This window comes from Pelobates fuscus, chromosome 1 (genome assembly GCF_036172605.1).
Source record: "Pelobates fuscus isolate aPelFus1 chromosome 1, aPelFus1.pri, whole genome shotgun sequence".
NCBI lineage: Eukaryota > Metazoa > Chordata > Amphibia > Anura > Pelobatidae > Pelobates > Pelobates fuscus.
The window spans coordinates 23,099,324-23,238,793 of record NC_086317.1 but is presented as its reverse complement, the minus strand read 5'-3'; the positions used below and the strand labels follow the sequence as shown (position 1 = coordinate 23,238,793).

Here is a 139,470-nt window from a genome sequence, read left to right as displayed (position 1 = left end):
CATACACACACACACAGACACACAGACTGCTGAGTCCATACACACACAGACACACAGACTGCTGAGTTCATACACACACAGACTGCTGAGTCCATACACACCCCCCCACAGACTGCTGAGACCACACACACACCCACAGACTGCTGAGTCCATACACTCACACAGACTGCTGAGTCCATACACACACACACACTGCTGAGTCCATACACACATACACACACACACAGACTGCTGAGTTCATACACACACAGGCCGCTGAATCCATACACACACACCGACTGCTGAGTCCATACACACACAAAGACTGCTGAGTCCATACACACACAGACTGCTGAGTCCACACACACACACACACACACACAGAATGCTGAGTCCACATGCACACACACACACACACACACACACACATACACACACACACACATAGACTGCTGAGTACATACACACACACACACACACAGAGACTGCTGAGTCCATACACACACATACACACACACACACACACACACACACACACAGACTGCTGAGTCTATACACATACACAGACTGCTGAGTCCACACACACAGACTGCTGAGTCCATGCACACACACACAGACACAGAGACTGTTGAGTCCATACACACAGACACACAGACTGCTGAGTCCATACACACACACAGACTGCTGAGTTCATACACACACACACACACACACACACAGACTGCTGAGTCCATTCACACACACCCACAGACTGCTGAGACCATACACACACCCACAGACTGCTGAGTCCATACACTCACACAGACTGCTGAGTCCATACACACATATAGACTGCTGAGTCCATACACACACAGACTGCTGAGCCCATACAAACACACACAGACTGCTGAGTCCATACACACACACACACACACAGACTGCTGAGTCCATGCACACACACACACACACGCAGACTGCTGAGTCCATGCACACACAGACACACAGAGAGACTGCTGAGTCCATACACACACACAGACTGCTGAGTCCATACACACACACACACACACACACACACACACAGACTGCTGAGTCCATATACACAGACACACACAGAGACTGCTGAGTCCATACACACACATAGACACACACACACACACAGGCTGCTGAGGCCATACACACAGACACAGACTGCTGAATCCACACACACACACAGACTGCTGAGTTCATACACACACAGACCGCTGAATCCATACACACACACAGACTGCTGAGTCCATACACACACAGAATGCTGAGTCCACACACACACACACACACAGAATGCTGAGTCCATACACACACACAGAGTGACTGCTGAGTACATATACACACACACGCAGAGAGACACACACAGAGACTGCTGAGTCCATATACAGACACATATACACACACACACACACACAGAGAGACTGCTGAGTCCATGCACACACACACACAGACACAGAGACTGTTGAGTCCATACACACACACAGACACACAGACTGCTGAGTCCATACACACACACAGACTGCTGAGTTCATACACACACACACAGACTGCTGAGTCCATTCACACACACCCACAGACTGCTGAGACCATACACACACACCCACAGACTGCTGAGTCCATACACTCACACAGACTGCTGAGTCCATACACACATATAGACTGCTGAGTCCAAACACACACAGACTGCTGAGTCCATACAAACACACACATACTGCTGAGTCCATACACACACACACACACACACACACAGACTGCTGAGTCCATGCACACACACACACGCAAACTGCTGAGTCCATGCACACACAGACACACAGAGAGACTGCTGAGTCCATACACACACACAGACTGCTGAGTCCATACACACACACACACACACACACACACAGAGACTGCTAAGTCCATACACACAGACACACACACAGAGACTGCTGAGTCCATACACACACATAGACACACACACAGAGACTGCTTAGTCCATACACACACAAAGACACACAGACATAGACTGCTGAGTCCATACACACACACAAGCTTCCTCACTAGCAGAGACACACACACACACACACACCAAGCCTGTCACTGGAGGCTGTTGCTGGGCGGTCAGACAGCCATCTTCTTGCCTTTCCAGCAGCAGCAAGGTCTGCTGCTTAACGGCGGGGGTGGAGCTTTTGTGCGGGATGTGGGGCTTTGTTTGGGGGTGGGATTTGATGGGGCGGGGCTTTGTTTGGGGCGGGGCCTTGCCGGGAAGCCTGTCAGTGCTCCCTCCAGCCACAGACCGCACCCAGCACCGTTCCAGCTCCTCTATCCTGCATTCCCTCCCTCGGGCTGTAACAGACTGTTACAGCCAGAGGGAATAGAATTGAAGCACATAGCCAGCAAGTTTCTGGCATTTGGGGGAGCACAAGATGATGTAGAGGGGGCATATTTCTTAAGTATGCCCCTAGGATTGTGAGATTTATTGTGAAAACCTTTGGTTTGATGACATTCTGCTCTGCATTGATAACAAAGATGTTCTGCTGGATTGCTGGCTGGCTATCTTCTTCCTCTATGTCCTCTTCAGCTCTTGGCGCATCATCTGCCAGAAGCCGTTGCCAGTGCTGTAGTCTTGAGGATGCGCGAGTTAACAACACTGATGTCTATGGAGGATCCCACAGGGCACACAGCATAGGCATGCACATTTCATTAAGGAGTGCACTCTGGAATTTGTTCCCTGTTATTTTCTATTTTACATGAAGTATTTATTAAAAGGCTGTGTGTGTGGGAGGTGACCTTGCGTATTGTAGGTGTTGGGTAGCTGTAAGTGTTGCAGCTACGTGTGAGGGGTGTTGTGGCAGATGTGGATATTTTGACTGTGTGTGATGTATGGTAGGTGTGGGTGATGTGTGTGGCTGTGTGACTAGCTGTGAGAACTATGTTTGTGTAGTTGTGAGTGATCTGTGTTGCAGTGTGTGATGCATGGATAGCTGTGAGTGATATATGTAATAGTGCGTAACATGTGGGTAGCTCTGAGTGATGTGTGTTGCTCTGTGTGGGTAGCGTTGTAAACTACATTGTACAACTACATTATGTTTTTTATGTGTTTGTTTTTTGGGAGTGTATTGCTGCATATACAGAGATTACATGAAGCACTGACCCTTTACTTCTTGAACTGTAACTATATATATGGTATTTTTGGTAAAGGGACACTTTTCCTTTCTAGTGTGTAGCGATTTGATTCATGTTTTTTGTCAGTGTTAATTTATTGGATTTGTCTTGTCTTATTAGTACTTTTTTTTTACATTTGTTAAATACAAACTATATTGAGGTCAATTAAAACTAACTAGGAAGCAATTGCTATGAAAAAAAACTTCCTACCTTAAAGGGAAACTATAGTGCCAGGAAAACAAAGTTTTCTTCTTCTGTCACTTACCTGGGCCGGGTTTGCCTTCACTCCTCCCCCACTGGCAGCAACCGGCAGGGGAGACCTAATGCACATGCGCAGCAATGGCCACACTCGCATTAGGATTTCCCCATAGGAAATCATAATACAATGCTTTCCTATGGGTATTCCGGTGACGCTGGACATTCTCATGCATAGCTCATAGTCACCTAACCGCCCAGAAGTCGCTCTAATGGCTGTCGGTGGACAGTCACTAGAGGAGGAGTTACCCCACAACGCTAATTATTGCAGTTTATATATAAAAAATGCAATCATTAGCTTTGCAGGGTTAAGAGTGCTGGGACACTGCACCCAGACCATTTAAATGAGCTGAACTGGTCTGAGTGCCTATAGTGTCACTTTAAAGGGACATGCATCAATTTGAGGTAACATTTAAACGTATCAAGCCCCACAGATTGCAACGTTGGCACACCAAGCTGACCTACTACTTCCAAAAAATCCTCCAATAATGCTGAATGCTGCTGGAGAAAGTCTTATTCTGCATCTGAGTTCCCCCTCTATAAATGTATGCTACGCTCATACAGTTCGGCTCTTTCCTCTGCATAAGGAAAAGTTTACATTGCCTTCCAGCTTCCAGTTCATAATATAGGTCTGGCAGCTTACTCTATTCCCGCTGGATTTTTCCCATTACTGTATGAAATTTTGGTGCTAAGAAACAGTAGTCATATTACACTTTTACAAAGCACTTTACGATCATTATGGAATGTAGTTTATTTCTCCTAAAGACCGGCACAAAAGCAGATAGATCTGTGTGAACATTTGTAAATTTTAAATCGGATATTAAATCTTTTAAACTATGGTCCCAATTCCTTTGCACATTTATTCTGGATATATTTCTATATCGATCCTTACAGACCATCAGGGTTTCTGTGAAAGCAGCATGTGATTATTTTGTTCTTCCTTTTATTTCTTGGTCTTCCTTGTTTCTGTTGTGGCTCATTGAACCACTATCATGATTTAGAAGTCATTTTCCCAATTACAATGGACATGATGATATCAGCCCCACATGCAGAGTATGGCTGTAGTTTTATTTATCATACTCATACTCACTATTTACCAGCTATTGTACCTCCAGCCTTTTCTCCCCCTCATGGTCATGTCCCCTTAGGTGACATATAACCCTGTGTCATGTTATGATGATTTGCTACACCCGGAACACGCATTTCTTAAAAATGGTGCTGCCGTAAAGACCATAGCACACACATAAAAATACAGTTTAAAGATTTTGCATCGTGGAAACAATTGCTACTTGATAATGTTAGTGACAGTAATTTTAGTGACTAGTGGCTTGTTGGTAATACTAAAAAAACTACAATGGAAGCTAGACCTAAATCGTGTTGTAAGATAGGTAGAGTGGTAATCAATTCCCATCGCTAGCTGGCAGATCAGTCAAAGTGACAGCTGAAACATTGCTAAGAAGGGTGTAGTGTTGAATGTTTTGTATCCAAACTATTTATGGCTATAATTATACATTCTCTGTGTCATCTAGCCTGGGCTTTCCTGAAAAAAAAAAGTAATTCTATCCCACATTTTGGATTTCAGAAACATAACAAACTACATACTTCTAGCTCATTCTACTACACTGGTTGCCCTTGATTTCCATGTCCTTTCGGTTACCCACAAAGATTGTAACATCTGCCTCTGTAGCTTAATGAAGTTGTATCTTAAGACCATATAGAATCATCTGCAACTGGAGAATGTAAGAATATAAACTGTTGTGTGTATATAGGGTGTGTCCAAAATTCAGAGTAGGGTTTGAGGAGTCAATAACTTTTTTTTTTTTTATGAACCAATTTCAATGATATTACATACAATGAATGCTTAACATATGGACATTTGTTTGGCTAGATAAGGAAGATAATGGCATTTAAATTAACTCCATTTGCAGCCTTGCAAAGTCGGCACTAGAAGGTGTATTTGATTGGATGCAATCTGCTCTGATGAATTATCCATGGATTTTCTGTACCCCAGAGACGACATGTTTGCTTATTAATTAGGTCATTTAAATTGTACATTTGTTGCATTAGTTTCCGAATCATAATCACTGAGGATCCACTATTTTTACTCCTTGTTCCTTCGTGAAATTACCAATCTTAAATCTCCCAAGACTCTGTTATAATATGCACATGCACTATAAAAATGTTTAAATAATTACTAGCAAATAAGTAATTTACCTGTTAAATTCTACTACTGTATTTTGGCCCACTTTCTTCAAAAATAAATGAATACACCCAAAGTAAAATTAAAAGTGTTCCATAACCTGTTGTACATACTCTTGATATTTATGAGATTTTTAAGATAGTACAAAAGTAATAGAGGCATATTTGACATAGTAACATAGTAATATGTTGATAAAAGACTTTAAATATCAGCCATAAGCGGTTGTTTCTGCTAACGACCAGTAGATAGTTGTGGCCAAAAACAGTCATTAGTTTTCAACGTCCAGAACCATTTTTGAATGTATACCACTACTAAGTGTTCACCCCTACAGACAATGTCTGCATTTCAGCATTCACCTAATTCATCATTACCCTCTCAGTAAAGTAATATTTCCTGATATTATTTTTAAACCTTTGCCCCTCTAATTTAAGACTATGTCCTCTTGTGGTAGTTTTTCTTCTTTTAAATATAGTCTCCTCCTTTACTGTGTTGATTCCCTTTATGTATTTAAATGTTTCTATCATATCCCCCCCTGTCTCGTCTTTCCTCCAAGCTATACATGTTAGGATCCTTTAATATTTCCTTGTAAGTTTTATCCTGCAATCCATGAACCAGTTTAGTAGCCCTTCTCTGACTTCTCTCTAAAGTATCAATATCCTTCTGGAGATACGGTCTCCAGTACTGTGTACAATACTCCAAGTGAGGTCTCATGAGTGTTCTGTACAATGGCATGAGCACTTCTCTCTTTCTACTGCTAATACCTCTCCCTATACAACCAAGCATTCTGCTAGCATTTCCTGCTGCTCTATTACATTGTCTGCCTACCTTTAAGTCGTCAGAAATAATCTCCCCTAAATTCCTTTCTTCAGATGTTGAGGTTAGGACTCTATTAAATATTCTGTACTCTGTCCAAGTACAGATCCCTGAGGTACCCAACTAGTGACAAGCCCATGCTTTGAATATACTCCATTGACTACAACCCTCTGTTGTCTGTCACTCAGCCACTGCCTTACCCATTCAACAATATTGGAATCCAAACTTAAAGATTGCAGTTTATTGATAAGCCTTCTGTGTGCAACAGTGTCAAAAGCCTTACTGAAATTTAGGTAAGCAATGTCTACTGCACCAACCTGATCTATTATTTTAGTTACCCAATCAAAAAAATCAATAAGATTAGTTTGGCATGATCTCCCTGAAGTAAACCCATGTTGTCTCTGATCTTGAAATCCATGTGTTTTTAGATGTTCAACAATCCTATCCTTTAACATGATTTCCATCACTTTCCCCACTACTGAAGTAAGGCCTACTGGCCTATAGTTGCCCGACTCCTCCCTACTACCTTTCTTGTAAATGGGCACAACATTCGCCAATCTTCTGGCACTACTCCTTCTAACAATGATTGGTTAAATCAGGGTTCGACAAATTTGCTTGGAATCTAGGAGCCAGCTAAAAAAGTTAGGAGCCAGAGAAATCAACGCCAAAAATAAAATTCTTAAAGAGACACTATGATCACCAGAACCACTACAGAAGCACTACATCTTAATGCAGTTGTTCTGAAGTCTATATCCTGTCCCTGAACGCTGTTTAATGTAAAAATTGACTTTTCAGACAAAAGGCAGTGTTTACATTGCTGCCTGGTAACACCTCTAGCTACAGTCATTTAGAAGGCCTCTAGAGGTTCTTCCTGGGCCAATGCTTCACAATGTGTAGCACCTACGTTAATGTTCCCTATAGAGATGCATTGATTCAATGCACTGCTATGAGATTAAACTGGCGCAGTGGCATTTTGTTGTGCATGCGCAATAGTCTTACAATGCTTTCCTATGGGGAAGCATTGGATTGGCTGAGATCGTCAGAGATAATCTCAGCCATGGAGGTGGGGCCTGCCGCAGTGTCATCATCGTGGGGAAATAAAGGTAAGTAAAAACACCTTTCCCATTTAATTGGAGGGAAGACACACTCACAGACATACAGACCAACACACACACACAGACATACAGACCCACACTCATAGACATACAGACCCACACTCACAGACTTAGAGACACACACATACACAGACAGACACACGCACATACAGACCTACAGACACACACAGACATACAGACACACTCACAAGTAATTACTTATTTAAATCCACCCAGCCTCCTTACTTCTGGAGAGCTGGAGTGGATACGTATTCCCTGGAGTCCAGTGGGGCTACTGTCATCTCCCTACTCACCTCCCTCTTGCGCACTGTTTAGTGAGTCGGGGTCCGGATTGACGTCATAACCCGGCTCCCGGCATCACTACAAGCCGCGCGAGGGAGGTGAGTAGGGAGATTACAGCTCCCTCGCCGCAGCATTAAGTAATCTGTACTCTCCATTACCCATCTGCCCCCTCCATCAGCCGTCAGCCTCCCTCAACTCTCCATAGGCTGGCTGCCCCCCTCCCTCAGCAATAAACGAGCCGGCCGCCCCACTGCCTCTGTAGGCAGCCTGCCACCCTCTCACAGCTCTCCATGAGCCGGTCTCCCTCCCTTACTTGTCAATTAGCTGGCCGCCTCCATCAGTCAGCAGCCTGCCTCAGCCCTCTGTGATCCGACTGCCTGCCTCTGCTCTCAGGCAGCCGGTCACCTCGGGGGCTGAACAGGCTCACAAATCCCAGGTGCCAGGACAAATGTCCTGGTCGCCATGGTGACATGATGCCTGGGATTTGTCGAGCCCTGGGTTAAATAAATCTGTTAATGGTTTTGCTAGTACACCACTAAGCTCTTTTAATAACCTTGGGTGTATTCCATCAGGTCCCATTAACTTATTTGTCTTTACTTTTGACAGTTAAAATAGAAACTCTTCTTCTGTAAACTCACATGTAACAAATTACTCATTTGTCCATTTTCCTCAGGCCTCTTTCCTTCATTTTCATCTGTAAATACTGAACAAAAATATTCATTGAGGCAGTCAGCTAGACCTTATTCTCTTCTACATACATTCCTTCTTTTGTTTTTAATCTAACTAATCCTTGCTTTACTTTCCTTTTCTCATTTATGTATCTAAAAAATGTTTTGTCCCCTTTTTTGCTGACTGTGCTATTTTCTCTTCTGTGTGTGATTTGGAAGTTCTTATAACTTGCTTCGCCTCTTTCTGCCTAATCTTATAGATCTGTCTATCTTCCTCACTTTTTTTTTTATATTTACTAAATGCTAACGTTTAGTTTTTTTTACTATTTTGGCCACATCTGCGGAGTACCACAGTGCTTTTTTAAATTTTTTGCTTTTACTGACAAGCCTAATGCAATTTTTTGTTGCCTTCAGTAGTGCAGCTTTTAAATAATCCCATTTCTTTTGGACTCCATTTAAACTGCTCCAGTCTGATAATGACTCCTTTACACATATTCTAATTTTAGAAAAGTCTGTTTTTCTAAAGTCTAAAAATATATTTTTTGTGTGGTGTGACTCAGTCACTGTTCTTATACTAAACCACACTGACTGATGATTACTGGATCCTAAACTTTCACCTACAGTAATATTTGATACCACATCTCCATTTGTTAACACTAACTCAAGTATGGCTTTTTTACGAGTTGGCTCCTCAAAGACTTGTTTTAGAGACAATCCCAGTACGGAGTTTAGAATATGTGTGCTCCTGGCACAGAAGCTATTTTGGTTTTCCAGTTCACATCAGAAAGATTAAAATCACCCATGATAACTTCCCACTTCATTGTCATTTTAGCCATTTCCTCAACTAGTAGATTATCTAACTAGTTGTCCTGGGGGCCTATAAAATCACACCTACACGAGTTACTGAGTAATTACCAAATTCTAACTTAACCCAAACGGACTAGCAGTGCTTCTGGGATTTTGATGGACTTTAGTTTGCCTGAATGATGCTGGATGTCCTCACGCTCTGCATGAGGACATCATGCGTCAGTAACATTCCCATAGGGATTGTCACGGAAGCTCCTGTGCCACAACTTGCTGGAGAGGCATAACAGCTAGCCTCCTGCCCACAGACTATGGGCCTGGTCACAAACATTAAAAGATATATAAATTATATGGGGTGCCCTTGTTTTGCAAATCATGCTTAGGTTTGATTGGAAGATTGTGCATGTCCCATTCTAAATATCATAAAAATTAGGCTTGAGTATTAAACTGTGGATAGGTATTAATGTCTCTTTTGGATATGATATTGGAACACTGTTCATATCAAAGGACTCCTTATCTGGGAGGGAATCAGGACATATGGCAAATGAGAGAGTTAGTTTGTGCTGAAGCCGGACTTGCATGCCACTTATGTGTGACTTCTCACACCATGCAGGGTGGTTTGGGTCCCAGATTCAAAGAGGAATTTGGGTTGTAGGCTCTGACCTCCCATGCATTCAAATTAACCTCTTTTGAAATTGACAATACCACCTCTACCAGGCAGCTAGTTCATATATGCACAAACATAACTTTCATTTTACTGAACTGATCTGAGCGCTTTTTGGATATGTTGTGCACTCAGATCGTGGCTATTCAGGAATATCATTTGTGAGGTTCTGATGCTGTATTCATGTATTTTTGTGATATGTAAAAATTGTATGTAAGTGTTCTCATTTCAGAGATAATTGGATTAGCTTAGTTGGAGCTCAATTATCTCTCAAACACAATGACTTGTGAGAAGGAAGCCCGTTTGATTTTGTATTAGAAACCCCATGATAGGGGCACTGCATAAGAAGCAGAGTATGGCCTAATAAAGTTGAGATTGCTGCTTTTATCCAGTATGACTGGTTGCGTCCATTATATTGGGGGAACTCTACACAAAGGGAATACTTACACTATATTTAGCACATCTGGAATTAGGACTAGTGGATGATTGAAGGAATAACAGCAATAGACACACAAACCCATGACAGGGATTTATTCATGAGCTGATGCTTTCCTTTGGGGAGGGCCTAATGTGCTCAAAGCGCTAACCGCGCATGTGCATTCGGCCCCCCATCGTGTGACGTTTGAAGAGGTGGAGCGCCGAGGGAGATAGTCGCTGGAGTCGGAAAAGTCAATAGGGTTTTTAATCCTTCACATGTCGGGGGGTGCAAAGGAGGGTGAGACAAGAGGGCTCTATAGTGTTTTCTAGTATGTAAATGTTAACTAGTCACTAATGTTAGCAATAGTCGTTTAAGAATTGGTGTTTGTTCGTAAAAACATAACAACCAAGTTCTTTAATGAGAAACAATGTAAAAAGTTTACATCTTATTAAATCATTATATGGATAAATCTAAGATAATTGCCCAAAGCCTACCAATGTAAAGAATTCCAGTATGTATCCATACCGATCATAAACAGGCTCTGTAGTCTTCAGTTCTTGTGGTTGCTTGTGACAGAGGAGCCAGTTAGTGGTAAAGATGTGTATATTAAAGAGCACTGGCATTAGAAGTCTTTTGGTCTTATGGTAGTCGTGCACTATATGTTAACACAGATATTGAATGCACAGTAAAATCAGTAAAAAAAAAAAAAAAAAGTGAAACATGGCACCTTGTTTCTACACTACCCAAAAAATGATTTCATATATATATATATATATATATATATATATATATATATATATATATCACATAGTATTTAAGTTTGATTTTGGAGCGCTCTGATAATCTGAATATTGATACAACTTAGAGTTGGTATGAAAGGTTTATAAAGCTGCTAGCCCACTCAATGTGTTGAACCCCAAACACACAAAACAAAGTCAAAAGAAAATATAAAAAGAATAAATAAATAAAACTAAAAAAAAGTGTGGCGCAGTATAGTGGAATGAACATTCAGGTGATAACACAAAACCAAGTAAAGATAGTAAAAAATTTAAACAAAATCTGTAGTAATACTCAATGGTCAGTAGATGGCACCAGGTCAACACATCTCACAGCACATATAGAAATGGAATGCATACATACACATAATAGTACAGACTGCCTTAGAGAAGTAATGCTTTTAACATCATATGTTGATATACCAAGATTCCCGCAAAATTACCCATATAGCTAGGTTAAGGAAATCAGGTTCAAGCCAAGCTTTGTCAAAGTAACTCAGGTGGTAATGCTGGAAATGCTGGCTCTAGATGGTTAAAGTGTCCGAGATGCAGTGATCCAGTTTCAGTACAGCACGAACGGCATTAGAGTGATTTCCTCTGAAGTCCAGTCACCGCCCCCACGAATGACATCAATGCGTTTATCTGGTCTGCCCGGCTTCCTCAGAACGTGATGCTGTCGCCGCCATCTTCAAGCAAGGTATTTAACCCCTTAAGGACCAAACTTCTGGAATAAAAGGGAATCATGACATGTCACACATGTCATGTGTCCTTAAGGGGTTAAAAGTCTGGAGCAGTGTAATTCTTATTGCTGATAGGTGTAGCAATCAGACCCCATGCGAGCGTAATAAATGTTAAACAGCAATACAGTGTTCATTTAAGAGTTTATACATTATGCACTTATAACGCAGCCAATGGACATTTAAAGAGAACATCGTTATAAATTATGTAAATTAAAAAGAAAAAAATACTTCAGAATCAGTGATCAAATAAAACATATACATCCATAGTAATATTTAATACGTATTATAGGAAAGGAGGGAAAAAAATACACATTACAATACATCTTTAAAATTAGTTAGTTAAAAACTTTTTAATAAATCATAAATTCAAATAAAATGAATAAGTGCATGTTAATAAATTTGATTTGTATTTTCACTGTCACGAATAAGATAAAATAAATTGTCAGGAATAGAGGGAGTTTTGCATTTATAATGACATGCATACATTTTCTCCATAAAGTAATGTTGGAACTTGCAGAAAATAAGATGGAAGGGGCGGACAGGCAGAGCGGACAGATGTTTAAAAATACATAGAAAACCATGGATATAAAATTCAAAAGGAATGGCTCATAGTTTGCTATAAATAATTATAGAAAAATCTTTCTAAAAGTTTTTTTGTAAAAAAAAAAATAATTAGTTGAAAAAAAAAAAGATAAAAAAATGGCAAATTTTAAAATCGTTGTTTAAGCCGTACGGAACCATGGTGTTAAATACATAAATCCACTTCATTTCTGCCTGCCCTATTTTTTGATTAAAACTCGCCTCCCCTCCAATCTCCAATAATTTTTTGAATTCCCATAAAATCCAACTTCGTAGGGTCTGCATCGTGATAGTCTCTAAAGTGCGTAGACACTTTGTGTAGTGCAAACGTCCTTTTAATGTTGTACACATGTTCACAGATTCTCGTGCGTAACATTCTTGTTGTACGGCCTATGTAATTAAGTCCACACGAGCACGTGAGCATGTATACAACATTAAGGCAACTGCAAGTCATACCATCTCTAATATCATATGAGCGGTCATTAGCTTTAAACACTTTTTCTTTCCCCCAGTTTTTGAGCAGGCATTACAATTGCCACATTTAAAAAACCCTTGATATGTATTTTAAAAAAAGTTTTTCTTTAAATTTTCTCCTGGGGCTTCCAAAATAGTATTTAAGGATACTCCTCTATGTACAATCTTTGGTCTTGAAGGTAGAATTTATTTTAGGATAGAATTAGCCAATAGAATGTGCCAATAGTTATTAATGATCCGTCTTACCTTTTGATTTTTTCCTCCAGCGTATTGACATATAAATGTTATTGCACTAATGAAGTCTTTTTCAACTTTTTTTCTGTATTTTAATAATTTTGCTCTATCTTCATCTTGTACGTCTTTTGTAGTAGCATTTAAAATCTCTTCACTATAACCTAGATCTTAAAAGTCTTGAATCAATTTTTGACTTTGTTGGATGAAAATACTCAGTACATTTTCTTTTTTTTTTTTTAAATTCTTTATTTTTGTTGACAGGAAACAATGCGCATACATCGAGAACATCACTTAATGCACATCAATTGACATATACACAGCATACAGGGTACAGTAGTTCGACCTAGGTGTAGTGATTGCCTAAGAATCACCACTACGTCTGTGGCGAAACCGAACTCGCCACGTGTCCTTGGAGGGGGCTGATTGCCCGCCTCTTGCCTTTGGACTATGGACCAGACTTTATGGGAATGTGATACCCCAGATAGCCATACCATGGAGCCTATTCATATAATGAAAGACTATGGGAAAGACTTTAGCTCCATGGCAATTGTACTGTGTGAGTAGGATCTGCGCGCTATTCGGTAGTTTTGTGCGTGCAGATCCCAGCTATCTGGGGATAGGTGAAATGTCTGTGTGTTATGTGTAAATGTGACTTTATGTATTTTAAAGTGTTTTATGTCGTTTTGCAACCATGTGGTTAATGGAGTCTGCCTTTAGTCCTGGGTAATTGGATTACTTCTCCAATTAACTCCAGGGCAGAAGGGAGGAAACCAGGGTGCATTGTGGGGATGTTTTTCTGCCAGCCAGAAAGGAACAAAAGATACTTTTAGTAACTTTTGAACCCCTGGTCGGATTCATGCCATTTTTTAATATGTTGTTCCCCTGAATGGATTGATTGTGGATATGTATTTTTATGTGAATGTGATGTATGGTTTTAAAGTTATGAAAGTTGTGTAAAAGTATATTTTACACTGTATGCATAATGGGATTATGTGTCCCACTAAGGGGAGGGGATGTGTGGGAGGTAACATCTATGTCATTGGTTCTTTTATGCCTCCCCCTGGGTGTGGCCTGTATGTGTGAGTTGGAAATAAAAGCCAGGCTGGATGAGCCAGTCCAGAGTTCCTGTTTTTACCCTCAAAGTGATGTGTCGTCTCATTATTGGGGGGAAGGATTTATTGCATGCTGTTCCAGTTGACTGCTAGGAGTACAAGCCTATTCGTATGGTTCCTATTCAATGGTCTACAGCATTCATATGCTTGGGAGAATTTAAAAGGTTTCTCGGATTCGGTGATTGTGGTGTCTGCCAGAGTGCTTGGAGTCCTCAGGAAGCACTAGGAGCATCCATTAACGGAGGTACCCGGTCGGGGTGCCAGGCGATCCGTTACATTGGTGGCAAGCGGTGGGATGGCGTCCTAGTGCGAGGTAAAGCAGCTCGGAGACACAGTACGTTTGGATTTACAAATTGAGGGTGACGCTAGTGTGCCTACAGCGTCCCTGTCTACACAAAGATTTGGGAAAATGGAGTTCGTAGACCCCTGGGCAACACACACACCTGAGGAAGAGAGTGAATTAGAATGGAGAGATAATGCCCGGAAAGAATTATGGTACGATGCCCTGGAGGAAGCCCAGTATCAACGGCAGCAGCGCCTTCCTGGTGTCGCATACCAGTTGGAGGAACAAATGGCCTGGCGGATGCCACTTCTGGGAGATCAACCTGGAGGGCAGCGGGTAAGACAACTCGAGTACCTCGTGGAAAGGGAACTGAGCCTGGACGCCTCATACCGGGCACTGTGGTGGTGCACTGTCCAGCCAGAGACGTGGAGGGCAGAGGGCATCCAGCCAGAGGGGGAGAACTACACAAGCCCTGGCCTGTTGTGGAAAGCCTTAGTGGAGGATGTCGACTTCGGCAGTCCAGCAGAGTCACGGTACTGGGCTATCTTTCATTACCGAGGTGAGATGATACAGGGCCCGAGATCTATTGGACTGGGAGAAGACCTCCGCCGTTTCGCTGCCATGGAACGAGAGCTGGAGATGGACTATGTAGAACTATTAAATTCCTGCCAGCCGCAGAGCAGGGACGCAGACCGGGAAAACTGGGTGGCAGACCCAGACCTGCTAGCCTACAGCTGGGAAAACGTGGCCGAGGTACCCCCTGCTTCACTACCAGCTGCAGAAGTTGGGGACCTCATAGACTGGTCCTGGAGAGACCCACAGATGGCAGGTGGAGATGGGACCGAGATCTCTCTACCGGCCCTACAGGGATGCTGGGCAGTCGGCCCAGATCCCCAGCGGCAGTGTGCGTTACAGGGAGCTGAAGGTGCCGTTCTTGCTCCCCAGCGGCAGTCTACGGTGCAGGGAGAGGAGCCTGTTATCCCCTCTCCCCAGCGGCTGAAGGTGTGTAAGGGAGAGGAGTTTGTTATTCCCTCTCCCCAGCGGCAGCTTAGCACACCAAGGGGAGACAGTAAGCCCCACACCAGCGCAGATGGGAACGTGGTCTCTGCGCCCAAGTTACAGGGAGCTGAAGGGGCCGTCCTCCCTCCCCAACGGCAGTGTGATTTGTTGGGAATTGGGAGCCCAGTCTCCATTCCCCAGCGGCAGAGTATCCAGCAGGGAATGGAGAGCCCAGCCCCCTTTCCCCCTCAGCAGGACTCTGTGCTGGGAGGAGAGACAGTCGGTCTCCCTCCGCAGAGATGGGAAGTATGTATGGGAGAGGAGATTGTTACCACCTCTCCCCAGCGGCGGATCATTAATGTACAGGGAATAGAGAGCCCAGTCTCCATTCCCCAGCGGCAGAGTGTTCTAATGGGAGAGGAGCTGGTTACCACCTCTCCCCAGCGGCAGCTTAATGTACCAGGTGGAGACTGTAAGCCCCACACCTGTGCAGATGGGACAGTGGTCTCTGCACTTCCAGCACAGGGGGTAGGGATGGTCGGTCCTGCCCCCCCCACAACAGGGCTGTTTAGCCAAAGGGGAGACAGTCTGTCTCCAGCAGCAGAGCTGTGTACCCAGAGGGGAGACGGTCGGTCTCCCCCTCCCACAACCAGGCTCCAATCAGGCTACTTCAGTGGTAGCGCTGGCACCAGGGCAGAGTACCGCTGGTCTCTGCCCACTCAGCAACCCACCAAGGCAGACTACCAGTCCCCCACACAGCCGTGGTGAGGCACCTGGACCTGGACAAAGTTCTCCTCTACCCAGGTGTAGTAACCAGTTATTGTGGGTGGGAGGTACTGCTGTTTGTGCTTCATGGGTGGGTTACTGAACTAACCAGGGCACTGACCGGCAGGAGGTCAGATACCCTGTTAGTCTGGGGGGTAAAGGGGAGAAGTGTGGCGAAACCGAACTCGCCACGTGTCCTTGGAGGGGGCTGATTGCCCGCCTCTTGCCTTTGGACTATGGACCAGACTTTATGGGAATGTGATACCCCAGATAGCCATACCATGGAGCCTATTCATATAATGAAAGACTATGGGAAAGACTTTAGCTCCATGGCAATTGTACTGTGTGAGTAGGATCTGCGCGCTATTCGGTAGTTTTGTGCGTGCAGATCCCAGCTATCTGGGGATAGGTGAAATGTCTGTGTGTTATGTGTAAATGTGACTTTATGTATTTTAAAGTGTTTTATGTCGTTTTGCAACCATGTGGTTAATGGAGTCTGCCTTTAGTCCTGGGTAATTGGATTACTTCTCCAATTAACTCCAGGGCAGAAGGGAGGAAACCAGGGTGCATTGTGGGGATGTTTTTCTGCCAGCCAGAAAGGAACAAAAGATACTTTTAGTAACTTTTGAACCCCTGGTCGGATTCATGCCATTTTTTAATATGTTGTTCCCCTGAATGGATTGATTGTGGATATGTATTTTTATGTGAATGTGATGTATGGTTTTAAAGTTATGAAAGTTGTGTAAAAGTATATTTTACACTGTATGCATAATGGGATTATGTGTCCCACTAAGGGGAGGGGATGTGTGGGAGGTAACATCTATGTCATTGGTTCTTTTATGCCTCCCCCTGGGTGTGGCCTGTATGTGTGAGTTGGAAATAAAAGCCAGGCTGGATGAGCCAGTCCAGAGTTCCTGTTTTTACCCTCAAAGTGATGTGTCGTCTCATTATTGGGGGGAAGGATTTATTGCATGCTGTTCCAGTTGACTGCTAGGAGTACAAGCCTATTCGTATGGTTCCTATTCAATGGTCTACAGCATTCATATGCTTGGGAGAATTTAAAAGGTTTCTCGGATTCGGTGATTGTGGTGTCTGCCAGAGTGCTCGGAGTCCTCAGGAAGCACTAGGAGCATCCATTAACGGAGGTACCCGGTCGGGGTGCCAGGCGATCCGTTACAACGTCCTTTAACAATATTGTATGCCTGTCAATATTCCTCGGTATGTCCAGCTACTGGCTGTCAACTTTAGTTTTAAAGGGTTACAAACGAGAAACTCAAAAAAAGTAGTAACACCTGTAACATTGTCATTGGACAGTGACATGTATGACGCAGGAGTTTACCTGCCTATAGGGGGAGTGCTTCTATTTCGGTAAGGTGGCGTGTATATGCTAACGTGATATGCCTGTAGCCGAATGCTACCGTGAGTTTACCACTCTCCATCTGCCGGAGGGGCCATGGGGTCCCCAGTACATTTTCTTTTTAACCTAATGAATTGACTTTTCGGTACATTATTCAGTCATGGACTGTAGTGGCAACTGTTAGTCTGGATGTAACTATTTACATCTATGGCCTTAAAGAAGGTTCTTGTCTTTACCCGATTTTTATATATATAATCGTAAGATCAAGGAAATTGATCTCCTTGCTGCACATGAAAGTTAGACCGATGCCCCAATTGTTTGAATTAATATATTCATTAAAAAGTTTTAGAAGTTTATCTCCACCTTCATCTATGTAATGTTTGTATAGCACCAAGTTTGCCACCTAGCTACTAGTTTCGCCCATATAGATTGATTCCCAAAGCACCATAAAAAGATTGGCGTAGCTGGGGGCAAACTTGGTGCCCATCACTTTACCACACTTTTGAAGTGTGGAACCAAAAAATAGTTATTTTCCAATATCAGTTGCATGGACTCCAGGACTACATTAATCTGGCTTTGGGCATAAGAGGAATAGCATTCTAAAATATGTCTGACTGCATTTAGTCCTAGATTATGTCTAATACTAGTATATAAGAAGGACACATCTGCGAACACCAAAAGAAAATCCCCCTGCCATTTTAAGCCTTTTAAGGTTTGTAATACACTAGTATTATCTTTTAAGTATAATGGACGGTTTTGAACCAACGGCTGGAGATGTGGTCCACATACTCGGATAATCTACAAGAAATAGAATCAATACCTGAGATAATGAGTCTACCAGGTGGTCAAACTCTTGTGTATTTTAGACAGAAATTAAAGCTTGGTATCCTTTGATGTCATATATTCTTTCTACTTTGTGTTTAGGATACCATCTTGGAAACCCTTAGAAATGACGTTTACAAATTTCTCTTCTCAGGGGAGTAGGGTCAGAGTTTAATTTATTGTGTGTTTCCTGGTATCTGACGAGTCTGTGCCTCTTCCAAGTAGTACTCTCGAGATATGATGACTATGACCCCCCTTATCGGCAGGTTTTATAACTATGCTGGTATCTTTTTGTTCCTTCAGAGCTGCCAATTCTTGTGGAGTGAGATTTAGTTGGTATTTATTAAAATCGGTTTTAATTTATTTATATCCCAATTAACCATTTTCTGAAATGTAATCATTTCTTCCGACATCTGCCACTTGAGAAAGAAAGAAGATTTCTCTCAAATTGGTGTGTGTGACTATATCAATTTGATTATCTTGTGTAAATGATATAGAAGGTGACTCTTCCTCTTTTGAAAGAAACAAATAAAAAATTCACAAACACAACTTACGCAGACATAAATTTCTATTACATTTATTGAGGTCTATAAAAAAAACTGAAATTTATCTAGACCTTTCGACAGGGCAAACTTAAAGCCCTTATTTAATAAACTAATATGATTTTCCTTTAAAATGTTTCCTGACAAGTTAAAAATTCCTATTGGTTTAATCTCTTTGTAGTTCCTAGAACTCCTATGTATTCTCTTACCACCTATCTTTCCTCTCCCTGTTTCATCCTGAATTTTCTGTTTTGAAAAGGAGGAGAATGTTAATGCATTATTTTTCTTCTTTTCTCTAAAAACGGCGAGGAAGGGTTTTTCCTATTCTCAAGGTTAGGGAGTGGTTGAAATCTGTTACTTACTGGGATATTGTTAGATTCTATTTGATTTCTAAAATTAGAATGTGGCAGAAGCAGCCACCCGAAACTCGTATGTTCAATGTTATGTGTCCCTAACTCCATATGTCAATGTATATTGTATATTGTGCCAGCATGTTACGAAAGAACCGAGGTGCACATACCGTTATTGGGTCCGTGGGTGGCCGCCGTTCGCCTAATCTCCACGTGGCGGCGGCCATCTTAACTGCCGAACAGCGGTGTTTGGTCGTCGAGCGTCTGGAACTAAAATCGGACGCTCGACTACCCAGACACCGCTCAGACCTCCAGGATCCCCAAATCGTATGATCCAAACTGCCGAACGGCCCGCCGTTCGGTAGTTTGCATTCCCCAGTTTAGGGGATTCATCCGAACCAAAGATTGGGGTCGGATGGCTGAGCTATTCGGCACTTTCTAGGCAGTGAAGTAGACCGACTACAGGGCCAGAATCTATGGAGCCGTTTTCGGCTACTGTGTCCCTGCAGTCGGTCAAATCTTTAAATACCTGTAACTCCCGAACCCCTGGTCTGATCTGGGTGAAATTTGAATATGTTACTCACCCAGAGCAGACCTACCAGGGGACCCCTCGTGTATCCCCGTACCCCCCGTATTTAGGGGTCATTCAGAAACTGGGGAAAACTCGGTTCCCTCTAATTAATTTACCTGTTAATCTAAGGGGAGGAGAGGGAGGGGAGGTGATTGTGAGGTGATTGGTTGTTTTGAGTTACCTCCCTTGCATGGGAAAAAGCCATAAAAGAAATTGTGTGAATAAAGCTGACAGTTGACCTCCAAGCTATGTGTCGTCTAGTTCTTGGAGGGAAGGGATTGTAACCACGCTACCCGTTTGATACCTGTATTGGATTGCTGTTCCTGTCTACCAGCGGAGCTACTTTGGATCGTACCTCTACTCCGCTACAATTGGTGGCAAGCGACGGGATCGTACTACACAGCAAGAGGCATTCAGCAGGAATTAAAGGACTGAATGGAAACGGATTATACCCTCTTGAAACGGGATACGCTAAAAGAGTTACTGGAAGCGAGAGGGAGGATAGCAAGCAACAAAACAAAGGCTATCCTAATCGCAGAACTCATGGAAGGAGACAGAGTCGCAGCTGCTGCAGCTCCTCCAAGGGAGGGGGAAGAAACTGAGTTTACCAGAGAATATCGGGCCAGGATGGCTCTATTCTCACCAGCCATGGCAGCACAGAAAGCAGACCAGGTGTACAACGATGTACAGGCTCTCTTTATGCAGCGATCAGCGCAGGGAAGCGCAACATCAGCCCCCACCCCGCCAGCGAAAGCTAAAATACCGTACCAGGTATTCAAGGCGTTTAATGATACCGAGGGGGACATTGATGGCTATTTACAGAACTTTGAACTTTTGTGCCAGCTGCATGCCATTAGCACTGAAGAACAAGTACGAGTGCTAGCGGGTAACCTATCCGGCCGCGCAGCAGATGCCTACCGAGCTATGCCGGCGGAGGATATCCGAGACTATCAGAAGGTAAAACAAACCTTGCTCGCACGGTATGCCATTACACCTGAAGCATACCGAACACAGTTCCGGGAATTACCCAAATCAGCAAAAGACTCGCATGCAGAATTTGCACACCGCCTACAACGGGCAGCTGACGGGTGGCTTGAGGCAGCCAAAGCCGTCACGGCCCAAGAGATCAAGCAGTTGATGATGCTGGAACAGTTTTACAACCGTGTGTCTCCAAAGTTACAGATCTGGGTAAGAGACCGTAAACCCCGTACTCTGCATGAGGCCGCTCAACTAGCAGATGAGCATCAGGACTCCCGGCGGGAACAGCAGTTCTCCAGTAGAGTGCAACCTACGCCCGCTGTTCCCCAGCTTACCCCAGCAAATCCACCCCGACCAGGGGGGACCTACCAGAACCAACCCCCCAGGTACAACAACCGGGCGTCTGTCCGGTGCCATGCATGTAACCAGCTGGGTCACATGCAACGAGACTGTCCCCAAAACCGGGCCAGGCCAGCCTGGACCCCTCAACGACCACCAACCAACCCCCGAGCGGCGGTACACTGCTATCAAGGCCGGCCCTGGGCTCAACCTTTCACCTCTACCCAAATAGAAGAACCCTTGGGCACCCTCCATGAGGTAAACCCCGTCCAGGCGGCCTCAGACAACCGCCAGGGCCACCGGCAAGTGGTCCATGTGGAGGGCAAGCGGCTGGAGGGGTTAAGAGATTCTGGGGCCACCATCACTCTGGTACGGAACCATTTAGTGGCCCCGAACCATCTCACTGGAGATTGTATTGCCGTTCGAGTGGCAGGGGGAGCTATCTACAAGGTACCCACTGCTAAACTACATTTGGACTGGGGAGCGGGGGCAGGACAAATTGAAGTGGGGATGATGCAGGATCTACCTGCCGATGTGATTTTGGGGAACGATTTGGGGGAGCTAACTTCCGCTTTTGTTACCCGGCCTCCTCCACAGGAAGCTTACCCGGTCGTCACCCGCCAACAGGCTCGCACCACGGCACCCCACCTGGACTCTGAGGCTCAGGTAAGCACAAACCCCCCTGATCACACTGTATTACCCTGGGCTGCCCCATTAGAATGTGGTAGCGAGGTCGCCCTGGACCCGTCCCTACAAGTTTACAAGGACAGGATAGATAAAGACCAGACTGGCAGAGAGGGGGAGAGATATGCTTGGGATAAGGGGTTATTATACCGGTATGCCGAAAAGGTAGTAGCCGGATCCATTCCTGTACCCATTAAACAGTTAATTGTGCCTCGAAAGTATCGACGAGAGTTAATGCGGATCGCCCACGACATTCCCATGTCCGGACACCTAGGGATCAGCCGAACCAAACATCGGCTATTACAGAACTTCTTCTGGCCCGGGATATCACAGGACATTAAGCAGTACTGTAATACCTGTGATACCTGTCAGAGAGTAGGAAAGCGGGGGGACCGATACAAGGCCAAACTACACACCCTGCCCATTATTGAAGAACCCTTTAGCCGGGTAGCGGTAGACATTATCGGACCACTGAGGCTCAATGATAAAACCATATCCGATGCCTATCCCATGCCCCGGATAGACGAGCTATTAGACAAAATGGCTAGGGGGAAATACTTAACCACCATCGATCTGTGTAAAGGGTATTGGCAAATTCCTCTAGCCGAGGACGCCATCCCCAAGTCGGCCTTCGTCACCCCATTTGGCCTGTACCAATTCCGGGTCATGCCATTTGGGATGAAGAACGCCCCGGCCACCTTCCAGAGGATGGTGGACCGACTATTGGACGGGTTTCAGGAATATGCTTGCGCCTATCTAGACGACATAGCCATCTTTAGTTACTCCTGGACCGATCATCTAGACCATATCGGAGCAGTACTAGACCGCATCCGGGAAGCCGGACTGACCCTCAAGCCCAGTAAATGTCACATAGGGATGGCCGAGGTCCAATACCTCGGACACAGAGTAGGCAGCGGCCACCAAAAACCCGAACCAGCCAAAATAGAGGCCGTAGCTAAATGGCCAACCCCCCGCACTAAAACCCAGGTACTAGCCTTTTTGGGGACGGCAGGATATTACCGAAAGTTTGTACCTAACTACAGCGCCCTAGCCAAGCCCCTTACCGACTTGACCCGCAAGAACCTTCCCAAACTAGTAGTATGGGCCCCAGAGTGTGAGCAGGCCTTCCAACTCCTAAAAAATGCCCTTGTTAATGCCCCTGTGTTGGCTGCTCCCGATCCGACTAAACGCTTTCTCGTCCATACAGACGCCTCCATGTTCGGATTGGGAGCAGTACTGAGCCAGATCGGAGCCGATGGCGGTGAACACCCAGTGGCTTACCTCAGCCGAAAGCTTTTACCCAGAGAAGTAAGCTACGCCGCCATCGAAAAGGAATGCCTTGCCGTGGTGTGGGCCCTCAAGAAATTACAGCCCTATTTGTATGGACAAACATTTTCCCTGCTCACAGATCACAACCCGTTGGTCTGGCTGAACCGGGTGTCAGGAGACAATGCCAGACTGCTGCGCTGGAGCTTGGCGCTTCAGCCCTTTGATTTCAATATCCAATATCGCCCGGGGAAGCTCAATGGAAATGCTGACGGGTTATCCCGGCAAACGGAACTAGACAAGTGATCTGTGGGTACTCCTCCAGACATCCCCAAGCCGATCCGTTGGGATCAGACTGTGTATGCTGGCTTGGTTCTGGGGGAGCATTGTGGCAGAAGCAGCCACCCGAAACTCGTATGTTCAATGTTATGTGTCCCTAACTCCATATGTCAATGTATATTGTATATTGTGCCAGCATGTTACGAAAGAACCGAGGTGCACATACCGTTATTGGGTCCGTGGGTGGCCGCCGTTCGCCTAATCTCCACGTGGCGGCGGCCATCTTAACTGCCGAACAGCGGTGTTTGGTCGTCGAGCGTCTGGAACTAAAATCGGACGCTCGACTACCCAGACACCGCTCAGACCTCCAGGATCCCCAAATCGTATGATCCAAACTGCCGAACGGCCCGCCGTTCGGTAGTTTGCATTCCCCAGTTTAGGGGATTCATCCGAACCAAAGATTGGGGTCGGATGGCTGAGCTATTCGGCACTTTCTAGGCAGTGAAGTAGACCGACTACAGGGCCAGAATCTATGGAGCCGTTTTCGGCTACTGTGTCCCTGCAGTCGGTCAAATCTTTAAATACCTGTAACTCCCGAACCCCTGGTCTGATCTGGGTGAAATTTGAATATGTTACTCACCCAGAGCAGACCTACCAGGGGACCCCTCGTGTATCCCCGTACCCCCCGTATTTAGGGGTCATTCAGAAACTGGGGAAAACTCGGTTCCCTCTAATTAATTTACCTGTTAATCTAAGGGGAGGAGAGGGAGGGGAGGTGATTGTGAGGTGATTGGTTGTTTTGAGTTACCTCCCTTGCATGGGAAAAAGCCATAAAAGAAATTGTGTGAATAAAGCTGACAGTTGACCTCCAAGCTATGTGTCGTCTAGTTCTTGGAGGGAAGGGATTGTAACCACGCTACCCGTTTGATACCTGTATTGGATTGCTGTTCCTGTCTACCAGCGGAGCTACTTTGGATCGTACCTCTACTCCGCTACATAGAATGATGTCCATTTCTCTTTTGGACCCGCCATCTCGGGGAATTGTGTTCGAGATAATTTTTCTTTAAATGGTCTCTCCTATTGTCTGTGAGTTTAGACTGATATTTATCCTGATAGTATTCCTGACAATTAATTTGTTTGAAAACTGAGTCTTTTCTTTGTTTTTTAAACTTAGATGTTTTTCTAACATAAACTGTTTTGGTTATGTAGTCATTAATATCACGTTGGTATTCTTTTGTTTTATGCCAACTACATCATACTCTATTTTTTTCCCAATCTTTCTCCTATTTTATAGGAGTGTTCTATAAATCTCGGTTTTTAATTTTTCACAGTCTTTTTCCAGTGATGGTTATGGTGGCGTATTGCTCATCCATAAATTCCATGTCATCTCTATCAAACGTTGGCAGTTTGTTGTAACGTAAGCCCCTATGAACAATCTTTTCTTTAATATATTTTTCTAAAGTAGCTATTTCCCACTTTATTTTTAGTGCTTTTGTTAGAAAATTCTCAAGTATGTTGCATATCCATTTTATTTGTACCTCTTTATCATTGATAAAAACATTTTCAGATTGAGGAAGTATGTTTTTTTTTGTCAATCTTTCTTTTATTGAGGCAGGAGTTGAATGGGGTACAGAATCGAGAAGAGGGGATGCACAGTTTTTATACAGAGTGGGATCACTTTAACACAGTAGTACATCTCCTTCGAATGGCAGCCTCATTTTATATTTTATATTAAGCAAGCGTTCAAAAAGTTAATAACACGCGTAAATTAGCAGTTATGAAGGTAGTTTGAACTAAACGAATATATTAAACATGCTTTCCAGAGAATTAATAACACATATAATAATATTTGTCGCTAATCTATAGGTTTAAAGTACAAGTCATGAATCAAACTTAGGGAATATGCGACATTAGGCTATTGGCCAAGTAGAGTTTAAATGTTAGGCAGGCTAAACCATTGCCTCTTGGTCACCGAGAGGCGCATAGTATTGATACTAAAACATAAAAAGTACAGTGGAATCGCTAAGGCAAGCTTGTCATGTAGTATACAGCTATCTGGCAGGCAGCAGTCGTATATCAGTTAGGGCATGGTGACTGGCCTGTCAATCTAAGATAAGATCTGTCTAGTAGCATATGCTAGATCATAGTTAATCTATGTATTCAGGCCAGGAAATATGTCTAACGCATGTGTGAGTGCATGTTTGTGGGTGCCATGCGAACTTCGAGTATATAAGGTTATAATATAAAGCAAGATTTGAAATAAAACAACATTCCATATATTAGCTATTCGCTCAGTGTGCTACCAGGCTTGCATGTTTGCAAATTGTCATAGTCATAGGTATATTTACAGTTGAAGTACCTAGCGAGGCTACACATAGATCAATTGAGGGACTGAATTATATTCATTCGGTTACGCTGTTATTCATTTATGTATGACAACTTAGTGTATGGATGAGCTTACTACGTTTGCAGGTACATGCAATAAGCTGTGTGTCTCAAGATTGTAACAAGAAATGAAATGCATATGGCTAGCCTATATTTAAACCTTCACACGTGTTTAGCTGTATCTCACATAGCTGAGTAGTGATGTCAGGCTGAGGCATACTAGGTTATCGTGGAGAGACAAATTAATTACTGAACATATAAAGAGGCAAAACAAAAGTATAAACATATGTAGAATAAGACATTAAACAATATAGTCCATTGCAAAAGGTCAGCTGTCCGAAATATGCTGTGTCGTCAGGTCATGATAGTCCCTCTCAGCCTATTCCTCTTGGTGGCAGTTTGTGTACCTGTTGCAGCCGGGGGCCTCTGTCACTGCAGGGGTATGTAGCAGCCGCCTGCCTGCCCCAGGTCACGGTAGAGGCCTGCATCTTCAATCCACCAGCTTGATATCTCAGCGTGGCCGGGTTTTTCCTTTGTCGGGCGCCGTGCGCCAGTGCTGTGGTGTCGCTGCGTCCAGGGGCCGCCTGTCTTCGGCCTGAGGCCTTGGTGGGTGCTCTTGCCCGGTTGCCATTGATCCCATCAACAGGATCGTGGGCCCAGGGATCTGCCGGAGCCTGTTCTCCCTGGGTGTATGGCAGGCTACGGAGGATTTCCTCCTGTTGAGCTCCCAGCTCAGATGAAGGGTAGGCGGTCACAGCGGCAGCGTCTTCCACGTGGGCGATGCGGCCTGTTGGTGCATTAGAGCCTTGCGCTTGGACTGTTTCCAGGCTGAGGGGTTGCTGGACGGTTCGGGCTGTCTGCTGACGCTTGGTCTCAGGCTGCAATGGTGGTTGTGGCTGTTCTGCACGGGATTCAATCCGGCGCCAGAACGCCGTACAGATTCTGTCGAAGGCTTCATTGAATCGTTTTTCCCATGCTGGAATCTGTGTGTTCTCCTCCTCAGTCGCCATTTTCGGTCGTTGTGGAGAAGTAACCTGGGGGGCTGGTAAGTCCTTTGTGCTTGTTAGTCGCTGGGCCCCCAGGTGGTACCGGGATAACCCCCTCCGGTCCAGGGGGGGGGGGATCGGGTCGGTTCGGTTATGGCACTCCGACAGCGGGTGGCTGAGAGACCGGCCGTGTCTCCCCTCCATGTGGTCCGCCTGTCAGGTAGGCCGTAGTGAGTGTGTCGGTCGCGGTTCGTGGACGGTGCTCCCCTACCGCTCGTGAATGAGCCCCTTTCAGTGTGGGGTTCCGGTTGTAGCTCTTGGGCCTCGGTTTAGCAGTCGTTGAGCTTCTTTTTTGCCGTTTTTGCAGTGGGTATATGAGGAGCTCCCCTCAAACACGTCCGTCGGCCATGTTGGCTAGGCCCCGCCCCACCAGGAAGTATGTTTTTGAACTTATTGTCTATATCCAAACCAAAGGTGGATCTTTTATTAAAAACATAAATTTGGAATTATAGAGCAGCTACCACTAAAAGAGGGCTAGAAACGGTTGCTGATAGTATTTAAGTTAGACCCTCCCTAGACTGATAAGGAAGGGGAGTGTAGCGTTACTTACCTTATCCGGGGGCCGGCCGCGGTCCTCTCTTCAAGCCGCGCGCGGTCCTGCGGCTGCACGAGCCGCGCGCAGCTCATCCGAATCTCCGAGCAGGAAGACGGGCAGTGACCGCGAGATGCGGTCACGTGTCCCGCCTGCAGCTAAGAGCGCGCCGCAAGTCTCAGGCGCGCTCTTAAAGAGACAGTGGGAGCCTAAATTGCAAAAGGGCTCCCATTGGCTCCTGTCATGCCAATCACCCCATACACTTACCTTTTGGGGGTGTGGAAGTGACAGGAGCCAATCACATTAGTTTGAAGGCTATTTATACTTACCCTTTTCCCTTAGTTCCTTCCTATCGTGGTTTCTGCTACAGTTCCCTTTAGTGCTTGTTGTGTTCAGTTGTGTTTCTCCGTATTTGACCTTGGCTTTGTATTCTGACTTCGTTTTCGCTTTATCCTTGTCTGTACTGTTTGCCGGCTTGCTGATTCCTGTGTACCAGAACCCGGCTAGTTCTCGTTTACGCTGTCTCTTTGTGCCCTTGACCTCGGATCGTTCCTGACTCTGTACTTCTCCTATTACGTCGAGTCCGGCCACTCTAAGGTCCGGTAGACGTATCTCTCCTCTGTGCTGTCTTCTGTTTGGCTGGATCCTGCGTGTAGGGGTATATACTCGTTACAGGGAGGGGACATGACTGATGCATAGATAAGAGAATGGGACAACATGGATACAATATGACAATATGGGGACTGGATATATATAGGGGACAGCGGGGTGGGGACTTACCAGTCAGCTTGGAAAAGTGCAGGGATCCTGACTTTTTCTCCAATTCTGCTGGTATTGCTGCATGGCTCACTAAAAAAAGAAAAAGAAAATAAAGAAAACATTTTTTATAATCGTTAGTGATTTCTGGATCTGTGAGTTTGCTGCTGTTCGCTATGGCCGTTTCCAGGGATGACTTGGTGACCTTGTTGCAGGCTTATCTAGCCTCACACGGAGCGGGATCCCTGGACAAAGTGGAGAGAGATCATGGGTGGGGGGGCAGCCCTGGGTCCCAGGGAGGCATCAGTGACCATGGATGGCGGTCGGCGGGCCAGGCGATCCAGGCCGCCAATGCGCTTGTCAGGAGGTCAGCAAAGAAGGAGGACCGAGAAGCAGGGCATCCCTCCGGGCAGCACGGCTGAGGCGGAGGGCTGTGGTCGCAACCGGCAGTCCAGGAGTCCCCCTTCTCTTCCAGCGTGGCTGGAAGTGAAGACAGGACGTAGGGTGCGAACCGAAGCAATGCCGAAAGTGAGGTCAGAAGAAGGGGCCATGACGTACCCGGAAGTGCACACCCGTACTGGAAGTCGCCAGACAACCACCCCGGTGCAGAAGATGGCGGAGGACCGGCATGGAGCACGGGTGCCTCGTCATGGGCGGCAGTCCCAGGATCAGGAAGCTGAAATGCCGGCGGTCAGGAGACAGTGTTGGTTGCGGCACAGCTAGGAGATGAGAGGCTCCAGGTTGAGTTGGAGGACGAATCAGAGGAGGAGAGAACTGGGCTTGAGGAGCCGGAACCAGTGAACCTGCCATGCTTTGGTGAGTTGGCCTGAGCTAGCGCTTGGGGTACTGCTGGGGGGCCCGGGTAGGACAGTGAAGTATTGCCCCTGCTTAGGTTATTGGTAGGTGGTAGTCAGACTAACGGTAGTGGGTCAAGGGTGCTAAGGCAGGCTGCGAATTTACTTTCTCTGGTTCCTGCGGACAAGCAGTCGGTGGACAGACCACGGCGTGGCGAACAGTTAGAAGGTGAGAAAGAGATACAAGGTAGAGGGTTCAGCACTTAGTGGTCAATAGAACACTGAGACTGAATGTAAAAAGGCTGCAACCTAAAATTATGACGTTCCCTCACAAATCGTCAAAAGAAAGTGGATAGATCTAGAGAATAAAAATTATAGGTCGCGCCAAAAAAAAAAAACACTGAAAAGATTTAATAAAACCAAAAATAGATAACAGAGATAAAATAATGGTGATAATAACACATCAATATGCTATAAACTAGTAGAGATACAGTATGTACTTACATATATCAATAAAGATAAGATAGAAATGTGTTATTATCACCATTATTTTATCTCTGTTATCTATTTTTGGTTTTATTATATCTTTTCAGTAATTTTTATGCTCTAGAAGGTGAGAAAGGTAGAGCAATCCCTCAGACTTTCGGTAATTGGTTGCAGGGATTTAACATCTTTACAAGTATCCTGGTGCGTCGTTTCCCAGAGCGGGCCCCCTTATTGTTCGGGTACCTTGACCTGATTTGGAGGGCGTACAAGGTGTATGGCGGACAATGTTGGTTTAAATATGACCAGCAATTCCGCCAAAAGAAGGATGCGTGCCCAGGCATGGATTTTGGGGTGCAGGACCCCATGTCGCCCGTCTCCCTTTCCAGCCGGCATGCCAGCCGGGACGTCGGCGGGACATAGAAAAGGAGTCTGTTGGCTCTTCAATGAGAGCAATTGTAAGTGGTTCAGCTCCTGCAGATTTTAGCACGAGTGTGCCCACTGCAAAGGAGCCCATCCGTCGCTGCTCTGTTTCAGGAAGGGCAGGCCCAATGCCGAAAAGGGCGTTGGTCGGGACGACGTTCCTCGCAGGTAGCATGCCGGTGACCGTGGAAAGGATGCGTCAGTGGCTCGACCGTTACCCTAGGTGGGGCGTCGCTGAGGTATTGTTAGATGAGTTTACGTTGGGTTTTTGGATCCCATTTGTGGAGGTAGAGGAGGGTCAGTTTGCTGCATATCTGCATTCAGTTCGGGGTAGGGAAGAGTTGTTGTGGGAAAAACTGGACGTCGAGGTTCGGCGGGGGGCGGATCGCAGGCCCCTTTGATTCCCCCTTTTCAGAATTTGATGGTGTCCCCCGTGGGTTTGGTTCCCAAAAAGGAACCGGGGGCTTTCAGGTTGATTCAGCATCTGTCATACCCAGCGGGTGGTGCATGTAGGGTGGTGGTGTAGGGTGCGTTACGTGTCATTTGGCTCGGCGTTGAAGCTGGTCTGGCAGACAGGCAGAGGGGCGTTGTTGGCAAAAATCGGATATTGAGTCCGCTTTTCGACTGTTGCCGGTATACCCGGCTTGTGTTCATTTGTTGGAATGTTTTGTTCACTGGTTTTATGACATGTGCATGCAGATGGGCTGTGCCATTTCTTGTTATTATTTTGAACTATTTACTTTTTTTTTATTAAGTAACTAAAATAATAGATCACGGTGGTGCAGTAGATATTGCTTAGCTAGATTTCTGTAAGGCTCTTGACACTGCTCTACATAGAAGGCTCATCAATAAACTGCAATCTTTAAGTTTGGATTCCAATATTTTTGAATGGGTTAGGCAGTGACTAAATGACAGACAACAGGGGGTTGTAGTCAACGGAGTATATTCGAAGCAAGGTCTAGTTACCAGTGGGGTGCCTCAAGAATCTGTACTTGGACCCATTCTCTTTAATATTTTTATTAGTGATATTTGTTCCAGGAGGGATAAGCCAAATGGCAAATGATATGAGAAAAATTTGAAAAATGGTCAGAGTTCTGGCAACTGACATTTAATGTGGATAAGTGCAAGATAATGCACCTTGGTTGTAAAAACCCAAGGGCAGAGTATAGGATATTTGATACCCTACTAACCTCAACATCTGAGGAAAGGGATTTAGTAGTAATTATTGCAGTAGGAAGTAGATGAATTAAAGGTAGGTAGGTAGTTCAGAGAAGGGCTACTAAACTGGTTCATGGATTGCAGGATAAAACTTACCAGGAAAGGTTAAAGGATCTTAACATGTATAGCTTGGAGGAAAGACGAGACGGGGGATATGATAGAAACATTTAAATACATAAAGGGAATCAGCACAGTAAAGGAGGAGACTATATTTAAAAGAAGAAGAACTACTACAACAAGAGGACATAGTCTTAAATTAGAGGGACAAAGGTTTACAAATAATTTCAGGAAGTATTACTTTACTGAGTGGGTAGTGGGTGCATGGAATAGCCTTCCAGATGAAGGGAGTTTAAGCATGCATGGAATAGGCATAAAGCTACCCTAGACTTAAGATAAGGCCAGGGACTAATTAAAAGTATTTTGAATTATTGGGCAGACTAGATGGGCAGAATGGTTCTTATCTGCCATCACAGTCTATGTTTATATGTTTCATTTTTGGAGTGGGTAACGGCGCATGCATCGGGTTTGGGGTCCTTGACTCATTACTTAGACGATTTCCTGTTAGTTGGCCCTGCTGGTTCGCAGGATTGTGTTTCGTTGTTGCAGGCTTTCCGGCGTGTGACGTCCGATTTTGGACCAGTGCGGTGTCTGTCATGTCGTTCTCAGGTATCGAAATTGACTCGGATCAGATGGTTTTTCGTCTCCCGGATTTAAAACCTGGTGGTTTTGTTGCACCTGGTTGATTTGGTCAAATGGTCTAAGAAGGTCCAACTGCGCCAGATGCAGGGGCTGCTGGGTCACCTGGTCTTCGCGTGTCGGTTACTGCCTATGGGAAGAGCGTTTTGTCGCAGGTTGTCTTTGTCGATGGTGGGGTGAGGGAGCCCTATCACTGCATCCGGGTAACGCGGGCAGATGTGCTGGAATGGAGTTCCTGCCTCAGCTGTTACAACGGGCACTCTTGCTGGTTGAGGGAAGCTACCCCCAACTCAGCATTGTATCTCTTCACGGATGCATCTGGGTCCGTCGGCTTTGGGGCGTTATTCCGGGGTCAGTGGTGTGCAGAAACGTGGCCTGCCGAATAGCGGTCCTTGGCGCTTGTACGGAACTTCAAGTTTTTAGAGTTGTTTCCCATGGTGGTCTCCCTGGAACTATGGGGTGAGAACCTCAGAAATCACATGGTGGTCTTTCACACAGACAACATGAGTGTTGTCCATGTGATTACTCGGTCGTTGTCGTCCTCTCCTCCAGTTTGCTGCAACGTCTGGTCCTGCTCAGTTTGTAATTTAATGTGTGGGTTAAGGCTTGTCATGTCCCAGGGGTGGAGAATGTGGTAGCTGATGCTTTGTCTTGGTTGCAGTGGAATCGGTTTCGGGAGGCAGCACCAGAAGCCCAGCTAATCGGTCAGAGTTGCCCAGAGTCCTTATGGATTGTCGATTTAGAGGCCTGATGGGCTTGGTGACGGATTCCTTGGCAGAGTCCTCTTGGATAGCATAACGGACCATGTGGGGACAATGGCTGATGACGGAGGAGGGGAGGCGACTTTTAATAAAAAAATAGGGCAGGCAGAAATGAAGTGGATTCGTGTATTTAACACGATGGTTTCGTACGGCTTAATGGGACACTCCAGTGCCAGGAAAACAAACTGTTTTCCTAGCACTGCAGGTCCCCTCTCCCTCCCACCCCCCATCCCAGGTTGCTGAAGACGTTTAAACCCCTTCAGTGACTTACCGGAGTCCAGTGTCCGCCCACGCTCCTCCCCCGCCATCTGGCGGGGGAGACCGATTGCACATGCGCGGCCGCCGGTGGGTTGAGACCTAATGTGCATGCGCGGCAATGCCGCACACATGCATTAGACCTCCCCATAGGGATTTTAGCAACGCTGGAGGTCCTCACATAGTAGTCCTCACAAGTACCCCCTCCTACCTCCTCCTCCCTCAGTCTTGTTAATAGCAATATCCCTGGGTGGGATCTTTGTGCTGCCATGGCCTATGACCAGGAAAAGAAAATTACGGTAAGTATGAGTATGAGTATGAGTATGAGCCATATCCATGGCAGCACAACAATGGGTAATACCCAAGCTAAAACCAAGGGAGGGAAAAGAAAAAACTCAGACAATAAATCATATAATGCAAGTGTATTAGCACAATCAACCAAAAGTGACAAACCATGAAAGAGGTTTAACTTAATCATTAGATGCAGAAAGAACAGATCTGCCAAAATCATCGGAATGTCCAGCCTTTACGTCTAAACGATAATGTCTGATAAAGTATTAGAAGACGACCAAGTAGCTGCTTTCCAAATCAGTTCTGTAGAAACTTTTGCTGCTGCCGCCCAGGATGAAGACAGAGAACGTGTGGAGTGTGCTTTTAAACTTTCAGGGATCCTTGTCTTAGATGCTTTATAGGCTTGAATAATAGCTGAAACAATCCATCTACTGATGGTGGCTTTAGAGGCTTGAAGGCCTTTCCTGAAGCTGTTCGGAATGACAAAAAGCCTTTTAGAAATACACCATTCCGAAGATCTCTGCACATAGAGCTTGAGGCATCTCACTAAGTCAGTAGCGTTCCAATCAGTGTCCTCTCCGTAGTTTGGTTCTTCTGAACGTAATGTTGGTAGCACTATTTCCTCATTCATATGGAACCCCGAAGTAACCTTAGGACGGAATTCAGGGACTGTTCTCAGAATGACTGTCTTTATGGAAAATAGTAATAGGTTCCTCAAAAGATAGAGCCTGAAGATCTGATACCCTTCTGTCATGGAGTAACACTTCCGGGTTTGGCACTCAGCTGTGAGGAGCCGGACCCCGCTCCCCTCTGACACTGCTCTGACAGTATTTAGGGAGACTGGGCCAGAGGGAGGGTGCTTGGTGATTGATTGTTTGCGCTAACGTGGGAGCTGCCTCCGTGAGCTCCACAGGCTCAGCTACTGGGAACTACTTCCACCAGACTTACCTTTCCACAAAGGAGACAAGCCGTTCCAGCCTTTGAGCAAATGCAAGGATTGCTACATGCCATAAAGGATTGCAGGAGAACGGATACTTTGCTACTTTACAAGTGGACCATATGTCTGGACTATTGGAGGACTACCCATATAAACCTTAAGTATATCTTTCAGCTATTTGTCTACAATATCATTTATTAATGAACTAATGCTTGCTTACTCAAATCTTCATTGCTACAAGTTACTAATCTCATGAAGGACAACTCCCATCATGCTTATTCACTATGAACTGTTTCTTGCTTTGCAATTACATTCAGTGCTTCAAGTTACTAATCTCATGAAGGACAACTCCCATCATGCTTATTCACTATGAACTGTTCTTGCTTTGCAAATATCCTTAGCTACTTGATTATTGTTCCTATTGAAGATTATTCTCATGAACTAATGTTACTTAATGCATCTCTGAAGAAATACTTAATAATGAACTTTGTGTTGTTGATTACTTGCACTTCTTCTTATTGGATTATTGCCTAAATGCAATTCATTTAACTTTAACACTTATTAAAACTTCGGTTGAATCAAGTTACCAGTGATTCTCTCTTTTCTTAAAGCTACAGTATTGATACTTAAGGATTCTCCATTTCTTCACTGTATTGTAATTAGGGAGTTTACAAGCTGCAGTTGAGTTCCAACCCAAATCACCCCTAGTAGCGTAACACCTTCTACCAGAAGCTAAGGCTACTAACAGAACCGTCTTGATGGTGAGAAGATGATAAGAAACAGATTCCAATGGTTCAAACGGATCTGTTTTGAGAGCTTTAAGAACCAGAGGTAAATCCCAAGGAGGAGTAATAGGTTTAATAGGAGGCTTGATTTTTAAGACTGCCGTCATGAATCTTACTATGTCAGCGTCAAAGGCCCATTTGTGATTAGTTAAAGCTGAGAGGGCTTAAATATGGACTTTCAAAGTGTTATAACTCAACCCTTTCACCAAGCCTGATTGTAGAAATTCCAGAATATCTTTGGTTGATGGCTTCTGAATATCCATAGGCCTTGAACTGGACCAAGAAGAAAATACATCCCAGATAGTGATGTACCGAACATGCGCAGTTCGATCCGCCCCCTATTCGTCATCATTGGGCAAACTTTGACCTTGTGCCTGCTCTGTGTCAGTGTGTATCATGGTCTCTGTGGACGGGGAACAGTCTCTATTCTGCTCTGTGTCAGTGTGTATCATGGACTCTGTGGACAGGGAACAGTCCCTATTCTGCTCTGTGTCAGTGTGTATCAGGAGTTTTGAGGACAGGTGTCAATCCATATCTGCCAAGTGACCCTATGTAGGGGTAACAGTCCCTATTCTGCTCTGTGTCAGTGTGTATCATGGTCTCTGTGGACAGGGAACAGTCTCTATTCTGCTCTGTGTCAGTGTGTATCAGGGGTTTTGAGGACAGGTGTCAATCCATATCTGCCAAGTGACCCTATGTAGGGGGGACAGTCCCTATTCTGCTCTGTGTCAGTGTGTATCAGGGGTTTTGAGGACAGGTGTCAATCCATATCTGTCAAGTGACCCTATGTAGGGGTAACAGTCCCTATTCTGCTCTGTGTCAGTGTGTATCAGGGGTTTTGAGGACAGGTGTCAATCCATATCTGCCAAGTGACCCTATGTAGGGGTAACAGTCCCTATTCTGCTCTGTGTCAGTGTGTATCAGGGGTTTTGAGGACAGGTGTCAATCCATATCTGCCAAGTGACCCTATGTAGGGGGAACAGTCCCTATTCTGCTCTGTGTCAGTGTGTATCATGGTCTCTGTGGACGGTGAACAGTCTCTATTCTGCTCTGTGTCAGTGTGTATCATGGTCTCTGTGGACAGGGAACAGTCTCTATTCTGCTCTGTGTCAGTGTGTATCAGGGGTTTTGAGGACAGGTGTCAATCCATATCTGCCAAGTGACCCTATGTAGGGGGAACAGTCCCTATTCTGCTCTGTGTCAGTGTGTATCAGGGGCTTTGAGGACAGGTGTCAATTCATATCTGCCAAGTGACCCTATGTAGGGGGAACAGTCTCTATTCTGCTCTGTGTCAGTGTGTATCAGGGCTGGGCTTTGAGGACAGGTGTCAATGTTAGGTGATTTCTGCCCTTTATGGATTAACCCCTTAAGGAGACATGACATGTGTGACATGTCATAATTCCATTTTATTCCAGAAGTTTGGTCCTTAAGGGGTTAAAAGCAGACTCTGCATCAACTGTGCAATTTTCCATGGGAGTTTTGCCATGGATCCCCCTCTGGCATGCCACAGTCCAGGTGTTAGTCCCCTTGAAACAACTTTTCCATCACTATTGTGGCCAGAAAGAGTCCCTGTTGTTTTTAAAATTCGCCTGCCCATTGAAGTCAATGGCGGTTCGCCGGATCGCGAACATTTGCGGAAGTTCGCGTTCGCGAACCGAAAATTTTGGGTTCGCGACAACACTAATGCCAGACTCTGTAGTAAGTGGATGAAGTAGACTTCTTTCTTGCCTGTAAAAGAGTAGCAATTACTGCTTGTGAGAATCCCTTGTTTCTTAACCCTTCCCTTACAAGTACCAAGCCATCAGATGAAAGGATGCTGGATTTGGATGAAAGATGGGACCCTGTTGCAGTAGGAATGAAACGTCCGGTAGACGCCATGGGCCTTTTTTGCAGAGACTCAATAGGAGAGGAAACCAAGGCCTGCATGGCCAAAAGGGGGCTATCAGAATTAACGATACCTTCTCTTGTCGTAGTCTCCTCAGAAGTGGGAAGATGAGAGGAGTCGGAGGGAATGCATAGGCAAGATTGAATTCCCAATTGCATGATAGTGCATCTCTTCCCATGGCTTGAGGATCTAGAATTTTTGAAAATAAATTCTTTACCTTTCTGCTATTGCTTGTTGCCATCAGATCTACTTGTGGAAGACCCCATTCTTCTGTAATCTGTAGGAATATCTTGTCCGAAAGACTCCATTCTCCTGGGTCTATCTTTACCCTGCTGAGAAAGTCGGCTACCGAATTTTGTATTCCAGGGAGGTGAATGGCTGAGATGCCTTCCAAATTCATTTGTGCCCAGGATATAAGAGGTTTCATTATTTTCATCATCCTGCGACTCCGTGTGCCTCCTTAATGATTTATACCGTGGCATTGTCTGTCCTGATCTTGACCCATTTGTGAAGTAGAAGCTGTTGGAAGTGTTTCAGGGCTTTGAAAACTGCAAGAAGCTCTAGGAGAATCGAAGGAGTAATTGTTGCAAGAAAAGTCAATTTTCGTTAGACATAGTTGTCCTGAAGGTGGGTACCCCAACCCCATTGACTGGCGTCTGTGGGAAAAATGATCCATGGGATGTTTCCTAGAGGAAATCCTTGCAAGAGGAATTTCTTCTGCATCAACCACCTCAAGGATTTCTGAACATGATGAGGAATACTGATTGGTGGAGATAGACTCCCTGTGTTGAATTGGTAAAGAAAATGTCTTTGAAAAGGCCTCATCCTCCATTGTCAGGCATATGGTGGAGGACATGGATCCTAGGAGACTCATAGCTTTTTCTGCCGAGGATACACTGGATGCCAATATGTCTTTGACTTTTCTTTGAATCTTCGTACCCCTTTCTGGAGACAGTTGAACCAAACCTTTTGCAGTGTTGAACAAAGCTCCCAGGTAAATCATGTTCTGAGATGGGATCAGATGGCTCTTGGAGATGTTGACTTTCCGATCTTGGGGAAGAAAAGCTCTTTTCCCTTCAGCGGCTCTTTTTATACATTCGTCAAGATTTTTTCCGAACAGCATCTCTCCATGAAAAGTAAGGGTACAAAGACTAGATTTCGACGATGAATCTGCCAACCAGGATCTCAGCCAAAATGCTCTCCTAGCTGATACAGAAAGGGCCATATTTCTAGCGAGTGCTTTCACCATGTCCACAGAGAACTCTGAGGTAAAGTCAACGGCCAGCTTAACATCATTCAAACTTTCCAGAAGAGAAGATCTGCTTCTACCATTTCTGATATCCTCTTCCAGGTTCTCAATCCAGATTTTTAAAGCCCTAGATACTGATGTGAGGGCTATTGCAGGGTGAAAGACTGTATCTGCTGCTACATATGCTTTTGAAAGGTGTAGATCCATTTTTTTGTCCATTGGGTGCCTGAATGAGCCTGCATTCTCGACAGGTAATGTGGTGTGCTTTGCTAGTCTAACTACTGCAGCATCTACCTTCGGTGCATTATCCCAGTGGCATGAGTCAGATTTTTCAAATGGATAGAGGTGTGAGATTCTGCCTTGTGACGAACATTTCTTATCTGTATTGGACCATTCGTCTTTGATCAATTCTTTAATAGTGTCATGTACAGGAAAGGTTGCTCTTTTTCTCCTTAAATCGGAGAAGTAACGATTGGAAGTTGATGGCTCCTCTTTTGCTGTTTCTTTAAGACTCAATGATTTTCAGACTTTGGATATAAGATGGTCTACTTGAGCTGGTTCCAGGAAATCTGGGGGAGCCTGAGATTCTTCTTCTGAAGAAAATAATTTCTCTTGGTATGACTCCATATCCATGGATTCGTTAGATGAATAATCCTGTGAATAATCCAAAGGGTCACTGAACCTGGGTCTTTTGGTTCTTGTGCCTGCTTCTTTAATACCTCGAGAAACCGCTTGTTTTATAAATTGCATAATATCAGAGGAAGGATTAGATGTTCCGGCTGCTTCCGATAAACATTCTGGACATAAACGTTTGCCTTCCAGCGGTCTTTTATCACAGGCTTTGCACCGATTCTTTATTGGTGATTTTCCTTTGGATGATCTCACCGTTTTCTGTCCCTTAGAACTATCATGACAGGGAAACATATCATATTAGCTCTCTTTTGTTTTATTTTTTAACATATTTGACATAAGTAATTGAAGGGATGACATGGCTTACCTATAACTCTTAGAATGTGACTTATTTTTATATCCAGAGGAGTCTGAATCAGAAGAGATTGTTCCCCTTTTTTCTTTCTCCATATTGTTATTTGGAATAGCTCAGAAAAAGGAATTCATATCAGTATGCAGAAGAAGAAAGTAGAGTAAAAAAAAAATTGATTTGTATATACCTTTAAAGAAGGAAACATACCTTGAGAGTAAAATATTTAAGAAGTGCACAAATTGGAACAAAACCGCTGATCTGGAACGTCCTGGGACCTGAATTGGACAACCGGTAAAGTAGAATTCCATTTTGCCACTTAAATAGGCGTGTGCCGTCATTAGTGACCTCATCGATATTCCCCGCGCATGCTCAGAACGTAACTCAACAATTTGGGTCGTTGCGCATGCGCGAAAAACAGAAACTGGCAAGATGAAACAAATAGGTAAACACTTTAACTCTCGACCTCGCGGGCGCTTGTTTTCGCTATGCTCAGGGCCGGATTAACATAGGGGCTGATGGAGCTGCAGCTCCAGGCCCAGGCCCATGGAATAGGCCCATTTAAGAAAAAAAGTTTTTTACACACTACTCTTAGGTTTGTCACCTGAGTGGTATTTTAAAGCACAGCCGGTATTTGAGGCTGTCTGGCCGTGACGGTTTTGCAGTATATTTTTCTCAGTATAAACAGAGATTACTCTGCAATACCAGCACCGGCCAGTAGGGGGTCACTGTGTATGGAGAGAGGCAGGGATAGGAAGTTACAGCATCTCCCTGCCTCTCTCTACTCACTGATCCGCGGGGGAGCAGCTACACAGCACAGAGTGTCCAGACAGCAGCTCCCAGCCTGCAGAGACAGACTACAGCTCAGGTAAGTGAAGGATGGAGGGAAAGGCAGCAGGGAGACATGGGGACACTGAGACACTAGAGGACACAGACGTAAAGGAGACTGAGACACTTGGGGACACTGGGAAACATGGGGACACTGAGACACCAGGGGACACTGTGAGACAGTCTCCCAGTGTCCCCATGTCTCCAAGTGTCCCCAAATGTCTGTGTCCCCATGTCTCCCAGCCAGTGTCCCTAGTGTCTCAGTGTCCCTATGTCTCCCAGCCAGTGTTCCCAAATGTCTATGTCCACAAGTGCTCCCATGTCTCCCAGTGTCCCCAAGTGTCTGTGTCCCCATGCCTCCCAGCCAGTGTCCCCATGTCTCCCAGTGTCTGTGTTCCCATGTCTCTGTGTCCTTAGTGTCTGTGACCCCATTTCTCCCAGTGTCCCCAAATGCCTCAGTGTCCCCATTTCTCCTAGTGTCACCCAGTGTCCCCATGTCTGTATCCACAAGTGCACCCATTTCTCCCAGTGTCCCCAAGTGTCTCAGTGCCTCCAAGTCTCTGTGTCCTCAAGTCTCTCAGTGTCCCCATGTCTCTGTGTCCCCTAGTATCCTAGTGACACAGAACACACTGAGACATGGGGACACTGGGCGACATGGGGACACTGACACTGTCATACATAGGGACACTGATGCCAGGCTGGCCTTCCAATTCTTTGGACAGACATGCCCCCTTTTTGGGCATGATCGCCCCTTTTGGCAGTTCTGGTCACGTGATTTGCGTCAGTGGCCCACCCTTTTACCCCGCCCATTGACTTTCTGCTTTACTGGACTGTTAGGGGGGATGGATTTACTTGAAAGATGAAAGCATAAATTAGAGAGAGATTAGCATAGAGTCTGTGCTTTCTTATAGCTGCATCCTTTGAGTTTCCCTCCAACACCAACTCCATCAGATACATGACGCTTGAGAGGTATGGCTGTTTTAGTGTCTTTTTGTCGATAAGATTCTGTAATTAGGCGAACAGTAGAAGTAGAACTTGCTGTGTAGATTTTTCACACAGGGCGCCCAAAGGCCTAAGGCCGTCCCTGACTGCAGGGAATAAGATCATTGGCATTTTTTTCTCTTGCTACCCCAAGGGTCCCAGCAAGCAAACCCCCGGTCACTAAGGGGGTAACTTCAGGGGGACACCTTTGCACAGGCCCGGATACTGAAGCTTCCCAAGGAAGAGGGTTGTGTTCCCTTGGGACCCTCAGGTAAGCCAAAAAGAAAAACTGATAATAGTCCTGAAATATACTAATTTGGTCCCATAGGGATAGGACAGGAACAAAAGACTGAGGGAGGAGGAGGTAGGAGGGGGTACTTGTACCTTTAATTTAATTGGTTCCTGTCTAATTAGGGATAGGGGAGGAGCTACCCAGTGTTGTGCTGCCATGGATATGGCCAGGAAAAACGTTTTTAACTAACCTAGTGACTTTTAAAGATGTATTGTAATGTGTATTTTTTCCCTCCTTTCCTATAATACGTATTAAATATTACTATGGATGTATATGCTTTATTTGATCACTGATTCTGAAGTATTTTTTTTTCTTTTTAATTTACATAATTTATAACGATGTTCTCTTTAAATATAAATTGGCTGCGTTATAAGTGTATAATATATACTCTTAAATGAGGACTGTATTGCTGCCTAAGATTTATTACGATCGCATGGAAGTATGCAAATGGGGTCTGATTGCTTCACCTATCAGCAATTAGAATTACACTGCTCCAGACTTTTAAATACCCTGCTTGAAGATGGCGGCGACAGCATCACGTTCTGAGGAAGCCGGGCAGACCGGAGAAACACGTTGACGTCATTTGTGGGGGCGGAGACTGCAGAACCTCTGAGGAAATCACTCTCATGCCGTTCGTGCTGTACTGAAACTGGATCACTGCATCTTGGACACTTTAACCATCTAGAGCCTGCGTCTCCAGCATTACCACCTGAGTTACTTTGACAAAGCTTGGCATTGAGTAACGGTGTATGCCGAGCCTACTCCCCACATTCTCTTGTAAGAGACAGACAGTGTGTTTACCTTTTATCACCACTAAGTTTTTAACTAATACATTTGTTTGCACTTTATTTAAATGCAACTGAGCTTTTTCACTATTTGGCTTGAACCTGATTTCCTTAACCTAACTATTTGGGTAATTTTGTGGGAATCTTGGTATATCAACACAATATGTTAAAAGCATTACTTCTCTAAGGCAGTCTGCACTATTATATGTATATATGCATTTCTTTTCTATATGTGCTGTGAGATGTGTTGACCTGGGGCCATCTACTGACCATTAAGTATTACTACAGCTTTTTTTTTTTTTTACCATCTTTACATGGTTTTGAGTTATCACCTAAACGTTCATTCCACTACACTGCTTCACTCCTTTTTCTATATATCATAATTTAATTGCACGAATGTTACCTTTTTTAGTATAGATGTAGATACTTCCTGATTTGCTGCCAACTGGATTTTCAACTTCGCATACACACAAACCACTAGAGACATTGTCGTTGGGTATAGTCAGCTGATTACTGTTTTCTGAAATATATTGTGAGCCAGATTCTGAGTTACTGTTCCTGAAAAGAAAAAAGAAATGGGGGGGGGGGAGAGGAATCATTCTCAGCTCATTAAAGCCATAAAAATATGTCTAAGTTGAACCATTCACACTTGAACTATCTCTGGAGGGGTGTCCCCAGAACTTGGAGCCAAGTGTGGAACTGCCACCATCACAGCACTGATTTCTTACCAGGTCATCTACCTATTTCTGTCTACACTGAAAGCATATTTTTCTCAAAGTAAGATGTGAAATTTTTTTTTATTTTTTTTCTTATTGCTTTTATGTACTTTCCATATTTACTTCACCTCTTATGTTGGTGATGTCTGAAGCCACTTATGGTTTTTCATCATCTCCATGTACACAAGATCTAGGTACTCTGTATTGAGTAAGTGTTCTGGGTACTAAAGGGACCTTCTGCACTATATGGTTGGCTTTTTTAATATAAATCTAAGCAGAACCTTACCTCATGCCAAGTCGCCCAATGTGCAGCACAAATCGTGTGCAATCCATTAGTAGTTTGAATAGATGTATAGGTTTATATAGGTGAGAATCGTCAATCCCAAATGTCCAACAAATACCTAATGCACTGCGATAAATACAAATCTAATCACAATGTTTCTACCCCTGCATTAAACGCACAGCATATTGGAGAAAATTGGAGGGGCCAGCATTATAATATGTGATTTTCAGAAATTAAATAATGCTGTCTATTTTATTTGTAGTCTTGTCGTTATATGCTTTAATATTGTGTACTTATTAATGCCTTGGGGGTAAATACATTTTTGATTGGATTTTATTCATTGTAGAGTATTCTTCGTGTATTTTTGTACCATTTAAGTCTACACTGTTTACATAAGTATTGTTTTTTTATGTACACATATCACATTTATTACTAGCTACTAGCACACTTTTCAAAATGTGTGCTGTTTTTACTGCAAATATTGCTTTATGTTTGGCAATTCACGCTGAGAGAGAAACGTTAGATGGAGAGCTGCTAATTGGGGAAGAAAAATATCCGTATTTATTGTGTCGGCTTTTTATGTTTATATGTGTTCAACTTATTCTGGTTTAATGATATGTCCCACTCAGCCCTGTGATTATGGCCCCCACACTTCAAAATATCAGTAAAACTGTATATTACGCAACATCATAATTTGAATGACTTAACCCAAAGTTACAAACTAAAAAGAGAGAGTACACTAACCATATAATATCAATGTATGAAAGGGTGTACTCCCAATTTAGAACTCTGAAGTACTGCCAATATAAACACCGCAAAATGATTACGATGCACACCAAGAAATGTATACTAAAATCACAATAGTTTATTATACAAAAAACACCAAAGAAATCATACAAAGCAGTTACAAGGCTTTTACAAATTCACAGCAGCAAATAACACAATCAAAATGCCTACCAGAAAGTAAAACAAATGCAGAATATTCCACCCCAATTTTTTCGGCATAACCAAATGCCTTTTTCAAGGGAGAAATATATACCCTTAGAATGTCCATTTAGCCATCAGTTTAAATTTCAAAACTAGCACAAATGTAAAGTCATAACATGTTTAAGGGGTTAATGTGACAATATACACATATAATACAAAACAGTGAACACAAACTAAATAGAAAATATAAGCAAACATACAAAACAAATTGAACACACTGATTTTACACACATTCTAAAATCAGTCCCCATTAAAAAACAAGCACTTCGAGGGCAACACAAGAAGTGTAAATGTTAAAAAAAGATCAGTCAAAACGCATTGAATTACAATCAAATGATGCACATTGCAAACGTAATATCAAATTTTATGTAAAAATCCAGCATTTATAATTTAATAATAATGCAATATATATAATAGACGCTCCTTCCCGCGTACGTTTGCCACAGACTCCTGGAGAAGTGTGGAAGCTGGCCTCCTGCTAACCAACTATGGTCCAGGTCAGCGACACCGTTTTGGAGTTACCCGGCCCAGCCGCCTTTAGCAGCTTTCCCTGGGTGCCCCTGGTTCGGCACTGTAACGGACCGTTTCAGCATAAAAGGGAATAAACTCCGTTTAGGCGATAATCCCCTTTTTGAGAGACAGGCACAGCTACTGCAGAACACCAAACTCCCGAACTGGATACAAGATAACACTCCGAACTGGAACAGCTGAACAAGAAAAGCATACAATCCGCTTACACTCCTGGCAGTCAGCTTACAATCCAATTCCCCCCAAGAACGAGACGACACTTCATTTTGAGGGTTAAACAGGAACTGAGGACTGGCTCATCCAGCCTGGCTTTTATTTCCAACTCACACATACAGGCCACACCCAAGGGGAGGCATAAAAGAACCAATGACATAGATGTTACCTCCCACACATCCCCTCCCCTTAGTGTGACACATAATCCCATTATGCATACAGTTTAAAATATACTTTTACACAACTTTCCTAACTCTAAAACCATACATCACATTCACATAAAAATACATATCCACAATCAATCCATTCAGGGGAACAACATATTAAAAAATGGCATGGATCAGACCAGGGGTTCAAAAGTTAGTACTGGAGAAGTAATCTAATTATCTCCAGCACAGAGACAGACTCCATTAACCACATGGTTACAGAAAGACATAAAACACTTTAAAATACAGAAAGTTACTTTTTAACCATAACACAGACATTTCACATATCCCCAGATAGCTGGGATCTGAGCGCACAAAACTACCGAATAGCGCGCAGATCCTATTCACACAGTACAATTGCCATGGAGCTAAAGTCTTTCCCATAGTCTTTCATTATATGAATAGGCTCCATGGTATAGCTATCTGGGGTATCACATTCCCATAAAGTCTGGTCCATAGTCCAAAGGCAGCAGGCGGGCAACCAGGCTTCTCCAGTTCACAGTGGCGAAGTTGGTTTCGCCACAGGCACCTTCCCTTCATTCAAATGGAACCGAACGCTAGCTCCCTGGCGGCCGTTCGCATGAACTAAACCAACTCAGCGGTATTTAGTAACGACCGCTATGGAACTAATTTCGTCATGAGGACTTCGTGGATTCCCGGCCCCCTCAGCGGGACTTAGCCGCGAATGTTATTGAACTGTTTTCGGCATGAGGTGACTGTGCAGTTCCAGGACAACTTGGTCCAGGGTTTTGAACCACTTTGACCACGTGTGTGGCTGGTCAGAATTTCCACATGGTGGCATTTCCCCTACATGGATCTGAGTACTATTTGGAGAACTTGGGCGCTCAGATCAGGGCTATTTGGGGATGTACAATATGTCTAGTTATTTTATGTTTTGGGGTACTTTTATGTTTTTATATTTTGTGTTTGCCTCTCTGTTCCTGGGAGATAATTAGCTTACCAGTCTTTAACGCAATTATCTCCCAGGCCCAGAGATTCCTTGTGTTGAATACAATGGAGACCCCTTGCTGTGCAATAAAAGGCTCATTAAAATCAGTTGTACTCCCAGAACTATGTGTCGTCTAGTTACAGGGAGGAGAAAGGGATAATCACTTTTCAGCACCTTGTTCCAGCTCATGGAGAATTCGTTGGGGAAAGTCCTTGTAAGGACTAGAGCTCCCAGGACTCTGTCGTCCAGGAGGACCCCAGTCAAGCCACGGCGACTGGGGCAGAAGCGCTGAAGTTTTCCCTGGTTCAAGATAGGAAGCGGTCCTTGGAGGAGGTACCCAGCTGGGGTACAGGGAGCTCCGCTACAACAATTTAGCACCCTATCTATGTAATTTCAAAATACTAATAAATTGGTCTAATCAGGTAACATTATTGTACCAGACAAAGGCAGAACAAAACAAAGGAATATTGATTATGAACAAACAATAGTCACAGTGCATATAAAATACAGATGACAAACAAATTATTTATAAATAAAGACAACAATGAAAAGGAAAAATTAACAAAAGTCCTTGTTACTCACTTAGATTCTAAAAGTAACATCAGAAATTCCAATGGACCAACACTTGCACGCTGACCTTTTTGGCATTAACAAAATTTAACTTTTGGGGGTGGGTTTTGTTCTCTTTGGCTATGAGCTTTTCATTTTCAACTTCAGGAACATTTAATTGCCCCTTTGCAAGCCCTACTGGCATACTTATATTTGTTATAAAATGCTATTGACACTGCTGATTAAAAATGTTTGAATGCCTTTTTCTTATCTTTTATCATTTGATTGACACTTGTACTAAACCACATTGGTTTTAATTTGTGTATTTTATATATGTTTACCAATTGTATGTATTGAGAAATGTACTTTTGCATAATTCTATCCTCTGTGCTTTTGCCAGTGGATAATTCCTTCCAGTCAATTAAAGATGACCTTGTTGTATTGAAATTGGCCTTTTTAAAATTACGAATATTTGTAATGCCCATATAAATAGTTTTTTTTTGCGCTAATCTCAATTGACACCATATTATGGCCACTAATTCCCACGTTCTTCCTAACTTAAATGTTTGAAAATGTGGTCAACAGTATTAGTTATGACAATATCCAGACAAGCATCTATTCTAGTTAGTGCTTCTACTAATTGAAACACAAAAAAGTGTTGTTTATCAGGTTAAAAAATTGGTTTCACTTAACTGTACTATTAGTACCTCTGGCAGAATCAATGTCTGGATATGTAGAAAAATGACTTCTTGTAATATATATTTGTCTTCTTTCTTCTTTTTATTGTTTTGGTGGTTTGCCGTGATGGTAATAACAATAGATATTATAATTCTTCTGTGTGTCAGTTACAAATATCAGTACGAATCATGTTTTCTGTTTGTTTATTCGGTTTACAATTATTAATATATAATAAAATAACAAAGAATGTTACAGGAGATGGTAAAATCCAGACACCTATATCCAGTGGTGTATCCTGGTTTTGTGCTGCCCTAGGCAGGACAAAACTCAGGCGCCCCCCTCCCGCCCACGCCACCCACACCCAACCCTCCCCCACCCGCGCCACCCCCACCCAACCCTTCCCCCGTCCCGCCTTCTAAATACACACACACACATTCACTGACAAATACGCATACACTAGGTAACAGAAACACACACACACACTAACAGACACACTCACTAACAGACACACACACTCACTAGCAGATACACACACACACTCATACTAACAGACACACACACAGTCTAACAGACACACACACAGTCTAACAGACAAACACACTAACATACACACACACTTACAGACACACACACTAACACACACACACACACACTGACATACACACACACACTAACACACACACACACACTAACAGACACACATATACAGACATACACACACACACTAACAGACACACACACACACACAGACACACTAACAGACATACACACACTAACAGACATACACACACACTGACATACACACACACTGACATACACACACACACAGACCCACACACTAACAGACATACACACACACTAACACACACACACTGACATACACACACACACACTAACAGACACACACACAGACACACTAACAGACATACACACACACTAACACACACACACAAACACACACACACTAACAGACACACACACAGACCCACACACTAACAGACACACACACAGACACACTAACAGACATACACACACACACACTTACAGACATACACACACACTAACAGACATGCACACACTAACAGACACACACTTACAGACATACACACTGACATACAAACACACACACACTGATACACACACAGACCCACACACTAACACACACACACACACACAGACACACTAACAGACATACACACACACACACTTACAGACATACACACACTAACAGACACACACTTACAGACATACACACACACACACTAACAGACACACACACACAGACACACACACACACACTAACAGACATACACAGACATACAAACACACTCAATCACTCACATATTTAATACATTTTTTTTTAAATTTAACCCCCCCAGCCTCCTTACCTTTGGGAATGCTGGGGGGGGAGGGGGTATCTGTCTCCCTGGTGGTCCAGTGGCTGCTGGGCAGTGCGGGTAGGTGGGCGGCCGGCGAGGGAGCACTTCCTCTGAGCGGTCTGCTCAGCTCCCTCGCGTGCCGCAGAGTGATGCTGGGAGGCGGAGCCGGAATATGACGTCATATTCCGGCTCCCAGCCTCACTCTGCGGCGCACGAGGGAGCTGAGCAGACCGCTCAGAGGAAGTGCTCCCTCGCCGCCCGCCCACCTACCCGCACTTCCCAGCAGCCCGCCGGCCGCCCAGCATGCCTTGTTAGCCGCAAGGCTAACAAGGCATTTGCCCTGGGCATTTGGGGGCGGTAGGGAGGAGTGGCAGTGAGGGGTAACAGAGACGCTTTAATAGTTCAAGGGATTAAAAAAAATAAAAATTTTAATTCTTTATTTTTGTTGTGCACAAAATTAACAAACAGCCTTGGTGCACCACAACAGCGACATCAAGGTAAATTGATGTTTAGTTTACAATACAAGTTGTGACATTCGCTACTCAGGCACATTTTTGTTTTTGTAGAAGCAAGGCTTCAACAGTTTAGATTTCTTGTTTAGTTTAAGTAAGTTAGCAAGGTATGCATGTCAAGGATAAATGATCAGAGGAGTGACAAAGAGGGAAAACATGACATGTACAGTCAGTGGTGTATCCTGGTTTTGTGCTGCCCTAGGCAGGACAAAACTCAGGCGCCCCCCTCCCGCCCACGCCACCCACACCCAACCCTCCCCCACCCGCGCCACCCCCACCCAACCCTTCCCCCGTCCCGCCTTCTAAATACACACACACACATTCACTGACAAATACGCATACACTAGGTAACAGAAACACACACTAACAGACACACACAGACACACTAACAGACATACACACACACACACACTTACAGACATACACACACACTAACAGACACACACTTACAGACATACACACACACTAACACACACACTGACATACACACACACACTGACATACACACACACACTAACAGACACACACACAGACTCACACACTAACACACACAGACAGACACACTAACAGACATACACACACACACACTTACAGACATACACACACTAACAGACACACACTTACAGACATACACACACACACACTAACAGACACACACACACACACAGACACACACACACTAACAGACATACACAGACATACAAGTACACTCAATCACTCATATATTTAATACATTTTTTTCTTTTAAATGTAACCCCCCCAGCCTCCTTACCTTTGGGAATGCTGGGGGGGGGGGGGGGATATCTGTCTCCCTGGTGGTCCAGTGGCTGCTGGACAGTGCGGGTAGGTGGGCGGCCGGCGAGGGAGCACTTCCTCTGAGCGGTCTGCTCAGCTCCCTCGCGCGCCGCAGAGTGATGCTGGGAGGCGGAGCCGGAATATGACGTCATATTCCGGCTCCCAGCCTCACTCTGCGGCGCGCGAGGGAGCTGAGCAGACCGCTCAGAGGAAGTGCTCCCTCGCCGCCCGCCCACCTACCCGCACTTCCCAGCAGCCCGCCGGCCGCCCAGCATGCCTTGTTAGCCGCAAGGCTAACAAGGCATTTGCCCTGGGCATTTGGGGGCGGCTTTTTTTGCCGCCCCCTGAAAAATGCCGCCCAAGGCAAATGCCTTGTTTGCCTCGCGGCTATTACGCCCCTGCCTATATCTAACATGAATGTGTGAATAGAATATGCAATACTCTACAGGACAATTCAAATCTGCAATGATTAACACATTTTTCTCCCAATTCCTCGGCAGACACTCACTGCCAAATAATTGATTGACAGGGAGAGCAGAGGAGACTTCTCATAGGAGGTGCCTCTGCTCTCCACCCATGGCAACCACAGCCCATGCATGCAATGCTGGTACTGCTGACTAGGTGGTATAGGAATGGAGTGACCTGATGTCACTCAGTTCAAGCAGGGCAAATCAGTGATCACTGGAGGAGTGCCAGAGGACTGGGGAGGAGCGGGGGTTAGACCTCACTGATGTCATCAAGGCGAGGGAGCGCAGGCCAAGGCAAGTGCCTACAGTTCCCTTTAATGTGGGAGTTGTGAGGCTTGTAACATATTCCTACTAAAAATGGATGTAACCTGCTTCCTCCTATGCATATTTCAACCCATAAGGCTTCCACACCCTCACCTGTATCATCACATACAATTTCTTTAACACTTGGCTTCAAATTAGGTTTAAAATAAAGACTCATTTTCTATCCTTCCTAAATTATGTATATCCATTTCAATTACTAGTCTAATCAAGTGTCCATCCACCAAGTGTCAGTAGTACCAATTCTGTCATACTGGTCCTTAATTACCTGAAGATAGCTCGGTGGGTTAATGCATCATCAGTAGAACCTGTTCGACCATTGGGTTGCAGTTTTAAATCGCGGCAGGTTGATTTAGCCCTTCCGAGGTAGATAAAATGAGTTCCATTAATTTGGGTAATAGTAACAATCCCTGAATGTTGGGCTAAGGTAACACCCCCAGAATGTACTTGAAAACCAAAGTAATCTGAATGTACATTTTCTGATTAACTACTTTGTTATTATTAGCAAGTCCTCATTCAAAGTCACCATTTGCCTCTTGAACTTTATTTAAACTATTTAAAACCTTCTAGTTCTGTCTGCAAATATTATCACTCCTCCTTACCCTCCTTGAATTAGCTTAATTCAATATTATTTTTATATGTTCTGCCACATTTATCCTTCTTTGACCCTCCCCCCACTCATAGTTTAAAGCCTCCTCCAACTTTCTAGCCATCCTCTCCCCAGCATATATAAAATATCAGAAACCTTTGAGATCAGTTTCTTAATATATATATATTTATGCATATATATATATATATCTATCTATATCTAAGGAGGCGGAATTATGCTGCAAAATATTTTTCTTAGAGTGAATTAAATGAAACCAGAACAAAAAATAGTGACCATTAAGAATTTTTTGGCAACAGGAGTATCACTTCCGACAAGTAGGGCCGTCTTTATTATTGATTGGACCCTGGGCAAGCATATGCTTGGGGCCCCTGGACCCTGACTGCATGTATGTGCATGTAGCGATGTATGTACTGTTACCATTGGAAAGCAGGGTTGTGTGTTTGTAAGTAGTGTTGGCTTTTAAAGGCAGGTGTGCTTTTTCGCATAGAGTTGGTGTTTTGTATATCACTTTAGCATTTTAATACAGGGATGTGTTTGTATGTAATGTTTGCATTTACCTGCAGGGGTGTGTTTGGATTTAGTGTTGTCTTTTAAATGCGGATGTACATTTGTGTGTAGTATTCAGTGTTTGAGTGAAGGGTGTGTTTGTATATAATTTTGAGGTTTGAATTTAGGGGTGTGTTTGTATGTGATGTTTCTGTTTGCATGTTGTATTTGATTGCTGGAAAGTGTGCACATGCATACTTAAACAAGTATACATACACATTAACACACATAAGCACAATCTTTGACACACAGATACACACAGATACACATACATAAATACATACAGATACACGTACGTATACATACATACACACTGACACACAAATACAGATACACACAGGTGCACATACGCTGACACACAGGTGCACATACACACACAGACACAGATACACATACACACACTGAAACACAGACACACAAGTACACAGACACACTGTCAAATACACTTAGGTACACATACACACTGACAGACAGGTGCACATATACACTGACAAACAGGTACACATACACAGACAGACAAGTACACAGACACAAGAATACATTCACACTGACACAAATACACATAAAGACTGACACACAGGTACACATATACAGACATAAAGGTACACATAAATACTGATACACACACAGCCTGGTATGCACAACCTGTATGCTCAGACCAAGGTACACACACACACACACATATAGGTATCAAGTTACATATTTTAGCCTGGTGTCCAGGCTGACTGAGGCTATTTGGAGTCTGAGGCAACGGACTTCCTCCGTCCCTCCCCTCCTCCATGTGTGCCTCCTTCTTCTCCTCCTCCTCCGTGTGTGCTTATTCTCTTTCTCCCCACGCAGAGCCCTGTTAGTTGGGAGGAAGTGATCTGACCTCGCTTCCTCCCAGCAGGTTGAAGGGAAACTAAGGAAATGACTTGGGCACAGCCCAGAGTAATATTAAAGGGCCAGTCCCCTGATTACTTCACAACAATATTTTTCAGCATTTTGGCAGCAAGGCCCAGCCCCAGGTACTGCAGCTAACCAGGGAATTTCCAGGAAATGATTATGGTGAGCTAGATTTGCACTGTTTGTACTGTTTTGTAACTGTTTCCTATTTTGCACTGTCTCAGAGAGTTAATCAGTTGAAGCTCTCTAAGACACAGCTGTCCTAATTTCAGTCTCAATGGCTTTGACTTCCAGAATAACAGCAGGTTGATATCAGAATGATTTAAAATCTGAGACTTGAGAACTGTTACAAGGAGTCCAAGAGAGAATGGTTTGAGAGGACCAGTGGTAAGGGTCTGCGCCCATCTAGGTCATGGATATAACAGGCTGCACTATGAATGAAAAATTCATAATCAGGGCCGGCCTTAAGGGTGTGCGAGCTGTGCGGCCACACAGGGCGCCATGGAGCAGGGGGCGCCCTGCGGCCGCACAGCTCACACATGGCCGGGATAAAAAAAAAAAAATAAAAAAAAAAAAATAATTTGTGGCGGGGCTTAGCGTGTGCCGGGGCGGGGCTTACCGTGTGCCGGGGGTGGAGCTAAAATGCCGTCTAACTGCTGCAGGGGAAGCAGGAAGGAGTCCCTGCTTCCCCTAACAACCAGAATCCAGGAGCTGCACTGCCTGTCTGCCTCCACAAGGAACAGAGGTAACTATGTGATTGTCTGCTTGTGTGAGTGTTTGTGTGTCTGTGTGTTTGACTGTCTGCCTGTGTGTCTGTGTGTGTGTGTGTGAATGTCTGTGTGTGTGTGTCTGACTGTCTGCCTGTGTGTGACTGCGCGTGTGACTGTCTGTGTGTCTGACTGTCTGCGTGTGTGTGACTGCGTGTGTGACTGTCTGTGTGTCTGACTGTCTGCGTGTGTGTGACTGTCTGCGTGTGTGTGACTGTCTGCGTGTGTGTGTGTGACTGTCTGCGTGTGTGTGGCTGTCTGTGTGTGACTGCCTGCAGGTGTTTGTGTGTGTGGGGGAAGGGGGAGGGGGGAAGGAGTGGGGCGGGGGAGACGGGAAGGGGGGCGCTGTGAAGATTTCTCGCACAGGGCACCCAAAGGCCTAAGGCCGGCCCTGTTAATAATACATTTCCTATCATAGCTAGCACTACAGAAAGGCATTAAAGTACATTCATAATTATACTATGTCTTTCATTCATCCTCTGTATTAAAATCAGAGGCGTACCTATGGTCTTTAGCACCCTTGGTGAGGAGCTGTATCGGCGCCCCCCGCCAACCCCCAGTCATTAAAAAGTAAACATTTTCATTATTTATTTTTTCTTGTTTAGATCAGTTTCAATCATTTTCTATTGTATGCAATTTCATAGTGAGCATAGTACACAAATGAGATTTTGGCTAAACATGCTGTATCACATTCTGAAGAAATATAAAAACTTGATGGAACTCATTTTACATTTTTAAAGGTGCTGTTCCACATAGCATGACTCCTATATAGGTTCTCCACCCTGTAAAGGGAAACTAAAGAAACATATCTATCATTATATTTTGTTTCCTAATCCTCCATGTTCCATAAAAAAAAAATTATAAAAAGGAATTGAAAGTTCCTGAGGTTTCCTGCAGTCACGCAAAGCCCTTCGCACTATATGAAATCACTACAAGGAGAACTCGTACAAATGAAATGGCAAAGCTCCATATGCAATGCTTTCCCAATAATGCTAATAATAATTTTGTGTTATCAACCTCGTCCTGCGCACCCGGCGGGTGCCGGTCTCACCAATCCCACGGTACGCCCCTGCTTAATATAAACAAAATTGTAGTCCCTCTGAGATGCAACTTTACCACAGACCAACTTAGTTGAGCAAACAATTAGGGGAGAGAGGTAAATATTTGTGATTGTGATCTTATTAACCTTAACTTGCAAGACATAAGAGACACCTGTGAAGGGATGCCCCATCACTGTTCGGCTATTTACATTCACTTTTATTATCCTGTTCCAGTTCGTTCGTCATTTTGTTCGGTTCCTGAACCAAGACCACCCCAGAGACTAATTAGAACTTGGAACGTTGTGTTGTACGAAAACCGCAGATTAATTAAATGCTCCTGGGTGGCCGCCATTTCGTGCCTACGAACAGGGCCGGCCTTAGGGGTGTGCGGTCGCACAGGGCGCCATGGCAACAGGGGCGCCCTGGCAGCCGACACAATTCAATGTCTGCAGCTTTCATGGGCTGGCTGGGGAGATCAGATCTCGCCAGCCAGCCCACAGAATTGAACTAAGCAGTACTTACTGCATGGTAAGCAGGCAGGCAGCAGGGACCCACACTCACTCATTCAATGCTGACCGAGCAGCACTTCCACTCCCTGTACTCAGTGTGACACCTTAGCCCCGCCCCCTCCTCACACAGAACAAGCAGTGTGGGAAGCAGGGAGAAGTCTGCAGTGAAGGCAGGGACAGACAGACAGGCACAGCATGGTAAGACCAAAGGGACAGGAGGTGGAGTAAGATAGAAAAATGGACAAGTGGGGTTAGAAGGATAAACCTTTCTAGGAGTGTGGGAGAGAAAAAAAAGAGGTTTGGTAGAGGGAGAGAGGTGAAGTTTATGGAAGAGGGAGAAGCCTAATATGGGGTAGTTTGTGCAATATTCTTGTATGTGAAGGACTCAAGTCAATGTGTATCAGAGAGTGTGCATACTGTCAGTGAATGTCCAGGTTAATGTAGTGTGTTTTTTTTTTTTTTTTTTTTTTAATGGGCAGATGCTCAATGCACATGTCTGCTTTTACAAAAGAACTACATATTGCAAGTCTAAGGTGTTTTGAACAAGAACCTACAAACTAGCACCAGCACCTACATTGCCCTGCTTTGGGAAGTGTCCCAAAGCAGGGTAAATCAATCTAGATCTGCAGCTATTGCAAACAGATTTCACACATCCACAAAGAAAACATGCACAAATAAATGCATGCACATATTTTCCTTTGGGGGTACATCTACTAAATTGTTAGAAACAATAAACGGCCAGTTCCTTTAATGGGACACTATAGTCAGCAGCACAACTACAGCTTTAATGTAGTTGTTCTGGTGAGTATAATCATTTACTTCAGGCATTTTCATGCAAACACTGCCATTTACATTGCCCCCTAGGGACACCTCCAAGTGGCCACTGGAGGTGCTTCCTAGGGCAGTGCTGCACAGTAGGCAGCACTGCCGTTTAGTGTCTCCATGCTCTGCATGGAGACACTGACATTTTCTAATAGAGATGCATTGAGTCAATGCATCTCTATGAGGAGGTACAGATTGGCCAAAACTGCGTTTGGCCCCACCTCTTTGCCAACTTTAGCCAATCCAGTGCTTTCCCTGGGAAAGTTGCAAATTTGCACTATTCTAAACTTTTTATGACCAGGAAGGGGCGCGAAGATTTTTCGCACAGGGCGCCTAAAGCCCTAAGGCCGGCACTGCCTACGAATAAACGTGGTTGGAACAATGGATGACGGCCCTCTTGTCTCCCGAATGCTGCCTGCGGGACTTGGTCGTCGAGTGCCTGGAACTGTTTTTGGCAAGGCACTCGCACGAACACCTGTCTTTACAGATCCCCTCTACATTCTTCTTCTCAACCACTCAGACGAACGACGTTCGGGAGTTCCAGAATACCGAACAAAGGGAGCATTCTCCACGAACCAGCTTGACTTTATCTTCTGTGGTTTTCGTACAAAACCCCACGAATGGAGACCGGCTCTTGCTAGATTTTTTATGGAACTATTTCTCGGCTTCAACCTCGTGGCAGACCTGTCAACTCTCCCTGTGGTGCTGTTCGCGAACTACCGAACGGATCTGGCTGATTTTTTTTTTTTTTATATATTGTATTGTTTTATATATTGTATATATATTGTTATCCAGGGATGTGACTTTTGTGGGGTTCCCATGTATCCCATGTAGCCATCCCCAAGTCGGTCTTCATCACCCCGTTCGGCCTATACCAGTTTCAGGTTATGTCGTTCGGGATGAAGAACGCCCCAGCCACCTTCCAATGGATGGTGGACCGCCTTCTAGATGGTCTCCAGGACTATGCATGTGCATACCTGGACGACATTGCTATTTATAGCGACACCTGGGAGGCTCACCTAGAACACATAGGGACCGTGCTGGACAGAATTAGGGGAGCCGGCTTAACTTTAAAGCCTGGCAAGTGTCACATTGGTATAGCGGAAGTACGATATCTGGGCCGCCATGTAGGATGTGGTAAGCAAGGGCCGGAGCCTGCCAAGATTGAGGCCGTTGCTAATTGGCCCACTCCCCATACTAAGACGCAAGTCATGGCCTTCTGAGGGACAGCCGGCTACTATAGGCGCTTTGTACCAGACTATAGCGCCATGGCCAAACCCCTGGCTGACTTGACTAAGAAGAAGTTACCCCGACAGGTCCTGTGGTCCCGAGAGTGTGAGGTGGCTTTCCAAGCTCTAAAGCAAGCGCTTGTTAATGCACCTGTTTTAGCTGCGACAGATCCTTACAAACGCTTTATGATCCATGCAGACACTTCCATGTTTGGACTTGGGGCAGTTCTAAGTCAAATCGGAGAAGACAACGGAGAGCACCCAGTGGCCTATTTGAGCCAGAAACTACTACTTCGGGAGTTCAGTTACGCGGCCATTGAGAAAGAGTGCTTGGCCCCAGTATGGGCTCTAAAGAAACTGAGCCCGTATCTGTATGTCCGCGCTTTAACGCTGATCACAGACCACAACCCCCTAGTTTGGTTCAACCGGGTCGCTGGAGATAATGCTCATCTTCTGCGGTGGAGCATTGCCCTACAGCCTTACGACTTCACCATACACACCGACCTGGCAAACAAAACAGGAACGCTGATGGACTTCCTATCAAGACCGATTTGCTACCTTGACTAGTACTGGAGTGCCCGGACAGTCCCTAATGAAACCGAAAAAGGTCCTGTGCCTGCCAGAGCAGGGAGTAAAAGGGGGGGCAGTGTGAAGGGATGCCACAACACTGTTCAGCTATTTACGTTCACTTATTATTCTGTTCCAGTTCATTCGTCATTTTGTTCGGTTCCCGAACTGAGACCACCCCAGAGACTAATTAGAACGTTGTGTATCTTGTACGAAAACCGCAGGTTAATTGAATGCTCCTGGGTGGCCGCCATTTCGTGCCTACGAATACATTTGGTTGGAACAATGGATGGCGGCCATCTTGTCTCCCGAACGCTGCCTGTGGGACTTGGTCGTCGAGTGCCTGGAACTGTTTTCGGCAAGGCACTCACACGAACACCGGTCTTTACGGATCCCCCTCTACGTTCTTCTTCCCAACCACTCTGACGAACGGTGTTCGGGAGTTCCAGAATACCGAACACAGGGAGCATTCTCCACAAACCAGCTTGACTTTATCTTCTGTGGTTTTTCGTACAAAACCGCACGAACGGAGACCGGCTCTTGCTACATTTATCATGGAACTGTTTCTCGGCTTCAACCTCATGGCAGACCGGTCAACTCTCCCTGCAGTTTTTTGGGGGTGATTTGGGGTGTCATTTTTTCTGACCAGAAGATAATTCAGTTTTGTATTTTCTCTGACTCAATTATCTCTTTGGCTCAGAGGAGGAGTTTATGTACTGTATAAATTGAATGCCTGTTTTCCATTAAGCCATGGCTCATGTGTGAGTTATTATGCGACACCAGCGATATTGGAACCTGTGGATTATTGGCGGACTATTATTATGGGAAAAGGGTATGCATGGCGGTGATACCTTAGCAGACCCTCACGACCCTAATCTGGAGAAAGGTCAAGGAAAAAAGGAATTGGGGGCACACCCAGAACATGCATTTCTAAGAAGTGGTGCTGCAGTAAAGATCAAAATCTATAGAAAATACAGTTAAAGGAACAGTGCACACACAAAAACAAAAATACATAGTTACATAGTTACATAGTTAGATAGCTGAAAAGAGACTTGCGTCCAAGTTCAGCCTTCCTCACATTTGTTTTTTGTTGTTGATCCAAAAGAAGGCACCCTCCCCCCCCCCCCCCCCCCCCCCCCCCCAGTTTGAAGCACAATTTTGCAACAAGAAAAAAATCCTTCTTGACCCCAGAATGGCAGTCAGATTTATCCTTGGATCAAGCAGTTATTACCCTACATTGAAAGATTATATCCTTGAATATTCTGTCTTTGCAAGTATGCATCTAGTAGCTGTTTGAACATCTGTATGGACTCTGATAAAACCACTTCTTCAGGCAGAGAATTCCACATCCGGATTGTTCTTACAGTAAAAAAACCTTTCCTTTGCCTTAGACGAAATCTTCTTTCTTCCAGTCTAAACGCATGGCCTTGTGTCCTATGTAAAGTCCGGTTTGTGAATAGATTTCCACACAATGGTTTGTATTGGCCCCGAATATATATACAGTTTTAAATGTTACAAGGCTACCTAAACTCGCCTATCTTAACAAACAAATATGGGGATTTAGTTACACCATAAGACCATATTCCGTTGCTCACCACTACCCCACAGTACCCACAATATCGGCCCTGCTCTGTTAGCCAAGGCAGGAAGAATAGAAACATAGAATGTGACGGCAGATTCGGCCCATCTAGTCTGCCCAGTTTTCTAAATACTTTCATTAGTCCCTGGCCTTATATTATAGTTAGGATAGCCTTATGCCTATCCCACGCATGCTTAAACTCCTTTTACTGTGTTAACCTCTACCACTTCAGCTGGAAGGCTATTCCATGCATCCACTACCCTCTCAGTAAAGTAATACTTCCTGATATTATTTTTAAACCTTTGTCCCTCTAATTTAAGACTATGTCCTCTTGCAATGAGTAGTTACTGCTGCTAAACAATGAAGTCCTATTTTTGTCATTAGTGGACTGGTCTGTCCTGGATTAGTAGGTGGGTAAGTGAGAGGGGGGAGGCTAAAGAAACTTCGCTAGCTGAGTGGTGTGCCCAACAATGCAATCTGATCAAGTTTATAGGTTTATCAATATTTATTACATTCTTCATACTTTTGGTTTGTATATTTGTTCGAAAACTACTACTGCTGTGCTTTATGTTATTGACAAAATCTAGATCAGGTTTGTCCAACCCGCGGCCTATGGGCTGCATGGGGTCCATTTGCCGTCAGGGCTGCGAGGTAGGGAGACAATTACTTACTGCACTCTTTCTGCACAGCTCCTTCATGCACCCTGCAGTGAGTCAGCAGATGGGAAACAATGTCATACCGGCATTGGCATCTCAACTGGGTGCGTGAGGGACCTGTGCAGGACGAGCACAGTGATCCCATCACAGCAGCAATCACTGATCACTCCAGCTCTTCCAGAGCAAGGTAGGGAAGCTGGGTGGATCTCTTAATTCCTAAATGTGTATGTATGGATGTGATTTCTGTGTGTGTATGCCAGTAACTATGTGTGTATGTGATTGTCTGTGATTGCATGTGTGTGGGTCTGTGATTGTGTTTGTGTATGGCTGTGATTACGTGTGTGATTGAGTGTATGTCTGTGTGTTTATTGCTGTGATTGATTGTGTGTGTGTGTGTCTGTAATTGTGTCTGTGTGTTACTGTGTGTACAGGTCTGTGATTGTGTATGTCTGCAATTGTGGGTCTGTGATTGTGTTTGTGTCTGTGCTTATGTGAGATTATGTGTGTATAGGTCTGTGATTATGTGTGTGTGTCTGTATTGGTCTGTGAGTGTATGTGTGCATAGGTCTATAATTATGTGTGTGTATAATGTGATTATGTGTATATCTGTGTTTACGTGTATATGTACATACATGTGTATGTCTTTAGTAAATATCCTTAAATATAGCAATCCTACATAAGAATAACAAATAAGGAAGTATCCACTAAATAAAAGAAATATCAAATCTAAGAAAAGGGCTTTTAAAGTTTTAGTATATATTTGATGTGTGGTCCAAGACAATTCCCCTTCACTCAATGTGGCCCGTGGAAGCGAAAACTTTGGACACCCATGATCTAGATGTACGGTTTTGTTGACGGGGAGAGATTGTTTCTTTTTATTACAACTGATAATATTATCACCTTTAATAAAATTCAATTAAAATGTATCAACATAAATAACCAGTGCATCAACAGCTGAGTGTGTAACAAAGTATGGCTGCTTACCATCTCCAGGTAAATTTGGAAGCCGGAGGATTGGAATCGTACTCACAGGAAAATTGCAACATCTGTTCCTCACTCGGAATTACTCTAATATTTACATTCAAAGGAGCATCTAACACAAAACAAAAAAAGCTTGCTTGTATTACATAAGACTATATTGACTATATTACAATGATTTACTTTGGATCACTCATAATTTGGATCACTCATAACTTTGTCAAAGAAATGCTCTTGCATATAATTTTCCACTTTTAAGAACATGATTAGTATGACATATAAAAAATATATATATATATACACTTAGTATATACCATATCTAAGCAGCACATTATTGTGAAGCCAACCGTACACCCTCCTAAATAGAGACTACAGATAAATTAATAAAAACACTAGAGTGGTCTGGGTAGCAGTCACTCTGACAGTCACTAGAGGCACGTCCCCTGAGACCATCAGACTGATGCAGCATAACATTTTGCTGCCAAGCACACTAGCCTTCCCCTGTGGGAAAACACTGAGATCATCAGTCTTGATAAGCTCATCCTTGGATGAGGGATTGCAGTGTGAAGACAGGGGTTCAAGGGATAAAAAGTAAGGTAAAGTACTTTTACCTTTGGTCAGCAAGGAGAGGAAGCACCTGCTTACCCTCTTTGCTGTCCAAAGGTAAAAAAGTACTTTACCTTACTTTTTCTCCCTTGAACCCCTGTCTTCACACTGCAATCCCAGACTATAGTGTGGGAATCCCAAATGTTTAGTGTTCCTTTACATAAATCTCTGTCTGCAAGGGCTCTATGCATTATCCTCCAGAATTCTTCTGCTAGATCCTTTTCTTCTCCCACAATTCTCAGACAGTCACTAAAAGGAATGCTGAATAGCTACATTGCATCTCTCCCCAAACATCAGGCATGTCTTACAGGATTATTCACTAAAATGAGAATTAAAAGTGAATTTCAAGTTTAAAGCGGCACTGTCACAGTCTGGCGACTTTGCCAAATCCACAAAGATTCTATCTTTATGAAATGCACTTTTTTTCAAGGGGAGGGGAGGTGTGGGGGGTTGACAGTGCTGCTTTAAGGTCAAAATAGAGAACTGGATAAATGATCGAGGTCAGCTATACTCAGTTCAATTACACTATTTATTTAGGGAAACCTATTGAATAAAACATGACAACGTATAGCAATTACAAGTTTAATAAAATGACACCCACCCCAGAGTGTTTTGGCAGCACTAACTCAAAGTGCCAGGCTACAATAATTAAATTAAACTTACAAACAAATTAACGCCACAACCTAAAACACAGACACATTTTAGAATATAACATTTACACAGTATTAACCTCGTCTAAGCTAACTTAGTCTTTTAGTGTCACATACAGTGTTAAAGAGACACTATAGGCACCCAAACCACGTCATCTCATTGAAGTGGTCTGGGTGCACTGTCCCTATCACCTTAGCCCTGTAGATGCAAACATCTACTAGACAGCCACTTCCTGCGGCTTCACGGAGTTCAAGGATGTCCAAAACTCCATAGGAAAGCATATTCATTTAGGGTTAAGTGGGTTTTTGTATCAGGGAAAATGGAACAACGACCAATTGAATGCAATTGCAATTCAGCTGTCTGTGAATAGCAGTTTTGGCTGGAGATTTTGCTGCTTTCAACAGACAATAGAAGTGCAAATTTCACTTGAAATAATTTAATTTGCCTTTTGTGAATAGCCAAATGGCTTAAAACAGACAAATTGTGACAACTGGACAGCATTCATTTGTGGCTCGGTTACCATAGTGAATGAATCCCATAGAATCAACATGTTTTAACTAAGATACTGAATAGATTCCATAAAATAGATGTAAACTATAATGTAATTTCTAGCTCTGCAACTAGAAAGGGAAATGCATGCCATACTCACAATGGATGTTACGTATGTTGAACATTCTCTCCTGCTGCCTTTGGACGTTCTCTTGAGTGATCACACAGGTAACATTGTGACCGTAGAGTTCCAGACTGGGTTGAATTATTAAGTAGCTCACGGTTGTCACAGTCAGATTTTCATGGCGTGTTGTATTTTTGTCCGAGTTATAGGAGAAACCTTCTATGAACCATTTAATATTTGCTGCAGGTTTTGCTGCTATAGCAATACAGTAGCCCATCATCTGAGGAGAATCACCAACCGTTACTGGATTCATGGAAGGTACCACGAGGATTTCTGGATAAACTAAAACAGATAAGAGATTTATTTGCAAGACTGTACTGTAAGTAATAATAAAAATGTTTTGCTTTGTAAGACATACATTTTCTTTTCCTTCCTAGATCGGTGAGAGCCCACAAACATAGAACTGCGTGACCTTTCTCTAAAATTGTCGCTACATCACCATGTTGGAACATCACAGGGGGCAGAGTCTCTGTGGCGGCAAAACCCAGGGATATTTGTGAGATTTAGACCTCAGAAAGTGGGAAGTGGTGGGTTTTAAATGTGAGTGTATATTTATGTAGGAATGAAGGAATTGTAATTTTATAACATATTGATTTATATTTACTTGTATATCACACCAATTGGACCTCATGGATCATAGATGGTATAAGAGCCAGAGAGAGAGAGAGAGAGAGAGAGAGAGAGAGAGAGAGAGAGAGAGAGAGAGAGAGAGAGAGAGAGAACTGCAAAATTACCGTATATACTCGAGTATAAGCCGACCCGAATATAAGCCGAGGCCCCTAATTTTATCCCAAAAAACTGGGAAAACTTATTGACTCGAGTATAAGACTAGGGTGGGAAATGCAGCAGCTACTGGTAAATTTCTAAATAAAATTAGATCCTAAAAAAAATATATTAATTGAATATTTATTTACAGTGTGTGTATAATGAATGCAGTGTGTGCGTATGTGTGTGTGTATGAGTGCAGCGTGTGTGTATGAGTGCAGTGTGTGTATGAGTGCAGTGTGTGTGTGCATGAATGCAGTGTGTGTGTGCATGAATGCAGTGTGTGAATGCAGTGTGTGCAGGGCCGGTGCAAGGATATTTGCCGCCGTAGGCAAAAAAAGTTTTGCCGCCCCCTCCCCCCCCATATGTCCTGACTTCCCCTCCTCCTCCCTCAGTGGTCCTTACCTCCCCACCCCCGTGTTCCTTCACTCCCCCCCCCCCAGTGGTCCTGACTCACCCCTCCCCTAGTGGTCCTTACCCTCCCCTCCCCTAGTGGTCCTTACTTCCCCCTCCCCTCCCATAGTGGTCCTTATCCCACCCCCTCCCTCTCATAGTGGTCCTTATCCCCCTTCTCCCTCCCATAGTGTTCCTTATCCCCCCCCCCATCCCTCCCATAGTGGTCCATATACCCCCCCTCCCTCCCATAGTGGTCCTTATACCCCCCCTCCCTCCCATAGTGGTCCTTATACCCCCCTCCCTCCAATAGTGGTCCTTATCCCCCCTCCCTCCCTCCCATAGTGGTCCTTATCCCCCCCTCCCTCCCATAGTGGTCCTTATACCCCCCTCCCTCCCATAGTGGTCCTTATACCCCCCTCCCTCCCATAGTGGTCCTTATACCCCCCTCCCTCCCATAGTGGTCCTTATACCCCCCCTCCCTCCCATAGTGGTCCTTATCCCCCCCCTCCCTCCCATAGTGGTCCTTATCCCCCCCTCCCTCCCATAGTGGTCCTTATACCCCCCTCCCTCCCATAGCGGTCCTTATACCCCCCTCCCTCCCATAGTGGTCCTTAACCCACCCCCTCCCTCCCATAGTGGTCCTTATACCCCCCCCCCCCTCCCATAGTGGTCCTTATACCCCCCCCCCCTCCCATAGTGGTCCTTATACCCCTTTTTTTTTATTATTAATTTTTTTTTTATTATTTTATTTCTTATTTTTTTTTTTTTTCGTCCCCCCTCCCTGCTTGATATATGGCAGGGAGGGGGGCTCTCCTTCCCTGGTGGTCCAGTGGCAGTTCAGTGGGGGGGAGAGGGGGGCTGGCAGAGCTGTACTTACCTTTCCTGCAGCTCCTGTCAGCTCTCTCCTCCTCTGCGCCGTCCGTTCTGCTCTTCTGTCAGCTCCCAGTGTAAATCTCGCGAGAGCCGCGGCTCTCGCGAGATTTACACTGGGAGCTGACCGAGGTGCTGAACGGACGGCGCAGAGGAGGAGAGAGCTGACAGGAGCTGCAGGAAAGGTAAGTTACAGCTCTGCCAGCCCCCCTCTCCCCCCAGTCTGTATTATGGCAATGCAAATTGCCATAATACAGACTCTGACTCGAGTATAAGCCGAGTTGGGGTTTTTCAGCCCAAAAAATGGGCTGAAAAACTCGGCTTATACTCGAGTATATACGGTAAACGTTTATCTGGTTTTAGTATTTACAATGTTTGAGTTGCATACACATTTTTGTTATATAATCTACTGACAACTTACCTCCCAAATTCCTATTAAAAATATTGTCTTTTTTGTTTATTGTTTTATCTTAGGAATAGTTAAGAAATCAATCTGTGATTGAATAACCCTGATTTCCAATAACAGCATTCCTGCATCTTCTCCCTCCTAGCCTTTCACATTGCTGTTGGATGACTCCTGTTGCAAAAATTAAAGCAGCTCTGCTTTGTTTGACTTGTGTCCATATCTTTCACATTCCAGAGGTTTTCAATGGGGTTAAGGTCTGCAGATTGGGCTGGCCATGACAAGGTCGTAATCTTCATTGTGTGGCAGTGTGGAGATGGACAAAAGTGTGTGTTTGTGTAAGTGTTTGTATAGAAAGCATTTAAGCAGTTAAAGAAGACAGGACAACATTAACAGGAGAACCACCATTCTTACTATGCACAAATAGCCACTAAAAAAGTGCAGATAGATTGAATTGTATGTCAGATGATGTTCTTACCACTCATGTACATGCTTTCTATTGTTAAATAAATATATTATATTTTAAGTCACTGGTGTAAGAGTCGCTGATTGAGTAGAAGAACCTGGAATATTATATTTACATGCCAGGCCCTAACTCCCATGTACATCCCATTCTGGCTATCACTACTGTCACAATTCTACTTCTTTCAAGTTTGAGTTGTAACTGAATTAATCATTATCTGAGTACAAAGTAATATAGCCAGAATAGGATACAACCATTAACCTCCCTCTTACCACTCCTCCATATATTAAAGGTTACTTGAATGGTCGGTACTATAAAGCAGTAACGTAGCAATCATTGACAGATACAAATTCTATAGGCTTTTTTTTTTTTTTTTGCAAATATATAAAAATAAAAAAAAAATCTAAAAACGACCAATTTCTTTGTGAATTCATTTCTGAAAAAGATGCTCCTTAATAAAACTATAATTCCTGCCCTCTTACCTTGAACAGTCAGTTTAATCTCCTTCTCTCTTGTCCCAGTGGGGTGGGTGCTGAAGCTACAGAGGTAGATTCCCTCGTCATTTAATGTCACATTGCGGATGAGAATGTTGCCACTCTGGTCTCCCTCTCCTTGAAATTTCACTCTCTCTTGTGCAAATGGTGTGAGATATACTGGCTCCTCTCCTTTGCTATAAGTCAGGAAGTCCTCGTTGTTGGGAGTCTTTTTCTTCTGCCATGTTAGTTGGGTCACGTGCTCCTTCGTCTCCACTCTGCAGCGCAGTATGACATCAGAGTACAGGACAGCCTGGACATCACCCTCTACATGTACTGAGACTGCAAGAGAATAAAGAAAAAGTTTCCATCAAGTTACAAAAAAAATCATTCATTACCATCATAGCATGGAATGTTGGGGTATCAGTGAACAAGGAGTTAGCCATGTGTGCACCACTAGTATAAGATGGTGGTTCTCAAACCAGTCCTCATGTCCCTCCTATCAGCCCCGGATTTAGGGATTACCCAGTTGTGTCTAAGGTGCTTTTTTTTTTTTTTTTTTTTTTATTTTTTTTTTTTTAAAACACCCAAGACACAACTGGGGAATCCCTAAATTCTGGACTTGGGAGGAGAGGGGTGTGAGGACAGGCGGGGGAACTACTGAGATAAATGACCTTGAGCAGGGGAACTAATCTATGGCCTACTGAGGTCATATACCAGTCCAGCAACCAAGGCAGCCCACCATCACTTAGACCACCACCTATTGCTTCAACTCCATTAAATACAATCGACTTAATAACAAGGTAGCATTCCTATACATTCTGATGTCCTCAGACAAGGCCATAGGTGTCAGCAGAACATGATGAAGTTGGCCCTGTTGGCACCCATTTTCCCACTCCCAAATCTGGAATATCCAGTTGGCCCTGCTGACACCTATTTTCCCACTCCCAAATCTGGTCCTTTCCCTCAGAACTGAGCCTACAAAACAAGCAAAACAAGGTAACGTGTTACTAATGGGTTACTTAGCCATACACTACCACACCTTGAGTCATACTCTCCCATGCATACCGAATTAGCTACACACACAAAACACATATGTTGCTTTCCCTACATGTGGAGCTTATATGACAGATAACTGACAGCAGCATGTGCTGAAATAAGTATGAATAATGGAAATAGAAAAAGGTCAATGCACTCCAAAATACAAAAACGGCAACTTTTATTGAACCCACCGCCACTCACAACGTTTCGACCTGAACGGTCTTTGTCAAGCTGACAAGTCTTGACAAAGACCTTCAGGTCGAAACGTTGTGAGTGGCGGTGGGTTCAATAAAAGTTGCCTTTTTTTTTTTTTGGCCCCCCACGGCAATTAAATTGTTAAAAGTCCTTAAAAACAGGGGGTACGCTGTAGCGGAGAGCTGATTTCCCACAGCTATTCTCCACTTAAGGTCCCAGTGAGGCTCAGGAACAAGTCAATAGTAAATCCACAAGCAGAGTTTCCAGCAGGTAAAAGGTACATCAATATCCCCACAGCAATCCCAATAACTGGACGACACACAGTTTCAGGAGCAGAACTGACAATCTTTTATTCCAGGGTTCCTTATAAAGCATGCTCCCATGCAAGGGAGGGATTCCCATCAATAAGAACAGTAGCCAATACAGTACTTGTCCCCTCCCACACATCTCCTCCCCTCAGAGTGACTCATAATCCCCTTAACTTATACAGTATTTTACCCCAAACATGGATATACCCCTAAACCAACACATAAGCTAAATATTAGGGTACCGCTAGGTAGCCCTGATCTGGGTGACTATCATATCCAAAATTCACCCAGATCGGACCAGTGGTTCGGTAGTTAGGTTGAGGGTGAAGTTTGACCGACCGCACACGAGGTGGTATCCGAAAAGGGTTCCATGTGTTTGGGCCCTGCGGTCGGTCTCCGTTCGGCAGTAAAAACATACAATTATATTCGCCATCCGCATTTCAATTCACCTGGATATTGGTTCCCTCATTCGGTACTTTGTTTCTACCGAATGGGGATTCGTTAGGACTCTCCGTTCGGCAGTTACGGAACTCTGGAGGTCTCAGCGGTGTTCGGTTGTTTTGAGTGTCCGATTTGAGTTTCAGACACTCGACGACCAAACACCGCTGAGATTTTCATGCGTAAGATGGCCGCCGCCACGTGTACGCATACCGAATGGCGGCCACCCAGATGCAATCCTAACGAGCTGGTTAACCTGCGGTTAGAAAGAATGCGAACCTTAATTGCCTACACACTTCTCTCTGGGGTGGTCCCTTAGTTCGGTAGTTTCCACAGGCATATTGTACGGATGGAAACTACCGAATAACATAAGATTAATACATAGAATATAACAAATAGGAAAATTAACACAGGCAGGATATACTGAATACAGTTACATAGGCATTTTACAGGACAGGCTTACTGCATTCCGCTACACTGTTCCCCCTTGCCCACAAGCCGGCATACACAGTCTGATCCTATACGGATCGGCTTGGGGATGACCGGGGTGCTCACGGATCATTTCTCCAGATCAGTTTGTCGTGACAACCCGTCGGCGTTTCCATTTTGCTTACCCGGGCGGTACTGAATGTTAAAGTCAAAAGGCTGCAGCGCCAAACTCCAGCGTAGCAGCCTGGCATTGTCCCCAGCCACCCGGTTCAGCCAGACTAACGGGTTGTGATCCGTGAGCAGGGAAAAAGCCTGTCCATATAAATACGGTTGCAACTTCTTCAAGGCCCACACCACAGCCAGGCATTCCTTCTCGATGGCGGCGTAGCTTGCTTCTCGGGGTAACAGTTTGCGACTGATGTAAGCCACGGGGTGTTCTCCGCCATCGGCCTCGACTTGGCTCAGGACTGCCCCCAATCCAAACATAGAAGCGTCTGGACCTCCGGCAGTGCGTTGTAGTCCTGGGTGCGGGCCTGTTGCCTGGTTACTACTGGGTGTGCTTCCTCAGTAGCTTGGGGCTCAAATGCAGAGGTGAGTTTGCCCAGATCATTCCCCAATACCACCTCAGCAGGTAATTGCGGCATTAATCCCACTTCCACATTCCCAGACCCCGCACCCCAATGCAAGTGTACCCTGGCTGTGTTTAGCCGATACACGGCTCCCCCTGCAACCCTGACAGGGGTTGGTTTTGGCCCTGTCAGAAACCAAGTGACTCTGGACCAAGGTGATGGTGGCTCCCGAGTCTCTGAGCCCCTGCATAGGCTTTCCCTCTAGGTATACGGTTTGCCTATGATGCTGCCGGTTATCCGCTTGTGCCTGTAATGGGTTGGCCTCATGCAACACTTCCCACTGTTCCACAGTTGTGACTGGAACTGCAGAGCCATAGGGAAGTTGTGTCTCGTCCTGGTAGTGGTGCGCTGCCGCTCTTGGTGGTGGTGGTGGGGGCCCTGGTCGGAACCAGGTGGTGCGGTCTCTAGACTGCGGGCAATCTCGCTGAAAGTGTCCCCACCTCTGACACCAGTGACATTGCACAGAAGCAGATGTACGGTATCTCGGCTGTGCTGCTGCCGGTGCCGGTGGAGGGAGTTGTCTCGGTGGGGGCTGAGGGTTAGTGGAGAAAGAGTTTCCTCCCAGTGGTCGCATAGCAGGTTTAGCACTCACTGCCTTGGTTTGTCTGCGGGCATCCATAAAATCATCTGCCTTTTTAGCAGCTTCGGTGAGGGATGTGGGGTTACGATCCCTCACCCATTCCTGCAGTTCTGCGGATAGCCCCTCATAAAACTGTTCCAATAACATCATTTGTAACAAGTCCTCCATGGACCGCACTTGGTTTGACTGTATCCACCCGAGAGCTGCCCTTTGTAGCCGGCAAGCCCACTCGGCGTGCGAGTCCTTTTCTGCCTTTTTCAGTTCCCTGAAGCGCCTCCGGTATGCCTCTAGTGTCATTGCATACCGAGCCAGGATAACCTCTTTTACACGGCTATAGTTTCTGATTTCAATGTCCGGTATAGTACGGTAGGCTTCAGCTGCCCTTCCTGATAGCCGCCCTGCTAATATGGGTACCCAATCTTCCCTTGGTATGTTATGCAGCGTACACAGTCTGTCAAAGTCTTGGAGGAAGGCATCTATATCCTCCTCTGCTTCTACATACATTTTAAACGCTTGATAGGGAATTTTGGGCTTACCCTCTTGTGCCACAGCTCCTGCTGGACTTTTTTCTGGCGTTTGTGGTCTCCCTTTGCGCATCACAAACTCCTGCACCTCTGTCATGGTTTTAGAGATAATCTCTGTTGGTGGGTTTTCTCCATAAAAGGCCAGCCTGAACTGTACTTGTCTTTGGAACTCCTTGTTCTGTTTCATTTCTTTGTTCCGTGGCCAGAACCTCCTCTGCTCGGTATTCTGCCATTACTTCAGCGATGAGTGTTGCCTTTGTTTTGCTGCTGGCTGGAACACCTTTTGCTTCTAGAAGGTCTTTAAATGTGGATCTCTTTAGTGTAGAAAGGTCAATCTCCATTAATCCTTGTTCCTCTGTGAGTCTGGATCCCAGCGCTGCCAACCAATGTAGCGGAGAGCTGATTTCCCACAGCTATTCTCCACTTAAGGTCCCAGTGAGGCTCAGGAACAAGTCAATAGTAAATCCACAAGCAGAGTTTCCAGCAGGTAAAAGGTACATCAATATCCCCACAGCAATCCCAATAACTGGACGACACACAGTTTCAGGAGCAGAACTGACAATCTTTTATTCCAGGGTTCCTTATAAAGCATGCTCCCATGCAAGGGAGGGATTCCCATCAATAAGAACAGTAGCCAATACAGTACTTGTCCCCTCCCACACATCCCCTCCCCTCAGAGTGACTCATAATCCCCTTAACTTATACAGTATTTTACCCCAAACATGGATATACCCCTAAACCAACACATAAGCTAAATATTAGGGTACCGCTAGGTAGCCCTGATCTGGGTGACTATCATATCCAAAATTCACCCAGATCGGACCAGTGGTTCGGTAGTTAGGTGGAGGGTGAAGTTTGACCGACCGCACACGAGGTGGTATCCGAAAAGGGTTCCATGTGTTTGGGCCCTGCGGTCGGTCTCCGTTCGGCAGTAAAAACATACAATTATATTCGCCATCCGCATTTCAATTCACCTGGATATTGGTTCCCTCATTCGGTACTTTGTTTCTACCGAATGGGGATTCGTTAGGACTCTCCGTTCGGCAGTTACGGAGCTCTGGAGGTCTCAGCGGTGTTCGGTTGCTTTGAGTGTCCGATTTGAGTTCCAGACACTCGACGACCAAACACCGCTGAGATTTTCATGCGTAAGATGGCCGCCGCCACGTGTACGCATACCGAATGGCGGCCACCCAGATGCAATCCTAACGAGCTGGTTAACCTGCGGTTAGAAAGAATGCGAACCTTAATTGCCTACACACTTCTCTCTGGGGTGGTCCCTTAGTTCGGTAGTTTCCACAGGCATATTGTACGGATGGAAACTACCGAATAACATAAGATTAATACATAGAATATAACAAATAGGAAAATTAACACAGGCAGGATATACTGAATACAGTTACATAGGCATTTTACAGGACAGGCTTACTGCATTCAGCTACATACGCGATGACGTGAGGACGATGCAGCTTGTAAGCATGGAGTCGGTCCGACCACGCTGAAGATGCTGAGGCTTTTTGTCAAGCTGGCTATGCAGTTAGGCGGTAAATGAGCGGCAAGTTCGGAACGCGGAACGGTAATTTGCAGAACGAGCATTCAGGTGTATTCAGTAGGGGAAACGACTGGTACCTGCTTAAATCCAGGAGCAGAAAAGAGAGGCGCTAGGATGCAAAAGCAGTGAGTACCTGCGATCAGGCTATCTATAAAAACGCTATTTGCTATTTGTGGTAATACCTGTGGCAGTAAACATTTTAATTCAACTGCCCGCAACAAAGAAAATTACTCGGTGAGAAATCAAGCTGCATTACAGAAAGTATTTTGTGATGAAGAGATATTAATATAAATCAGACAAAATAAATAAACCAAAGTGGAAATTCTTTTATTTATTTTTTTATTTTGCTGTAACTCTGATTGTTCAGAGTAAAGCTGAAGATAAGCTTTTTGTAAAATTGTGAATAAAGCAAAATGGCAACCAAAAAAACATTAATGGGAAAAAAAAAGAAAGAAATTAAACCAGCACAGAAAATAGAGAAAAGACTGTCTGGCTTTTTCACTGCTACCCCCTCAAAAGATGTATTGGAAGTATCGACTGAAAGCCTTACTTATCCGGCAAATACTTCTAATATCAATGTAGAACCACCAGCTTCCCAAACACTCGGACAAATAAATGAACACAGCAATACTAATATACAAAACCAGATTAAACAATTCTTGGACACTCAGCTTGATATGCTAAAGCAGGACATGCTCACAAACTTCGGTGAAATTAAATAAGATATAAAGAGAATTGCAGAAGCAGTCCGAGCAATGGAAAATACATTTTTAGCCTATGAAAACCAAATAGTGAGGCTTAAAGAAACAGTGCACTCTTTAACAAATAAGACAAATAGCCTTGAACAAAAAATTTCAGCCCTAGAAGATAGATTGAGGAAACTATATTACAATGGAAAAAATGGAAGACTACCTATGTGGGCTATTTAAAGAGGTACTTCCTGAAATACCGTTAGCAGACCACCAAATTGAAAAATTCCATCGGATCTACAAACCAACCAACATTGGCGCACATCTTCCAAGAGATGTCATAGTAAACTTCCGCTCTCTATATGTTAAATACAAATTATTTAAAGCCAGGCGTACAAATTCCCTGAAACACACCAGCTATAAAGATATAATCTTCCTACAGCACTTCTCTTATTATATGAGAACTTGGAGAAAATCCTTTTCCACACTAACGGACTTTCTAAGGAAAAATAATATCACATTCCAATGGAGTTCTCCGGCGTCTTTAAAATTTATTTGCAAAGAAGAGAGACTCTCCTTTATTGATACAAATGAAGCAAAAAGTTGGCTGGCCCAATGCCAGAGCTGAAGTGTCAGGCCTCAAGCCTCCCGATGTCTAATCATGCTTCCGGGTTTGACGGAGCTTAGCCACACCCCCATTGCCGCGGTCTGCTATTTAATGCGACCGCACCAGCTGATAGACGCTGGATTATTGAAACGCGTACCGCGCCAAACTCACCGGCTCACATACTTCGCTGAGACGACCACTCGCTACTAGACCGGACCGGGGGAATATTCAAGTCCCCAACATCTCTCCTCATCAGAGACAGATACCAGCACTCTCGGCAACCATTCACTGAAGCAACCGCCTCGGAGGAGAGCTGGGGACACAATCCCTCTACTTCTAGAAGTTAAGTAACTTACAGTCTCTGAGTTAAGAGCTAACAATGCTAAAGCTTTATTTCAACTTACTAAAGTCTGCTATCAAGTTCTCCAGCAAGCCTGCTACAGCTTTCCTCAAATCAAGTATTATTCAAGTTCAGCTGTACCTGTCTTGCTACAGATAATCTTATTTCTTCATACTAAAGTCTGCTATCAAGTTCTCCAGCAAGCCTGCTACAGCTTTCCTCAAATCAAGTATTATTCAAGTTCAGCTGTACCTGTCTTGCTACAGATAATCTTATTTCTTCATACTAAAGTCTGCTATCAAGTTCTCCAGCAAGCCTGCTACAGCTTTCCCCAAATCAAGTATTATTCAAGTTCAGCTGTACCTGTCTTGCTACAGATAATCTTATTTCTTCATACTAAAGTCTGCTATCAAGTTCTCCAGCAAGCCTGCTACAGCTTTCGTCAAATCAAGTATTATTCAAGTTCAGCTGTACCTGTCTTGCTACAGATAATCTTAATTCTTCATACTAAAGTCTGCTATCAAGTTCTCCAGCAAGCCTGCTACAGCTTTCCTCAAATCAAGTATTATTCAAGTTCAGCTGTACCTGTCTTGCTACAGATAGTCTTATTTCTTCATACTAAAGTCTGCTATCAAGTTGTCCAGCAAGCCTGCTACAGCATCCCTCAAAACAAGTACTATTTAAGTTTTGCTGCACCATTCTTGCTACTGATAATTCCAATGTATATAATCTCTTATAATTTGAACTGTTAACAAGAATAACGGACTCTAATGAATTCTGAACCTTGTCAATGCTAAATGAAACAAACCATTTATTATTTAAAGAAACAGTAACTGTAATTCTGGAACTGAAGTCTCAGTTCCATCTAAGTGTCTTAATAAAAGATCAAAGTCCTAAGAAATCTGCAGTTGTGTTCCACATCATTTACTGTGAACGTGACAGAATAATCCAGCCTTTGTAATGGAACCAGCAGATTTCGATTCTAAAGTATTGTTGCTGAATCAACGAGTCGATTCACTTAACCAAGGTGTGCAAGACCTGCAGGTTACAAATGAAAGAATTCTCACTTATGTCAGAGACTTACTCTCCTCATACTGTTCTGCACTCAATTAGCAATCCTGCTGTATGTAACCCTGAAAAATTGTATGGTGATCGTTCCAAATATAGGGAGTTTTTTAATTCCTGCAAATTATTGATTGCTTTAAAACCTAGATCTTATCCCACAGAAAGATCTAAGGTTTTTTCAGTTATCTCATTTCTGAGAGGTGAACCTATGTCCTGGGCCCATTCCTTTTTGGACAATGATGACCCCATCTTAGATTCACTGGAGGAATTCTTTAAAGCCATGTCTCTTCTCTATGAAGATCCATACAAACAAAATACTGCTGAATTAACAATAAGAACCTTGATGCAAAAACATAGACCCGTTGAAGATTATATCGCTGAGTTTAAAAGATGGGCTACAGATAATCTTATTTCTTCATACTAAAGTCTGCTATCAAGTTCTCCAGCAAGCCTGCTACAGCTTTCCTCAAATCAAGTACTATTTAAGTTTTGCTGTACCTGTCTTGCTACTGATAATCTTAATTCTTCATACTAAAGTCTGCTATCAAGTTCTCCAGCAAGCCTGCTACAGCTTTCCTCAAATCAAGTATTATTCAAGTTCAGCTGTACCTGTCTTGCTACAGATAATCTTATTTCTTCATACTAAAGTCTGCTATCAAGTTGTCCAGCAAGCCTGCTACAGCATCCCTCAAAACAAGTACTATTTAAGTTTTGCTGCACCATTCTTGCTACTGATAATTCCAATGTATATAATCTCTTATAATTTGAACTGTTAACAAGAATAACGGACTCTAATGAATTCTGAACCTTGTCAATGCTAAATGAAACAAACCGTTTATTATTTAAAGAAACAGTAACTGTAATTCTGGAACTGAAGTCTCAGTTCCATCTAAGTGTCTTAATAAAAGATCAAAGTCCTAAGAAATCTGCAGTTGTGTTCCACATCATTTACTGTGAACGTGACATGAAGAATAGAAGATTGTTAAGCCATAAATCGGTCAAGATAGTGAAACGACCTGATAAAGAACAGTTCATCGAAGTGAGAGTTGTTGAAAACTTGTTTCCCTATTTCCTCTGTGAAACTTGGCAATTCTAAAAAGTAGAAGTAAAGGTCACAAGGGAAGAAAAGAGATATTAATGAGGAACAGGGCCGTCTTTAACGCGGGGCAAACGGGGCAGCTGCCCCGGGCCCAGTTGCTCCTGGGGGGCCCAGAGCAGCTGCCCCGTGGGCCCCGCGAATTTGCGCAGCCCCCCTTGGACCCGGCGGTGCGGCTGCACAGAGCCGCACCGGCCCGCACGCTGAGGAGGCTCCCCGGGTGGCTCATGCACTAAGGGCCACCCGGGGAGCATGTGTGAGCAGGGGCCCGGTCTGGCGCTGTGACGCTTAAACAGCGCGACCAGGCCCCTTCCTGTACCGGCTGGGAGGAAGTGATGTCACTTCCTCCCGACGGAGAGCACAGCCGCGCGGGAGGAGAATGGCAGGGAGGGGAGTTCCAGAGGAGAACTCCTATCTGCCTCAGCCTGCCACTGTACCCCAGGGAAACCACCCTCCAGAAAAAGGTAAGAACCTGGAGGGTGGCTAAATGTATGCTTGTGTGTCAGTATGTATGTATGTGTGTGTATGTCAGTAGGCCTGTGTGTGTCAGTATGTCTGTCTATGTGTATGTCAGTAGACCTGTGTGTGTCAATACTTCTGTCAGTGTATGTGTCTGTGTGTCAGTATATCTGTCAGTGTATGTGTCTGTGTGTGTATGTATGTCTGTGTGTGTGTGTCAATACTTCTGTCAGTGTATGTGTCTGTGTGTCAGTATATCTGTCAGTGTATGTGTCTGTGTGTGTATGTATGTCTGTGTGTGTGTGTGTCAATACTTCTGTCAGTGTATGTGTCTGTGTGTCAGTATATCTGTCAGTGTATGTGTCTGTGTGTGTCAATACATCTGTCAGTGTATGTGTTTGTGTGTGTGTGTCAGTATATCTGTCAGTGTATGTGTCTGTGTGTATGTATGTCTGTGTGTGTCAATACGTCTGTCAGTGTATGTCTGTGTGCCAGTATATCTGTCAGTGTATGTGTCTGTGTGTGTATGTCTGTCTGTGTGTGTGTGTCAATACGTCTGTCAGTGTATGTGTCTGTGTGTCAGTATATCTGTCAGTGTATGTGTCTGTGTGTGTATGTCTGTGTGTGTGTGTCAATACGTCTGTCAGTGTATGTGTCTGTGTGTGTCAGTATATCTGTCAGTGTATGTGTCTGTGTGTGTATGTATGTCTGTGTGTGTGTGTGTCAATACGTCTGTTGGTGTATGTGTCTGTGTGTGTCAGTATATCTGTCAGTGTATGTGCCTGTGTGTATGTATGTATGTCTGTGTGTGTGTCAGTATGTCTGCCAGTATATATTTGTGTGTCAGTGTATGTGTGTGTCAGTATGTATCTTGGAATGTTTTAATGTCTGTCTGTGTGTATGTGCCAGTACGTCTGTCTATGTGTATGTCAGTATGCCTGTGTGTGTGTCAATACGTCTGTCAGTGTATGTGCCTGTGTGTGTCAGTATATCTGTCAGTATGTCTGCCAGTGTATGTGTCTGTCTGTGTGTGTATGTATGTCTGTGTGTGTCAGTATGTCTGCCAGTATATATTTGTGTATCAGTGTGTATCTGTGAATGTTTTAATGTCTGTCTGTGTCTGTATGTGCCAGTACGTCTGTCAGTGTGATTGCGCATTGGGCGTAATTGGGGGGAGGGATAGGAGGGGCAGGGCCCAGGGGGCCCAAGAAAATGCATTGCCCAGGGTCCTAATCATATTATAGACGGCCCTGATGAGGAAGGTAAGCGTGGAATAAATACAAGGCTAAACATATAGCCTCGCACTATTATGGTATTGTAAAGAAATGTATATGATCACTATAGCTAAATATAAGAAATAAAAGAATATGCACATGTATGGCAATTAATAAGAAGCAGTTAAACACTTAAGTACACAAGGAAAATATTTATCACTGTTTATCAAAAGAAAAGTAGTTGTTTTTTGTTGTTGCACATATTAAGCTTTACAGCCTATATAAGACTGTCACACTATAGAGTAATGAGCTATAGACTTTGAGAGTGTTTAAAATTTTAATCTGTAGTAAAACACAAGACTAAATAAATAGCTATACACTAGTATGCCAACTTTGGGGATGATTCACAGTTAAAGGAACACTATAGTCACCTAAATAAAGCAGTTTTAGTGTATAGATCATTCCCCTGCAATTTCACTGCTCAATTCAGTAATTTAGGAGTAAAATCACTTTGCTTCTGTTTATGCAGCCCTAGCCACACCTCCCCTGGCTATGATTGACAGAGCCTGCATGAAAAAAAAAACTGGTTTCACTTTCAAACAGATGTAATTTCCCTTAAATAATTGCATCTCAATCTCTAAATTGAACTTTAATCACATACAGGAGGCTCTTGCATGGTCTAGCAAGCTATTAACATAGCAGGGGATAAGAAAATCTTAATTAAACAGAACTTGCAATAAAGAAAGTCTAAATAGGGCTCTCTTTACAGGAAGTGTTTATGGAAGGCTGTGCAAGTCACATGCAGGGAGGTGTGACTAGGGTTCATAAACAAAGGGATTTAACTCCTAAATGGCAGAGGACTGAGCAGTGAGGCTGCAGGGGCATGTTCTATACACCAAAACTGCTTCATTAAGCTAAAGTTGTTCAGGTGACTATAGTGTCCCTTTTATATAAGAATTTTTCAAGAACGGTATTCACATGCATGGTAATATCAAATACAGAGTAGCCAAGCGGAAAAAAGGGGGCTGGGGAGGGAAAAGAAAGGAAAGGAAAAAAATATATATATATATTTTTTTTTTTATGAGAATGGAGGTTAGTTTTCACTGACAAAAGGAAAGGGAGAGAGTTATTCGAGGAAGAGACAGGGTAGAGGTAAATAAATATAATTATGCTAACCTGGACAGACCTACTTAGTGTCAATAAACAAGACACAGTCCCAGACTGTCTTTGCACTAAAGAGGGATGATATCCTCCTTTGATTTTAGATTTATGGTTTGTTTTTGTGTGTGTGTGTATGTGTATGCAACAATAGAGAGGGACAGAGTACAATATGTAGCCAGGCTGGAAGGGAAGGAGTTTCGGAAAATAAAATGATAAATGATAAAAAAAATGTTTGTAGCGGAAAGCTGGTCTTTCACAGGTTAACTCCACTAAAGATCCCAGTGAGGCTCAGGAACAAGCAATAAAAATACCATAGAGTAATAATCAAAGCAAGCAAGGTAATCCACAAATATCCCAACACAGATCCCAATGACTGGATGACACAGCATCAGGAGCAGAACTGACTTTTAATCCACACAACCTCCTTTTAAAGCATTCTCCCATGCAAGGGAGGGATTCACCATAATTAGACCAGTAGCCAATAATATAACAGTTACCTCCCACACATCTCCTCCCCTCAGTGTGACACATAATCCTTAAGCATACTGTACTTTTCCCTGAATTCTAGATGTACCCCAAAACAAGCAGATAGAATAATACTTTGGGTACTCCCTGGTAGCCCTGATCTGGGTGACTAACATATCCAAAATTCACCCAGATCGGACCAGGGGTTCAGGAGTTAGGTGGAGGATGTAATTTGACCAACCACATACGAGGTGGTATCCGAAAAAGGCTCCATGTGTTTTGGCCTTGCGGTCAGTCTCTGTTCGGGAGTTAAAACACATAGAAATACCTGCCATCCACAGCTAATCTTCCATTCGTATTAATTCCCTTGTTCGGGACAATGATTGTACCGAACGAGGGGCTGACTAGTCCCTCCGTTTGTGAGTTATGGAGCTCTGGAGGTCTCAGCGGAGTTCGGTTGTTTGAGTGTCCGATTTGAGTTCCAGACACTCAACGACCAAACACCGCTGAGATTTTCATGCGTAAGATGGCCCTGCACGTGGTATGCTGAACGGCGACCACCCAGGCACATACAATGGATCAATTAAGCTGCAGTTTGCAGAGTGTGAACACTTAACAAGGCACACACTTCTCACTGGGGTGGTCTGATGGTTCGGTAGCTTCATTCGTATGAAACTACCGAACAATCATACGAAAACTACATACACTTTACAGATATACAGGGAAACAATTACACAAATAAATGTTCTATACGAATTCCTAAGGACAGCCTCAATACAATCTGCTACAATGTTAACACTAAATGTTCAGGGTATGAACTCAACAACAAAGAGGTCTTTATTATATAAATATTTAACTAACGAACATATTGACCTGGGGTTTCTTCAAGAGACCCTTTGGAGACAATCAGATAGACAAACATGTGGCGGGAAAAATGTCCGCAAATTGTACATGCATCAAATAGAGATAAAAAAAAAAGTGGGGGGTAGCCATAAAAAGACCGAAGTAGAAATACTCCACCAACTCCAAGATGAGAAGGGTAGATTTTTGGCGATAGTCTGCAAAATGAATGGTAATTTATTTACACTATGTAACGTTTATCTGCCAAACAATTCTCCAGCTACCTATTTAAGAAAAATAATGGAAAAAATTGAAGAAATAAAAGCAGGACAAATAATAGTGGCAGGTTATTTCAATTCAGTCCTAGACCCAAACATTGATTAAAAAAAACTAATGAAAGGGGTTAAAATTAATAAAATGGTAGCGAAACAAGCTAAATCTTAAAAAAAAAAAGATAAGGATGAATTTAACTTTTTGGATATTTGGAGAATTGGTAATCAAGTGCGATGGACTATACGCACTTTTCAAAATTCATTTTTCTTATTCAAGGCTAGATATGATTTGGATAGATCCTTCTCTCATGGATATGATACCAAGAACACACATTAAAGAAATAACATGGACAGATCATAATGCAGTGATATGTGAAATTGGTGTGTGTACAAGAACAAAAGAATCTCATAGTTGGCGTTTAAATGATAGTCTATTACACTCAGAGCACAATAGAACATATATTGAACCGAATATAAAAAAAATATTTTAAAGAAAACAGCACAGAAGATATAGATCCACCTACCTTATGGTGTGCCTTTAAGGCAGTAATAAGAGGTCACTTTATTAAATTACAATGTCAAGTCAATGTCAATGTTCATACAGAGTTAAAGAAATTAACCCAAATTAATGAACAAAGCCCAACAGTGGAGAATTCTGAAAAAATAAATCAAGTACTGATGGAAAGAACAGTTAAAAATGTAGATAGATTAGAACTTAAATACTATTCTAAAGGCAACAGACCAGACAAATTATCTCAAAAACTTAGAAAACGAAAAGGTTTAAACAAAAGAAGACATTAAAACATATTTTGAGAAAATAAATAAACCTCAGATTACAGAAACAGAAAGCTGTGCACTGAACAAAGAAATAACTATCGAAGAACTCAAACAGGTTATAAATAATTTAGAAAAATATAAAACTCCTGGACCAGACAGATTCAGTAATCTGTTTAATAAAACATTTGAAGAACAAATCAGCCCTCAACTAAACAGCACTTTTAACCATGCAGCTAATGTGGGGTTCCTTCCTGCAGAGATGTTGAAAGCTAAAATCTTACCTATTTTAAAACAAAACAAAACCCCTACAGATGTTAAAAATTATCGTCCGATATCCTTGATTGATGTGGACACGAAGTTGTACGCCTCAATCCTAGAGGCCAGACTAAAAAAAATCTTGTCATCTATTATACATCCGGATCAAAGAGGTTATGTCCCAGGTAGAAACTCCAATATCAGTATCAGAAGAATAATAAATATATATTTTGGATGATGCGACAAGGAACAAAGTTCCATTGTTGACTCTGTCGATTGATGCCAAGAAAGCATTTGACAGAGTCAACTGGAGCTATTTAGAAGCTGCCTTGACTTATTATGGCCTTGATGGCTGGATTAAAAAAGCCATTATGGCTTTACATGTGAATCCATCAGTGCAAACCAAAGACCCAAACATCAGTGTTCCATGGTTACAATAAAAAAATGGGACACGCCGGGAAAGCAAATGGAATATTGTATTTGCTTTCCATTGAGCCATCAGCTGAGACTATAAGAAATAACAGAGAAATGAATGGTTATAAAGTACTCGATAGAGATCAGAAAATCAGTTTGTATGCAGATGACATTTTAATCACGCTAATTAACCCTAGTGTCTCGTTAGATACCCTTATGTTAGAAATAGCAAGATATAGTGAGATATCTAATTACAGATTAAATACAAACAGGTCTATGATTTTAGATATCAATTTAGACAGAGCAACACAAATTAAAATCAAAGTTAAATATGATTTTTTTTATGGGTTGGAGATAAAATGGATTATATGGGTGTTAAAGGACCACTCTAGGCACCCAGACCACTTCAGCTTAATGAAGTGGTCTGGGTGCCAGGTCCAGCTAGCTTTTACCCTTTTTTTTATAAACATAGCAGTTTCAGAGAAACTGCTATGTTTATACTGAGGGTTAAGCCAGCCTCCAAAATCTCTAGTGGCTGTCTCATTGACAGCCGCTAGAGGCGCTTGCGTGCTTCTCACTGTGAAAATCACAGTGAGAGCACGCACGCGTCCATAGGAAAGCATTATGAATGCTTTCCTATGCGACCGGCTGAATGCGAGCGCGGCTCCTGCCGCGCATGGGCATTCAGCCGATGACGTCGCGAGGAAGAAGAGGAGGAGGAGGAAAGCTCACCGCCCGGCGCTGGAGAAAGAGGTAAGTTTAACCCCTTCCTCCCCCCAGAGCCCGGCAGGAGTGGGTCCCTGAGGGTGGGGGCACCCTCAGGGCACTCTAGTGCCAGGAAAACGAGTATGTTTTCCTGGCACTGAGTGGTCCTTTAAGCTAACCAGAGATGTAAACAAATTTATGGAGACAAACTTTTTAGATTTACTACAAGACGTTAATAGATGGCTAAAAGACCATAGAAATCTAGAAATAACCTTTTGGGGAAGGATAAATGTAATTAACTCCTATGTCATCCCAAAGTGGAATTATATGTTTCAAATGCTACCACTATACATTTCTAATTATTGGTTGGAAATGATTCAGAAGCCTTATGCAATATATATGGAAAGGTAGAAAACCAAGACTAAGTCAAACAAATTATCCTCTTATACAACATCATTATAAAGCAGCAACAATTTTACATGTATATAGGATGCAGATAGCTGAGAACAAAAATAAAGAATGGTATATGATGGAATGCAATGCTGGAACGGCCTCTAGTTTGGAATGTTTAATTTGGAACACTACGAAAACAGACAAAAAAGTATATCCTAACATAATTCTAACACACTTGTTAAATAGTTGGAACAAAATAAAAAAAGCGTTAAATATTAACAAGAAAGTTCCAATTCATTTAGAGTTGAAATGTATTGAACAGCAGGTTTCTGACATTAATCTGAACAAATCGAAACAAGTTTGATATTTGATAATATATCTCAGTTAGTAACAGAGGGAGTAATTAAACCCTTTGTTCAATTAACACCCGAATATAATATACCATCAAAAGAATTGTTTAATTTTTTAAGAATTAAAAGTTTTTTGATATCACACTTAATGGAACCAGAGTCCAGTATGTACAAATGCATAAATATATTATTCAATTCTTACAGAGTAGTAAAACCACTTTCAAAAGCTTTATTATTACGCAGACTCTACAATAAGGAAAAAAATACAGACGGCTCTAGATGTTTGGAAGAGAGAATTAAATATTGATATAGATATCAAACACTGGGGATCCCCTGTAGTAGAAGTGTCAAAGATTACACATTCATTAAACTAATTGGAATCCCATTTCAAAGTACTAAATAGATGGTATCTGGTTCCAGAAAAGTTGAATAAAATGTACCCTACAATAGACCATTTATGTTGGAGGTGTGGATCAACTATTGGAACATATAAACACATATGGTGGGAATGCAACAAACTGAATAACCTATGGGATGCAATCCAAATGTTTATAACAAAAAATCTGAACCTTGAGTTGAAGCTCTCCCCTGAGGTTGTTTTGCTTCATTTAAATTGGCCTGTAATGCTTATTGACGAAAAACAGAGGACCACAGGCACTCCAAATTGAAACCGTATGCAGATTTATTAGGAAAAAATGCAACGCCAAGCAACGTTTCGACCAACAAAGGTCTTTTTCAGCTTGAAAAAGACCTTTGTTGGTCGAAACGTTGCTTGGCGTTGCATTTTTTCCTTATAAATCTGCATACGGTTTCAATTTGGAGTGCCTGTGGTCCTCTCTTTTTCGTGTATTATTCTGGGATTGCTGGTCCTGATCCGGAGCACCCTTGGCCGTTGGGATTGAGTGCGGTTCCCACTATCTACTTTGTGTAATGCTTATTGAGACTAAAACCATATTGACTCATCTTTTTCTAGCAGCCAAAATTGTTGTTGCGAGAAATTGGAAAAATGGCATTTACATATCTTGGGAGAAGGTTAAAGCTCAACTCAGGTCTCAGATCAAATGGAATTAATGCTGAGCAAACAGAACCTAAGTAAGAAACAAAGTGTGTGGAACAAGTGCTGGGAGTTGATAGACAGAAAAATCTGACGAATGGACTTTCTGACAACCTAATTATGTATGAGGCTATAAGTAATTGTTAAATATTATCCATACTCTGAATTATGAAATCTCTCCTTTCTTCCTGGCAGCTTGATGTCGATCTTTCTTTTCCCCTCTTCTTTTTGGTCGCAGTGTCTTGTATATGTAATGATGTTTGTAATTGTAATTTATTGTCAATGTTCAATGGATATGATTGAGGGATATATTATTAGAATACGGATGTATATAGAAGAAAATCATCCCTGTGAACTGATGTCTGTGTAATTTGTTTGTGTTATAAAAAATATAAAAAGTTTAATAAATATAATATAAAAAAAAAAGTTGCCTTTTTTTGTATTTTGGAATGCCTGGACCTTTTTCTATTTCCATTATCAAGTATTTGGTTCCTGGTACTTGGACCGGCACCCAGATACCTATTGCAGAAGGGATTGAGTGCATTTCCACAACCCTGGACTTTGGGATAAGTATGAGTGGTGTCAGTTGCTTATCGTCAAAATGACAAAATAGGCGGGCGCGAGCAGGGAGCAATCAGACGCTTCCATTTAGAAGCGTCATTGCTCCCTTGTGCGCATGCGCGGCTTCGCCACACATACCTCATAGGGCGGCACTCATGGCGCCCTACGAAGTCCTGAGCGCACTACCGCGCATGCGCGTAGTGTGCGCGGCCGCGAGCTGAGCTGACTGACAGCTCAGCTCGCGGTCTTTGCCCACCCCCTCTCCTTTGCTGACAGGCAGGAGAGAGAAGGCGCGCACACAGTGCCTTCTCTCTCCTGCATACGTCAGACGTATTTTAATACGTCTGACGTGTACATGGCTTTTTTAGGGCCATGCACAGGGCCGGCGCATCCATAAGGCGGCACAGGTGGCTGCCTTAGGACGCACCGGCTGTGGGGGCGCAAAATTCCAGTGACCGGCAGGAGGGAAGTGCTCCCTCCTGCCAGGTCACCTCCTGGATCCCTGGCACGGCGTGCGGCTGAATTGGATTCCGAGGCGGCGAGGGGGCTCTGATCTCTCTGATCTGCTCCCTCGCAGGCTGTTTACTGATGACATCATATTCCGGCTACTGCGGCATCAGAAAACAGCCTGCGAGGGAGCAGATCAGAGAGATCAGAGCTCCCTCGCCACCTCGGAATCCAATTCAGCCGCACGCCTCCCAGCAGCCCCACTGGGCCAACAATGAGAGACCCACGCCAGCTCTCCAGGTAGGGAGGCTGGGTGGGAAATTCAAATTAAATTTATATTATTAATTACTGTGAGTGTGTGTATGTGTGCAGAGGCGGCTCTCTAATTAGGTGGTTTAGGCGGCCGCCTAAGGCCTTGCGCTGGCTGGGGCCTCGCGGCCGCCTAAGCCGCCTGTGGGCAGACTGTGTCAGGTCTTCGGTCCCTGACCGAGGACCTGACACCAGGAGGGGGCCCGTCGGCTTGCCCGGTATGCCGCCGGGTGCGAGGCCCCTCCTGGCTGCCCGGCCAGCCACCGCAGCCACCGGTCTGCAGCTCCGCAGTGAGCAGAGCTGCAGACCATGTGTCTCGCGAAAACCGGCCAAACAGAGCGTTGCCGCGAGTTACCACGGCAACGCTCTGATGGTCTCCCGAGATTACATGGTCTGCAGCTCGGAGCTGCAGACTGGAAGCAATGGCCACCGGACCACCAGGGAGCCCACTGGACCACCAGGGAGTAAAGGTAGGTTCTCTCACCCCCCACCACACTCAGTCTCACCACCCTCAGCCTCCCTACCACCCTCCCCACCATCTTCAGCCTCCCTACCACCCACAGCCTCACCACCCTCAGCCTCCCTACTACCCTCAGCCTCACCACCCTCCCAACCACCCCCAGCCTCCTTAACACCCTCAGCCTCACCACCCTCAGCCTCACCACCCTCAGCCTCACCACCACCCTCAGCCCCACCACCCTCAGCCCCACCACCCTCAGCCTCCCTACCACCCTCAGCCCCACCACCCTCAGCCTCAGCACCCCCCACCACCCTCAGTCTCAGCACCCTCATCATCACCACCACCACCCTCAGCCTCACCCCCCACCACCCTCAGCCTCATCACCCCCACTCACCACCCTCAGCATCACCCCCCCTCACCACCCTCAGCATCACCCCCCACCATCCTCAGCCTCCCTACCACCCTCCCCACCATCTTCAGCCTCCCTACCACCCACAGCCTCACCACCCTCAGCCTCCCTTCTACCCTCAGCCTCACCACCCTCCCAACCACCCCCAGCCTCCTTAACACCCTCAGCCTCACCACCCTCAGCCTCACCACCACCCTCAGCCCCACCACCCTCAGCCCCACCACCCTCAGCCTCCCCACCCTCCCCACCACCCTCAGCGTCCTCCCCACCACCCTCAACCTCCCTACCACCCTCAGCCTCCCTACCACCCTCAGCCCCACCACCCTCAGCCTCAGCACCCCCCACCACCCTCAGTCTCAGCACCCTCATCATCACCACCACCACCCTCAGCCTCACCCCCCCACCACCCTCAGCCTCATCACCCCCACTCACCACCCTCAGCATCACCCCCCCTCACCACCCTCAGCATCACCCCCCCCACCATCCTCAGCCTCCCTACCACCCTCAGCCTCATCACCCTCCCTACCACCCTCAGCCTCACCACCCGCAGCCTCACCATACCCCACCACCCTCAGCTTCAGCACCCCCCACCACCCTCAGCCTCCCGACCCTCCCAATACCCTCAGCCTCACCACCCTCCCTACCACACTCACCACCCCACCACCCTAAGCCTCACCACCCTCCCCACCACCCTCAGCCTCACCACCCTAAGCCTCAGCACCAGCCTCAGCACCCCCCACCACCCTCAGCCTCACCACCCTCCCCACCACCCCACCAGCCTCAGCACCCCCCCACCACCCTCAGCCTCAGCACCCTCCCTACCACCCTCAGCCTCACCACCCGCAGCCTCACCATCCCCCACCACCCTCAGCTTCAGCACCCCCACCACCCTCAGCCTCCCCACCCTCCCAATACCCTCAGCCTCAACACCCTCCCCACCACCCTCAGCCTCAACACCCTCCCCACCACCCTCAGCCTCACCACCCCCAGCCTCACCACCCTCCCTACCACCCTCACCAACCCACCACCCTCAGCACCAGCCTCACCACCCTCCCCACCACCCTCAGCCTCCCTACCACCCTCAGCCTCACCACCCCACCACCCTCAGCCTCAGCACCAGCCTCAGCACCCCCCACCACCCTCAACCTCACCACCCTCCCCACCACCCCACCACCCCACCAGCCTCAGCACCCCCCCCACCACCCTCAGCCTCACCCCCTCACCACCCTCAGCCTCACCCCCTCACCACCCTCAGCCTCACCCCCTCAGGGTGTGTGACTGTCAGTGTTTATACACCCCTGACTGTAGAGTGGCCAAGCGGAGTGTACCGTGGTACAGGAACTTCTGTTTCCTGTACCTGGCAGGACTGACAGGAAAAGCTCACTGTACCGGGATTCGCTCTGCTCAGCCATGTACAAGAAAAGTAGGAGGCACACCAGGAAGGGGAGGGGACCACTATGGGGGTGGGTGGCGCACCAAGGGACAGGGAGAGGAGGGGAGAGATACCCTGAGGTACAGGAAAAGGAGGGAGGGGCGAGAGGAACACTAAGCGACAGGGAACAGAGGGGGAGGGGAGAGGAACACTAAGGGACAGGGAAAGGAGGGGGGAAGGTAAAGGAACACTGAGGGACAGGGAAAGGAGGGGAGAGGAACAGTAAGGGTCAGAGAAGGGAGGGGACCATTAAGGGATGGGGAGAGGGGCTGGATGTGAAAGAAACACACAGCGGGGCTTGAGAAGGAAAGAGACACACACAAAGGAGCTGGGAAGAGTAAAAGACACAAAGGGTCTGGGAGAAAAGGAGTCACACAAAGGGGGTGGGAGGAGTAAGACACACAAAATGTGGGAGGATGTAAGAGTCATACAAAGAGGAGATATAGGAGACACACAAAGGCAAAAATAGGAGATAAAATACACTAAAGGGAGTCAGCTATTTAAAAGACGGGATAAGAAACACAAAAGGGAGGTTAAGAGGCACACAGGTGAAGATGTTTTTGGGGGGGCGGAAAAATGCATCTTCGCCTATGTACCCAAAATTATTTGCACCAGCCCGGGACATGCATGATAGGAAGTCCCTCTGGTGGCCTTCTGAGTGACAGCCACTGGAGGTATTCCTATCAATCAATAGTGATGTACCAAACTGTTCGCCGGCGAATAGTTCCCGGCGAACATAGCGTGTTCGCCACGGTGGGCGAACACATGCGCGGTTCGATCCGCCCCCTATTCGTCATAATTGAGCAAACTTTGACGCTGTGCCTCACGGTCAGCAGACACATTCCAGCAAATTAGCAGCAGAACCTCCCTTCATACCCTCCCACCTCCTGTACAGCATCCATTTTAGATTCATTCTGAAGCTGCATTCTTAGATAGAGGAGGGAAAGTGAGCTGCTGCTCATTTGATAGGGAAATTGATAGCTAGGCTAGGGTATTCAATGTCCACTACAGTCCTGAAGGACTCATCTGATCTCTGCTGTAAGGACAGCACCCCCCACCACCCTCAGTCTCAGCACCCTCATCATCACCACCACCACCCTCAGCCTCACCCCCTCACCACCCTCAGCCTCATCACCCCCACTCACCACCCTCAGCATCACCCCCCCTCACCACCCTCAGCATCACCCCCCCACCATCCTCAGCCTCCCTACCACCCTCAGCCTCATCACCCTCCCTACCACCCTCAGCCTCACCACCCGCAGCCTCACCATACCCCACCACCCTCAGCTTCAGCACCCCCCACCACCCTCAGCCTCCCCACCCTCCCAATACCCTTAGCCTCACCACCCTCACCACCCTCCCTACCACACTCACCACCCGACCACCCTAAGCCTCCCCACCCTCCCCACCACCCTCAGCCTCACCACCCTAAGCCTCAGCACCCCCACCACCCTCAGCCTCACCACCCTCCCCACCACCCCACCAGCCTCAGCACCCCCCCACCACCCTCAGCCTCAGCACCCTCCCTACCACACTCAGCCTCACCACCCGCAGCCTCACCATCCCCCACCACCCTCAGCTTCAGCACCCCCCACCACCCTCAGCCTCCCCACCCTCCCAATACCCTCAGCCTCAACACCCTCCCCACCACCCTCAGCCTCAACACCCTCCCCACCACCCTCAGCCTCACCACCCCCAGCCTCACCACCCTCCCTACCACCCTCACCAACCCACCACCCTCAGCACCAGCCTCACCACCCTCCCCACCACCCTCAGCCTCCCTACCACCCTCAGCCTCACCACCCCACCACCCTCAGCCTCAGCACCAGCCTCAGCACCCCCCACCACCCTCAACCTCGCCACCCTCCCCACCACCCCACCACCCCACCAGCCTCAGCACCCCCCCACCACCCTCAGCCTCACCCCCTCACCACCCTCAGCCTCACCCCCTCACCACCCTCAGCCTCACCCCCTCAGGGTGTGTGACTGTCAGTGTTTATACACCCCTGACTGTAGAGTGGCCAAGCGGAGTGTACCGTGGTACAGGAACTTCTGTTTCCTGTACCTGGCAGGACTGACAGGAAAAGCTCACTGTACCGGGATTCGCTCTGCTCAGCCATGTACAAGAAAAGTAGGAGGCACACCAGGAAGGGGAGGGGACCACTATGGGGGTGGGTGGCGCACCAAGGGACAGGGAGAGGAGGGGAGAGATACCCTGAGGTACAGGAAAAGGAGGGAGGGGCTAGAGGAACACTAAGCGACAGGGAACAGAGGGGGAGGGGAGAGGAACACTAAGGGACAGGGAAAGGAGGGGGGAAGGTAAAGGAACACTGAGGGACAGGGAAAGGAGGGGAGAGGAACAGTAAGGGTCAGAGAAGGGAGGGGACCATTAAGGGATGGGGAGAGGGGCTGGATGTGAAAGAAACACACAGCGGGGCTTGAGAAGGAAAGAGACACACACAAAGGAGCTGGGAAGAGTAAAAGACACAAAGGGTCTGGGAGAAAAGGAGTCACACAAAGGGGGTGGGAGGAGTAAGACACACAAAATGTGGGAGGATGTAAGGATCATACAAAGAGGAGATATAGGAGACACACAAAGGCAAAAATAGGAGATAAAATACACTAAAGGGAGTCAGCTATTTAAAAGACGGGATAAGAAACACAAAAGGGAGGTTAAGAGGCACACAGGTGAAGATGTTTTTGGGGGGGCGGAAAAATGCATCTTCGCCTATGTACCCAAAATTATTTGCACCAGCCCGGGCCATGCATGATAGGAAGTCCCTCTGGTGGCCTTCTGAGTGACAGCCACTGGAGGTATTCCTATCAATCAATAGTGATGTACCAAACTGTTCGCCGGCGAATAGTTCCCGGCGAACATAGCGTGTTCGCCACAGTGGGCGAACACATGCGCGGTTCGATCCGCCCCCTATTCGTCATAATTGAGCAAACTTTGACCCTGTGCCTCACGGTCAGCAGACACAGTCCAGCAAATTAGCAGCAGAACCTCCCTTCAGACCCTCCCACCTCCTGTACAGCATCCATTTTAGATTCATTCTGAAGCTGCATTCTTAGATAGAGGAGGGAAAGTGTAGCTGCTGCTCATTTGATAGGGAAATTGATAGCTAGGCTAGGGTATTCAGTGTCCACTACAGTCCTGAAGGACTCATCTGATCTCTGCTGTAAGGACAGCACCCCAAAAAGCCCTTTTTAGGGCTAGAACATCAGTCTGCTTTTTTTTTTTGTGTGTAATGTAATTGCAGTTGCCCGCCTGCCAGCTTCTGTGTCAGGCTCACAGTGGGTACTGTGCCCACTTGCCCAGTGCCACCACTCATATCTGGTGTCACAATAGCTTAAGCTTCCATTTAAAAAAAAAAAAAAAATGTTTTCACTGTAATAGATTGAATAGCAGTTAGTTGTCTGCAAGCGTCTGGGTGTCAGGCATTCAGCGTGTACTCTGCCAACCTCTGCAAGTGCACTTTGCCACTCATATCTGGTGTCACAATAGCTTAAGCTTGCATTTAAAAACAAAATTTTCACTGTAATAGATTAATTAGCAGTTAGTTGTCTGCAAGCGTCTGTGTGTCAGGCTCACAGTGGATACTGTGCCCACTTGCCCAGTGCCACCACTCATATCTGGTGTCACAATAGTTTAGGCTTGCATTTAAAAAAAATAATAATAATTTTTCACTGTAATAGATTGAATAGCAGTTAGTTGCCTGCCAGCTTCTGTGTCAGGCTCACAGTGGATACTGTGCCCACTTGCCCAGTGCCACCACTCATATCTGGTGTCACAATAGATTAAGCTTGCATTTAAAAACAAAAAAAAATTTCACTGTAATAGATTGAATAGCAGTTAGTTGTCTGCAAGCGTCTGGGTGTCAGGCCTACAGCGTGTACTCTGCCAACCTCTGCAAGTGCACTTTGCCACTCATATCTGGTGTCACAATAGCGTGCCTTTAAAAAGCAAAAAAGTTTTTCACTGTAGGCTAATAGTAGTCAGTGTCCTTCAAGTGGGTGTCAGGCCTTCTGCGTGTACTCTGCCAACCTCTGCAAGTGCACTTTGCCACTCATATCTGGTGTCACTATAGCGTGCCTTTAAAAAGCAAAAACGTTTTTCACTGTAAGCTAATAGCAGTCAGTGTACTTCAAGTGCTAGTGCGCATAAAACATATAGAGACACCTCCAAGCTATTAAAGTGACTCTCAATATGCAAACAGTGGTGTTAATAAAAACCCAGAACAAGTGTGTGAAACCAAACACTGACACGTGTATACTTATAACCTGCCAGTAAATGCAGCTGGGTACTGGTTCGGTAGTTAATCTTCTCTGTTTCCATTCCTAATTTCCTTCATTTTTACTTGGGATTGGCCAATATAAAATATGTAGAAGAGATCCCCACATGTGCCTGTTCTATTGGAAGGTTTAAAATCTCTGGGTTACCTGTTTGACAACCATCTGGTTCTAATATCTCCCAGTAATTTAAAGACTTGACGTGTACTGCCCTCTTTAACTTCACTACAAACACATCTGTGTCCTTTTAATTAAATGCTGACTTGGATTATTTGTGTACTGAACTCTGGATAGTCCCTTCATTGTGAACGTTCTTCAACATTCTCGAATTGTTGCTTTGTGAGTCCTTTGGCTGCTTAGTATTGGACTGGACGAGGCTTGGTATTGGACTGGACATTGGATGAGTCTATTCTTAAATAACTGTGGCCTGGTAAAAAAAAAAAAAAAAAATTAAAAAAATAATACCTTGGATTACAAAAGAGTCCTCCGATCTCTTCTACATATTTTATATTGGCCAATCCCAAGTAAAAATGAAGGAAATTAGGAATGGAAACAGAGAAGATTAACTACCGAACCAGTACCCAGCTGCATTTACTGGCAGGTTATAAGTATACACGTGTCAGTGTTTGGTTTCACACACTTGTTCTGGGTTTTTATTAACACCACTGTTTGCATATTGAGAGTCACTTTAATAGCTTGGAGGTGTCTCTATATGTTTTATGCGCACTAGCACTTTTCTCTTTTTGTATTATTGTGTACCATTTTACCAGGGTATATTGCTGGTGCTGCTGTTTATATCCATTGTCTGTTTTCAAAGATTTTGCGCCAATTTATCTAACTTGTATACAGTGTACTTCAAGTGGATGTCAGGCCTTCAGCGTGTACTCTGCCAACCTCTGCAAGTGCACTTTGCCACTCATATCTGGTGTCACAATAGCGTGCCTTTAAAAAGCAAAAAAGTTTTTCACTGTAAGCTAATAGCAGTCAGTGTCCTTCAAGTGGGTGTCAGGCCTTCAGTGTGTACTCCTCCAACCTCTGCCAGTGCACATTGCCACTCATATCTGGTGTCACAATAGCGTGCATTTAAAAAAAAAAACTTTTTTCACTGTTATAGATTGAATAGCAGTTAGTTGTCTGCAAGCGTCTGTGTGTCAGGCTCACAATGGATACTGTGCCCACTTGCCCAGTGCCACCACTCATATCTGGTGTCACAATAGCATGCATTTAAAAACAAAAAACTTTTTTCACTGTTATAGATTGAATAGCAGTTACTTGTCTTAAAGCAGGTGTGTCAGGCCAACAGCTTGTACTCTGCCAACCTCTGCCAGTGCACATTGCCACTCATATCTGGTGTCACAATAGCGTGCATTTAAAAAAAAAAACCTTTTTTGACTGTTATAGATTGAATAGCAGTAAGTTGTCTGCAAGCGTCTGTGTGTCAGGCCAACAGCCAGAGGATGTAGATAACAGGGATATGTCTCAGTCAGGCAGCATAACACACATGGACGTACGGTGTGATGATGATGTTCTACCCGCTGCTGCTTCCTTTGCTGAGTGACCCTATGTGTGTATCAGGGTCCCTGAGGACAGGTGTCAATCCATATCTGCCAAGTGACCCTATGTAGGGGGAACAGTCCCCATTCTGCTCTGTGTCAGCGTGTATCAGGGATCCCTAGGATAGGTGTCAATCCATATCTGCCAAGTGACCCTATGTAGGGGGAACAGCCCCTATTCTGCTCTGTGTCAGTGTGTATCAGGGATCCTTAGGATAGGTGTCAATCCATATCTGCCAAGTGACCCTATGTAGGGGGAACAGTCCCTATTCTGCTCTGTGTCAGTGTGTATCAGGGTCTCTGAGGACAGGTGTCAATCCATATCTGCCAAGTGACCCTATGTAGGGGGAACAGTCCCTATTCTGCTCTGTGTCAGTGTGTATCAGGGATCCCTATGATAGGTGTCAATCCATATCTGACAAGTGACCCTATGTAGGGGGAACAGTCCCTATTCTGCTCTGTGTCAGTGTGTATCAGGGTCTCTGAGGACAGGTGTCAATCCATATCTGCCAAGTGACCCTATGTAGGGGAAACAGTCCTGTTGCGGACCGTTTCAGCATAAAAGGGAATAAAACCCAGTTTAGGCGATAATCCCCTTTAGATAGACCAGCAGCTACTATAAGCACCAATTCCCCGAACTCCCAAACTGCACGGATTCACCAACACTCGAACAGCAGACACACGAACTCTGGAAGCAGCCGAACAGAAAAAGCAATACGCACAGCTTACACTCCTGGCAGTCGGCATACAGTCAAATTCCCCCCAAGAATGAGACAACACTTCAGCTTCAGGGTTAAGCAGGAACTCATTTACTCAGGGCTACCTGCCCAGTATTTATGCAGGTCTCCCACCTGGTGGACACTCCCCTAGGGGACCAAATGGAAGACTGTAACAAAGGACAGACATAAACCAATTACAGACACACAGCAGTAAACCTTCCCACAATGCATCATGGCTTCCTCCCTTCTGCCCTGGAGATAATTGTAGAAGTAATCCAATTATCTCCCAGAACAAAGACAAGACTCCATTACACATGTGGGGACCTAAATAAAGTATTATGCTTTAAAATATATAAAGGTACTTTTAATACATTAAACACAGACATGTAACATATCCCCAGATAGCTCAGGTCTGGGTGCACATTATTAGGTGAATGGCACCCAGACCACACGAATACAGTTTAATCGCCATGGAGCCAAAGTCTTTAATCACACGAATAGGCTCCATGGCATAGCTATCTGGGTTACCACAGTTCACATAGAAATACCGAATTCCGGTGTTCGGTTAATCTTGTACGATTAGGAACCAAGCGACGGACGGCTCAGCGGTGTTCGTGCAATTAAGTGTCCGTTTATAGTTCCATAGAATCCTCGCCGAACACCGCTGGTCTTTCGCACGATTAAAATGGCCGCTGCCTCGTGGTCGGCAAACGAACAAAGGCCACCCAGCGTGCATCAATTAAGCTGCGGTTAACCGCAGCTTCTGGCGGTTAATTGATGGCACACTCCATCTCCTAGGTGGTCCCTCGTACGGTAGTTTGTTCGGTAGATGAAATCTACCGAACACCCCGGCAGAAAAGGCACGAATAAGCCTTTCTGCAGGGAAAATACGCTTTTTAACGTCTGGTCCATAGTCCAAAGGAAGCAGGCGAGCAACCAGGCTTCTCCAGTTCACAGTGGCGAAGTTGGTTTCGCCACAAGTCCCTATTCTGCTCTGTGTCAGTGTGTATCAGGGTCTCTGAGGACAGGTGTCAATCCATATCTGCCAAGTGACCCTATGTAGGAAGAACAGTCCCTATTCTGCTCTGTGTCAGTGTGTATCAGGGTCTCTGAGGACAGGTGTCAATCCATATGTCAAGGTGTCAATCCATATGTCAAGGTGTCCATATGTCATATGGCAGGTGTCAATCCATATCCATTGTGATTTAGGAATGTTAGGTGATTTATGCCCTTTATGGATTAAAACCAGACTCTGCATCAACTGTGTAATTTTCCATGGGAGTTTTGCCATAGATCCCCCTCCGGCATGCCACAGTCCAGGTATAGTCCCCTTGAAAAAACTTTTCCATCACTATTGTGGACAGAAAGAGTCCCTGTGGGTTTTAAAATTCGCCTGCCCATTGAAGTCTATGGCAGTTCGCCCGGTTCGCGTTCCGAAAATTTTATGTTCGCGACATCACTAGTGAAAACCACTGTGCTGCAGCAATCAGCATCTCTTCATAGTGATGACCTCAGTCAATCATACACCTTTAGGGAGAACAATCTTTGCAGGTCCAAACCCAGGAAGTGTCTCTATTAGCTCACCAGAGGTGGCATTAGGCAGTGTTTACACCAGAACTGGCATTAATTGATGCACCTAAGCAGACGTTTCCGTCTCTCCTGGCTATGGGGAGGCAGGACCTGCACCAGGAAGGTGGCAGGTAAGAAAACAAACTGTTCTAAAACTAATTACAATGGGGTGGGGCGTCAGGGCGCTCCTGACACCATAACCACTACAACACACTGTAGTGATACTGTGCTTGGCGCATTACTTTAAATTTGAAATTAAAGTAAATTTGATTCCCGACAATTCTAACTTTAGTGAATAACCCTGAAATAGTTGCCTATCTGTTGCTGGCACCATAAACAGTAGTTTAATTGAAGGGACTCCTGTGCTTGTATTCAGCGATAGCACGTTAGATACTATAGATTCAAATGGACGGGTACCCAGGGTTCTTCCTCAACAAAGCCTTATCTCCACAGGAGAGTTCTAACACTTAATAGAAACCACTGTTACCAGGGATTAGATACACAGTTCCTGGAATCTCACCAACTCTCCTGGCAACAGCTCCCAGGATCTCATTAACTCTCCCCAATTACCTGGTTCCCAGTTCTCATGCGGTATTTACCTTGACTCACGGTAAACGGAACACATAAAGTCTGAAGAAGCCACAATATCAGGACTCTCATTGCCAGAAATGCCACGTTTTCTTGGATAGCAGGATAGATGCATTGCATAGATACAACGCAGGTATCGTGCTACCGTTGTTTGCTCTCTCGTAGGAACTTGCGCACAGATGGAAGAGGGTGTATAGGTGAAATTCTGCAAATTAAATAAAGAGAGGGTTATTGTAAGGTTTGGGATTAGGCAGTTGAAGCATATTTAGTATAAATGGGGGGGCAGAAGGCTCCACACTTTAACATACGCCATAATTTACTCATCTTCAAAGTTGTTTTGGTTTATATACCATGTCCTTTTTATTGGCAAGTAACACATTGCCATTTACAAAAACAGACAATTTTTACATTTTTTCCAATACTACACGTCTAGTGGCTGTCATAGAATCCAGAATATTAGCTCAGGAACAGCAACATACCTATTCCTCCACTGACCTCTATTCAAGCACGCTGACCTCTGTGATAATGGACTAAAGGACCAGATTTCGTGTTACATAGTATCTATTGTGGATTATGATATTTTGTTTTTACACTGTCTGTGATTAAACACCAATATCAGTGCATTTTTGTTTGTTACCCTCACATATTGTGAACTTTTGAGGGGCATATCATGCACTTCCAGTATATAAAGTTAGTTTGCAGAACAACCCAATTTATTTATTTTTTAAATCCACTTTACTAAATCTAAAACAAACTAAAATAGACACCAGAAGGAACGAAACATATGAGGTGAGGTTTCCACATAAGAAAGGGGAAATTCCACCCCACTAGACTTACCTCCAAAGTAAATTATCATCACAAGGTAATGAACTTTTTTAGAAGCCAATACACAAAACAATAACATATGTACACACAAAAAGTGTAATATTACACGTGCAGATACAATGCACAGGTGCACACACAGTACAGGTGCACACATTGCACAGGTGCACACACAGTGCAGCTGCACAGACAGTGCAGGCACACACATATTACAGGTCCACACAATGCAGGTACTGTAAGTTAATCGGATCATTTTGCATTGTCTTGTGTCTCTCTTTCTGCCCATGGATAGGAGGGTTGATAACTTTAACTCCACTTCTACAAACCCCACACCTTGACCTACCTACCACAACCACTTATCCCCAGAGACAATCCTCCCAGCCGGGTATTCCGTAATGGAAGCCGCAGAGTCAGCTTATATTACCCCAGCGCCTTCTTCATCGCTATCCCGCCCGATAGAAATCACAGTATAAAGGTCTGCTCCCGGTCACTGTATATAATGTGACAGCTATAATGTCCTGCTCTGCATTATATGGAGTGCGGTCCGGCGGAGCGCGGGATTCGGTGACCATTCGGTCTAACCAGCTGCTCTCACTGCACGGATTGATAACCTCTCACACTTCACATGATCCCTCACTGTATGCATCTTCATCTCCATTCATTCCTCGCACTGTATCATTCCCCGTACTGTATTCATCTTCATCTCCATTCATTCCCCGCACTGTATCATTCCCCGCACTGTATTTATCTTACACATCTCCATTCATTCATTCACCTTATTGTATCATTCCCCGTACTGTATTCATCTTACACATCTCCATTCATTCACCTTATTGTATCATTCACCGTACTCTGTATAACTCCTCGTGGCAGTAACACGTGGCTATCACTGACTGCTACAAAGTATCACAGTATCTCTCCTACCAGAACAGACACAACAGACACAGCTCCCAACAGAGACTGGGGACAGGGGTAACTGCAGGCACTCAATACAAAACTATAAATCATAGAATTAAACAATAATAATAAGAACATAAAATGTATTCCGTACCTGCTCAGGGATCAAAGGGACAAGAAGAGGCAGTTGAAATCTGTGGGTGAGTGGGGGGTGTGATCAGGGGCGGAGCTGGCTTACTATCAATTTATACGACTGCAATTCATCTTATGGTCACAGACTGCTTTCTAAACACATTTATTGCAGTTTATTAACCCCTTAACGGACACAACTGTACAAGTTCTGACCAAAACATAACCTAGAATTTGATTATATGTCTGTTCAACCATAATTTACCTCTTTTATATTAAGTGAATCCACACTTATTATATATCATGTCCTATCATATATGTATAAATAAAACATAATTTAATAAAAATAAAATCTAAAAAAGTGTGAGAAATTAAGAAATATTATTTTCTTAGTTCTCCATGACATTTTAACTGTTAGCTTTTACTGCAATATAATACACATATTACACATATTTGTATAATAAAAGAAAAATAATAATAAGTGGAAAAAGTGCTTATAAATATATAATCTTGTAAAATAGGTAAATTTAAAAAAACATGTGTGTGCCCCTTTAAAGTGTAATCACTAAATGCTCCGCACAGACAGAGCTCTGCAGGGCAGGGGAAGGCTTATAAAGCATAGCCCCGCCCTGAAATTAGACTCAGAGCACTCTGATTGGTGGTTTTAAGCCATCCAATCAGAGTGCTCTGACAGGTAAATGAAGAGACTTACAGGTAAGTCTCTACATCTACCTGTCACAGCACTCTGATTGGTTGGCTTGAAATCCACCAATCAGAGTGCTCTGTGTCATTTTGCACAGCGTGGGAAAGTTCTTTGGAATTTTCCCACGCTGTGTAATTTGACTCATAACACTCTGATTGGTTACTTAATCCACCAATCAGAGTGTTATGAGTCAAATTACACAGCGTGGGAAAATTCCAAAGAACTTTCCCACGCTGTGTAAAATTACACAGAGCACTCTGATTGGTGGATTTCAAGCCAACCAATCAGAGTGCTGTGACAGGTAAATGTAGCGACTTACCTGTCAGTCTCTTCATTTACCTGTCAGAGCACTCCGATTGGATGGCTTAAACCCACCAATCAGAGTGCTCTGAGCATAATTGCAGGGCGGGGCAAGGCTTTATAAGCCTTCCCCCGCCCTGCAGAGCTCAGTCTGTGCGGAGCCCTCCATGGGTGAAGATGGATTTTTTTTTTTTGCGCTCTTTTTTTTTTTTTAAAGTGCGTTGGTTATTATTGATTTTTATTTGGCCAGGGGTGGGGGCCAGGGGGAGGACAATAGGTCCCCCCCTTATTCTAAATTTAGGTCACCCGCCGCTCAGGGGTGGGGACCAGGGATAGGACATTAGGTCCCCCCTTTATTAATATTTAGGGCTCCCACCTGCCACTCAGGGGTGGGGGCCGGGGGGAGGACAATAGGTCCCCCCCTTATTCTAAATTTAGGGCACCCACCCGCCGCTCAGGGGTGGGGGCCAGGGGGAGGACATTAGGAAACCCCCTTAATTGATATTTAGGGCTCCCACCCACCACTCAGGGGTGGGGGCCGGGGGGAGAACAATAGGTCCCCCCTTATTCTAACTTAGGGCCCCCACCTGCCGCTCATGGGTCGGGGCCTGGGGGGAAGGACAATAGGTCCCTCCCCTTATTCTTCTCTTATTCTTCTTTAGGGCCCCCACCCGCCGCTCCAGGATTGGGGGCCGGGGGGGAGGAAAATAGGTCCCTCCCCTTATTCTTCTCTTATTCTTCTTTAGGGTACCCACCCGCCATTCAGGGGTGGGGGCCGGGGGGGAGGGGGAAATATATATATTTAGGTTTTTTTTGGGGGGGGGGGTTACAGTGAGCTGCCACAGGCTGCTCACTGTTTATTAGACATGCCCCTACTCGCGGTATAGCGAGTAGGGGCATAATTTACTAATACTAAGTAATCTTTACTTAGTATTAGTAAATTTGGCTGAAAGACCAATTTAGGTCTTTCAGCCTTTTAGTAGATAGCTCCCTAATACCGTGGGAATTAGGGAGTTATCTACTTATTCCTTCCATTGACTGGCTAAGTAACTTATATTTTATATGAATGTGTGTTACTTGATTGTTATAAGTGTTGCAAATGCTTACAGCTGAATCCTGGCTATGTTTGGATACTTTTTATTTAAAATTGTATACAATGTAACATTCTTCATTCTTACACTGGGTAAGTATATTAGTACTTAGGCAATACTGTGCTTCGGAACTTCAGCACTTCGACACTTCGAACTTTGGCAACTTCGGAACTTCGACACTTCAACACTTCGGAACTTCGACACTTCTGAAATTCAGCAAGTTTGGAACTTCGGGACTTCAGGAATTTGGCACTTCGGCAATTCAGCTATTCGGACATTCAGAAGCAACCGAATGTCCGAATTGCCCGAAATTCGTCCGAATTCAAATTCGAACCGAAATGAATTGCACATGTCTAATGTCCAGTCCTTTTTAGCAGCCACTTAGTCACAAACCCTGGACAAACATAGTGTTTATATTTGTTTTTTAAATTTGTCACACAAAAACTGAAGTTTTACTGATGATAACATCGGCATTATATGTTTTACCCATTTACAGGTTTTATAGGATTTTGGAAAGTTACAGGATCAAATATAGGACTTGCTGATTAAATTCTCTGGTATTTATGCATGGGTTGTCAGGCAGGTACCCCGATATATAATTAATCCAATTTGATATATGTGAATATACACCAGACGATTACAATATACTAAATATCCTTCTTTTGACCAGAATGACACTGAATTCATGGATGAATGAACTGAGATGTCAGATTTTTTTTCTTTAATCACAACGGGATTAATAATAAAAAGAAGAAAACATTAGAAAAATTAGCTGTTGAAAATAATAAATAAAAAGCTTTCCTAATTAATCACACAAATGCAGAGAAATATGAAACAATAACCAATAACTACATAAATAGGTATGCTTCCCTTTCCAAATATGCAAAAAAAAAGAAAAAAACATACATATCTCTAATTTTGTACTGTGTCTTTGTGCTTTATTCAAATCAATATAAATGTATTTATTTGAATTAATTTAAACCATTCATTTGTGGTTTAACCTATATTTATTCTCTTTATTTATTTCTCTTTTTTCCTTCTATAACAATGATGTTGATTTATAGACCTGTGCAATTCGGACATTTGAATGCTTCTGAATGTCCGAATTGCTGAATTGGCAAATTTTCGAAGTGCCGAAGTGCCGAATTTCGGAAGTCCCGAATTTCGGAAGTGCCGAATCGAAGTGCGGAATTGCCGAACTCCCAAATTGCCGAAGTCCTGAATTTCGGCAGGGCCGAACCAAACCAAATTTTTTTGCCCATGCACATCCCTATTGATTTATGTATTGAGGTAAATTTGCACTAAGACTTTATAGACTATGATACATCTCTCCCAGGTTACGGAACTGCCCGTAGGGTAGTTTTCTCTTGCACACACTGTCTCCTGAAGCAGAGGTGACGCATGACAAGGTGAAAAGTTGAGACACTTCTACAACTCAGGCACACCCATAGCCGCCCCTCCAACAATGAATTCAATTTGCAGAGCACAGATATCCAATCCCCTTAAAAGGGGAAATCAGGAGAAGATGTAATACTGATGGAAAAAAAAACTGAAAACAGGCAAAATGCATCTCAAGGACTGAGCTTCAGATTTAGTATTGGCAAGATTATTGATTTTAATTGTTTTACAATTTTATTTGTTTAAATATATACTTTAAATAAATTCACTTGGTAGATACACATACAATAACTGATTCTTTCCTGGTATTCTGAACCCTGGGTTTCAAAGAGGGGATTGGTACCCTATATTTGGCAATAAACCTAAAACATTTGGAGCCAGTCTTTTATGGACTCCGGGTAAAGGTGACCATATAAGCATATAGTTTCAAAATAGACCGAGACCCTTGTATCAAGGGGATCCTAAAAGGTAGCTCAATGTACACAAAGGTACCCAAAATCTAGTGGTGGTGATGTAGATTAATTTAAGCAAACAAATATGTTTAAATGACTATCTGTTCCTGTCCAAATCTGAGATGATTAAATTGCGTATACGCTGAAGTAAGTTCACACTGACACATGGAGTTCAGGTTAAAAGCACTTCGAGAAAATTTAATGGCATCTGAGGAAAAGCAGGCTTGCAAGCTCTTTTAAAGGCAAAATTACATCATCATTGATTATTGAGATATCAGTGAATAAACATCATTAATTGGATTAAATGTTAAGTGGCTATGTCAGTGTCCACCCATCAATATTATTAATTGGATCAAGAACTAAGTGGCTAGCTAGGTGTCCTCCCACCGGGAGGTGGTATTGTTCTGGACACGGGTGTGGACAGATGGCTCAAGCGTCATCTCTCCCAGCATGAGGCTTACTCGGTGGGAAGGGGGGCTTGAGCGTCATTTTGGGCAGTTAGTGATGTCAGACTCGTGGTCAGGTGCAGGGTTCTTTTATGAATAGAACATTTCATTAGGCCTGCTTCTCATGGCCTTGGCTCTGGCCTTGGTTATACTTTGTTGCATATTACAGGAGATTCAATAATTCCGGAGTCAGCTATGTCTTTTTAGAAAATACAGTCTCTATTCATTATACTAAATGCTGTTAGGAAATTCTGTCATGTAATGTAGGCAAAATGGAGGGTCTGTCATAATGTGAGGTTATGTGAGATTAAAATGGAGTTAGTACAATAATTCAATACAGGTTTAATAAAGATTTTTAATAATTCTACATCAGTCCCCCCTATGAAATGTTAGATTCTAAAAGATAAACTTTATTTGTTAATACCAGAAGACGTGTTAGCCCAAAGGCACAGAAACCCTGTGGCCGCTAGCTAGGTGTTAATGCAAAGTGCAATTCTGTCCCTTAATCTGACCCTAGTAGGCTAACTCATCCGTCAGCATGGCTCTCGAACGCTTCACTCCCATGGGTGGCCCATGGTGGCTTGTCCACCACTTCTCCGCACGGAGACTTTACCCATCACAGACGGATGCTGTCCCTAAACTGGTCCCTTCCTAGAACTCTTGCACTTTATCAACAAAAGGGATAGTTTGCAGCGGAATACAGGGTGAGTTGAGATCTTGAAAATCTTGGTCATCAACTGCCAGATGTGCAAAAGTTGGTGTTGCTTGGTCTACAGTCTTCTGTAGGAATTTCCTCAGGCAAGGGAGGACACAACAAACGAGAAGAGCAAAGATAAAAAGAGAAATTAGTATTGCTATACCAATATGCATTAAAGCTTTTTGGCATCCTGTCATCCAACCAAACCATCTTTCCCAGGGATCTTTTATCCCAGGATTCCTTTTTAACTCTTCAGAGAGCTCTTTCAATTTTTCTATGGCTAAGGTGACTTTACCATTAGGGCCTGTGTTTTCTGGGATATAAGTACAACATGTCATGGAGTCGGGCAAAATTTTACATACACCCCCTTTTTCAGCTAGAATCATGTCTAAGGCCATTCTATTCTGGAAGGACATTTGAGATGTAGCCTGCAGCTGTTCGGCTAATCCCTGGAGGGCATCCCTGGTGTAATTAACAAAGCGTTGTTGGTTGTAATAAATGTAATTTATCCAATTCAAATTCTTGTTTGCAGTAACTATGGTAAAAAGGGATTCAAATCCTGCAGCAACTTCATCTCTTGCTTTAAATTCATTGGGCACCCCCCTAGGCACCCCAATGGCATCAATGTAAATGTGAGGGTCAAAACTGCCTCTTACTGGAGCTTCACGCTTAACCTTGGTTTGTGTGTGTTTGGACTCATGTGTGTCAGGGTGTGTGTCAGAGATAATATGTATAGGCATGATGGCTTTAGCCAGAGTACACTCCCCCCACCATTCCTTGTCCATCCTGGATCTTAGCTGTAAATCCCCACACAACCAGTAAATATCCCCCAATGACCTAGTATGGAATTGCAACAAGTTAATGGAGACATTTCTGTAGGTGGCACAATACCCTTTAGAGAAGTTACCCAAGAATTTACCAATTCCATCATAATTAGCATAACAAGTGTAGTTACCTTTATATACTGTAACACCATCTGGTACCCCCCCTTGGCACACCTATGGCATCAATATATATATATATATATATATATATATGTGTCAAACTTCCCTTTAGAGAGGTGCTCCTCTTTGGGTTCTGAAGCATGAATGTGGTGTGTCAAGAGTACCTTGTCATGTATTATGTGTATGGACATAATAACCTTGGCTAGGGCACATTTGCTTATTCATCATAGTATTAAACCTGTCCCACGCTACATCAGTGTAGGTGGACTCGGATCATTTAGTCAATATTAATATCACCACAAACTCAGGATGGGCAAATAATCCTGAGGAAGCTTGGCGTTTGGATCTCTTTAGCTTCACGAGGTCTCCTTTTGGGGTCCTCGGCTTTCCATCGATGGCAGGTGGTCAGGCATTATTATGGCCATCAAACACCTACTTGTTGGTATCTTCTTGTTTTTTTAACAAGTCATTTTTCCTTTAGAGTCAAAAGTTTGTCAAAATCAACAAATGTTACTTCCCATGTTAGAGAGAGAGAGTCTTGAATCTGGAACAGTGAATCCACTGAGTGATCTCTGCAACTTTCACAATGCACTATTGGGTATATGGTCTTGGTTGTCACATTGATGACCGGCTAGGCTTCTGGCCATCCTGACAAAATGTCTATTATAACTAGTGCATATTTGACCCAGCAGCTCTTTGGCACCTGGATATAGTCACTTGGATTCTTGAAAGGGATAGTGAGAGTTAGCTAGGTGCTTAGGATTCTCCTTCTCTTCTGCCTGAGCTGTCCTTGGCACAAATGACACAGGATCGGCAGTAACTGATGATTAGAGGAGTAATTCTAGGTGCTCCAGAGTATTTAGGGATCAAAGAGTTCATGAGGGTCTTGGATAGGTATAAAGTTCCATGGGCCCACTGCCCAGTACATGTTTTTGGGTAAACAGAACTTGAGAGTGTTGGAGTACAGCCCGTCTTCAAGGGTTGCCCCTTTCTGTTTTCCAGCTTTGTATTTCTTCAGGGTCAGCAGCTGCTTGTCATTCTTTCAGAAGCTTGAGATCTGTGGATAGGATCTACATGGTGAGTATAGAAGTTTCTTCAGCGGACACCCTTCTGTCCACTTCCCTTGGTGCACTTGTGGCTTGGTTGGCAGCTTTGGTCAGCTGAGTGGTGCTTCTTATCTTCCAGATTGATCCAAAATAATGTGCTGCACCCAGGGCATATCTTGAGTGTAGATATTGGCATGTCTTCCTTCAGGCATTTTCCATGCCACTGAGAAGGCTGTCAATTCAGCGTCTTGAGCAGATGTGGGTGAGGAAAGTGAAGATGCTTGACGTACCTGATATTCTGTAGCAACAGCAAATCCAGTATGGTACCTTTCCTCTTTATCCGCAAACAGAGTGGAGTCAGGATCTGGTAAAGCTACTGCATGCTCTGTTGAGAGGTGTCTTGTTTCTTCTTTCATCTGTTCAAAGCAACCATGAGGAGCAGTAGAAGAGGTTTCCTCACCTATTTCTGTGTGAGATTGGGGGGTATTTGTCTTTCTATTTACAGTTCTCTTGCTGGCCCCCCTCTGTAGAGAGCTGATATCGATTATTAGTGTTTCATGTTTTTTGTTTTTTTTCTAATGAGTCAGGTTCCTTTCATGAGATTTCTGGGGACTTAGTGAAGAAAACATGAGGGACAGCCACCTCCCAGTGATGATACAGGTGTCTTACTTCCATGGGAATCTGGGTCAGGACCGCACTATTTCCTTGAGAGTCCCCAAAACAGGTCTTTCATGATGAAGTGCACCTCCACCAGTCTGAATAATTTTTCGTTAGTGTGGTATTCCCCCCTGGGAAGTGGCGGAAGAGTGGCCAGAGCAACTTTTCTTCAAAATATAATGTTGTCAGGTAGAGGCAGAGTTGTCTATGAGCGGAGGAAATTGGTAAGGAATAAGAAGGGAGGAAGCATATAAAGGATATAGATATGGTAGTGGGGAGATGGAGGAATGAGTAGTGGATAGAGCGAGAGGGGAAGAAGGTGGAGTAGGAAGGACAGGGGAAGTAGGAAGAGGAGAAGGTGGAGTAGGAGGAGGAGAAGGTGGAGTAGAGGGAGGAGTAGGAGGAGGGGAAGAGGACAAGGTGGAGTAGAGAGAGGAGTAGGAGGAGAAAGTGGAGTAGAGGGAGGAGTAGAAAGAGGAGGGAGGAGTAAGAGCAGGAAGCAGGAGTAGGAGGAGGAGAAGGTGGAGTAGAGGGAGGAGTAGGAGGAGGAGAAGGAGGAATAGAGGAGAAGTAGGAGGAGAGAGGAGAAGGTGGAGTAGAGGGAGGAGTAGGAGGAGAAAGTGGAGTAGAGGGAGGAGTAGGAGGAGGAGAAGGAGGAATCGAGGAGAAGTAGGAGGAGAGAGGAGAAGGTGGAGTAGAGGGAGGAGGAGAAGGAGAAAGTGGAATAGAGGGAGGAGTAGAAAGAGGAGGGAGGAGTAAGAGCAGGAAGAAGGAGTAAGAGGAGGAGAAGGTGGAGTAGAGGGAGGAGTAGGAGGAGGAGAAGGAGGAATAGAGGAGAAGTAGGAGGAGAGAGGAGAAGGTGGAGTAGAGGGAGGAGTAGGAGGAGAAAGTGGAGTAGAGGGAGGAGTAAGAGCAGGAGGAAGGAGTAGGAGGAGTAGAGGAGAAGTAGGAGGAGAGAGGAGAAGGTGGAATAGAGGGAGGAGTAGGAGGAGGAGTAGAGGAGAAGTAGGAGGAGAGAGGAGAAGGTGGAGTAGAGGGAGGAGTAGGAGGAGAAAGTGGGGGACTGTAGATGAAGGGGAGGGATCGGTGGAAGGAGTAAGCGGGGGTGGGCAGGTAAGGGAGCAGACAGGTGATGTAGCAATGGAGGATACATCAGAAATCAAGACTAGGTAGAAATGCAATGGAGGCTGCAAATAGCCCATGTACAACAACTATTAACTGGCCCTATGCTTTCCCTAGAGAAAAATAATAAAAGGCTAACATGCTCATCTTGTCTGCACAGGCCTCGAACGTTTCACTCCGTGGGTGCCCCGCAGTGGCTAGCCCACCACTTCTCCCACCCCAGACTTATGCCCGTGGAGACAGACGCTATCCCTGACTCTTGTTCTTTATTTTATTTATATCTAACTTCTCAAAATGTAATTCTTACCTATATCACAAATATACATTATCACAATTTTATGTCTTGCAAATGGGATAAAACTTATTGTACTCTTCACTGATAATGTATTATTTTTTATTATTATTATTTTTTATTTTTTTTTAAGCATACAAACTAGACAAATAACATTGTCTTCTGTGAAATAAATGAAAAAGATAATGGAGATTTTATTAAGCATTATAAACAGCTATACATTAATTCACCTTTCTTGTTTTCCAGTTTCTGGCTGTTAATGACAATGTGCAATGTAATAGAGCAGCAGGAAATGCTAGCAGAATGCTTGGTTGCATAGGGAGAGGTATTATTGGCAGTAGAAAGAGGGAAATGTTCATGCCATTGTACAGAACACTAGTGAGACCTCACTTGGAGCACTGTATACAGTACTGGAGACCATATCCTCAGAAGGATATGGATACCTTAGAGAGAGTTCAGAGAAGGGCTACTAAACTGGTTCATGGATTGTAGGATAGAATTTACCAGGAAAGGTTAAAGGATTTTAACAGGTATAGCTTGGTGGAAAGACGAGACAGGGGAAATATGATAAAAGCATTTTAAATACATAAAGGGAATCAACACAGTAAAAGTGGAGACTATATTTAAAAGAAGGAAAACTACCACAACAAGAGGACATAGTCTTAAAAATGGAGGGACAAAGGTTTAAAAAATAATATCAGGAAGTATTACTTTACTGAAAGGGTAGTGGATGCATGGAATAGCCTTCCAACTGGAGTGGTAGAGGTTAACACGGTAAAAGTGTTTAAGCATGCGTGGGATAGGCATAAGGCTAAGCACTTGCTGCTAGTAACAGATCTAGAATCAATACACTATAATGCCCAAAGTCTCAACTTCTATGCATATGCAATAATAAAATATCTGGGCTTACAACAAAAATTATGTTAGTCAGTCTTTTAATCTTGGAGGCAAACACTATCCAATAAAGACGGATTGGAACACACTCCCACCTTATCCATTTGTTAATAGTTATGCTTATAATGTTAACTGGTTCTTTTTCAATTAGATCAAAACATTTTGAGACCAATCCTTAATTGTATTACCATTTGTTCAAGAAATCTTTGTTTATTAGAAATTTCTTTTAGTAAATGTTCTTTAAGACAACCCCTCTTCCAGCATGTTATCAATTTTTGTACACAAAGTTAAAACACATTTGTTACTTACACGTGAATCGACATACATATATACATTCTATCTACATATTAACCATCACTTGTCACAGACACTTTTCTAATATAGGGAAATTAATAGCAGGATTATTATAGTAATTGTAACTTTATTGTTCATAATATGTGGGATTCAAGGAAAACAGCATGTCTTAAGAGTAGGTCTCGTCAGCCATGTCAGAAGTGACACGATTTATGGGCGGATATGACCTCACTGATATGGTAAGGGCAGAGTGACTGATGTCACTTTAAGGACAACCTTCTTTTGTTCTAGGGGCCATTTTCTTTTAGGGCATTTCAGCTTTACACTAATTTATAGCCTAATAAAATAAATCAGAGAAGCACATCATTTGGCGCATCCAACGTGGGGCCTGGGTTATGACCTATCTGGCAGCCGTCCAAGAAGACCTAGGTGTTTATGTTTTTATGTTTGACGATACCTGACTGTTTATTAAGAGACCTCTTTATATAGGTGCCGGTCGGTATAAGGATATTCGTCAAGTTGTGGCTAAGTTCTTATATATATCCAGTTAACCTATGCTCCCTTTTGATATGGAGTTTATCTACTGGGAACGAGAGGGTTAAACTGCCGAATCTATCGGCAGCGTAGCAAGTTAATAGGAGCCTTGCTTCTGATTGGACCTTTCAAAAAGTCTATTTGCATAATTAACTATCGGCAGTTTTGGCGCCGATTCTTCCTTCACGGATTGGCCTACATTTGAATCAGCAGTACTAGACATATGTATAAAACAGAGACCCTGATGTCAGGTAACTTTCATCCCCTGAAGAAGGTGCACGCTAGGGCACCAAAACGCACGTCGGGTTCCTTTCCTTTCTCATCCACTTCACAGGGCACTCTGTCACCATGTGCAGGGACCAACATTCTAAGTATGGTTCTGCACATTAGCACATTCTAATCTGTCCTTTTCTTTTCCTCCCGTTTGGTCTTTTCTTCAGGGCATCATTGGGGAAGACAATAGATTCAAACCTGTTTCTATATTAAGGCATTACTGACAGCCACCACAGGTCCGTTAATTTCTTTGACAGTGATATTGTTACTCTCACTGTCTACTGTTTTGTTAGTTTTTATCTGCAAACAGTAGCGAACTGGACAGATTGTATCTGTTGGGTATTCATATCATGAACACTATCCCATATACAGCTACATGTGTGGCTTGTCTGTTTCATAATCTTCATAATCATAATCATAACAGGCAATCTCTATCCCACTCATCTATATGGACAACTCAGCATTATTTTGACGAATCAGGCAGCATTATCTTATTATAGATTTTTTTTTTTTTAATTCTTTATTTTTGTTGCGCAGGTTGGTACATAAACATTGACATTTGCCACAACAGCGTACATGTGTCTATCATATGTCATAACAATGGCTTAGATACTTGTGCTTTTTTGTTTTTAAGAACAGGCTTTTGGTAAGCGCGACACCAGCATATATATAGGTAGATACATATTGGCTTAGCATTGGCGTGAGTGTGCGCACAGTTTTAAACGTAAATTAGCTTAATGATAACAGGCTGTACATGAATAATCAATTATTGCGTTGCTATATGTTGCTGCAGAATAGTACGTGCCTGAGTACACATGTCGGCTGGAGAGACAAGGCAGCAGTTTCCCAAATGGGAACTATCTGACATGTTGACTATGACATAAATAAGTAAGCGAGATAACGAGGCAAGGTAAGGTTGTCGTTTGGTAGCCGCTGGATGGTTAGGTTTACGGCAGCCGGTGGGTGAATCTCCTGAGCCTGGTGCCCAGCAGTGTGAAGTAACATGTCACATAATGCATTTCTAGAGTGGCTGATTTAGAGATTATTGTCGGTTTCAGTAAGTGTCACTGGGGATAGGGACAGTCATATAGTGTGGGGTTGCTCATGTGTGCTGGTTTTGGTTGTCCAATGTTGTCATCCGCGTGAAGACCTCTGACTAGTCCGCTAGTGTGGTTCTGTGAGAGTCAGTCATGCTGGTGAGGGTGGTTGCTATGTAGAACTGGCTATGTTAGTGAGTGTAAGTCGTTGCAGTCCGGGGCTTCAAATAATGTATGGTATATACACTTTAAGTCCTACACATGGGAAAAACGGGGTAAACAATACTGTACAAAAATTAGGCAAAAGGCAAATGAAAGTGATCGAATGGCAAACAAATGGCATACACAAGGCATACCATAGTACATGTGAAGTCTCACTGTTGCGACCTTTGTGTAAGGGCCAACAGGAGAAAACATGTTGAGTCACGTCGTCAGCCTATTCCCACTGTCGGAAAGTGGCTGTGTCCCTCTGGCTGGTCGTGGGGTGCAGGCCGCTGTGCAGGCTTGGGTGCAGGCCGTTGTGCCGGCGTGGGTGCAGGCCGCTGTACAGGCTTGGGTGCAGGCTTGAGTGCAGGCTTGGGTGCAGGCCGCTGTGCAGGCTTGAGTGCAGGCCGCTGTGCAGGCTTGAGTGCAGGCCGCTGTGCAGGCTTGGGTGCAGGCCGCTGTGCAGGCTTGGGTGCAGGCCGCTGTGCAGGCTTGAGTGCAGGCCGCTGTGCAGGCTTGAGTGCAGGCCGCTGTGCCGGCTTGAGTGCAGGCTGCTGTGCCGGCTTGAGTGCAGGCCGCTGTGCAGGCTTGGGTGCAGGCCGCTGTGCAGGCTTGGGTGCAGGTCGCTGTGCAGGCTTGGGTGCAGGCCTCTGTGTAGAGCGTTGTGCAGGCTTTGGTGCAGACCTCTGTGTGGGTTTTAGTCCAGGCCTGTGACTCTGTGCAGGTGTTGCGGTGGACTGTCGGGAAGCGTCTATCCCCATATGTTTCTGTGTCCGTGCTGCAAGCTTGGCCCAGAACCGTGCCCAGAAGCGCTCAAAGGCCTGTGCGATTTGATCCTCGTGGGGGGCCACAACCCCGTGTGTCCTCACGGCCGCCATCTTTGCTGTGTGAAGTATCAGGCGCTCGGTGCCTCTTACCTCCTCGCCCCCGGCCGACTGGGGGCCGATAGCAGGAGGGGACCGGGATAACCCCCTCCGGTCCCACGAGGGGGGGGAACGAGGGTTTCGTGGCAGATTTCCAGCCGTTTCCGGCGGCAGGAGAGGGGCCGTCGCCAGGGTTCGATCCGCCCCCTATTCGTCATCATTGAGCAAACTTTGACCCTGTGCCTCACGGTCAGCAGACACATTCCAGCAAATTAGCAGCAGACCCTCCCTTCCAGACCCTCCCACCTCCCTCCCAGCATCCATTTTAGATTCATTCTGAGGCTGCATTCTTAGTGAGAGGAGGGAACAGTGTAGCTGCTGCTCATTAGATAGGGAAATGTATAGCTAGGCTAGGGTATTCAGTGTCCACTACAGTCCTGAAGGACTCATCTGATCTCTGCTGTAAGGACAGCACCCCAAAAAGCCCTTTTTAGGGCTAGAACATCAGTCTGCTTTTTTTTTTTGTTTTCTGTGTAATGTAATTGCAGTTGCTCGCCTGCCAGCTTCTGTGTCAGGCTCACAGTGGATAATGTGCCCATTTGCCCAGTGCCAACACTCATATCTGGTGTCACAATAGCTTAAGCTTAACATTTAAAAAGAAAAAAATATTTTTTTCACTGTAATAGATTGAATAGCAGTTAGTTGCCTGCCAGCTTCTGTGTCAGGCTCACAGTGGATACTGTGCCCATTTGCCCAGTGCCACCACTCATATCTGGTGTCACAATAGCTTAAGCTTGACATTTAAAAATATTTTTTTTTATTTCACTGTAAGAGATTGAATAGCAGTTAGTTGGCTGCCAGCTTCTGTGTCAGGCTCACAGTGGATACTATGCCCACTTGCCCAGTGCCACGACTCATATCTGGTATCACAATAGCTTAAGCTTGACATTTAGAAAGAAAAAAAAATGTTTTCACTGTAATAGATTGAATAGCAGTTAGTTGTCTGCAAGCGTCTGGGTGTCAGGCCTTCAGCGTGTACTCTGCCAACCTCTACCAGTGTACTTTGCCACTCATATCTGGTGTCTCTATAGCGTGCCTTTACAAAGAAAAAACTTTTTTCACTGTTATAGATTGAATAGCAGTTAGTTGTCTTCAAGCGGGTGTGTCAGGCCTACAGCGTGTACTCTGCAGACCTCTGCCAGTGCACATTGCCACTCATATCTGGTGTCACAATAGCGTGCATTTAAAACCCCAAAACTTTTTTCAATGTTATAGATTGAATAGCAGTTAGTTGTCTTCAAGCGGGTGTGTCAGGCCTACAGCGTGTACTCTGCAGACCCCTGCCAGTGCACATTGCCACTCATATCTGGTGTCACAATAGCGTGCATTTAAAACCCAAAAACTCAATATGGACCTGGGCTTTTAATATCTTTTCCGAAATATCTTTGAGTGAGGTATCATTTAAAGACATAAATAGAAATCCAGCTTTAGCCCTTCTCCATTTGAACTGGCCTTTTAAATCAAGTAAACATATTTGTCTAGCTATCCACTGCTTTATTGCAGCCAAAATTATCATAGCGAGACAGTGGAAATCTTCTGACTCTTTTCAGAAAGGTTCCTTGATTAAACAAATTAAATTCCAACTGACAATGGAACATGATATTACTAAAAACTGGTCAGTGCTTTAAAAAAAAACAGACTGGTACTCAACTTGGTTAAAAAATTGTTCTCTAATTTATGGTAATTAATAAATCTTTTTGGTGTTGGGGGTATGAAAGATGGAATTTTACCTAGATAGAGGAACCTACCTCATGGACAATATGCACTTAAAGTTATGTTTACTTCTATTGATATACTTCTTATTAATTTTCTATAGACTTCTGTTTATCCCAAATGAATGACTTCCTGTTTTTTGTTATGTATTTTTTTTTTTCTCTTCTCTGTCTATATCTGGTTGATTGACGGTTATATTCTAAACAATGTATTCTTTTTACACCAAATGATTTAACTATATCAACCGGACGTATTCTGTATGACTGTATGTATGTAGTTTTTGAACTGTTTTGTATATATAAAAACAAAATTTCTTAATAAAAAGTATTACAAAAAAAAAAAAAATAAAACCCAAAAACTTTTTTCACTGTTATAGATTGAATAGCAGTTAGTTGTCTGCAAGCGGGTGTGTCAGGCCTACAGCGTGTACTCTGCAGACCTCTGCCAGTGCACATTGCCACTCATATCTGGTGTCACAATAGTGTGCATTTAAAACCCAAAAACTTTTTTCACTGTTATAGATTGAATAGCAGTTAGTTGTCTTCAAGCAGGTGTGTCAGGCCTACAGCGTGTACTCTGCAGACCTCTGCCATTGCACATTGCCACTCATATCTGGTGTCACAATAGCGTGCATTTAAAACCCAAAAACTTTTTTCACTGTTATAGATTGAATAGCAGTTAGTTGTCTTCAAGCGGGTATGTCAGGCCTACAGCGTGTACTCTGCAGACCTCTGCCATTGCACATTACCACTCATATCTGGTGTCACAATAGCATGCATTTAAAACCCAAAAACTTTTTTCACTGTTATAGATTAAATAGCAGTTAGTTGTCTTCAAGCGGGTGTGTCAGGCCTACAGCGTGTACTCTGCAGACCTCTGCCATTGCACATTGCCACTCATATCTGGTGTCACAATAGCGTGCATTTAAAACCAAAAAACTTTTTTCACTGTTATAGATTGAATAGCAGTTAGTTGTCTTCAAGCGGGTGTGTCAGGCCTACAGCGTGTACTCTGCAGACCTCTGCCATTGCACATTGCCACTCATATCTGGTGTCACAATAGCGTGCATTTAAAACCCAAAATTTTTTTTCACTGTTATAGATTGAATAGCAGTTAGTTGTCTTCAAGCGGGTGTGTCAGGCCTACAGCGTGTACTCTGCAGACCTCTGCCATTGCACATTGCCACTCATATCTGGTGTCACAATAGCGTGCATTTAAAACCCAAAATTTTTTTTCACTGTTATAGATTGAATAGCAGTTAGTTGTCTTCAAGCGGGTGTGTCAGGCCTACAGCGTGTACTCTGCAGACCTCTGCCATTGCACATTGCCACTCATATCTGGTGTCACAATAGAGTGCATTTAAAACCCCAAAACTTTTTTCACTGTTATAGATTGTATAGCAGTTAGTTGTCTTCAAGCGAGTGTGTCAGGCCTACAGCGTGTACTCTGCAGACCTCTGCCATTGCACATTGCCACTCATATCTGGTGTCACAATAGCATGCATTTAAAACCCAAAAACTTTTTTCACTGTTATAGATTGGATAGAATGATAATCAATACACTATAATGCCCAAAGTCTCAACTTCTATGCATATGCAATAATAAAATATCTGGGCTTACAACAAAAATTATGTTAGTCAGTCTTTTAATCTTGGAGGCAAACACTATCCAATAAAGACGGATTGGAACACACTCCCACCTTATCCATTTGTTAATAGTTATGCTTATAATGTTAACTGGTTCTTTTTCAATTAGATCAAAACATTTTGAGACCAATCCTTAATTGTATTACCATTTGTTCAAGAAATCTTTGTTTATTAGAAATTTCTTTTAGTAAATGTTCTTTAAGACAACCCCTCTTCCAGCATGTTATCAATTTTTGTACACAAAGTTAAAACACATTTGTTACTTACACGTGAATCGACATACATATATACATTCTATCTACATATTAACCATCACTTGTCACAGACACTTTTCTAATATAGGGAAACTAATAGCAGGATTATTATAGTAATTGTAACTTTATTGTTCATAATATGTGGGATTCAAGGAAAACAGCATGTCTTAAGAGTAGGTCTCGTCAGCCATGTCAGAAGTGACACGATTTATGGGCGGATATGACCTCACTGATATGGTAAGGGCAGAGTGACTGATGTCACTTTAAGGACAACCTTCTTTTGTTCTAGGGGCCATTTTCTTTTAGGGCATTTCAGCTTTACACTAATTTATAGCCTAATAAAATAAATCAGAGAAGCACATCATTTGGCGCATCCAACGTGGGGCCTGGGTTATGACCTATCTGGCAGCCGTCCAAGAAGACCTAGGTGTTTATGTTTTTATGTTTGACGATACCTGACTGTTTATTAAGAGACCTCTTTATATAGGTGCCGGTCGGTATAAGGATATTCGTCAAGTTGTGGCTAAGTTCTTATATATATCCAGTTAACCTATGCTCCCTTTTGATATGGAGTTTATCTACTGGGAACGAGAGGGTTAAACTGCCGAATCTATCGGCAGCGTAGCAAGTTAATAGGAGCCTTGCTTCTGATTGGACATTTCAAAAAGTCTATTTGCATAATTAACTATCGGCAGTTTTGGCGCCGATTCTTCCTTCACGGATTGGCCTACATTTGAATCAGCAGTACTAGACATATGTATAAAACAGAGACCCTGATGTCAGGTAACTTTCATCCCCTGAAGAAGGTGCACGCTAGGGCACCGAAACGCACGTCGGGTTCCTTTCCTTTCTCATCCACTTCACAGGGCACTCTGTCACCATGTGCAGGGACCAACATTCTAAGTATGGTTCTGCACATTAGCACATTCTAATCTGTCCTTTTCTTTTCCTCCCGTTTGGTCTTTTCTTCAGGGCATCATTGGGGAAGACAATAGATTCAAACCTGTTTCTATATTAAGGCATTACTGACAGCCACCACAGGTCCGTTAATTTCTTTGACAGTGATATTGTTACTCTCACTGTCTACTGTTTTGTTAGTTTTTATCTGCAAACAGTAGCGAACTGGACAGATTGTATCTGTTGGGTATTCATATCATGAACACTATCCCATATACAGTTACATGTGTGGCTTGTCTGTTTCATAATCTTCATAATCATAATCATAACAGGCAATCTCTATCCCACTCATCTATATGGACAACTCAGCATTATTTTGACGAATCAGGCAGCATTATCTTATTATAGATTTTTTTTTTTTTTATTCTTTATTTTTGTTGCGCAGGTTGGTACATAAACATTGACATTTGCCACAACAGCGTACATGTGTCTATCATATGTCATAACAATGGCTTAGATACTTGTGCTTTTTTGTTTTTAAGAACAGGCTTTTGGTAAGCGCGACACCAGCATATATATAGGTAGATACATATTGGCTTAGCATTGGCGTGAGTGTGCGCACAGTTTTAAACGTAAATTAGCTTAATGATAACAGGCTGTACATGAATAATCAATTATTGCGTTGCTATATGTTGCTGCAGAATAGTACGTGCCTGAGTACACATGTCGGCTGGAGAGACAAGGCAGCAGTTTCCCAAATGAGAACTATCTGACATGTTGACTATGACATAAATAAGTAAGCGAGATAACGAGGCAAGGTAAGGTTGTCGTTTGGTAGCCGCTGGATGGTTAGGTTTACGGCAGCCGGTGGGTGAATCTCCTGAGCCTGGTGCCCAGCAGTGTGAAGTAACATGTCACATAATGCATTTCTAGAGTGGCTGATTTAGAGATTATTGTCGGTTTCAGTAAGTGTCACTGGGGATAGGGACAGTCATATAGTGTGGGGTTGCTCATGTGTGCTGGTTTTGGTTGTCCAATGTTGTCATCCGCGTGAAGACCTCTGACTAGTCCGCTAGTGTGGTTCTGTGAGAGTCAGTCATGCTGGTGAGGGTGGTTGCTATGTAGAACTGGCTATGTTAGTGAGTGTAAGTCGTTGCAGTCCGGGGCTTCAAATAATGTATGGTATATACACTTTAAGTCCTACACATGGGAAAAACGGGGTAAACAATACTGTACAAAAATTAGGCAAAAGGCAAATGAAAGTGATCGAATGGCAAACAAATGGCATACACAAGGCATACCATAGTACATGTGAAGTCTCACTGTTGCGACCTTTGTGTAAGGGCCAACAGGAGAAAACATGTTGAGTCACGTCGTCAGCCTATTCCCACTGTCGGAAAGTGGCTGTGTCCCTCTGGCTGGTCGTGGGGTGCAGGCCGCTGTGCAGGCTTGGGTGCAGGCCGTTGTGCCGGCGTGGGTGCAGGCCGCTGTACAGGCTTGGGTGCAGGCTTGAGTGCAGGCTTGGGTGCAGGCCGCTGTGCAGGCTTGAGTGCAGGCCGCTGTGCAGGCTTGAGTGCAGGCCGCTGTGCAGGCTTGGGTGCAGGCCGCTGTGCAGGCTTGGGTGCAGGCCGCTGTGCAGGCTTGAGTGCAGGCCGCTGTGCAGGCTTGAGTGCAGGCCGCTGTGCCGGCTTGAGTGCAGGCTGCTGTGCCGGCTTGAGTGCAGGCCGCTGTGCAGGCTTGGGTGCAGGCCGCTGTGCAGGCTTGGGTGCAGGTCGCTGTGCAGGCTTGGGTGCAGGCCTCTGTGTAGAGCGTTGTGCAGGCTTTGGTGCAGACCTCTGTGTGGGTTTTAGTCCAGGCCTGTGACTCTGTGCAGGTGTTGCGGTGGACTGTCGGGAAGCGTCTATCCCCATATGTTTCTGTGTCCGGGCTGCAAGCTTGGCCCAGAACCGTGCCCAGAAGCGCTCAAAGGCCTGTGCGATTTGATCCTCGTGGGGGGCCACAACCCCGTGTGTCCTCACGGCCGCCATCTTTGCCGTGTGAAGTATCAGGCGCTCGGTGCCTCTTACCTCCTCGCCCCCGGCCGACTGGGGGCCGATAGCAGGAGGGGACCGGGATAACCCCCTCCGGTCCCACGAGGGGGGGGAACGAGGGTTTCGTGGCAGATTTCCAGCCGTTTCCGGCGGCAGGAGAGGGGCCGTCGCCAGGGTTCGATCCGCCCCCTATTCGTCATCATTGAGCAAACTTTGACCCTGTGCCTCACGGTCAGCAGACACATTCCAGCAAATTAGCAGCAGACCCTCCCTTCCAGACCCTCCCACCTCCCTCCCAGCATCCATTTTAGATTCATTCTGAGGCTGCATTCTTAGTGAGAGGAGGGAACAGTGTAGCTGCTGCTCATTAGATAGGGAAATGTATAGCTAGGCTAGGGTATTCAGTGTCCACTACAGTCCTGAAGGACTCATCTGATCTCTGCTGTAAGGACAGCACCCCAAAAAGCCCTTTTTAGGGCTAGAACATCAGTCTGCTTTTTTTTTTTGTTTTCTGTGTAATGTAATTGCAGTTGCTCGCCTGCCAGCTTCTGTGTCAGGCTCACAGTGGATAATGTGCCCATTTGCCCAGTGCCAACACTCATATCTGGTGTCACAATAGCTTAAGCTTAACATTTAAAAAGAAAAAAATATTTTTTTCACTGTAATAGATTGAATAGCAGTTAGTTGCCTGCCAGCTTCTGTGTCAGGCTCACAGTGGATACTGTGCCCATTTGCCCAGTGCCACCACTCATATCTGGTGTCACAATAGCTTAAGCTTGACATTTAAAAATATTTTTTTTTATTTCACTGTAAGAGATTGAATAGCAGTTAGTTGGCTGCCAGCTTCTGTGTCAGGCTCACAGTGGATACTATGCCCACTTGCCCAGTGCCACGACTCATATCTGGTATCACAATAGCTTAAGCTTGACATTTAGAAAGAAAAAAAAATGTTTTCACTGTAATAGATTGAATAGCAGTTAGTTGTCTGCAAGCGTCTGGGTGTCAGGCCTTCAGCGTGTACTCTGCCAACCTCTACCAGTGTACTTTGCCACTCATATCTGGTGTCTCTCTAGTGTGCCTTTACAAAGAAAAAAAGTTTTTCAGTGTAAGCTAATAGCAGTCAGTGTCCTTAAAGCGGGTGTCAGGCCTTCAGCGTGTGCTCTGCAGACCTCTGCCATTGCACATTGCCACTCATATCTGGTGTCTCTATAGCGTGCCTTTACAAAGAAAAAACTTTTTTCACTGTTATAGATTGAATAGCAGTTAGTTGTCTTCAAGCGGGTGTGTCAGGCCTACAGCGTGTACTCTGCAGACCTCTGCCAGTGCACATTGCCACTCATATCTGGTGTCACAATAGCGTGCATTTAAAACCCCAAAACTTTTTTCAATGTTATAGATTGAATAGCAGTTAGTTGTCTTCAAGCGGGTGTGTCAGGCCTACAGCGTGTACTCTGCAGACCCCTGCCAGTGCACATTGCCACTCATATCTGGTGTCACAATAGCGTGCATTTAAAACCCAAAAACTCAATATGGGCCTGGGCTTTTAATATCTTTTCCGAAATATCTTTGAGTGAGGTATCATTTAAAGACATAAATAGAAATCCAGCTTTAGCCCTTCTCCATTTGAACTGGCCTTTTAAATCAAGTAAACATATTTGTCTAGCTATCCACTGCTTTATTGCAGCCAAAATTATCATAGCGAGACAGTGGAAATCTTCTGACTCTTTTCAGAAAGGTTCCTTGATTAAACAAATTAAATTCCAACTGACAATGGAACATGATATTACTAAAAACTGGTCAGTGCTTTAAAAAAAAACAGACTGGTACTCAACTTGGTTAAAAAATTGTTCTCTAATTTATGGTAATTAATAAATCTTTTTGGTGTTGGGGGTATGAAAGATGGAATTTTACCTAGATAGAGGAACCTACCTCATGGACAATATGCACTTAAAGTTATGTTTACTTCTATTGATATACTTCTTATTAATTTTCTATAGACTTCTGTTTATCCCAAATGAATGACTTCCTGTTTTTTGTTATGTATTTTTTTTTTTCTCTTCTCTGTCTATATCTGGTTGATTGACGGTTATATTCTAAACAATGTATTCTTTTTACACCAAATGATTTAACTATATCAACCGGACGTATTCTGTATGACTGTATGTATGTAGTTTTTGAACTGTTTTGTATATATAAAAACAAAATTTCTTAATAAAAAGTATTACAAAAAAAAAAAAATAAAACCCAAAAACTTTTTTCACTGTTATAGATTGAATAGCAGTTAGTTGTCTGCAAGCGGGTGTGTCAGGCCTACAGCGTGTACTCTGCAGACCTCTGCCAGTGCACATTGCCACTCATATCTGGTGTCACAATAGTGTGCATTTAAAACCCAAAAACTTTTTTCACTGTTATAGATTGAATAGCAGTTAGTTGTCTTCAAGCAGGTGTGTCAGGCCTACAGCGTGTACTCTGCAGACCTCTGCCATTGCACATTGCCACTCATATCTGGTGTCACAATAGCGTGCATTTAAAACCCAAAAACTTTTTTCACTGTTATAGATTGAATAGCAGTTAGTTGTCTTCAAGCGGGTATGTCAGGCCTACAGCGTGTACTCTGCAGACCTCTGCCATTGCACATTACCACTCATATCTGGTGTCACAATAGCATGCATTTAAAACCCAAAAACTTTTTTCACTGTTATAGATTAAATAGCAGTTAGTTGTCTTCAAGCGGGTGTGTCAGGCCTACAGCGTGTACTCTGCAGACCTCTGCCATTGCACATTGCCACTCATATCTGGTGTCACAATAGCGTGCATTTAAAACCAAAAAACTTTTTTCACTGTTATAGATTGAATAGCAGTTAGTTGTCTTCAAGCGGGTGTGTCAGGCCTACAGCGTGTACTCTGCAGACCTCTGCCATTGCACATTGCCACTCATATCTGGTGTCACAATAGCGTGCATTTAAAACCCAAAATTTTTTTTCACTGTTATAGATTGAATAGCAGTTAGTTGTCTTCAAGCGGGTGTGTCAGGCCTACAGCGTGTACTCTGCAGACCTCTGCCATTGCACATTGCCACTCATATCTGGTGTCACAATAGCGTGCATTTAAAACCCAAAATTTTTTTTCACTGTTATAGATTGAATAGCAGTTAGTTGTCTTCAAGCGGGTGTGTCAGGCCTACAGCGTGTACTCTGCAGACCTCTGCCATTGCACATTGCCACTCATATCTGGTGTCACAATAGCATGCATTTAAAACCCAAAAACTTTTTTCACTGTTATAGATTGGATAGAATGATAATCAATACACTATAATGCCCAAAGTCTCAACTTCTATGCATATGCAATAATAAAATATCTGGGCTTACAACAAAAATTATGTTAGTCAGTCTTTTAATCTTGGAGGCAAACACTATCCAATAAAGACGGATTGGAACACACTCCCACCTTATCCATTTGTTAATAGTTATGCTTATAATGTTAACTGGTTCTTTTTCAATTAGATCAAAACATTTTGAGACCAATCCTTAATTGTATTACCATTTGTTCAAGAAATCTTTGTTTATTAGAAATTTCTTTTAGTAAATGTTCTTTAAGACAACCCCTCTTCCAGCATGTTATCAATTTTTGTACACAAAGTTAAAACACATTTGTTACTTACACGTGAATCGACATACATATATACATTCTATCTACATATTAACCATCACTTGTCACAGACACTTTTCTAATATAGGGAAACTAATAGCAGGATTATTATAGTAATTGTAACTTTATTGTTCATAATATGTGGGATTCAAGGAAAACAGCATGTCTTAAGAGTAGGTCTCGTCAGCCATGTCAGAAGTGACACGATTTATGGGCGGATATGACCTCACTGATATGGTAAGGGCAGAGTGACTGATGTCACTTTAAGGACAACCTTCTTTTGTTCTAGGGGCCATTTTCTTTTAGGGCATTTCAGCTTTACACTAATTTATAGCCTAATAAAATAAATCAGAGAAGCACATCATTTGGCGCATCCAACGTGGGGCCTGGGTTATGACCTATCTGGCAGCCGTCCAAGAAGACCTAGGTGTTTATGTTTTTATGTTTGACGATACCTGACTGTTTATTAAGAGACCTCTTTATATAGGTGCCGGTCGGTATAAGGATATTCGTCAAGTTGTGGCTAAGTTCTTATATATATCCAGTTAACCTATGCTCCCTTTTGATATGGAGTTTATCTACTGGGAACGAGAGGGTTAAACTGCCGAATCTATCGGCAGCGTAGCAAGTTAATAGGAGCCTTGCTTTTGATTGGACATTTCAAAAAGTCTATTTGCATAATTAACTATCGGCAGTTTTGGCGCCGATTCTTCCTTCACGGATTGGCCTACATTTGAATCAGCAGTACTAGACATATGTATAAAACAGAGACCCTGATGTCAGGTAACTTTCATCCCCTGAAGAAGGTGCACGCTAGGGCACCGAAACGCACGTCGGGTTCCTTTCCTTTCTCATCCACTTCACAGGGCACTCTGTCACCATGTGCAGGGACCAACATTCTAAGTATGGTTCTGCACATTAGCACATTCTAATCTGTCCTTTTCTTTTCCTCCCGTTTGGTCTTTTCTTCAGGGCATCATTGGGGAAGACAATAGATTCAAACCTGTTTCTATATTAAGGCATTACTGACAGCCACCACAGGTCCGTTAATTTCTTTGACAGTGATATTGTTACTCTCACTGTCTACTGTTTTGTTAGTTTTTATCTGCAAACAGTAGCGAACTGGACAGATTGTATCTGTTGGGTATTCATATCATGAACACTATCCCATATACAGTTACATGTGTGGCTTGTCTGTTTCATAATCTTCATAATCATAATCATAACAGGCAATCTCTATCCCACTCATCTATATGGACAACTCAGCATTATTTTGACGAATCAGGCAGCATTATCTTATTATAGATTTTTTTTTTTTAATTCTTTATTTTTGTTGCGCAGGTTGGTACATAAACATTGACATTTGCCACAACAGCGTACATGTGTCTATCATATGTCATAACAATGGCTTAGATACTTGTGCTTTTTTGTTTTTAAGAACAGGCTTTTGGTAAGCGCGACACCAGCATATATATAGGTAGATACATATTGGCTTAGCATTGGCGTGAGTGTGCGCACAGTTTTAAACGTAAATTAGCTTAATGATAACAGGCTGTACATGAATAATCAATTATTGCGTTGCTATATGTTGCTGCAGAATAGTACGTGCCTGAGTACACATGTCGGCTGGAGAGACAAGGCAGCAGTTTCCCAAATGAGAACTATCTGACATGTTGACTATGACATAAATAAGTAAGCGAGATAACGAGGCAAGGTAAGGTTGTCGTTTGGTAGCCGCTGGATGGTTAGGTTTACGGCAGCCGGTGGGTGAATCTCCTGAGCCTGGTGCCCAGCAGTGTGAAGTAACATGTCACATAATGCATTTCTAGAGTGGCTGATTTAGAGATTATTGTCGGTTTCAGTAAGTGTCACTGGGGATAGGGACAGTCATATAGTGTGGGGTTGCTCATGTGTGCTGGTTTTGGTTGTCCAATGTTGTCATCCGCGTGAAGACCTCTGACTAGTCCGCTAGTGTGGTTCTGTGAGAGTCAGTCATGCTGGTGAGGGTGGTTGCTATGTAGAACTGGCTATGTTAGTGAGTGTAAGTCGTTGCAGTCCGGGGCTTCAAATAATGTATGGTATATACACTTTAAGTCCTACACATGGGAAAAACGGGGTAAACAATACTGTACAAAAATTAGGCAAAAGGCAAATGAAAGTGATCGAATGGCAAACAAATGGCATACACAAGGCATACCATAGTACATGTGAAGTCTCACTGTTGCGACCTTTGTGTAAGGGCCAACAGGAGAAAACATGTTGAGTCACGTCGTCAGCCTATTCCCACTGTCGGAAAGTGGCTGTGTCCCTCTGGCTGGTCGTGGGGTGCAGGCCGCTGTGCAGGCTTGGGTGCAGGCCGTTGTGCCGGCGTGGGTGCAGGCCGCTGTACAGGCTTGGGTGCAGGCTTGAGTGCAGGCTTGGGTGCAGGCCGCTGTGCAGGCTTGAGTGCAGGCCGCTGTGCAGGCTTGAGTGCAGGCCGCTGTGCAGGCTTGGGTGCAGGCCGCTGTGCAGGCTTGGGTGCAGGCCGCTGTGCAGGCTTGAGTGCAGGCCGCTGTGCAGGCTTGAGTGCAGGCCGCTGTGCCGGCTTGAGTGCAGGCTGCTGTGCCGGCTTGAGTGCAGGCCGCTGTGCAGGCTTGGGTGCAGGCCGCTGTGCAGGCTTGGGTGCAGGTCGCTGTGCAGGCTTGGGTGCAGGCCTCTGTGTAGAGCGTTGTGCAGGCTTTGGTGCAGACCTCTGTGTGGGTTTTAGTCCAGGCCTGTGACTCTGTGCAGGTGTTGCGGTGGACTGTCGGGAAGCGTCTATCCCCATATGTTTCTGTGTCCGTGCTGCAAGCTTGGCCCAGAACCGTGCCCAGAAGCGCTCAAAGGCCTGTGCGATTTGATCCTCGTGGGGGGCCACAACCCCATGTGTCCTCACGGCCGCCATCTTTGCCGTGTGAAGTATCAGGCGCTCGGTGCCTCTTACCTCCTCGCCCCCGGCCGACTGGGGGCCGATAGCAGGAGGGGACCGGGATAACCCCCTCCGGTCCCACGAGGGGGGGGAACGAGGGTTTCGTGGCAGATTTCCAGCCGTTTCCGGCGGCAGGAGAGGGGCCGTCGCCAGGGTTCGATCCGCCCCCTATTCGTCATCATTGAGCAAACTTTGACCCTGTGCCTCACGGTCAGCAGACACATTCCAGCAAATTAGCAGCAGACCCTCCCTTCCAGACCCTCCCACCTCCCTCCCAGCATCCATTTTAGATTCATTCTGAGGCTGCATTCTTAGTGAGAGGAGGGAACAGTGTAGCTGCTGCTCATTAGATAGGGAAATGTATAGCTAGGCTAGGGTATTCAGTGTCCACTACAGTCCTGAAGGACTCATCTGATCTCTGCTGTAAGGACAGCACCCCAAAAAGCCCTTTTTAGGGCTAGAACATCAGTCTGCTTTTTTTTTTTGTTTTCTGTGTAATGTAATTGCAGTTGCTCGCCTGCCAGCTTCTGTGTCAGGCTCACAGTGGATAATGTGCCCATTTGCCCAGTGCCAACACTCATATCTGGTGTCACAATAGCTTAAGCTTAACATTTAAAAAGAAAAAAATATTTTTTTCACTGTAATAGATTGAATAGCAGTTAGTTGCCTGCCAGCTTCTGTGTCAGGCTCACAGTGGATACTGTGCCCATTTGCCCAGTGCCACCACTCATATCTGGTGTCACAATAGCTTAAGCTTGACATTTAAAAATATTTTTTTTTATTTCACTGTAAGAGATTGAATAGCAGTTAGTTGGCTGCCAGCTTCTGTGTCAGGCTCACAGTGGATACTATGCCCACTTGCCCAGTGCCACGACTCATATCTGGTATCACAATAGCTTAAGCTTGACATTTAGAAAGAAAAAAAAATGTTTTCACTGTAATAGATTGAATAGCAGTTAGTTGTCTGCAAGCGTCTGGGTGTCAGGCCTTCAGCGTGTACTCTGCCAACCTCTACCAGTGTACTTTGCCACTCATATCTGGTGTCTCTCTAGTGTGCCTTTACAAAGAAAAAAAGTTTTTCAGTGTAAGCTAATAGCAGTCAGTGTCCTTAAAGCGGGTGTCAGGCCTTCAGCGTGTGCTCTGCAGACCTCTGCCATTGCACATTGCCACTCATATCTGGTGTCTCTATAGCGTGCCTTTACAAAGAAAAAACTTTTTTCACTGTTATAGATTGAATAGCAGTTAGTTGTCTTCAAGCGGGTGTGTCAGGCCTACAGCGTGTACTCTGCAGACCTCTGCCAGTGCACATTGCCACTCATATCTGGTGTCACAATAGCGTGCATTTAAAACCCCAAAACTTTTTTCAATGTTATAGATTGAATAGCAGTTAGTTGTCTTCAAGCGGGTGTGTCAGGCCTACAGCGTGTACTCTGCAGACCCCTGCCAGTGCACATTGCCACTCATATCTGGTGTCACAATAGCGTGCATTTAAAACCCAAAAACTCAATATGGGCCTGGGCTTTTAATATCTTTTCCGAAATATCTTTGAGTGAGGTATCATTTAAAGACATAAATAGAAATCCAGCTTTAGCCCTTCTCCATTTGAACTGGCCTTTTAAATCAAGTAAACATATTTGTCTAGCTATCCACTGCTTTATTGCAGCCAAAATTATCATAGCGAGACAGTGGAAATCTTCTGACTCTTTTCAGAAAGGTTCCTTGATTAAACAAATTAAATTCCAACTGACAATGGAACATGATATTACTAAAAACTGGTCAGTGCTTTAAAAAAAAACAGACTGGTACTCAACTTGGTTAAAAAATTGTTCTCTAATTTATGGTAATTAATAAATCTTTTTGGTGTTGGGGGTATGAAAGATGGAATTTTACCTAGATAGAGGAACCTACCTCATGGACAATATGCACTTAAAGTTATGTTTACTTCTATTGATATACTTCTTATTAATTTTCTATAGACTTCTGTTTATCCCAAATGAATGACTTCCTGTTTTTTGTTATGTATTTTTTTTTTTTCTCTTCTCTGTCTATATCTGGTTGATTGACGGTTATATTCTAAACAATGTATTCTTTTTACACCAAATGATTTAACTATATCAACCGGACGTATTCTGTATGACTGTATGTATGTAGTTTTTGAACTGTTTTGTATATATAAAAACAAAATTTCTTAATAAAAAGTATTACAACAAAAAAATAAAATAAAACCCAAAAACTTTTTTCACTGTTATAGATTGAATAGCAGTTAGTTGTCTGCAAGCGGGTGTGTCAGGCCTACAGCGTGTACTCTGCAGACCTCTGCCAGTGCACATTGCCACTCATATCTGGTGTCACAATAGTGTGCATTTAAAACCCAAAAACTTTTTTCACTGTTATAGATTGAATAGCAGTTAGTTGTCTTCAAGCAGGTGTGTCAGGCCTACAGCGTGTACTCTGCAGACCTCTGCCATTGCACATTGCCACTCATATCTGGTGTCACAATAGCGTGCATTTAAAACCCAAAAACTTTTTTCACTGTTATAGATTGAATAGCAGTTAGTTGTCTTCAAGCGGGTATGTCAGGCCTACAGCGTGTACTCTGCAGACCTCTGCCATTGCACATTACCACTCATATCTGGTGTCACAATAGCATGCATTTAAAACCCAAAAACTTTTTTCACTGTTATAGATTAAATAGCAGTTAGTTGTCTTCAAGCGGGTGTGTCAGGCCTACAGCATGTACTCTGCAGACCTCTGCCAGTGCACATTGCCACTCATATCTGGTGTCACAATAGCGTGCATTTAAAACCCAAAAACTTTTTTCAATGTTATAGATTGAATAGCAGTTAGTTGTCTTCAAGCGGGTGTGTCAGGCCTACAGCGTGTACTCTGCAGACCTCTGCCATTGCACATTGCCACTCATATCTGGTGTCACAATAGCGTGCATTTAAAACCAAAAAACTTTTTTCACTGTTATAGATTGAATAGCAGTTAGTTGTCTTCAAGCGGGTGTGTCAGGCCTACAGCGTGTACTCTGCAGACCTCTGCCATTGCACATTGCCACTCATATCTGGTGTCACAATAGCGTGCATTTAAAACCCAAAAATTTTTTTCACTGTTATAGATTGAATAGCAGTTAGTTGTCTTCAAGCGGGTGTGTCAGGCCTACAGCGTGTACTCTGCAGACCTCTGCCAGTGCACATTGCCACTCATATCTGGTGTCACAATAGCGTGCATTTAAAACCCAAAAACTTTTTTCACTGTTATAGATTGAATAGCAGTTAGTTGTCTTCAAGCGGGTGTGTCAGGCCTACAGCGTGTACTCTGCAGACCTCTGCCATTGCACATTGCCACTCATATCTGGTGTCACAATAGAGTGCATTTAAAACCCCAAAACTTTTTTCACTGTTATAGATTGTATAGCAGTTAGTTGTCTTCAAGCGAGTGTGTCAGGCCTACAGCGTGTACTCTGCAGACCTCTGCCATTGCACATTGCCACTCATATCTGGTGTCACAATAGCATGCATTTAAAACCCAAAAACTTTTTTCACTGTTATAGATTGGTTAGTTGCTTGCAGTTAGTTGTTTGCAAGCGTCAGAAACTCACCCCCTTGCCCGGCGTCTGACACCTGGCTTGTCTGAACTATTAGCCCGCCAGCTTTTACTATACAAGCTGGTGGAGTCTGAGGCGTTCAAATAATTTGTAGCTATTGGGACACCGCAGTGGAAGGTACCTGGCCAAAATTTCTTTGCACAAAAGGCAATCCCCAACCTGTACTCGACTGTGCAAAAGGAAGTAATGGCATGTCTGGCACACAGTGTTGGGGCAAGGGTCCATCTGACCACTGATACCTGGTCTGCAAAGCATGGTCAGGGCAGGTATATCACCCACGCTGCGCATTGGGTAAACCTGCTGACGGCTGCCAAGCATAGAATGCGTGGCTCTGCAGAGGAGTTGGTGATACCGCCACGACTTGCAGGCAGGCCTGCTGCCACCTCCTCTACTCCTCCTACTCCATCCTCTTCCATAACCTCCTCGGCTGAGTCCTCTTCTGCTGCTGCGTCTTGCTCCACATCAACGGCACCCCCCCAGCTCCCAGGTACTATTCCACATCCCTATTCTGCTCTGTGTCAGTTTGTATCAGGGATCCTTAGGATAGGTGTCAATCCATACCTGCCAAGTGACCCTATGTAGGGGGAACAGTCCCTATTCTGCTCTGTGTCAGTGTGTATCAGGGGCTTTGAGGACAGGTGTCAATCCATACCTGCCAAGTGACCCTATGTAGGGGTAACAGTCTCTATTCTGCTCTGTGTCAGTGTGTATCATGGTCTCTGAGGACAGGTGTCAATCCATACCTGCCAAGTGACCCTATGTAGGGGGAACAGTATCTATTCTGCTCTGTGTCAGTGTGCATCAGGGGCTTTGAGGACAGGTGTCAATCCATATCTGCCAAGTAACCCTATGTAGGGGGAACAGTCCCTATTCTGCTCTGTGTCAGTGTGTATCATGGTCTCTGAGGACAGGTGTCAATCCATATCTGCCAAGTGACCCTATGTAGGGGGAACAGTCCCTATTCTGCTCTGTGTGAGGAGGAGGAACGGGAAATGAGTAGCTCGGCATCCAACCTTGTGCAAATGGGGTCTTTCATGCTGTCGTGCCTGTTGAGGGACCCTCGTATAAAAAGCCTGAAGGAGAACGACCTGTGCTGGGTGTCCACGCTACTAGACCCCCGGTATAAGCAGACAGTGGCGGAAATGTTACCGAATTACAAGTCGGAAAGGATGCAGCATTTGCAAAATAAATTAAAAAGTATGCTTTACACAGCGTATAAGGGTGATGTCACAGCACAACGGGAATCTAACAGGGGAAGAGGTGAAAGTCATCCTCCTCCTCCCACGACCACGCCATATCTGCCAAGTGACCCTATGTAGGGGGAACAGTCCCTATTCTGCTCTGTGTCAGTGTGTATCAAGGTCTCTGAGGACAGGTGTCAATCCATATGTCAAGGTGTCAATATGTCATATGTCAGGTGTCAATCCATATCCATTGTGATTTAGGAATGTTAGGTGATTTCTGCCCTTTATGGATTAAAACCAGACTCCGGCATGCCACAGTCCAGGTGTTAGTCCCCTTGAAACATCTTTTCCATCACTTTTGTGGGCAGAAACAGTCCCTGTGGGTTTTAAAATTCGCCTGCCCATTGAAGTCAATGGCGGTTCGCCCGGTTCACCGGTTCGCGAACGTTTGCGGAAGTTCCCGTTCGCCATTCGCGAACCGAAAATTTAGTGTTCGCGACATCACTAATGTAGAGTACTAATCAGATTTATTCAACCCCTATTGAAAATCAAGTTAATTGTCAAATTTAAAGACTTTCAGCTGTTTACAATGAACAAATCAAACAAAACCAACTGAAATAACTCAACACAATGAATGCTTCAAGTGGTTTCCCCAAATTCAACTGAAAATGTAACTCATAACGATTTCTCCCATCTCAAAATTCTGGAATTTAACCAATGGAGTACAAACTGTATTTTCTTTTTTACTTTTCAAACATATGTATTTTTCTTTATTCTATGCTGAGCTATGGAACTATTTTGTAACAACTGCTTTTTACCTTATCGCAGCCATAGAGAGAGAAAGTGTTAGCAGATCCAGGGATGGGTGCAGCATGTGTGGTTTTGATGAGTCTCCAGTTGAAGTCTCAGTAGGGAGGGGATACTGAACAATAATCAGACCATTAACTTGAAATGTTTCATAAGCACCGATAAAGACTTTTTAACAAGTCGAAACGTGTATGCTTATTGTTTTTTAACCTGTGACTGTGACATGTGGGTTATTTGCTTAAATATAGTGACACTGCTGGCAATAGTCATTGTATTTGTACCTTTGTGCTCCAATAAATCTAATTTTTTTATTCATCTTTTCCTGCTGTGCTGTCTCTTTTGGATGTGGTGCATATCATATAGATTCTGGGACGGCCCTGCAACCTGTGAGTTATATTCCTCTTTCCTTGTCTTTTATCTTGAAGTATACAGATTACACATGTAGTGTGTGTTTATTATCTTTATAGATAATCAAAAGGGGAAGAGTTATCATATTTGTTTAACGTCTTCCTGTTCATACAGACCAATTTACCTACAAATTCAAGCACTGTCTGTAGTTTCTCACTTCACCGTGCAGAGCGGCTGTTCCTACAATGTAATATTCTCGATTTTTCCTATCTTTAGTGATGTAAAGTCACATTTTTGTTAAGACAGGAGGCAAATATACCTTTCTTTTCTACTCAAGCAACAGCTATAGAGAAAAATGTGTTACTGTGCAAACAAACTTGAAAAGGTGCTTAAAGGGGCACTCTACATGTATTCCTGACACTATAATGCTGAAGTGGCTTTTTAGGTCCCCGGCCCCCTTCTCTGTGATTGTAAAAGTGTCTTTACTCACCTTTTCTCCCACGGCACGCTAGTCTCACTGATGCTGGCACCAACTGGCGCAACCTCCACTGATGATATCATCCATCTTGATGCGTTACAAGGCTATTGGCAAAACGCTACCCAGCGACAATTTGCATATTCTCAGAGATGCATTGAATCTCTGAATTTGTTCAGTCTTATATGTCTTGGAACCAGGCCCGGACTGTCCATTAGGAAAAACGGGTGTGTTGAACTCACTATTAATCGTCTATTGGAAAGAGTTCCCCTATTTCGTTTCACCAGTTTCACCAAACTCAAAATGCTTTTCTCTGGTTCGGTATTTGCAAATCACCAAACACCGACCACCCCTCTGGCTCATTAACTACAAAGTAACCACAAACTTAAGTGCTCTTTCTTGGTGGCTGCCATTCTTATGACCGAAAACACAGGCTTCAGGAAATGGCGGCCATTTTAATTGCCGAACACAGGGAGCGGTACTTCGTTGTCGAGTACATGGAACTCTAGTTCGGATACCTGATCCTGAGGAAAATTGTACCGCTACCTACTCCGTTTCCAGACAAGCCAGAAGAGCACTTTTCGGTGAACAGACACTCCCAAACAGAGAGATCATTCGCTCCTTATGAGCCAGGGGAAACCTTCGTTTGTTTTTGTATTTGTACTCCTGAAAGTTGACCGATTGCTGCCTACTTTTCTCTGGAACTATTTTGGGCAACAGCCATGTGCACGGTCAGTCTTTACCCCAGTGGTGATTCAGCTAGAATACATGGATATGAGCGCTATTTAGACAAGTTGGGCGTTTAGATCTGGGCTATCCGGTGATTTAATACTTGTGGGGGTTCCTATGGATATTATATGTATTTTTAGGGTGTTTTATGTCATATTTTGTACCTCTAGTGTCTGGGAGATAATTAGTTTAAGCTAAAGCAAACTCACTTATCTCCCAGACACGCTTGGGCGGGCTTACTGTTGAGGTAAATGAAAACCCCATGCTGGAGGTCTGTGTATATAAAACAGTTCATTTTGTACACTTCATCAAGTCTCGGCTGATGTTTGGGTATGTGAGAGATATAATCACTGCTTCACTTCGGGACCTGAGAGAATCTACAGCAGAGGTACCGCTCAGCTTACAGGCACTCCGTTACACTGGGCACAGTGGAGTATTTTGGATTTGTGCTGCCCTAGGCATGACTAAATTCAGGCACCCCCAAAATCTAAATTTGCCCCCCCAATTCGTGTCAAGGCCACATGCCCTCATTGACACATGCACTGATATACACTCACTGACAGATACACAGTCATTGGCACACATATACAGTCATTGGCACGCACTGTTTAACCAACACACACTTTCACTGACAGACACACACTGACAGGCACACACTCTCAGATACACATAAAATGACATACAAACACTGACACACACTCATAGGCACACCCATTCTCACTGAAAGACACACACTTTCACTCACTCACAGACACACTGACAGCTACATTCACTCACTCACAGTAAGGTGGACAGCCGGACAGCCCCAGAACATGAGGCAAACAAGGCATTTGTCTGGGAACTTGGGGTGGTGTTTTTTGGCACCCCCCTCCAACTCCCCGAAAAGTGCCGCCCTATGCAAATGCCTTGTTTGCCTTGTGGTAAATACATCCCACGAAGGACATGGGCCGTGGCTGGCAGGAGAGATCAAAGGATTTGAAGGTGCTGGGAGGGTGCTAACTAAATGCCAGCCTTGCTGTATGCCATGAGGGCAGGTGGGGAGATCAGATATCTTCATCACAGGCCCACAGGCAGTCAAATGTAGCAGCTGGCCAGGGAGGGAGGAAGAGAGGACCTGGGAGCTCTGGTCTGGAGCTCTGCCGGGTCCTTCCCCTCATGAGGTTGGAGCGTTGCTGCGGTTACCATGGCAACATTCTGATCTTGCGAGAGTGAACTCCCCCCCCAGGAGCTGCAGGCTAGAGTTCACTATACACCTGACCACCAGGGCTTCCCCACCGGAAAACCAGGGATTACCCGAGCAAAAGGGGAGGGGGGGGATACAATGCTTAATTTTTTTTCATTAAAATAAAAAAACATATATAATTTATTTGCATTAATCTGCCTCCCCCACACACAATACTTCCAAAAATATTCACACAGCACCCCTTCACACAAACAGCACCCCTCCACACACACACACATCACCCCTCAATACACAGCTTCCCCCGCACACACACACAACACCCATCCTCCCAGAGAACCCCACACACACAATACCCCCACACAGAGTTTTTATTGTGGGTGTCCCCCCATTTCACTCAGGTGTTTCTCATGGGTATTTCATGGTTTGGTATATAAAGGGGTTTGCCTCCTCTTTCAGTATGCTCCCTTGATAAAGGCGCACACGACAAAACGTTGGGGGCTTTTATTTGATTTTCCACACACTTCTCAATTATTCAGACATTTTAATTTTTTGGGGTTTGTATTATTTATTAGACATTATTGTACAGGTATCTATTTAGTCTGTATCAGGATTGATACTATTGATTCCAAGTATTGAGTATTGATTATGCTTATCTTTTGATTGTTATAATATTTGCATTTATTGTATATGTATAGTTTTATCTATGCTGAGATTTATTGATATATATATTTTGGGATACCTGTGATTTTGTACCCATATAATAAAGTATGTTTTATTTTGGTTGTGCTCCTCATTCTCTAGTATTGTATGTTCCCGCCTATTCCCAGCATTGTATACTCTTGGTTTAAAAACTCCTGCAAAAAAAAAAAGTAAAAAAAAAAAAAAGAAAAGAAAAAAAGAAAACTCCTCTAAAACAAATGCATTTCTCTTTAACAAACAATGACGAGCCTTTTTTACCCACCCCAGAGGAGAACCATCTAACGCATTTCGTACCACTAGGGTTCTTAATTACACCCCCTTAAGGCACGTGCACCCCATCCCGATTCCATACCTCTTACTGTTAGTTATGTATATAGGTTTTTAACGTTCAAAAAACATGTATTGCACACCAATGATATAATTAGTGAGAGTCTGGTAATGTAATTTTCTTTTTGTAAAACATTTTTATTTTTGCAATTGTGTAACATTCTCAGTCAGACATTTGTCAGTTTTCTTAAAATAAAATGCATAATGAACGCATAAGCCCAATTCATTGCCCATATAGTGTTCTTTTTTTGAAGTTCATTTTATTTTCTTAGTTTTCGCTATCGGTGTTTCGGTGCTCTTTGTTCTGCCATAAGGCATACAATTTATTATAGAGGTTTTCAGCATGGACATTCAGTTGAGATGTTTCCTTGATTAGAAAACTCCTGTAAAATAAATAAATTTTTCTTTAACAAAGAGCCATTATTAGCCTTTTTACCAGACCTAGTTCAATGCTACCTCTTTATTATAAAACCTCCATTGGTCTTCAACCAGCCAATAGTATAATTTCAAATACCTTGCTCGTGTGTACAATTTCCACTGCAAATTTGTTTTTCACTATCCCATATCTGCCAATTATGGCCCAGCAGAAATCGGGACAGGGAGCAGGCCTTCCATGGGGCATCACCAATGACTCAAATAACATCACTGGAGGATTTTTAAATCTGCTTCGTTTCAGGGCAGACCCACCCATTTAGGGCATCACGCCCTAAATGGGTGGGTCTGCCCTGAAACTAAGCAGATCGACCCACTGAGTGTAAGCCCTCCAGGCCAGCTTTCCTACATAGAGGATCATGCAGAGAGCACTGTGAAAGTGCTCCTAGTGCCCGATGCACAATGCAAGTGCAGATAATCATTCGCTCACGCTGTGCTGCCTGGGTCAGTTCCCTGGTGTCCCCAAATGCAGAACATCGGGGAACTTAGGAACGTATGTTCTTCTCAGGGTTGTAACTAACAACTGCTGAGCCCCAGTGAAAGAATCAAAGATGAGTTCCTTCATTGCTGCTCCTCACTCCCCAATAAGCAATATGCCTGTGGGATGTGTGATGGCTGTGTGTGATTGTGTGTGGGGCTGACTGGGTGTTATTGTGTGAAGGGGTTAGCTGAGTGTGTTTGTGAGTGGAAAATGTGTGTAATATTATTAACAAAGATCTTTCTTTTTTTTACCCTCTTCTGCTCTCTCCAGGAAGGAAGAATATAATTTTTTGGTGGTGCTGCTGTGGGAGTGTGTAGTCTGCAGTGCACGTCCAGTGGTGCAGACCACATTAAATACGCAACTGGTCTGCAGAACCAGTGAAAGTGAGGCAAAAACTAATTCAACATCCCTTCCTCCACTTAGCATTGGTAGCAAGAGTTTGCACTGCATGCAGACCGCTGGTTATTCTTCTAGGCTCACTTTTATGAATGTATATTAATACAGAGCCTATTGGTTTGTGTTTATGGTTGGTGCGGTGTGAATTCAGGAGTGTATCAGTGTGAAGTGCCTATGAATGTCAATGTGCGGTATATATAAGTAGAGTGTCAATGTGTGCATGGGAATGCAGGTCCGTGTTTGTGTGGAAAGTTAGTGTGAGTATAGGTGTGTATTTTTGTATTGCAGTTTTTGCATTTTGATTTTTTTGACTTGTTGATGTCCTTCGTTTTGTTTTATGTTTTACTCCAGGGCCCTACATTTATGTCTGTTTCTTCAGAGCCCCCACGTTTGTGCATGTCCCTCCCCTGTACTCCCCTCATTACAGAGAGAACCTCCCGAGTACTCCCCTCCCCCCCCCGTACTCTCAGCCTGTCTCCCCAGCACCACACGTGTGTGTCTCTGTTTGCCTTGTGCCCACTACCTGTGTCTGTCTATCCAATGATCCCATTTGTGTGCATCTCTTTCCCATTCTCTCACCCCCATCAAATGTTTCTTCCACATCTTCCCCCTTCTCCTAACTTGAAATAGAGTGTCTGAGAGGCATCCTGGGAGACCTCTTCCTTCTTACTGCTGTTCCAATCCACAGTTCAGCTGCAGTGCGTTATTTGTGAAGGAGACGATAACATGACCAAATGCCATATCCCTACTCCACTTCTGCATTAGTGAGATCAATTTGACTCATATTTGGAAGGTCTTTGATTGGCTGAAAACTTCATCTGACATTGTTTGATCAGGAACCAGGAGATTGTGTCTGCTGTCTCACAGCACCATAGCCACTGCAGTCATATGTAGGGGCTATGGTGCTTAGGCTGCTAACTGTGCCTTTAGTGTGTAATTTAACCCTTGGATTTGCTATCTGCTTATAGTTAAACGACTGTTTTATCAAATTTATAAATTTTGTATATTTAAATTGAGTAATTGTAAGAAACCTAGTATCTGCACTTTTTAATGGAATTTAGACTGGTGTAGATACGGTGTGTAGTACAATACAGTAGTGTACAGAAACAAAAGCAGAGATTATAAGATCTCCGAGAATGGGCCAAAGCTTAGAAAAAGTCGTTAGCTTGCCCTTCGGCTCGTCCCCTGCTCAGGTCTTTAAAATATTTTTGCTCACTAGTGCCATTACAAAGAGAACCTATACCATTTGCATATCAGATTGATCCAGAAAGTCCAGAACAGAAATTACAGCAAGTTCACGCTGCACGAGAGATACAGCAACCCCAGGTGATTGTTTTCGACCTTCTTTGTAGCTGATACCCCTCTAGGCACAGTGAGCACGGGGTCCACGTCTGAATTACCCTTTTAGCTTCTGGACTGGCCTTATGGGTGGGATCAGTATGATATGGTACAGGTTCTCTTTGTAATGGCACAAGTAAAGATAAACATTTTGGAAACCTGAGAGGGGACTAACCGAAGGGCAAGCTAGTCACTTTCTCTAAGCTTTTTCCCATCCTCAGAGTTCTCATATTCTCTATTGAAGCAGAGTACAATAACCTTTTCTATTCTATAAAACGGATCCCCTTTCACTGAATCATGTAATCAAATTCAAAACCGTTAAAACAGGAAGTAGCATAAACATAATTACCTGATTAGTTTCAAACAATGATCCACTGTAAGCAGCGTCCATGATAAAAATATTTTTTAAAAACACAGATTTAGAAATTGCTCTATTGGAAATCATAGAAACTGCAACCTCATAACCTGTTTAATAAATGGCTTCTTCTTTTACCAGGTTTATAGTCTTGTTTACTGCGATCAGGAGCATATAGTAACAGAAAGAAGATCAGTACTCTCATACTTCAATAATTAAGTAAATCGTAAAATAAATGTAATAAATAAAAAATCATCAAATCTCAGTAAAAAAAACTGTACATAGTTTCTTCTCTTTCGTACTGTTGGATAACCAATGAAATTTCCAGTTCTCTGCCCTAAAAATATTAGGACCAGGGGATTCCCAAGTACTTGGTCCCACAAACGAATCCACAGTTATTATGAAAATATAAACTCCTACCACTCTACGAGAGAGCAAGATGCCTTTATTCCTTCAGACTGTAATCCATGCTGCCTCTCTATCTATACTTTGTAAGATTTTTTAATAAAGCCACAGGAAACCCAAATATCTGTACCTTATACTCTGAACCTGATGTGATTCAAATATGTCCACCATCACCTTCCCAGCCGAAGGAGAAACGTAATTAACAGCCTCATACAGATAATAGCCGATGGAGTCTGGCACAATCAGCCAGTCCCGACGTACATGTCTTTTCGATATGGATTTTGCATCGATATCTAGTAACAGAACACACGGAGAGATGGAAAAAGAACAGTTATTTCACCAGAGCTGCATTGGCAAGGATTATCATTTCATTATTCTCTTCTATTCCCTCTGTCCCACTTCTTTGTTGTCTCCACAATCCCTCCTTTTCCCATTACTTGATGATCAGCACTGTCATGTCAATGCTGGCATCATACAGACCGATCTGTAATGGGTCGTTTTGTATAGTGTGATCCTTGTTTGCAGTTAGCACGGTCCTCTAGGGTAAACAACATGCACAGTCCTTTGGTTTTAACACAATCCAGGCACTTTATTGGTAAATCCACACAGGAGACAGCAACACAACTAAAGAAACAATAATGTAACAGGTTTCCCTTTAAACAAAATCCTAGCTCGTCTGAGCACTGACTGACTTTCAATTTTCCTCTCTATCAAGGGTTAAACTTAAACCTATCATAGGCTTCACCAACCTTCTTTGATAGTAACACTCTGCACTCAGTCCCCTTGACTGCACTCCAATGCACTCAGCCAGCCTGCTGCTTCCAACCTCTCAGGGAGAAACCAAAAATCCCCCTTTACCTGCCTAGCAGGGAGGGGTTTATTCCCACTGCTGCAGCTGATTATCTGCAGCTGAGCAGTGGGTTGGAGACAGTCCAAAACCCTGGCCTGGACTTTATTTCTCTCAGTTGTGTAAAAAGCTCTGGCCCGCTCTACTCTCCGAATGCTCGATCCCAGGGGCCCATAACTAAACATTAAGTTGTGTTGCATATAACACATAAAGTGCGTACTTCCCCTGGGGTTAAATGTCATATGCCTCTCTGAGGAAATTAGCAGAAATATAAACATTCTTACCTACCACACCATTCACTTTATCACAATAGGTAAAATGCAATTGGTCATATTGGTAAGATGCAGGTTCCACAAATGCCTGATCACAGTGCATTGTATAGGTCAGTACCCTATCAGAAGAGTAGGAAAGATAGAGTGGAATATATTACCAGGTATTAGGGTGTCCGGGCTGAAGCTAGTTAGAAGAATGAAAAACAATGTCTGAGACTAGCCAGGTCAGTACTATGAGGTAAAACCAAGTGTTATAGCTAGCTGGATCGGGAGGTCAGAGGTTAATCAATGCACTGCCTACACGTATAACAGGCTAAGGCAAATTTATGGAATCTCTATCATTTTGGTGTGTTAACCCATCAGAACATACCTGATGTGAGGAGGAGAAGGAGAAAGGCTCCTGTTATGAACATGAAACGCATGACTGTTTAACACCTGAAATGGAACAATTATCAACGGTCAAGGATGTGGCAACATTTTAAAGCAAATACTGGACTGCAACTCAAAGCAAAACCTGATGTCCTATACTTTACATTTCCACCCTAGGTTCATCACCAACTCCACTCTTTAACCGCTACATTCCTATATCCCCATTACGTATTCCTCTCTGCGTATTATCTCCTACACCCTTTTTCGCCTACTGTTTTTGTCTTTATTCTCCTACACCCAGGGGTTTCTCTCAAAGTTCTTAGTGTCACGGGATTTGAGTACCGTAATGGAAAAAGTGCATCTTCATATTCGCCAACCTTTACCATTTTTTTACATTCAGCAGATGCCTAAGGATCATCCCACATCCCCATTCCTTTTCAGTCCCCCAGGCCCGTCACGACAAGGCAAGCAAACCAAGCAATTGCTTGGGGGCCCGAGCTGGCCTGGGGCCCCAAGGCAACGACCAGGGACGTATTAGCCGCGAGGCAAACAAGGCATTTGCAGGGGGCGGCAAAAAAAGCCGCCCCAAATGCCCAGGGCAAATGTCTTGTTAGCCTTGTGGCTAACTAACAATCCGGTCGGGCGGCGCTGGCAGAGTGATGCCGGGAGCCGTAATATGACGCAGAGCGCTCAGGGGAAAGTGCTCCCTTGCCAGCGCCGCCCGACCGACCGTCCAGCAGCCCCACTAGATCCCAGGGAAAGGGAGAACCCCCCCTCCAGCATTCCCAGAGGTAAGGAGGCTGGAGG

General features: G+C 44.1%; 2 protein-coding genes across 2 annotated transcripts; both read right to left on the bottom strand.

Moving 5' to 3' along the window:
• Nucleotides 1–38,516: 38,516 nt before the first annotated feature.
• Nucleotides 38,517–96,319, bottom strand: LOC134592085 (nectin-1-like). Its single transcript, XM_063444532.1, has 7 exons — nt 96,128–96,319; nt 65,940–66,272; nt 62,537–62,842; nt 60,637–60,745; nt 42,263–42,417; nt 38,992–39,091; nt 38,517–38,898 (listed from the first exon to the last, which is right to left on the bottom strand). The coding sequence occupies exons 1-7, from the start codon at nt 96,234–96,236 to the stop codon at nt 38,517–38,519; spliced, it is 1,494 nt and encodes a 497-aa protein (XP_063300602.1). The 5' UTR covers nt 96,237–96,319.
• A 37,700-nt stretch (nt 96,320–134,019) lies between these two features.
• LOC134586552 (apovitellenin-1-like) lies at nt 134,020–138,750 on the bottom strand. The gene is made up of 3 exons (XM_063442132.1): nt 138,665–138,750; nt 137,306–137,468; nt 134,020–134,151 (listed from the first exon to the last, which is right to left on the bottom strand). Exons 1-3 carry the CDS (start codon nt 138,714–138,716, stop codon nt 134,037–134,039), a joined length of 330 nt encoding a protein of 109 aa, XP_063298202.1. The 5' UTR covers nt 138,717–138,750; the 3' UTR covers nt 134,020–134,036.
• Nucleotides 138,751–139,470: the final 720 nt, after the last annotated feature.

Bases quoted from the DNA above. Each gene is read 5' to 3' on its own strand.
- LOC134592085 (XM_063444532.1), bottom strand. From the start codon at position 96,236: ATGCAATGCATCTATCCTGCTATCCAAGAAAACGTGGCATTTCTGGCA. The intron at 62,843-65,939 runs GTAAGAGGGCAG...TATCTGTTTTAG, and splicing joins GATTAAACTGACTGTTCAAG to TTTATCCAGAAATCCTCGTG. The intron at 38,899-38,991 runs GTAAGCCATGTC...CTGTCATGATAG, and splicing joins TCACATTCTAAGAGTTATAG to TTCTAAGGGACAGAAAACGG.
- LOC134586552 (XM_063442132.1), bottom strand. From the start codon at position 138,716: ATGCGTTTCATGTTCATAACAGGAGCCTTTCTCCTTCTCCTCCTCACA. The intron at 137,469-138,664 runs GTATGTTCTGAT...TTCTGTTACTAG, and splicing joins CCTTCTCCTCCTCACATCAG to ATATCGATGCAAAATCCATA. The intron at 134,152-137,305 runs GTACAGATATTT...TTTATTTTACAG, and splicing joins CATCAGGTTCAGAGTATAAG to GAGTTTTCTAATCAAGGAAA.